At 36.0% G+C, this 144,179-nt stretch overlaps 2 protein-coding genes across 7 annotated transcripts in view; both read right to left on the minus strand.

The window, feature by feature from the left end:
• The window catches only part of LOC131075177 (lipase-like PAD4), a 5,455-nt gene extending 4,425 nt beyond the window's left edge, over positions 1–1,030 (minus strand). The window contains exons 1-2 of the mRNA XM_058012010.2: positions 734–1,030; positions 1–145 (exon numbers count right to left, since the gene is read on the minus strand). The exon at positions 1–145 is cut by the window's left edge and continues 180 nt beyond it. Of these exons, the coding sequence (XP_057867993.1) occupies positions 1–145; positions 734–762 (174 nt within the window). The 5' untranslated portion in view covers positions 763–1,030. The remainder of the gene's footprint in view (positions 146–733) is intronic.
• Positions 1,031–20,776: 19,746 nt separating this feature from the next.
• On the minus strand, positions 20,777–116,746 carry LOC131075175 (lipase-like PAD4). 6 transcript variants are annotated; one of them, XM_058012003.2, is made up of 4 exons: positions 116,061–116,746; positions 25,445–25,769; positions 22,774–23,496; positions 20,777–21,843 (listed from the first exon to the last, which is right to left on the minus strand). In XM_058012003.2, the coding sequence occupies exons 1-4, from the start codon at positions 116,087–116,089 to the stop codon at positions 21,046–21,048; spliced, it is 1,875 nt and encodes a 624-aa protein (XP_057867986.1). In that variant the 5' UTR covers positions 116,090–116,746; the 3' UTR covers positions 20,777–21,045. The 6 variants fall into 6 exon arrangements, with proteins under 6 accessions (XP_057867986.1, XP_057867988.1, XP_057867989.1 ...); XM_058012005.2 differs by having other exon boundaries at positions 20,777–21,840; positions 116,061–116,742; XM_058012006.2 differs by lacking the exon at positions 116,061–116,746 and adding an exon at positions 27,025–27,516 and having other exon boundaries at positions 25,445–25,763.
• Positions 116,747–144,179: the final 27,433 nt, after the last annotated feature.

Consider the following 144,179-nt stretch of genomic DNA (forward strand, 5'->3'; position numbering starts at 1 on the left):
AAAGATCACATATGCTACACCTCCATCTTTTATCACAAGAAAACTCTCTCCATTATTGTTGGAAATACTGCATATCCTCTCCCAAGCCTTGGGCAGGATCCCACAGGTAGCAATCAAAGTTGCAAGCTCCCGGCCAACACTGAACCTGTTAAAAACAAATCTACTAATCAGCCCCACATGGACATTACAAAAACAAGTCTCATATGGTTGGAACTCCCTTAACAATTTTCTGATTTAACTGGCTTCGCATTTTCTTTTTCTTAAGAAAAAAAACGATTCAGATTTCAATTGTCTTTTGAGCACACAATAGACATTCTCATTACTTTTTATCAAACTTGTCTAGTCATCTCTCACTTCCACTACACCTAGTTTTATGAGGTCTACATTCTCATACGAATTAATAAACAGCAGGGGAAAACTTAAGACAGGGAAACTAAAGATTTTTGGACTAGATTATGTGAACATTTGTCTTCATGAGCGTTTCAAACCATTCCATGATCTATGATGAAGAAAGAAGATTAATGGATCATAAGAATACAATCTGCAACATCAATTTAAAAACGTTTCACATAATCTAATGTAAATGATCTATCATGAAGAAGGAAAATTAATGGATCGTAAGAATACAATCTGCAACATCAATTTAAAAATATTTCACATAATCTAATGTAAGAATATTCAAACGAACAAGCATAAAAATGTCTTCAAAATTTTAACCCAAATGAAATCTTACTGTGGAGGGATTGTGAAATCTAAATCCATGGCTTGTCACCTGCTAAAGAAGCAATCACATTAATTAAACATAAAGATAAGCAGCTGTCATCACCACACAACAAGAAAGAACAGCATTAGAGATAATGCTGCTATAGACTCTTCTTTCACAGGCATTTGAGGTCTTGCGGGAAGCGCATTTATAATCTTCCTCTTTTTCTCTCTCTTATTAATTAAACGAAAATAAAAAATTCAGGAAGGAAGCAGCAGGGCAATATGAAAGAAGATGCAGAGCAATATCTAAGAAACAAATTGGAAGAACAGTCTCGGGGGCAAGTCATCTCAAGGTCATGTCATGTCAAGGAAGAGGAAATACAAAAGTAAGTCCTTCGAAGCTCTGTTGGGGCACACCATATCCAATCAACAAATTGTACTGTCAACTATTTGGACTGCTCTGCAATAAAGTTGATCTGCTCCTATTTGTAATATCTTAATTTTCAGTTTTCAACAAGATTCTTATCTTGAAAGATTACTCTAGTTTGTATATATCCAATATAAAAAATCTATTGTTTTGGTAGTGCGACATTTGTAAATTATAGTTTTGAACAGTGATTTCCTTCCCGTCTTGAAAGGAGCGTATAAGCATCTTTTGGAAACGAAGCCATCCACATTTTCAATGAAGTGCTGCTGCCTTTGATCCGCTTCCCATTGTCCAATGACGAGGATGGCTAAAGTTTATAGGTGGTTTGTTTTGCTTTTTTTATGAACATGTGTCAATATTATTGATATTTAAATGTACATATTCCTTTAAAAAAAAAAGGACGGATAGGAGGTGACATGTCAGAGAGTTTACAAAGGGACAGTGCACAAAGACAACAACATTTTGATTTTTTTAAGTAAATTTTTAAAATATTAATATTAATTAGTCAATAGATTATATACGTTGAAAAAGTCCACATATATTCCAAAAAGAAGTGGGTGGATACCAGGTGTAATGTCAGAGAGTTCACTCAGGGACACTGCACAAGGCTAACAATATTTTGATTAAGTAAATTATTTAAAATACTAATATTAATTAGGGGAAAGATTATATATGTTGAAAAAGTCGATTGGAATATAAATATTTCAACTACAAGTGAGTGGATGGGGAGGTGACAAGCCATAGTTCACACACAGACAGTTCACAAAGCTAATAATATTTTGATTTTAAGTAAATTATTTAAAATATTAATATTAACTAGCAATTGCACTTTAGTGTGCAATGGGTATACAATATTAACTAGCAATTGTACCTTAGTGTGCAATGGGTATGTCGAAGAGGTGTGGAAGGTCAATTAGGGAAAAATTTGGTCAATTTTTTGCATAAATTTCTGTAGTACATGAGATCAATTGATAGACCAAATTTAGAAAATAATGTTGCTTGTGCAACAAAGGTCTCAATGGAGAAGTGATAGTTTCAAATCCACTTTGCATCCTCTTACAAGGTTCCAATTATAACTGAAACAAAACTTTTCAATTAGGAAGGTAATCAAGTTCCATAACCAACAGGCTCATGTTATGTTTGCAATGAGGTGAGAGGATGAGAGAGGTAGAGGGGGGGAAGCAAGAGAGAAAGAGAGAGAGGTAAAGAGATAGAGATAGAGATGAGATGAATATGAAGATGGAGAAAGAGGAGAGAAAGATGGAGAAAAGAAGAGAGATATAGAGGGGAAAAGATAGAGAAGAGATAGGATTAGATAGATGTGGAAGCTCAAAAATAGAGAGAGAGAGAGAGAGAGAGAGAGAGAGAGAGAGAGAGAGAGAGAGAGATATTGTAGTATAGAGATAAACAAATAGAGATACATGGATAGATGAAAAGAAGAAATATGGAAAGATGGATATAAAGAGGAAAAGAGATATGAAAATAGAGGTTTAAAAGGAGGGATAGGGAGAGAGAAAGATGGAGAGAGAGATGGATATAGAGAGAGAGATGGATATATAGAAGGAGACATGTATATAGATAGAGGGGGGAGATAAAGATAGAGATAAAAAGAAGGATGGAGTGAGAGAGGAAGAGGATAAAATAGATAGAGAGATAAAGAGATGTAGAGTGAGAGATAATGATATAAAGATAGGGGGATAAAGAGGTCTATTGAGGAATATGGAGAGATAAAGAGATATATAGATGGTGAGATAGAGTGATAGAGATATAGAGATATAAGGAGACATAGAGAGAGGGAGAGATGGAGAGAGATACAAAGATTGACATATAGATATATAAAGAGAGCTAGAGATAGACAAATAAATATGAACCATGAGGGAGATAAATATGAGAGATAGACATATATTAGAAGAGGAGCAAGAAATAGATATATACAAGAAGAGAAAGGGAGAGAGAGGTAGTGATAAAGAGATAGATAGTGTGATACAAAGGGAATGAGAGACAGACAGACAGACAGACAGAGATAAAGAGAGAGAAATGAAGAGGGGGTAGATATAGAGAGAGGGAGGGAGAAACAAGGTGTGTGTGTTTATGAGTTAGAGAGAGAGAATAAGTAAAGAGATAAAAAATAAAAATTTAAAGATAATTATTCTACAATAAATTAAAAATTAATAAGACAAATGTATAAATTAAATTAATTCTATTATCTTTTAAAATTATTATTTGTAACTTCATAAGACAAAAATAATTAAAATTAATTTTTAACTTAATGGAAATTAAACCTTAAAAGAAGAAGATGATGGTTAAAATAATTTAATAAAAAATAAGATAGAATATCCTAATAAAAGAAGATTAAATTAAAATAGAAATAAAAGATAGATTTCTAATTCAAAAAATAAGTACAAATAACTATAAATTAAATGAATTCTAATAGTTTTGAGTTATTATTTGTAATTTCATTTAAAAACATAAATAATTAAATTAAAATTTCACTTAATGAAAAATTAATTATTTTAAAAGTAGAAAAAATAGCTAATTCTTTCTTTTTCATTAATTTTGTCTTTTCCACTTTTGCAACTTAAAAATGTATGGAATATTCAAATTTAAATTAATATTAATGTAAATATACGACTGGATCTTGCAGCTTTTAGTCAATTTTGAACTTTTGATTTCAATAAGTTGAAAACTTCATATAGAGTATGCCTTCGGCATAATTAGCTGATAGACTATATATGTTGAAAAAGTCTTTTGTTTTTTTTTTATATTAGAAATCGAGAGTAAACAGAGAGTATAAGGAGGCCAAGCCTCGGAGCAAAAAAGTTGTCACCGACTTAGGACAACACAATACAGTATGTCCATAGCAACGTCTGACAATAAACGTAAAAGCAAAAAGGAGCTAAAAGAGAACACATCGGTGCAGGATATCATCATGGGCTCCAACCCATGCCATCCACCCACACGGGTCTTCCATCCACACAATGCTCTTACGGTTCTGAAACTGAGCAAGCATCTCCACCTGGTCAAAAGAAGGCTCCCTGTTATCCTTGATCGCAATGGTTAGCATCTTGAGGGCCTCTTTGAAGGAAGACAAGTTCTCTGTGTTCTGTCTCCACTCATAGCCATCTTTCATCTCATAGATGAACATAGTAGCATGCCCTTCTCTGAGAAACCTCAGGAGCTTGTTCCTTTCCAAGTTCATATTAATGGAAACCTACACAGCGATGTTAAAAAAGGTGAGTTGTTGAAAAGACTCAGTAAGGGCCCTGGCTTGGCCTTCAAACCTATCTTCATTCCTTATCTTCCATATATACCAAAGAATGTTAGCAGAAAGAATAAACCAAAAGATATTAGCATCCTGCTTAAGCCCTTGAATATAACCAAAAATGATTTCCATAATGTTCACAAGACCAGGGATAGAGAAACCAAACATTAACCAAATCTCCTTAGCAATAGAGAAGTCAAAAAGAATATGTTTGCCAGTTTCAGACAATTTACATATAGAACACAATTCAACATTATATAGATCCTTTCTAAGAGGAAGCATGTCAAGCATCATGAGCCATTTAAAGCATTTAATTTTGGGAGCACCCGGACTTTTCCAGAGCCTGTTAAAATTTTCTGCCAATGCATGATAGATAAGTCAGTATACCATAACAAATTAACATGATTGGTAATGGAATCATCATAATCCAAAATAGTGTAGATATTACGGGCCTTGAATTTAGACAAAAGAGAACCATCAGCCCATTTAAATGAGAGAAATCTATGAGAGTCAGCATCACAATCCTTAGGAAGACCCAGATCAGCACAAGCCTTCTTAATCATATTATAGCTTCTTTTTTTAGCAGGGGGGAGGTTATACTTGGTACTAAGTTCTTCCCAGCTGATAAGAGTGTCATGTTCTAGAATGTCAATTAAATAGGTTATCCCTTTGTTGGCCCAAGCTTTGGCCGAGCAACCCTAAGTAAGGGCCAAAGGTTTGGCAGCGTGGAAGAGATTCCACCAAATAGATCTTTCGCCATGAACAAGGCTATTAGTGTTGACCATATATTTCCTAACATACTCCCAAGCTTTCCAAATAGATTTAAACACACAAGTACCTTGGACGGAGACAGGGAAACCACCAGCAACAAGGTCACTAAAGGTTAATCATTTCCAAGACTTAGCACCTTTCTGCATAGCCCTCTCAATATTGTTTCTAACCAAGACCTTCCAAGGTTCCTGGCCCTCAAAAGCATGGAAGATCCATTTGACTGCGAAAGCAATACCTTGGGTCGTGATATTTTTCAGCCCAAAGCCTCCAAGTTTTTTCTCAATATGAAACCACTTCCAGTTAACAGCATGTATTTTATTATTCCCTTTGCCATCAGACCACAGGAATCGTCTAACACCCTTCTGAATTTCAAGAATTTGATAGTTACTAAACATCCGAGCAGAGGAATAGTAGATATTGTAGGAGGAAAGGATTTTCTGGCACGCGATTCTCGCAGGAATCGAACCCTTAACCTGGACGAAGGCATCGCCAATGCTTCTGATCATGTAATAATAATCACGGGTGACCTGATCGCATGGTGGATTCCTGGATTTTGTCTTCGGACCAAACCCTAGATAAGCTTGTACAGTTAGGATCATGACCTCATGCCCTCCATTCCAAAAAAAAAATCATCAATCGTCATTTTTTATTAAGTAATCTGCTCCTGAATCTCATCTTTCTTCACACGCGGGAAGAGGCCAGAAAGAAAAAAGAGCCATACAAATTGCGCCTCCATGAATCGAGTTCTCTCTCTGCCGCTGCCTTCAGACTGAGTAATGTACTGTTTGGACTATTTTGGCGATGCATGATTGTTCCAGCTGCAAATTCTGTGATTATCATACTTAGTAGCCAGCCATTTCCACCTGCAAATTCTATGATTATTATACTTAAAAGCCATGTTTTTTCGGAGCAAATATAAATATATTTCATCTAGAACAGAGTCCTGTATAGTTTTTAAGGGCTGCATGCAGCCTGCACAGTGCTCAAACGGGCTAGCCTTCGATTTTTTTTTCAAAAACTATATTTTATCGTTTATTATTAATATTATGAGAAATTTTCTTTCTGTTTGCATATATATAAATGATTCAGGTGTTTTTAAGATGAGTAATAATATTTATTGATATAATATCTAATATTTTTAATAGTATAATATTAGAAATTGTGATTTGAAAGTTGTTAGTGTTGATCATGAGTTTGCATAATTGAATGAAATGTATTCTTTGGATGTAATGTCACATAAGTGCATCAACAAAACATAACTTAATTCACATCTAAGGGAAGTGTACCAATAACTGTTATAACTAACTTCATGCCCCCACAAATCCTAATTAGTACATCAGATTTTGAAGATTTTTTTTGTTGTCTTCATATTCAACTTAACTACTTATAGCTATTAATCTAGCTCCTAGGTAATAACGACGCATGTTGTGGGATTTGTTATGCGCACAAGGGTCAAAAAATGGTCATTTCAAAGTCTTGCACAATACCTACTTAAGGATGAGCCAATAATCATGAACTACAACCACCTCAAGTTTGGCCAATACTTATGCACAAATGTCTTAGTAGTCGTGTGCTATAGGTACCGATAAAGTTGCACAACTCCTCCAATTAAAGTACAAAAATTCTAAATAATGGGGGTAAAGTGGGAATTTATTGGTACATGTGAAATTTTTTAATGGGTTTTTAGTTATCATTTTTTTGGTTTATTAAAGTTAGTAATTGGGGGGTTGGGTGAGCAAGGAGTGAACAGACGATAAAAGCACATGTTTTATAGGGCATCATATTTGATAGTGTGGACACAATTTAACCTTAGTTATAAGCTATTGTAAAATAATCTGGAATCATCTTTAAAGTTAGTAATTGGTCGGGGTAGGGTGAGCAAGGAGTGAATGATTGATAAAAACGTGCTTTTAGGGCATCATTTTTTATACTGTGGACATAAAACCTTAGTTATAAGCTACTATAAGATGATTTGAAATAATCACGGATGGTTTTGAGTAGTGCGAAATTAAAACACCCAATCAAAATTTTTAATATTCGATAATTTTATTTGTTTATTAGATGAAGAATTTCACATGTAGATATTTTTAGAGAATGACTATCAATTTGATTCCATTATCTTCTTGCAAGAATTCAATTTAGAAATAGATTGTTAGATTGATACTCCAAACAAATTTAGAAGGAAAGTATTCATGTCTAACAAACATGCCACTAGACATTAAATTTAGGGCAAGAGAAATTTGTTCAAATGTTTCCAGCATTGACTATGTCAAGACAACTTTTGTATGCACTCTAATATATTAACCAAAGCATATCTTGCTATCAATGTAACCATTAAAGGCGTGAAAATTAAAGATTTTAGCATATTTCCTCGTGAATGTTTAGACCAATCCACGATTTGTAATCAAAAAAGAAAATTAATGGGTAATAAGAATACAATCTAAAACATCAATTAAAAAGCATTTCACATAATCTAATGTAAAAATCTTTAAACAAATAGGCATAGAAATGTCTTCAGACTTGTAACCCAAATAAAAACTTACTATGGAGGATTTGTGAAATCTAAATCCATGGCTTTTCACGTCTGCTAGGCATTTGAGTTCTTGTAGTAAGAACATCTATATTCCTCTCTCTCTCTCTCTCTCTCTCTCTCTCTCTCTCTCTCTCTCTCTCTCTCTCTCTCTCTCTCTCTCACTCTCTCTCACACACACACACACACACACACATTTTAACGAAAATAAAAAAATCAAGAAGCAACAAAGCAATAGGAAAGAAGAAGTACAACAATATTTGAGAAACAAATTGGAAGAAAAGTTTTGTGGGCAAGTCATCTCAATGTCATGTCAAATTTCTGCCATATGAAGAATTTATGTGGAATAGATTGCAAATGTTCTTGGGAAAGGGAAAATACATAGAAAGTCATTGGAAGCTTTGTGGAAGAGACTGGTTGGTGTTGGGCCACAACATATCAAATCAACAGATTGTACTACCAACTATTTGAGCTGCTCTACAATAAAATAAAATAAAAATTATATTGAACAAAGTAATTAAATAAATAATGCAATAGAGAAAGTTACTAAGGTCGCTAAAAATATTTGTCCAAACATTAGCCACAAGGCTACAAAATATAGCCAAAAGTTACATAAGTTGAAACAATTTCAATGACTAGAATAATAACCAAACAAAATTTAGTCATGAGGTTGCAAAATAAAAACAAAAATTACATAGGTTGAATAAAACTCTTGTCATGACTTAGTTTTCTATCTAGATGAAACTTCCTAATTTGTTCTTTGATTTGTTGTAGCTGAAGCATAAGCCCCACATTCCTCTTGCAATAAAGTTGATCCGCTCCTATTTGTAATATCTTAATTTTTAACTTTCAAGATTCTTATCTTTTTGAAAGATTACTCTATTGTATATATTTCCAATATAAAAAATTATTGTTTTGGTAGTGCAACATATGTAAATTTGTAGCTAGTAAATCCATTGAATTCCCATTTTTTATTCATAAAATTTTAGTTTGGCTACCAAATTATCTTATTAAGTTGAAAAGCTTTTTATTAATCACATAAATAAACCGGTGTCAATTATAACCAATCATCTAAGATAAATCAAGTGTTTATTTAGAATGGAAAGAGACCCTATGGTAGGTGATTTGGTCCATTAATATTATTAACACTGATTTCCTTGTCACCTTGAAAGGGCACATATAAGCATCTTTTAGAAGTTTCATGGAAATGAAGCCATCGACATTTTCAATAAAGTGTTGCCTTTAATCCACTTCCCATCGTCCAAGACAAGGATGGCTAAATTTTATGTGGTTTATTTTTTCTTTTTTATGAATAAGTCTTAGATATTATTATATTTAAATAAATATATTTCCAAAAAAGAAGGGTGGATACGTGACAGTGCAAAAAGCTAACAATAAAAAAACATAATTGAAAACTGGAATGATTATTTTGATCTCTTCTTTAGAAAATTATTTAAAATATTAATAATAATTAGTTGATAGACTATATATGTTGAAAAAGTACACCAAAAACGTCATGTCTCATGCCAACTTTTGGTGGTCGCATTTCTAACTTGCCAACCTATAGCCATTTAAAACACATGATCTATGCAATGCGATGGTGGACAACAACCTGACACCAATGATTTGACAAAAAGCGATTACCAAATATTTATGGATGTAGGTATCCAAGATAAAATAGAAAAAGCCAAAGATGAGTTATAGCAAATCTGCAGGATCAAGTATTTTGAGCAGGAGTCAAATCCTTAACCTGGATGAAGCTATCACTAATGCTTTTGATCATATGATAATAATCATAGGTGGCTTGGTCACATGGTGGATTCATAGATTTCATCTTCAAACCAAACCCTAGATAAGCTTGTATAGTAAGGATCATGACCTGATGCCCTACATTCCAAAAAAAATCCTCAATCGACATTATGTGTGTAAGTAATATGCTCGAATAATATTTAGGAGTAAGTATTTAGAAATACTTGTTGTCATGTGGATAATAAGAAAAGGCTAAATGAATTAAATAATTAAATAAAAATATTTATTTAAATTAGAAAGAAAAGGCTTAGTGAATTAATTAAATAAATAAAAATTTAATTTAATCAACAATGGAAAAGACTTATAAATTAATTAAATAAATTAAAATGTTTATTTAATTAAAGGACAATTTTAACTGTCTACATTTTGCTCCTCTTTGAGACAATGCAATTTATCATGTTGTTTCAAAGAATACAAATTTAACTTGTACATGCCCCAGTTTGGAAGGTGATATATGCCCCCTCGAGAAATTGGGTGAAAAATTGGCAAAAAGTTCAGACAATCTCTAGACAGAAAGAGGGGAACAGGGTAGAAAAAGTGGCAAAAGACACGGGCTAAAGCGACAAAGAACGGACCATGATTAGGTCAACAAGGGATACAAGAGAGTGTGATGGGATAACACAAGCAACTAGGGTTTCAACACCTATAAATAAGAGCTTGGGGGAAAGATCTGCTCAGAAAACGGGTGTTGGGTTGCAAAAAATGTGTACCTAGCAAATTTGATAAAAATATAAGGGCTAAAGGTGCATATGTGATAGATAGATGTAACCGATAAGACTAACACTACAATGTGATAGACAAATGCAACTAATAAGAATGACTATTAGATTAATTTAATTGGACAGTTGCCCCAATATGATTAGCTGATTAAGTTGTTACTAATGTAGTGATCATTATGGTTGTAGGTTGATTTAGTGTCATTGGAGTCACAAGAGGGATTTTCATGAACACGGAAATTGAAACCAAAGTTGTCTAAGATAGAGCACCTCATTCTTGGCTAGATAGGATTATGGCACGAGACCTTTATGCCTAAGATCACAGAAAACCTAGGGATGTTGTTAGTGTTGGATGAGAAATGGTATAGTGAGCATAGCTCATTCTAGATGTCTATAAGAGAGATGCCCATTACCTTAGGGGATGTTTATCGAATACTATAAATACCTATTGGAGGAGAGTGTGTGGTTTACAATGAGAATGGAGATCCTGATACTTTCACTGAGTATTTGGAAATGACTTCGAGATCTAAGTAGGATATATTAGTTGGGATGACATGATCCAATCTAGGGAGACACTACAAGAGCTTGTGGGTGGGGTGATAGGATGATTAATCTAAGAGCCAAATTGAAGATTTCTTATTAGAGATGATTATACAAGGAAAGTGGTGCCTCCAAATTAGAGAGTAGACAACTTTCAACAGACTTCCTATGGGAGGTATGGATGCTAGAAGACAAAGAGTGAGGGAGTCATGGGGCCACCACAAGCACCATTTGGAGCAACGAGGTCAAATGGGGGGGAACACCTCCACTTGCAGGGACAAGAGGGGAAGGACCATTAGGAACTCAAATAGCTTCAAGACCTATCAGTTATGAGGTTGGTAGTTCATCATAGCTCCATACAATCCTTATTTATCCATTTTTGTATGATATGCAAACACCTTATGGAGCATGATTTTGGGGCTCCTAGTAGCCATTTTGTGATATATGACATCATTGTATCTACCACTTTTTTATTATTATATATATGGGATGACATGATGCCTTACGATGACCATATGCATTTGTTCTTTATGTGATGCTCTTATGATATTCTATATGATGCTATATGGTTCCATGATTCCTATTATCCATCTGATTGACTATGCATTATGTACTATGTGATGAAGTCATGATTTATGTTAAGATCCTATGATGAGATGTGTTTTATGATATGATTGTATATGATGATTCTATATTCTTTCTATGATATATAATGTATGCATGTACTATCATGATGGACTTATGGTGCATAATGATCTTATGTGGATATTTACATGGATCTATGATACTTCTATATGCAATATGGATGAATATTGATCCATATTATGATGTGATTATGATCTAACCTATTGTTGATGCATGATGTGATACTATATAAGATGATATGCTTATACATGTGATACTAACCATGTGGTGATGGAGGATTGTTCCGATGCAATGCATGCCCCTAGTATTTTTGGTGTGTCAATTATATTTAGTCAATTGATACAGGACTAACAGGATGAAGGGGGGGGGACAATGAGCGATTGGAAATAGAAGAAAGGAGTGATGATGGAATAATGAGAGATACGGGATAGCTAATTAATGAGCTCTTGTATGAATTTAAAGTGCTTATATCATAACTAAGCTTATTATGGCAATGACGTGCAACTATCTGGATATGAGTTAGACCTAGACAATCGACATACCATTTGCATGGTGAGAAGATAGTCACAGGCAAGGAATGCCCTTGTTCACACTAGACTTATTCAGTCCTCAATGGTCATAGGTCATCATAATCTTGGACAAGCCATATTGTTACTAGAGAACAATCCACAAGCAACAATCAGGTGACCATGCCCCATCCTGGCCACTCGAGTCCATAGACATCCTTGAGAAGCATGGTAATCATGTTAGAAAGATCAAATCAAAGAAAAATAAAAGACCTAAACCAACATCAATGAAATCCTCATGCCACAAATATTTCTTGCCATAGTACAAATATTGATCTAGTTAGAGTTTCTATAGTATCCTGATAAAGGACAAATAGTCCTAAGGCAAACAAGATCACTAGTCTTTCTAGGATCTTAATCTAATAGAAGGATTGATTTGGTTGAAGCTTAGCCCTACATAGGTCCACCTAAAAGTCTCTTACTCCACATAATGGATGCTTTATTGAGAAGAAAGACAAGAAATTTATTGCAGATTATGAGCATAAGAAGGAAGGTAGAAAAGCGAAGTTCCTCATAACATCTGGTGCCAAGGATCCAATTCCATCACTAGGTCGAGGATATGTCCCTAATTAGAAATAGGACCTAATTATTATGGATGAAGCAAGGGTGACAAAAAGTTTTATTGCAAAAGGCGAATGACCTTAGTAGAATAATAGCAAGCCATGATGGGGACGGGAAGTTTATTATGAACTGATGGGTGTGAGTGTGTGCAAAGTGAAAGGATAATGCATAATCTTGAAGGAAGGAGGAGTGAAGTCCTTACACATGGTTTCAATTGCCCAGTTTTCACCATGGTACTTGCTCAAGGCACCACCAAAGAGATTGTCACTATTAGACAAATTTATTCTCTTTACTTTTTTATAGATTTTGTTTTTGGTGTCACATAAGGCACTTGTTTGTCAAGTTTTCATCAAGGTGGCAACATTTTTTTTTTTTAAATTGTATTTATTTATTTATTTTTATTTTGTTTGCATTTTCTATATTAAGGTATTCTCTGAAAGACTAAGTGTAGAACTTGTGAAGGTGCATGTTGTTGATAAGATCTTCACAAGGAGCTTCACTGGCTAGGCAATATTATATCGCATGCATTCACATTAGGGGGTTTAATATATTGAAAATTGAGAACAATATATTGGATATCTAGTAAAAATAGGGGGGTTTTTAATTTGAGCTATGAAAAAATACAATATTCAGTGAAAATAGGGTGGCTTTTAATTTAGGTTGTGTATTGGGAGGGAGTGACAAAAAGGAGTTTAGGGAAATATTTTTTAAATTTAGGGGGATTCTTTAGTATGCCATGAACAAACATGATATAACCCAAGTTCACTAAGAGAAGTAGATAGTTGTCCAAAGTCATATACTTTTGTAACTATAAATATTTTTACAATGGTTGGCCTCCCAACTTTCATTTTTCGTTCAGATGGATGGATGACCCTATTCCTTATCATGCAACGAGTGGGGCATGGGACACACTCTAATTCGATGCATCTCTATAAGTGGAAACCTTGCTTCCCAATTTTCCTTTGATGGCCCACCATGTTTTGACATGATGGATAAACAAGATGATATAATATAGGGGGTTTCTCGACTCTACGATGATGTGCCACATAGAAAACACGACACAACACACAATCTCAACATGCCAACAATATTGAGAAGATCAGTAAAATCACAAGATTTCAAACACATAGTTGGACAAGCACTATCATTCCAAATCAGATCTTTCTGAATGGTGGTAGAATGAGGATCTTATCCTCCTCATACAAGACTATAAAATCTAGAAATAGAAGATAAAAAAAGAAAGGAATTTCTTTTTGCAAAATAATATGATCTAATCAAATCTTCTTTTTCAAGTTCCAAAAACTTAGATGTATCAACTTTGGAGAGAGATTGAATCTCGGCATAAGTAATTCTAAGACTTTTTCAATACTTCTTGTAAGAAATGATAACTAAATGATGTGATCTGATTTGGCTTAGTAAAGTCTTTGAATCAGTAGTTGAGCCTTAATATTATTCTAAATGCAAAACTATGCCAGTTTGCCTTTCTTGATGTTCTTAGTATTGTTTTGTGCTAAGATTTATTTGCCAAACTCTATTTTTGTGTTTTTTCAAGATTCTTCTTTATGAAACTGTGAATCATGTTCATGGATCACTCCTTCACATTCATAAGATGAACTTCAGAATAGGTTTAGAATAACTTTTTTCCCCTTTCCAACCCTTCTTTCCAAAACAACAAAGGCCCGGAGGTCATTCTATAGGATGTAGTCGATCCCACCCCTATGGAACTTCTCGACTATCCCATTTCAGGTCTTTGGACCTGATTGGGGATCAACAATATTTTTTGGCATGCCCGATGGGACCACCTCAATTGACCCTACTTCGGGCTTATTTTTCAAGTAAATGCACAATGAGAAATTACTCCAATGGTTTCCCGCAAGAAAGCCTAGTTATGGCCTTACCCTCTGAAAAGGAGGTTCTCCCAATAGCTGAAGAGATCCTATATGATCTGCAAAAATAGTTAAGGGCCATTGATTAAGAAAGAGTGTTGCATCAATTTTACCTAGCCAAGACCCCCTAGTTTGTACTCCAAGAAGAGGAGAGAGAAGGGTTTTCGACTCTAGTCCCTAATCAATCAAGTAGGGAGGTCCTTGCGACACAAGATGTCACCTCCGAAGAGGAGGATTCTATCCAAAAATGGTTGTTTTCCCTTCCTCTTTTAGAAAAAAGTCCTTTGTCTAACTCCACTCAACCCAAAATGATTTCACTTTACAAGTGTGGACCCATAGTTTGGAAGTTGAACTAATCATCAAAACCGTGAACAAAAACCTCTAAGCAAGACTCAAGTCTTGATGACCGAGTAATAAGAAATGACAAAAACAACGATAAAGAGAATCTTGTTTCTAAAAAAAAGAGGAGGCCACTCAGGAGGCCTATCGGGACAAAATTAATATGGATGATTCCTGTTTTGGGGAGGAGCTTGAGCTATTTTGCAATTCATTGGAAGCAAGTCCCGGGCCCATGAAAATCGAGGCGTCTCCTCCTGAAGAACCTCAATCGGGCTTGAAAGAGGTGGTAGTCGATGGCAACTCAATAACTCAAGAGAAATGGCCCAATGTACCCTTACACGGATGTCCCATAAGGGTTTTAGCGCAACAAATAGGTAAAATCGTTTTGACTTTTATCTTTTTTCAAACACAATGATGACTTTTCAAAGGTAGGATCTTTTATCTACTTTCCATCAAATGATAATACTTTCCTAGTTATTGTTTCTCCTTTTTGCGATAAAATGAAAAAAACCAGACATTTTAAAAATTTATTCCTCTTTTACTTTTCGATTATTTCCCTTAAACAAGAAAATTGCATAAGATTAGAAAGAAAGGGGAGTTATTTTCCGAACCCGATTAATGGATTTATTTACCTTAAATTTTAGACATTGTAGAAGTAGATTAGTTTTCTTTTCCACAAAATATTACTACATAATTGCCCTTAAGGATGTGTACAATTTTAATAAAGTATCTTTTTCTTTAGGATTCATGCAAATTCGGTTATTACAACACAAATTTATCCAATCTCGAAAGCATTTTGCACTTTAGGTGGTAAGTATGTAATTGGGTATTTTTCCTACCCATTCACTGGTTACTGTATAATATATGTGTATGTTGCCTTTTAAATCATTTAAAAATGAGAATTTCATGAATTCAACATTGCATAAAAGCAAAATTTTATTTTTACTAATAAACCTTTCATACATGCAAGAAGAAAATAATATACATGCAAGAAGAAAATAATATATACACAAGATGGTTCAACAAAATATTTAGATTATATTATATATACATCGATTTATATTTACAATTCATATTCATCATCTTCAAAACAACCAAAATTTTTTATTTTTATTTTTTAAATATTGTTGATTCATCTTTGCAGCAGCAACACTCGTACAACACCAGCGAGGGATAATTCACATTTGAGTTGGATGAGTTTCTAGCTATTGTCCTCTTTGTCTTCTGTCATCGGAACCTCCTCCTCCCTCATGCCCTTATCCATGTCCCACCCATCATCATCCACCATGGCTCGAAACTCTTCAATCCAACATGCGTCAAAGGTAACGCCTATTTCGAAAAGTTTACAAAGAAGCTCACAGGGTAGACCAAAATGGTCTCGGTGCTCCCCTACGCTCATGGTGTGGAAATTAATGATAAATGGGTGCCAAGGAACCACCTCGTTTCGTTCCAAGTGTGCCTTCAATTCAATAGTAGTAGGCAACCATGTTCCATATTACACCATCTCTAGAGTTCGTTCTAGGCCACTAGTATATTCTCTCTCGAACAAACCTTGTGTCATCCTATTTATGTTGTCCTTTGGATCTCCCAAGTCTAGTAGGGAACCCACAAAATGGGATGAGATATTCGATTTCACTCAGTATCTATCCTCACTAACCAAGAAGTCAACTCCCATATCCATTTTACAGCCACTATGATGAGGTCATTGTCGGTCCCAAGCAGATACTAAAGTCAAGCATTTCTTATCAATCCCAAAAAGGACCTATGTTTCTTATAACTTGTCAGCCTCACAAGTGTATCCATCTCTAGGGGACTTCTATTACTCTCACTACTCTACTAATTTTTAAATGATAAATATAATTAACATGGGCCTCGTTTTATAGATGACAACACCACTTACATGAGTAGGTTTTATTAGGGCATTTTATTTTATTAGATTTTCTCGATAATCAGATGATGTCTAGAAGCATTCCCAAGGATAGTAGACACCCAAAGTAACCATTCCATTGCATGGCAGTAAGGGATGATATGGATCGTATGCCTCAAACGAAGTAAGTATTAATGTTTTAATATTATGTTTTACGGTATAAAATCCACGATGATCTTGTTGTCATTTTTAACTCATGATTATATGATACATAATCTTTTAGAATGTCTCACCATGTAGAAGTGGTGCTCCCATAAGGTTCACACGATAAACTTACATTTAAAACCTCCACGAATGCGAGTGGCAATTTAATACTTCTTAGGATAAGAGGAAAATATAAAGGCCGCTCTCGCTACCACTCTGACATCCAACCTCTTTTACAAAAAGAAAAAGAAGGAAAAGAATTTAACAAAAATTATCCAAAGGAAATGAGGTGATGCGGACAATCTATTGAGGCTATAGAGGTTAGTCTGGCAACAAAGCAATGTTCGAGGGGGATTAGAGTGATAGCCTTGTTAGAGCTATAGACGTCCATCTGGCAACAAGGCTCTATCTGGTTGGCTTTAGGGGATGGGTCCAATTATGTAGCGTATTCTTGTTATCAATAAGATTTGCACCTAGTTGAACTTAGAGTTCAACAATCTATTGAAACATGGAAACACTCTTGGGCAGTGGGTTGCCCACAAACTGGAGTAATCTCCAGAGAAAGTTGGTTCTTCATGGAACTATCACCTAAACTACTTGCTTGCTAGGAAAAGAGAAGAGAAATTCAATAAAATGAAACCTACAACTAGTGGTGACACACCAAATTATTTTTCAGACCTATACATTTTGTTTAACACACATAATTGATCAATACACAAGCTAATCCCTACACAACTCAAGTTTAACATACTCACACATTAGCATTTCATAGGAAAGAGAGAGTTTTTTTCAGTCCTAGAAGGAAAAATCAAACTTTCCACAATTAGAAAGTTGTCCAAACTTATGACATAACCTACAAATTGTATTAGACATGCTTATCTCTGCATAAGACGTTGAAGGAATGAGACATACTTAAAAGGATTTGCATGAAATCACAAGAAATACACCAATCATTCATTGTTACACACAAAGAAACAAATTAGAGAAGGTAAATCCTTGCTTTATTAATCAAAAAGGTTTTTACAACAACCATACATATGGATGAATATGAGTTACAATATACAATAGGCAAGAAAGAACTTGTTTTAGGTTACAATACAAGCCTAGAGCACCAAGAACTAACTTAAAAATAAAGCCTAAGGTTGAGCTTTATAGATGCAACAACTTGCTATAACAAAAGAACATATGCTAAGAAATAAATGACAAGAAAGACATGTGTTACATTGATTTTTCTTGGTCAATCCTCTTTGGGCATCCAAGTTGTTTGTTGCTATTTTTTAGCCTTCAAATCAGCTCCAAAAAGTGGTTTTTATGAAGAAAATTCTTGCCCAATTGTACCCTATTGATTAGGCTCTTTAATCAACTTCTAGATGCTTGGGAAAGGCCTTGGAAGTGGTCAAAATTGCTCCCTAAATTTTTTGAATTCTTTGAAGAATTCTTCAACCTCCTCCTAGATGCTCTCAACCACTTGAAAAAGTCTTCAAATTGTCCTAGATTCTCTCCTTAACTATTGCAAACCTCCTTCCATGGTAATGGGGCATATATTTTGTTTGTGTTGAAGTTGAAAAAGTGTTGGGGTCGGATTGAACTAAAATAGGCCATTAAAGACCCCCAAAACTACTTCAAACTATGTCATTATAGCTCAAAACTATTCCTTGAATGCATTCATATCCATAAGGGACATTCTCACATGTCAAAATGACACTTAAGAGTCTTAAAACTACTCTTTTTCTCTATATTTTATACACTTTTAGTTGTCTTCAAACAAACCCTTTTTTACAAGATTATAGCATTTTAGAACTTTATTCATATGTTGAGGCTCCCTTTTAGAAGAGGAATAACATGATTGATGGCCTTCAACATAAACTAAACACCTTATTAACCTTTACGCTTGATAACATTTAATATTTTGCAATACTAGGACCAAACTCAAGACGTATTGAACCTTGAGAACACAAAAGTGTTAAAGGCTAGTTAGGCCGGCAAGGAAAAAATAGACTAACACATTTGGGTAAAAACTAGCATTGTAATTTCTTTGATATGGCTAGTAAGGCTATTTAGGCCGCAGGGAAAAAATAGACTAACACTGTTGTATTTAACCTTGAGAGCACAAAAGTGTTAGTCTATTTTCCCCTGCAACCTATATAGCCTTTAACATTGTGTTCTCAAGGTTTAATAAGTGTTGAGTTTGGTCTTAGCATTTGTAAAAGATTAAATATTATCAAACATAAAGGTTAATGGGGTGTTTGGTTTATGTTCAAGGCCATCAATCATGTTATTCCTCTTCTAAAAGGGAGCCTCAACATATAAATGAAGTTCTAAAATGTTATAATCTTGTCTGAAAGGGTTTGTTTGAAGACAACTAAAAATGTATAAAATGCAAAAAAAAAGAGTAGTTTTAAGACTCTTAAGTGTCATGTCCATTATGGATATGAATGCATTCAAGGAGTAGTTTGGAGCTATAATAACATAGTTTGAAGTAGTTTTGGGGGTCTTTAATGGCCTATTTCAGCTCAATCCGACCCCAACACTTTTTCAATTTTAAAACAAATAAACCACATGCCCTATTACCATGGAAGAAGGTTGCAACAGTCAAAGAAAGAATCTAGGATAGTTTGAAAACTTTTGCAAGTGGTTGAGAGCATCTAGGAGGAGGTTGAAGACTTCTTCAAACAATTGAGAAAATTTAGGGGGCAGTTTTGACCACTTCCAAGGCCTTTTCCAAGCATCTAGGAGTTGATTAAAGAGTATCTTAACACACTCACTATGACATAACATTAAGAAAAGACCATAACTCAACCTCCCATAAACTACTAGCTTCCCATGATCAATTAGAAGTTTTCTTGTAAATTTTCCTATTAGCCTCTTAAATTATAAATATCTATTAAATTATATATTTCTAACTAATCAATATGATACTAAAATGGGAAAAGGAACATCATTAGCCTTGCAAACCACAAGTCAATGCTAGATGCCATATTTGTTCATGAAATGTACATATGTAGTAGTGGCAAGTGAATAGAGAATTGGTTGAGTGAATTAACCACATGCTTCAAAAATGATAACTAAGTAAAGATGACCAAACCACTTAAGTTGCAAAGCATCCATCAATAACAACTAAACACATGAATAGAACATAAAAGAATATGTTGAAACAAAAGACTCTAAGTATTTCTTAAAAGATCTTCAACTAGACTACCGTGTCTATTTAATTAGGGATTTAGACCAAGGTAGCACATGGAGAGACCAAATAATGAACCAAAGAATGTGTTTTAGGGACACAAAGCATGGAGTTAGGTGGAAGCCCCAGATAAGTCCCCATTTAAAATACCTCATTTTTTTTATCAACAAAAAGGAGAACAAGACAATATAGAGAGACATGAAAAGGTATTCCCAAATTAGTGTCTACAAGAGGGATGAGAAATAATAGAATCATGGACAGGTGATATTAGTGTATCTCAAAGTGAAGGGGATGCTAGACTAAGCCCATGGAGGAAAACGTACATGCATGATGAAATAAAGCCTCCATAGAAAATGTGACCTTGTCCTTATAGTAAAATGTTGTGAATGGATCATATATGTCTAGATGATATATCACATATATGTCTAGATGGCATATCACAATGTGTATAAACACATCAAACTCTATAAAATAAGCATGTCTAGTAATCAAGGATAACATATACAAAATTTAACTTTGAGATCAATCTCAAGTAGTTCACGATCTAACCCAACTAAATGTATGAAAATAGGTGCAAACAAGTCTATGATAAGATTGAATATAAGAAAATGTGTAAAAATGAACAAATGAAAATAAATACAAATTAAAAAACAAACAAAATTTAACACAAAAATATATCACTTATCACCACACGACTTTATTAAAACATTTTATCAAAATATATTTAAAACTATATAAAAAATTTACCATCCTTAAAAAACTCCCATTACTTTATTAAAAAACAAACTTGCAAATCAACCAATTCCAACCATACATCAAATCCAAAGATCTGATAGGAACACTCTTGAAAGCAAATAAAAGCATACATGGAACACTCTTAAAAGCAAATAAAAGCATACATGGAACACTAACTATATTTAGAGCAAAAGTTATTTGTGTCCATCTACCAAGCAAACTCAACCCCCATATATGGTATCAGATAACTAGTACTAATTTGATGTACTTCATGATATCTCTCGGTGTGGCAAAAGCCTTTTTAAACTTTCTTCTTCCATCCCTCCTTTGCCATGAAGTCAAACACGGAAGAGCTTGATTTCCACTGTGGGGATTGAAAATCACTGTATTGTTGCCACCAAATCATGAAGCTACTCTGATCCAAAAATACCTCTAGAGAAATACTCTTATCTGTGATCATACTCCCAACGTATTTCTCGAACTCAACACACACTTGCAGAGAGGCATTTATGTCTTGCTCTTGTTGGAGATTTACCAAGGCTTTACAAGCCTCTTCTAAATGAGCCCAAAAACATGAGTCCTGAGTTAAGGATGCGAAATTTGTGCGACCCCTTCTTCCTCTGTTACCACCAGTGCGAGTTTGCTCTTTTTCTTTCATCCATTTCTCCAGCACTATGTGACGATGCGGTCGGACCCCATCTGAAAGATAGCTCTTATGTCCCTTATCTGTATGGTAGTGGTATGCAATGTCCAAAGGCTCTACAAGTCTTCTATATGCAGTGCCGGCATTGATCCATTTATTTCTGGTTCGGAAGTCACTGGGCAATACATGCTTCTTTTCCTTGTCAACGATCTCATCCCAGAAGCTTTCCAACTTTTTTCTGTGCAAATTTACCTTAAAGTCTTTCTTTTCAACAAGTTGCTTGAAAGCATCATAATAGCCAATGTTGTTATTCTTACAACGCATTTTATACCATTCCAGCTCTGCCATGGAACTCTGGTTCGTGCTCAACTCCACATTGAGTTTCTCAATGTTCCTATCTTTCTCATTTTTCTCTTCTCCAGCTTTTCTGAGAGCAAACAGTGCATGATTGTCCTGCTTAAAAATCAAAAGTCGTCAATCTCACTGTCTAAACTAAGGAAACGCCATTAAGAAGAGAGAATACAGAGAACTCGAGCTAAAATCGAACTACTAATAAATGCAATTTAACAGATCTTGATAGGTGTTGGGGTGTAATAAAGCGACCAGAGGCTCAGACATAATTGGTTTGTTTTTACTCTCTGTATCACCGTATTGAGACGGTCAAGGATTGTCATGCGGTGGGTTCCCATTGTATCTCTGGTTTGGGGTTTGTAAACCCTTTATTCAGAAATGCAGTTCAACATAAGTTGGGAGGGTAGCCCATGTCTAGTTAATCGTATGTACAAGCTATTGTGGAAAAAACCCAGCATTTTGATTTTGAATTTGGTGATTCTTTGGGATTAAACACAATCCAAACTTATTTAGTGCTAATACTCAAAGCATGGGTTGGAGCCGGATAGAAGGCTACTAGACTCTAGTCAAGAAACCGGTATTTAGGTTGAAGGGTATACCAAATCGCTGAGGAATGACCTCTTATAATCTGAGATAAATATCAGTAGAAAAAACTTTGAGACTTAAGGGGAGGCAGACTTAAGGGGAGGTAGACTCTGCTCCTCCCTGTTCCTGTTACCTCATCTCCTCTCTCCAGCCTGGCTTAATCTAAATCTTACAAGGAAGGAAGCTAATAGTAAAATATTCATTTTTTTTTTTTAATATTTTATAGATTATTTGTCTATTTTATTTGACTAAAAAGTTGAATTGTGTGTTCATTTTGGCCAAAATCTCACTAACTAAACGAGTTTCCAAAGAACAGACTAAACTCTAACATGAGAAAACTAAATTTGGGGAAAAAACCAACAATTTTTGCATATTGTATTTATGATTTTCAGAGCACGAATCATGCAACTATGATACAGGCAAAAGTAAAAGAAAAATCAATGAGATTACCTGAGCTCCAACACCGATTGCTTCCAATTCTAAGGCTATTCCAATCTCGAAGGACGAGTTTGAGACAAAGTTTGCAAACTGTCTTGCATTTAGCAAGGCTCCATCGATATCTTCTAACATATGACCATAATCCGTGTGCTCTGAAATACAGATGCCTGCAATTTGATCGAATGGTATTCCATCTTGGCTTTGCATACTGAAATGCAGCAACTTAAGAACAGCTTCAGAGTCCTCAAAACAAGCCGCATCATGGGTTGAACAGAACATATAAGTACCGATGGGTACAAATGGGCTTCTAAGACCAGATTCTCCGGGGTAATTGTTTGCTATTGTAGATGTGCACTTCAGGACGCTATTAACAAGAGCCATGCAAGCTTCTGAAATAGAAAAATGTGATACAGCAGCACAGTCAATACCCATTTTGCTCCACCAGTGAGGTACAATTGCATCCAAAGGCTTGGCAGTTGATTCATATGGTGCAAGGTTCATCCTAGGAACAATATCATACTTGCACACAACATGACAAAATCTGCCCAACCAATCCTCGCACCCAAGTGCCTCCCGAATTATAGCATTTCCAAACAAAGGAGCACCGAATGTAATGCAAAAGGAATTGGAGTTTCTCAATCGCTTTTCTAGAAACCAGAGAGTGGCCAGGGCTGCCACTGCACCTCCAATGGAATGCCCAACAAATATAATGGCTTGTTCCTTTAAACCTTCCACCTGATGGAACAAACAAGAAGGGGAATTACACCCTACTTATAATAATCTTAGATCTCTATTAAATAAACTATAAAGTAAAATAGGCTTTTTTAATGGGCACTGAAAAATAGAGGAATATCTGATTGATCTGATTGACAATAATTGCTTTTTGTCCAAGGTTGTGTGACTGAGTGTTAAAGCTGGAGCTTCTCTGATGACGACATTGTTCACTGATCCTCATATCATTGTGGCTGCTACAAAGCAGGCCAATATTTCAAGGGATCTACCGTGACCCCTTGTTGACCAACCAGTTAAATATTGCTTGCTAATCCCTAAGGCATAAAAATATGGAGTACTGAAATTTCCGAATATTAGGGGCACAATATGTGGACAGTGGAGTTATTAGAGCATATTGATATTAAGGGCTGTTTTTACCATGGTTCGAACCTGCATGTTTCAGGTTATGATGCCTATCTTAACCACTTGACATATGCTCAGCAATAATAATTTTGACTCAAGTCACTTGCAGTTGTACTTAAAAAACGGTATGTATATTATTAAACAAGGAAATTGCTATATCTAAATAATAATAAGGGATGCTTAAAATAAAGTTTCAAACAAGTAAAATAAACCTTTTAAATATATATCCTCACTTCCTGTAGCCGATACACCATATATGTGACAGCCTTCAAATAGGGGCTTTCACAATACAAAAGAGTGTTTGATGTATTTTCATTCAATGATAATAAATAAATTTTCATTCAATAGATTCTTTTCTTCTTTTCAAACACATTTGATCTTCATATCTAGTTAGCCACATTTAACACTACTCTTTTAATAGGAGATTCTATTCTATGCTGTTCTCACCGTTTTAAACATTCTGTTAATAAAATTATGTTTAATTTAATTTTAATTTCATGATAAAACTTTGAAAATTAATACTAGAAATATTGTTTGAAGGAAAATTGATAGATAAGTAGGAGATATTTTCCACAACAAATCAAATTATGATATTGCTATAAGGATTCAACTGTATAGTTTCTGAGTCAAACTCATTGACCCATGTTTCATGAGAATTGGTTCACAAGAGCCCATCTCTCATGAGAATGTATGGTCAACTTAACATTTATTGCATCCAGATGATGCTCACTGAGGTGAAGCATTGGGCCTTCCTGGGAGGTCACCCATCCAAATACTACTCCAACTCAAGCACGCCTAACCACGGAGTTTCCTCCAAAGTTAAGCTCACTTAGTTTGCAACTTCATTTGCAAAACCTTCACCAAATTGATATATTCAATACAAAATAATTATCTTTATAACTTCAAAGAAATAACATGAATTCTTATAATCCCTAAATACTTCAATAAAAAAACATAAACTCTTATAATCATGAAATTAAGTATGACAGTGAACTGACAGTCAGTGACATTTTGAACACCTCTATGACTCAAACTCTAACTTTGAAAATTGAAACTAACACTACAAACACTAATGTCATGATAAAACTTTGAAAATTAACAACAGAATATAATAGTATAAATATTATTTTAAAAAATTATTATATTTTTTTGATAAAAGATATTAATATTTATAACTTCAAAGAAGTAACATAAACTCCTATAATCATGAATCTAGCTATGACAATGGATTGACACTCAACCACATTTTGAACCCTTCTAAGATTTTCTTCTCAAGACCCTCTTTTAGTCCATAACTCTGAACAAAAGTATTTATCTAATAAAAAATACTAATGCATTTATTCATAGAAAAACTTAAAGAACAGATATTAGTCTAATCAATCAGATATCTCATTAATAAATAACATCAACAAAGAAAAGTGCATCAGATTAAAACTGCAAGTGTGTAGTGATCGAATTATTTGAGGATTAGAGCTCGATTTTTGAATGCAAGAGCAGGGATCCTACATCACAAAGCAACCTTATAGTATGGATTATAAGTTTTATTTACCTTGGCCTTGAAATCTTGATTTTCCAGAAATTGCCGGAATCGGTTGAGAGCTCCCTTGTGAACAAGAGCTGGATTATCATCATCACCCTTTAGGCCAGCAGAGAAAATCTTGTCATTCTGGATATTACACTCTCCATATTTGCTATCTGTGACAATGAAATCTTCGTTATGAAACGAAGGGAAGATGACATATGCTACATCTTCATCTTTTACCAGAAGAAAACTGTCTCCTTTATTGTTGGAAATACTGCATATCCCCTCCCAGGCCTTGGTCAGGATCCCACAGGTAGCAATCAAACTTCCAAGCTCCTGGCCAACACTGAACCTGTAGCAACAAATCTACAAATTAGCACCACATGGGCATTACAAAATCCAAGGCTCACTTAGTCAAAAGAACCCCTTAATGATTATCTGATTAAACTGGCTTGGAATTTTCTAAAGAAAATTGATTCAGATTTCTATTGTCTTTTGACCACACAATACAGAAACTGTTTCAGATTTATATCGTCTTTTGACCTCACAATACACATTCTGATAGATTTTTATAAAACTTATCTCTTACTTCCACTAATCTAGTCTTAAGTCTACGTTCCCATACGATCAATTAGCAACATGAAAAATTTTAAGGCAGTCATTTTCAGAGTCTAGTGTTTAGATAAAACAGGGCAGAAAAACAGAGTATCGTTTGCAGCAATAAACAGACGGAAGAAACACCAGAACAATTAGAGGCATCTAAAGTTAGCCACATCCACAAGAAAAGCAGGTGCGTATTATTCCTTTATGTTAACTGCAGAAAAACATGTAGTTTCATCATCAATAAAATGTTCCTTCTCATGTCAGTGGATAGAAAATGTGTTAAAAGATGATGAAGGGATAGTGGGAAGGAGACTAGAAAAACATGGGAATGAGATTCTTAATGGTCACCTTTCACAATCAAGATTTATCAGTATTTTTTTCATCAATGTTTCGAATCATATTATGTAATCTATCATGAAGATGAGCAAGCAAAAGGAGAAATTAATAGATCATAAGAATATTTTTATCAAAAGGGGTAAAAATTTATTAAACAGATTTACAAAGCAGTAATGGTCAACAGTCTAACAAAGGACAACTAATTACATATTTCTATCCTCCACAACTAATTTCTCCAACATATGATATAAATCTTAAGGCAAATGCCCTGTGTCCATAACATTCCAACCGTGTATACCCATTTGACCAGACAATCCACTACTCTATTCCACTCCCTTTGAAAAAAAGTAACAGAATCTAAAGACATACTCAAACTTAAAATCTGTCTAATAACCACAGCTAAATACCAAGTAGATCATCCAGTGACTGCTCATTCAACATATTCACCACCACTTATGAAGCAGATTCACAAATAACCCTTTTCTAAATAAAATCACTCTTCTAGCTCTCTACCATTCTGATAATAGATAAGGGAATGTGACCCCAAATATTGATACTAAACAAATCTTACACAATTGAATCTAAAAACTACTCATGATCAATCTAAAAAACTTAGAACTCAAAAAAAAAAAATTATCTTCAAACTTATGACCCAAATGAGAACTTACGATGGAGGGTTTATAAAATCCAAATCCATGGCTTGTCACCTGCTACTTACTTGGCATTTGAGTTCTTCAGGGAGGTGACTTTATAATCTTCTTCTTCTCTTTTTTTTCCTCTCTTATTTTAATGAAAATTAAAATTAATATTCAGGAAGCAGCAGAGCAACATCCAAGAAACGCATGGGAAGAAAAGTCTCCGAGACAAGTCATCTCAAATTTTCTGCCGATATTCTTGTGAAAGAGGAAAAACAGAGAAAGTCCTCCTGGGAAGCTCTTTGGAAAATGCTGCTCGGTGTTGGGCCACACCATATGGTTTGCTATCTAATCAACAAATTGTAAACTATTTGGGGTGCTTCTGTTCTGGTAATGCAGAATCTGATTGCAGTTATTAATACATTAAATTCGCATCTTTTGGTTGCAAAGCGTTTTCTTAATCATATAAATGATTGTGTTAATCACTACCAAACATCCGAGATTAAACAATAGATCAAATTACACCAGTTATTTACAATGGGAACAGGTCCATTAACAGTGATTTTCTTCCCGCCTTTAAAAATACTTCCTTTGGAATGTATATGCAAGGACATTGGCATGATGTTTCCTGGCAACGAAGCCATGTATACTTCCATCGAAAGTGCTGTATTTTCGTCCACTTCTCACCGTCCAAGACTGTCATGAGGTGACTAAAGCTTGTGTGGTTTTTTTTATTGTTTGTTTTTTATGGAAGATTTTTTATCTACAAAGTTGTTTTTAGCTATGAAGCAGGAGTCTTAGGCTAAAACTTTTACAACAAAGAGTCAAAGAACAAGAGATATCTATTTCATCAAATTCGCCCACGCATGATCCCCACCTCATCCCTTATGATGTTCGAGTCTTGCACTCAAAAAGACTTGGTCCTAAAAGACCAGTTTCATTTAAGATAATAAAACTTATTGAAAAATTGTATTTTAATTTTAATTTATTTGAAATAAATTGTTTATAATATTAATATTAATAATTATATCTAGAAGGTTTATGGGTTATAGTTTTTTATTATAGATTACAATAGAGTTTTGTTAGCACAAAGAGAATTACAAAGCAATAAGGGTCAGATGCCCTACAAAGAAGAGAACATTAAACAACTCTATCTACATTAATGACATGCTCCAACATGCGAGACAATTCCAAAATTAATTGTCCCTTATCCACAATATTCCACGAGTCCCTTCAATCAAAAACCCATTTGGTCGGGCAATCTCCAGACTCCATTCCGCTCCCTAGGAATGTGAGTAAAAGTAATAGATTTTTTCAGAACAACACAGCCATAAAATATATCTAATAACCAAGGCTAAGTGCCACTTGACATCATCAAATCGCTACTCATTTAGCAAAGTCACCACCACTTATGAATCAAATTCACAATTAACACTTTTCTAGCTAAGAACACAACCTCTCTCCATGGCGTACAAAATGGTAAGGGCCTCTATGTAATTTTTGTATAAAAACCTTTATAAATTGAAAAGATAAATTGGACAAGACTAGAACTATCACGCCCTGCACCACCAATACCAGCATGACCAAGGTTTCCCCTAGAAGAGCCATCAAATATTTATCTTCAAAACCCCATGAGGAGGAGGGTGCCATCAACCTAACCGATTAATCTTCCACAAAGATTGCTTGCCTCTATTCGTCTGAGCTTGCCTACAACCCGCTCCAAAATAAGGATCAACTCTCTGAACTGAAAAATTGAGTCGATTGTAAATATCAACATCTATAGGGTCCACATCGCTAGCAAGATCACACTTTACCAAGGCAGTCTCATGAAGAGTGTGAATAATTCTTCGCCACAAATGTTGAGCAACCATTGTAATGACACTTTTCTCCAAGACTTTATTAACTATTTACAACGGAATTAATAGATTAAATGTTAATGTAAAGTTCATTAATTAAAGGTAATTATCATTAAATTATATGTAAATGATAATAATGACAAAGTAAATTAATAGCACAATAAATGGAATAACAAAACCACTTAATTCAACCACATTATTGGCAAATCATATATACAACATTTTCAATATCTTATAGCATCAAGGTTTTCCAATACTTATCTTAATCTTGAGCACTTGGAATAGTCATTCTCACTCCAAGAAGATTCTAGTGGCCTTGGGTCCATTATGGCTATGGCACCCCACAAAGGAAAACCGGTTCTTACACAAAACCAACCATATTATCTACAATTCAAAGGAATAGTCATAGGTCTGGGCTCTTTTACGACAAGTAAGCACTCCAAGAGGACAGGTTCTTGCACAGAATCTTGCATGCCTTCATGACATGAAATAAACACAGCCTGGCCAGGACACTCCCGAGTGTACATCGTACCCCGAGCTGGACACACGTTGTGTGCCCCTTCTCCAATGCCCATGCCAACCAATGACCTTAACCTTCATTCTTTTGTGCCCTCTAAATTCCTATATTTCCTCCCATGCCCATAGCCCACCAAGCCACCTTCTTCTTTTTCCTTTGAGTGATATCCATGCCCCCTCCCAAGTCTCACATAAATGACTTATATAACCTTTTCAGGGGTAGTTTCCAAACCATCACACCCTTTCCAAAAGGTCACCTTTAGTTGTCCTTTAATAATTATAATTATTCCTCTCTCTTAAGAGAGTTTGTCTTAAACATTATTTATTAATATTTATTTAAACCAAAGGATTATAATATCCTTTATTTTTATCTCTTTTTAATTCTAAAAGGGTTATTACTTTATCTTCTCTTGGAGAAATAGTCACATAACAACCATTCTATCATCTTGAAAGATATGTCGATTTCTATCCAACCATATATGTCAAATAATGAAAGTGGATCCAAGAACCCAAGCAACTTGAAGAAAGGATAATATTTTTTTTTATCAATAAAGGGCTATAGCCAACAAATAAGTATATTAATAATAAACAGAGGATACATCAGAAGGAAATAGTTCAAAGTTTGCAAGATGAAACCAAAAAATATTTAAAAATGCCTAGAAAAAGAGCTAGGTCAAACCTAAAATTCAAGAGTTGAAGAGCTAAAAGATCTAGATGATCTATCAGTTCTCACTATCAAAATAAGCATAGAAAAAGTGAGATAGTTGCTAAAAAATATTAGGCATTCGAGGATGGAGAACCTGGGATGGAAGCAAAATCAGACGACGGCCATATTAGAATAGTTGGAATGTGTCTACCCCATTCAAGATGCTTTGGCTTTGGAAAGAACTCAACCTCATGATCTGGTTCAACACCATTGTTGGCCCAAATTTGTCGGAGCTCATCAACCCAATCTTTCATTTTCTCCTCTGAAGCAAACTGAGAAAATTTGAAAAACTCAAAGAAATTTTCTATCCAATCATCTCTGTCTACTTAACGTTCTTCTCCACAGTGAACTTATTCTATTTGAAGGCCCTCGTGTCCTCAATGTATAAAATTGGGAATCTAGGCAGTTTCTTCCCATTCCTAAAAGTAACTCTGAAATCTATCGGCAAAGGGATTGTTAAATAATCATCTACATTCTAGTCGACTTGGTCTAGGACCCCCAAAAGGATGGGTTTGAATACCATCCTACAAAGGAACTCAACGTTGTGCTTTGGAAGGCCGAAGTGAAGCAGGGTTGCAAGAAAAATTGTTGGAATTTTAGTTTTCACTTTGTATTTATGGTTAGTCTGCAAGAAGAGATCACCCAAATGAGTTTCACCACCCTAGATATGACGAAATGATAATGCAGGAGGACCTCTTTCATTCTTTTCTCACTGATTTTCCCAATAAAAGACATTTTATTTTTAGATGATATTAGACAAATGGGATAATCCATTGGCAACCGCTTGAACTAGACCTGCAAACAATTAAAAAATAGAGGAGAGAGTCAGCCACAAAAAGGAAGTGAAAGAGGAAAACATATCAATGCAAGGAAAGAAATGAAGCTTGCTGAGGACGGTAGATACAAAATACCGAGAGAAAGGACTCCCTTTACTTCATCAATCAAATCTCATAATTGCTAATTCTTGAATATAGAGCCCCGCCAGCTTTGTCAGATAGAAAAACTTATCTATTTAGCCTACCAATGTCAACATCCTCCAAAATCCTTGGCTAAAGAGGTGAAGAACTTCACTAAACAAAATGGACTATTATAGCGGAAAGAATAGTAAGCAAAAAAATGCCCCAAGACGAGACAGATAAGAGGGCCGATGAATAGGATTGCAAGCCAAGAAAAAGTCGGCGGAACAGGAGAAATCCACCCACCGCAAAATTAATGCATTTTCCTTATAAATTATATAATATGAGTTTCTAACCGACATATGCCATTAAATGCTCAATGAAGGCAAAGAAGCCTGACTTATTTCAAAAAACTTTAATGGGAAGAAGCCTTAACCCAAGCAAAGTTTAAAGCTGACCGGATGCAAAGCCAATGGGGAGAAAGAAAAAAGGCCTATTAGATTTAATTCATACCAAGAGAGTTTCTTCAAAATTCTTCTCCTTGCCATCCTTATTCACCATTTCCTTCAGTATGATTTATATATTTATCAAAATGTCCATTTGCTCCTCTATTTGCCAAAGCATCCACCAAAGTATTAGCTTCTCTGTAGACATGATTAATGGTGAATGCTTCAAAGGCCTTGAGAATCTCAATAGCTCTGCTTACTAATGCATCGAGTCTCCAATATGGGGTTGAACCAGATCTTAAGGCATTAATTATAATTGTTGAATCTCCTATCTGAATCTTTTTGAAGTCCAATTCTCTGCATAAGGAAAGACCATCTATAATTGCTTGGATCTCTACCAAATTATTAGTGTCAATTGGTAATGATTTGGATAATTTAGCTAATATTATCCCATCTGTGGAATCAACAATGCAACCAACCCCAAAAACACCTGGATTACCTCTAGAAGCACCATCAAAATTAAGTTTAACCCAACAATAATGTAGTCTTTAAGATAAACTCCCCAACTATTTTCTAAAATGCCTTTAAGGAGAGAGGTGCCCAATAATAAAATAAGGGTAGGGTATCCACCCCAAGAGTCCGACCATAATTTCACTTTACTTCTTTGACATTCCAAGATAGCTTTTTCGAATTCAGGTCCCTGTAGCTTAGTATAAAGTTCCACACTTTGGATCCTTTAGGGGGGTTAATAGTTTGAAAGATTCCTTCTAGGCTCATATCTTCTAAGTATTTACCTTCCATAATCCTCACCCATTTCCTACTAGGATCAGTATATATCTTCCAAAATAGTTTAGCTCCAAGGGCTTTATTCTGCCAGAGTTGATTCCTAAAACCTACTCCTCCATGATTTTTGGGTCTGCAAATTGTATTCCATGATATCATAGCCATTTTCCTTTTTTAAGTCGCCCCTTGCCAAAAGAAAGATCTCATTTTCTTGATAAGGTTGTCATTAGAACCAATTGACAATGATAAGCATGACATTGAATGTATTGGAATTGCTAAAAGGACTATTTTCAACATAATGATTATGCCTACCCAAGAGAGCCATTTGGATTTCCATGAGTCCATTTTCTTATCCATCTTTTGACCCAACAGGTCCCAGACTTTTATGGATCTTATACCTTTGTTAGTGAACAGATTTGTCCTTCGAAGATAACTATACAAATAAACTCAAAATGCCTAGAATGAAGGACAAAAAGTAATAACAGTTGGATAGATTATCATTGAAGTGATAATCTTCCTTTGAATTGAGAGGTACAACTCCCTCTTAGAAGATTTACAAGGAATTAAATTGTTGATATGATTTTAACCAGAAAGCAATAAAGGAAAATAGCATTCATCCATAGCCATGAAAATGAATGCCAAAGACTTACAAAACAGATATAAATGAAGACCATTAAATCAAAGTTTAATTTTCTGCACTTATGGATAGCATTTGGACTAAAAACTAACAGAGAAAGTCATTGCTCCAATATGGCTTACTTTCAAGCACATAGACTTGTAATAAATCAACATACACAATTGATTATAATAGAAAAAACATTAATAAACAACTGCAAAGGCTCAAAGTCCAGCTACAGTCATGAGAAGAATATCAGCAACACAAAGATTGAAGATATCATCTGCATTCTATTCATGTCTGAAAATCAACTCAAAGATTGATATTTTCTGTACAAAGCATTGCTTAGAAAAGCTTCAACTCCTCCCTTACAAATAAAAATCTACTCTCCCTCCCCCATAGGCTGCTGGAAGAAAAGAAAAAGAAGAAGAACCCTGCCTCCCTCAATTCTTTCACAATAAATGGCTAAATGAGATCATTATTCAGTTTTATAACTAAATCTTGAAAAACCTTTTCACTTATTCTTTTTACTTTCCCCATTACTCTTATTTATAACATCAAATACTTATAAACATTAGAAATATAATTCTCTAAAGTTTATAATAATATTTGGACAGGTGGCACTTGAATATTTTAACTCAAAATAAAAATATTCATTATGCTAGGTGGACTGAAAATATTTGTGACAGTCAAAATCTGTCTCAGTATGGGGCCCATAACTTTGTTTTGCGCCGTTAGATCATTTTCAATTTTGGATATGTTGGTCGTAACCTAGTTGTCTCCATTCTGATTGGAGAGATTTCAAAAATAATGCCTGAGTAAAACGATATGTGCTACTGTGTGCGGGTCTATATGACTGTCATAAAATTAGACCTACAGAGCTTGAACCTTGAACTTCATCGAACAATTTGAACATCACTGAACTGTTTGAACTAGGTTCAAATGGTTCACAGTTTGGAGAAAGAGTATATGAAATATAACTTGTGACCATGAAATAAAGCTGCTGCAAAACACTTAAGTGAATGTTAGCCCGAAAATGTCTTAGACACAACTTAGAACCTGCGATACCTAAATGAACACTATGAACTCTGTTCAAGATGGTTCAAGGGGTTCATGAGGTTCATGAGGTTCAACAAACCATTGAAACTTAACGCTAAGGACTTAGAAATGATTTACAAGCGGATTAGGGATTGAACCAACAAATTTTTAGCAAGACAAGGACTCAACTAAAAATTTTACAAGGTGACTCACTCTTGTTATAAGGTATGAATAACAAGGTAACAACCTTTATCTATAGGTAAACCAAGATAAATGCATGGAAATATCCCTTTTTTGAAATTAAGATGGGCAAGGATCTGAAGTTCCATTTCATTTTTTGCATTGAAGAAAAATATTTTTGATTTCTCTTTATTGATCACCTAACCCGATGCAGAGGCATAGGCCTCCAAAATTATCTTAAAATTGATTGCTTCTCTCTTCATTGCTTTACCAAACAACATTGTATCATCTGTAAATTGTTGATGTGTGACTGCCTCTACTGCATTTGTAATCCTAATTCCTAAAATGCTTCTTGCTAGTTGAGCTTTTTGAAAATCCCTTCCCAATGATTCAACCAAGATGATGAAAAGGAAGGGGGATATTGGATCTCCTTGTCTTAGCCCTCTAGAAGACTCAGAGAAACCATATGAAGATCCATTAACTAGGATTGAAAATCTAGGAGTTGAAATACAATAGAAGATAAGGTTTATCTAGCTTTTTGAGAAGCCAAAGGCTTCCAAACACTTGCATAAGAATCTCCAATCCACTTTGTTGTAAGCCTTGCTAATGTCCAATTTTATCAACATACTAGGATGATTGTTCACTTGTAGGGAGTAAATGGCTTCCTAAGCTATAATCACTCCATCCAAAATGGATCTCCCTGGGACAAACCCAATTTGTTCTTCTGAAATGATATTAGGAAGAACCTCCTTTAATCTATTTGCTAAAAAAAAATTAAAGATCTTATAAAGGGTGTTGCATAAGTAAATAGGTCTGAAATCTCCAAATTTAGAGGCGTTCTCTTTTTTTGGTATTAAAGTTGTAAAAGTGTTATTGATTTCCTTCAAAAATCGACCAGAATTTATCAGTGCTTCTAAAGCATTTGTAAACTCCTAGCCAATAATTGGCCAACATCTTTGAAAAAAACATGTGGGAAAACCATTTGGCCCTGGAGATTTATCTGGGTGAATCTGTTTAAGAGCTTTCTCTGCTTACTGAAAAAGATATCCTTTTGTTGAGCATAGAGTTTTCTTCATCTGATAAAATCTTTGGGATGTTTCTCAAAAAATCCTATTGAGGACCTAATTTTGAACCCTCCCAATTATTTAAAATATCTTCAAAACAAGTTGCTGATTTGTTTGGGATTTCCACCAGGTCTTCAATACCAGCTCCTTGATCATCCTCAATCCTCACCATTTTGTTAATTTCCCTTCTTTGTTTAGTGTTGTTATGAAACAAATTTGAATTTCTATCCCCTTTTTTAAGCCATGTATCTCTTGATTTTTGCCTCCAATAAATCTCTTCTTTTGCTAGGATTTCTTCAAATCCCTGTAATAACTCTTTCTCCTTGTGAAATCTAGTTTGATCCATCCCATACATTAAAACTTTTGAATTGAGGAGCTCCATTTCTTTTTCTACTCTAAGTTTTTCTTGAAAAATATTTAAGAAGTTTTCTTTATTCCAAAGGAGAAGTTTTTGCTTGATCCTTTTCAATTTTGAGTTAAAACAAAACAGTTTTGAACCATCAAATTTTTCTTCATTCCATGATTTCTCGATTAGTGAATCAAAAGTCTGGTCCCTCATACACATTTTCTCAAATTTGAAAGGGCAATTAATTGGTTTCCTATCCCCTACAATCAAGAGCTAAATTGGGTAATGATCTAAGCCTAAGACACATAATATCTCTGATTTCATTGTGAAAGAAACTTTAGAAAAGTCTCCTTTAAAGAAGAATTTGTCCAATTTATCTGCTATGTAACTAAAATCTTATCTCCTATTATTCCAAGTGAAAACTCCATTCGATAGTTCAATATCCAAAAGATTATTTCTGCTAACCCAATCTCTAAGGTCTTTTTGAGATTGGGATTCCCTTTGAATACCTCCAAACTTTTCTAAAAGATAAAGAATTGTGTTGAAATCTCTGCCAATCACCATATCCTGATGAGGGCAATTTTTCATAATCCTTTCTATTTCCTCCCATAAGCCTAATTTCAAATTATTTTGGATGGGTCCATAAATATTGATGATGTTGATACTAATGTTCTCTTGAAAGTTGTCAATGTTTCCATGAATCCATTTTTTGTCCAAGGAGAGAAGTTGAAAAGAAATTATCCCAAGATTTCACAAAAGAGTCATCCCTCCTCTGCACCTATAGCCTCCACTGAAGCCTCCTCCCAATAGTCCAACTTTTTCATGAAAGAGGAAATCTGATCTTTGTCTAATTTGGTCTCCTACAATAAAACCACCTCTGGCATGATCCTTTTAATACTACTCCTAACTAATCTTTGTTCTAAGGGAGCATTAAGTCCCCTAACATTCCAAGAGATTATCTTCATTATTAGGGGAAAAGGGAAGACCCTTTATCTTTGCTGCAAATATCTAAAATTGTTAATTAATTCCAAGCTTCCCCATCCAAATGTCTGAGTGTTTCTAAAGCTTTCCTACCCCTTCTCTCATGTGGTGACTGACCACACTCAGGTTTGAGTTTAGAAGAATGTTGTTACACGATGCCAAAAGATTCCAAGGCTTCTTTCCCATTGAGGATTATCCCTTCCTCTAAGTTTGTTGGGGAGAAATATGTCTCATTCTCAATTGTCTCATTCATATTCAAAATTCTCTTAATAAGATCTTGTTTCTGAAGCCATGATTCCTCATATTCTCTTTTTTGTGGAGAAGATATACCTAAGAAATCATAAACTACTACTGATTCTCCAGTCAAAAGAGAGGAGGGGGTAGAGTTTTCCTTATCTGAGTCCAATCCTGACGGGGGGCTCAAAAGGGGAAGAAGGTCCTCTTGAGACTCAAGGGTATCTGAGAAGTCCTTAGAAGGGTTTTCCAATAGCATTGAAGTGCTAGAATGCTTAAAGGAGTGATGTAGTCAAGGTAGGGAGCTCCAATGGAGGATAGCCCTGCCTTGCAACCTAAAGCATAAACACCATGAATGATAGAGGAACTGGTTGACACAACACAAGATATAACCAGTGAAAATAGAAAAAAGAGCAATCCTTATTATAATTTATTGAATTGCATATGCCCTCAGGCTTTATAGATGCTAGGGTGCAGCCCAAGATAACAAAATGATTCAAACAATTTAATTTCTTGATTTGGTAGGTCATTTGCTCTCAACTCTATCTTCTTCTTTGTCGGTTGATCCAGACCTCAGTCTGTCAGAACAAAACACCTTAGCGCCTCTGGAATCTACATCTTTCCTAAATTTTATCTTTTGTAGATCTTCCCCCTTAAATCAATCTCTTTACTCCCTCTTTATACCATCCACGATCCTCAACAACATAATCAAGCTAGCCAAAATGTATTGGTTTATGATGAAACATGTAAACACAAACACCAGAACAATACCAGAATCAATATCTCACTTGAATCAAATCCAAATGCCATGAAATTCGAATATGTTTAAGTCAAGGATCTCTAGATGCTAAATCCAGATCTGCAGCTCTAAATTCTCAAATATGAAGAAATGCAACAATCTCCAAGGTCACCTCCTTAGTAACCAGCAACTCCACAGTCAACTGCTCCAACCGGAAGAATTTCCTAGATGCCCATGCATCAGAATCTTGTCGTTATTTGAACATGCCCATCACTTCGATCTTCAACACACCACAATCAATGCTATATCTGAAATTGGTTCGACGATATGTTCACAGGTACTTACAACTGCCTCAGCTTCGGTGGTCTGACTACAAATTCTAATTGCCTCTCCTTAGCGATCTATTGGACACCCTTGCAGCCTGCCTCAATCAGCGATATGTTCAAGACAACCTACCAACTGCCTCAAGTTCTTGCTTCTAGGTTCAACAATCTACTTGCAAGCCTTGTACTGCCTCAATGCTCGACAATTTGAACAAGTCTTCAAGTTGCCTCAAGCTCTCTCCTTCCAACCGGTTCACTACCCGCTCTGATACCATCTAATGTAGTCAAGGTAGGGAGGTCCAATGAAGGACATCCCCGCCTTGCAGCCTAAAGCATAAACACCATGAATGATAGAGGAACCGGTTGACACAACACAAGATATAACCAGTGAAAATAGAAAAAGAGCAATCCTTATAATAATTTAATGAATTACATATGCCCTTAGGCTTTATAGATGCTAGGTCGCAGTCCAGGATAACAAAATTATTCAAACAACTTAATTTCCTGATCTGGTAGGTCTTCTTCTCTCAACTCTATCTTCTGCTATGTCTGATGATTTGGACCTCAATCTGTCGAAACAAAACATATTCAAATTTCATGGAATTTGGATTTGATTCCAGTGAGATATCGATTCTGGTATTGGTTTGTTTCAATTTCGGTGTTTGTGTTTACATGTTTCATCATAAACTGGTGCAGTTTAGCCGACTTGATTATGTTGTTGAGGCTTGCAGATGGTATAAAGAGGGAGTAAAGAGATTTATTTAAGGGGGAAGATCTGCAAAAAATAAGATTCAGGAAAGATGTAGATTTCAAAGGCGCTAAGGTGTTTTGTTCCAACAGACGGGGTCTGGATTAGTAGATAGAGCAGAAGACAAAGTTGAGAGCAAATGACCTACTGGATCAAGAAATTAAGTGATTTGAATCATTTTGTTATCTTAGGCTATGGCCTAGCATCTATAAATCTTGAGGGAATATGTAATTCATTAAATTATTATAAGGATTGCTCTTTTTTCTGTTTTCACCGGTTATATCTTGTGTTCTGTCAACCAGTTCCTCTATCATTCATAGTGTTTATGCTTTAGGCTGCAAGGCGGGGTTGTCCTTCATTGGACCTCCCTACCTTGACTACATCAAGGAGGATCTTTTAGGGATAGAGATTGAGATCCTTTCAGATTTATTTTCCCCAAGATTCTCTTTGATCTTCTCTTTTCTGTTTTGATACTTGAGGGCTCAATTTCTAAATTGAATAATTCTTCACGTTTTTCCCTTTTTAAGACTTGGAACTGTCCAGAGGTCTCCCTCTCTTGGGAATGGGAGGAGAGGATAAATCCAAATCCTTTATACATGGAAAGGACCCTGAGCCCAGTGGGCTAGCAGAGGAAGATATTAAGACCAAAGAGGATCCCTGAGTAGCTTTTATGCTCAATGAATGACTGCTCTTATTGTCATGAATGAAGTGCCAAATCTAGAGGGTAAATTGTCTAACATACTGTACCTTTTGATAATATGTAGGAAATTCTTCTCTTCATTTATTGAATTTGATGAAAAACCATGTTAACAAGACTTTTATGTCTACCATAGGGCATATTTCCCCTCTGAATTCTACTCTTGAATCTTGGGAATTCCGAATTCTAAACTTGTGAGAGAAATATTTGAAAATAAGTTTCTAGAGTTCATACATCCTAGATGTCTTATGAGTGTATGACAATGATTTATCCCAATCTGAACTCCCATACTTAAAGAAGATGGCAGATAAAAAACTCAAGCTTCACAGAGGACCACTGAATGGAATATAATATTGCAATCCCCTACTCATACTTAAACTTAGCCTCTGAAGCTGAAAGTTGGAAACACAGAGGGCATGATTGTTTAGCTCTACTACCCCTGAAAAACTTTGGGATACTATGTCTCCTAAGAGCGATCCCACTTGAATTTTACCTAAAAATTGATCCTTTATTCTATTACCGTCTCTTTTTGTGTTTCTTCAATCCATTTTTGAAGGATTGCTTTGAGATCTGTAGGAGAAGAACCACTTCCATTAGGCTCACCTCTATCCAGAACAACCACAGAGAGGGACTGAGATTCCAAAACAAAGATTTCGGGAAAGAGGTCAAAGGCTTGAGGCTTACTTTCTATATCAAACCAGTTTGAGCCAAAACAACAATCCTCAACCCTACACTAAGGAACCTCTACAGTTGAAGAATATTTTGCATCTGGACAATTTGTATTTCTATGACCTGAAAAGTGACAAATCTTGCAAACAGAGTAATAGCCTTCATAAAACACCTTATGTGACCAACTTCCATTTTTGGAAGTGATATTGAGAACAAATGAAACATTTTTAGTAGTATCCATGAGAAGGCAAAGTCTAATAGGCAAATTCGGATTTTCAAAAAAGTTTACATCCATTTTGAGGAAAACCCCCAAAGAATTACTCAAAATCCCTAAGATATCTAATTCCCTATATTCTAAAGGTAGGTGATGAAATTGAATCCAGAAGGGGATATATTTCAAAATGATAGAAGAGGGATTAAAGTTGGGAAACCGGTTTTCCTTATACAAGCCTGAGCATTCAAGACACCATGATTTAATCTTGAATACACTATCCCTATCTTCTCTTGAATCAAACAAAGTGATAAAGAAACCATTTCCATTATCAACCAGAAAAACTTCATTTACCCATGCCCAATTATTTGAAACCCATTTAAATAGTGTTCTTTTTTCTATTGATCTATTCCAAAATTTATAAATGATGGCTTTATGATGATATTCTATAATTTGAGTGGAAAGGGAATTCTTTGCAAAGGTAACATTTACCTCATTGCCAATATCATGAGTCTAAAAATCGAAGCCCTTGTCCAACTCCCGCGAAGAGCCTTTTGGAGATGAATGGGAGGTCGAGGCGACAAGACCTTGCTCTACTATTTCTTTAGCTTTCTCTGTAGAACTTATTTCTCGTTTATTTTAAGACTCTAGATCTGGTGACCAAGCTTGTCCCATTTGATTGACTTTCTCTTTTCTTTTATTCAAAGGACAAAGGGAGTTAAAAGTCCTGTTATGTTGGTCTTCTGGAATCCATTGAGGATTATAAAAGGACTTCTCAGAAAGCCGAGAGTTCTTTCTTTCCTTGAGGCTCCAATTTGTGTGAGAGAATTTCAAAGGTCTATAATTTCCTTTAATAGTGGAGCTCCTTCTTCCTTGTTGAGGGCTATAATTTCCTTTAATAATAGAGCTCTTTCTTCCTTGTTGAAGAGAGATAGGGATGTTGTTTGGTAAAGAAGGAAAGGAGCTAGGGGGTGAAAAAAACTACGTCGAATCTGATGAGGAAATGGATCTTGGGGGATGAAATGATGAAAAGGGTGTAAAGTATTGATGCCAATAGCTAACAAGATGAGAGGGGGGGGAGTGAATCATACAAACTTAATCTTCCATAAAATCAACAGATTCAACTTCGGTAACTTATACTTCAACAATATAACCAAAAACTGCTAAACATGCTAACAAATAAACACATAATCATCATAACACATATAACATCAAATTTAACGTGGAAACCCAAATAGGGAAAAACCACTTTGGGATTTCAAACCCACTAAGAAATATACTCTTCTAGAGTATGCTCGGTTAAAAGAAAATCCTGTTAAAGATTACAAACACATTGCTAGATGTGACCCGATTAAGGGATTTCTCTCATATCTGTTAGGATCTTCACTTTGTTAGAAGTGACCTTGTCAAAGGATTTCAAACACTCAATTAGAATGTTACCTTGCTAGAGGATTTTCAAATAAGACTATTAGGTCCACTCGGTTAAGAGATTTTCTGTCATTTTACAAAATAATAGTAATAAGAATATATCTGCAACTTCACATCTAAAATGCTAAAGTAGATTCTTATTTTCTCAACACTGTCTAGTCATAGGACTTATCTTGTCCCTTTGTTGGGCTCCCTACTCTGTTATTCAAATAGGTCTTCAAGCTTCTCGGTAATCACTATGTAGCATCCCTGTGCTTACACTTGCCCGCATACATTGTTCATCAATAATTTCTTATTTATAAACAATTTGCTAACCGCTGAATCTCCTTGATCACATTTCCCATGATCAATCTTAGCCATCAGATCTTCAATCTTGACTAGGTTCAATGTATCCTTCGATCTGAAAAATGTTTTACTTTGCCTAGGAACTTGCATCCCATTCTTGGAACTTGTGCTAGGTTAAGCGGTTCAATCTGTGCTATAGATCTAGCTCCTGAATTTTCAAAGTCGTAGATCCTTAACAAATTTCTTGCACATCATAACAATCATTTAAACAACTCCAACTAATCAGCTTCCTTCATTAAATAATGCTTTTATTCATCCAATGTGTTCTGTCATAACTTGGTTGCAACTCGGTAAATACTAAACTTCACTTGGTAGACATTCCACCTTCATTAACCGATATCGATAACCTTAGGGTTTACCGACTAGGTTCTTTGCTCGGTGACATAGTATAGTATTAACCTTACAATCAACAACATATGTAGGATATCAAAACAATCTAAACATCATGATCTCATCATTGTCTAACTTGGTAATAGTTGCCCATTAAATAACTTATTTCTCCCTTTATTCATCATATTCTTTTTGTGTCTTTCACCGACATCTTAATTCTCTTCAAATCAATCTTCTAAAGATATGGCAACATCATACTGAATTAAAATATCAATTTCATGACATCAATGATAAAATAATGTTATAAAGATAGTTATCATCCTTCTTCAGTTATATCAATAATCTTCAACAACCTTCTCAATATCCTTAATGAATTTCAACAATCTCCTTCTATTGAAATGCCAACAATCTCCCCCTTTGGCATTGATGTCAATACCAACAAGATATTCAAATTGATTTCGGATTCAGATTGCTATGGAGACTTCTCCTATTATCTTTGAGCTGTTTTCTTCTTAAGTGTTCTCCCTTTTTCAGTAATCTTCTCCCCCTATCATTAGTCTTTTGTTATCTTCTACATTTAGGGCTTTACCATTTAGTCTTCTCCCCCTTTGACAACAATGCCAAAAAGTAAAAGAACTAAATCATGAACTCTTCTGCTATGAAATGTAAAATCTAAAACTCGATCAGAGCAATCTTTCCTTCAATACTATTTCTTGTATCCTGTTCCCTGGTCACATTCCTGCACACCTTTAGAAAACTTCCTAAAGTGCCTAAATCAGCATCAATTCACACATAATATTCTGTTGATTCATCGAATTGATGCTTTCACCGAACTCTGTTAGTGAGTAGAAGATAGGGGTAGGACCCCTAACTTGCTTCGGAGATACTCAAAAGTGTCTCTTGGTAGTGGCTTTGTGAAGATGTCTGCAATTTGCTCCTTTGTCCTAACATATTCTAGCACAACTTTCTTTTCTTGAACTTCTTCTTTGAGATAATGATACTTGATAGAAATATGTTTTGTCTTAGAGTGCATTACCGGATTCTTTGAAATGTTAATGGCACTTGTATTATCACAGAATATAGTTACTGGCTCGGTAACCTTTTCATTTATACCTTCCAACAGTTGTTTTATCCATGCTATATTAGTGCAATTCAATGATGCAGCAACATATTTAGCTTTTGTTGTTGACTGTGAAACACATCCTTATTTCTTGCTAAGCCAACTCACTAGTCTTTCTCCTAAAAAGAAATCTCCTCCACTTGTGCTTTTCCTGTCATCAATGTTGCCTGCCTAATCAACATCACTATACACTTTTAAATCAAAATCATTTCTCTTTTCATATACTAAGCCATAATCTTCAGTGCCTCTCAGGTATCTGAAAATTCTCTTGATTGCTATCATATGGGTTTCTTTGGGATCTGCAGAGAATCTTGCAACAATACCTACTGCATGTGCTATATCCGGTCTACTGTGCACAACATATTGTAACTTTCCAATCATGGATCGGTAAAGTGTCTCATCAACAGATGCAGATTCATCATTCTTTGATAGTTTACAATTGGTAGTCATAGGAGTACTTATTGGTTTTGAATCCTCCATTCCAAATTTCTTCAAGATTTCCTTTATGTACTTGGATTGAGTAATGAAAATCTCATCTTTCATTTGCAGTATCTATAAACCTATAAAATACTTTATCTCACTGATTAGTGACATCTCAAATTCTTTGCACATTTCATTACCAAATTTTTTGCATAAAGAGTCATTTCCACAAAATATAATGTCATCAACAAATATGGTTGAGATCAGTATTCCATTGTCTTCATCATTCTTCATGTACTTATTGATGTTTTCACTTGTTCTTATGAAACCAATCTTGATTAAGTAAGAGTGCAATCTCTCATACCATGCTCTAGGTGCTTGTTTCAGACCATATAAAGCTTTGTTCAATTTACATACCTGATCTTTATTCTTGTCTTCAACAAATCCTTCAGGTTGTTCAATATAAACTTCTTCTTCTAGTATACCATTCAAAAATGTAGATTTGACATCCTTTTGATATACCTTGAAATTTTTGAAAGCAACATATGCCAACAATGTTCTCACTCCTTCAAGTCTAGCTACAGGTGCAAAGGTCTCGCCATAATCTATTCCTTCTTCTTGAGCATATCCTTTGCAAACTAGTCTTGCTTTATTTCGAATGACCTCACCTTTTTCATTTAGCTTGTTTCTGAAAATCCACTTTGTACTGATTACATTTTTGTACTTTGATCTTGGGACTAGTGTCCATGTGTCATTCTTCTTGATTTGATCAATCTCTTCTATCATAGCATTTACCCAATCTTCACTATTAAATGCCTCTTTTACTATTCTCGGTTCAAATTCAGATATCAGACATGTGTTTTGTCTCAGTTTGTTCCTTGTCATCACTGGATCATCCTTATCTCCTATAATTTGACTTGATGCATGATTCCTTCTAACATATTTGGCTAATACATGCTCAGTAGGCTCGGTATGATCTTCTTCATCACTCAGTAACTAGACATTTTCTTTATTTTCTTCAGTAACTCTCTCGGTAGGACTTGTCGGTTGAACATAGACAAATTCTTCATAATCTTCTGGTTCCTTGGAATTTCCTTCATCATTGCTTTCTGCAAATTCATCAATTTTCACATTTGCACTTTCTACTATTTTGTTAGATGATTTGATCAGACATTTAAATGCTTTGCTTCTAGAAGAATAACCTAGAAATGCTCCTTCTCCACTTTTCTGATCAAACTTTCCATTTCTATCATCTTTGTGTACATAGCATCTACTTCCAAAGATTTTAAAGTAACTTACATTAGGTTTCTTGTCATACCAGATTTCATATGGTGTCTTCAAAGTTCCTTTCTTCAGTTGTACTCAGTTCAGGGTGTAAACAACAGTGCTTATTACTTCTTTCCAAAAATTTTGTGGCACTCTCTTTTCAATCATCAGGGTTCTGGTACAATCCACAATAGATTTGTTTCTTCTCTCAGCTATCCTATTTTGCTGTGGAGTTCTTGATGCAGAGACTTGTCTTTTTATACCATGATCATTGCAGAATAAGTTAAATTCATCAGAGGTGAACTCTCCTCCTCTATCAGATCTAAGACATTTTAGTTGTCTTCCTGTTTCATTTTCAACTCTTGCCTTGTACCATTTAAAAATTTGAAAAGCTTATGATTTTTCTTTTAAAAACATAACTGACATCATCCTTGAATAATCATCCACAAATAATATGAAATATTTATCACCATAATAACTCTGAACTTTCATAGGACCACAAAGATCAGTATGCACAAGATCTAAAATTCCTTTAGAAGTGTAGGACTTACTTGTAAAGCTTGATCTTGTCATCTTACCCATCTGGCATCCTCTGCATATAGCATTCTCAGGTTTCTCCAACCTCGGTAGACCTCTTACTCAGTGCTTCTTACTTATTTTGATCAGATTATCAAAATTTACATGACAAAACCTTTTATGCCATAACCAGGTATCATCTATCTTTGCATAAAGACACTTGTTCTGAGTTGAGTCAAGGTGAAATGTGTCACCTTTTGTTTGAGTCCCGGTAGCTGCTAACTTTCCATGCTTGTCATGAACTTTGACAATTCCTTTTTGAAATTCTATTCGGTAACCTGTGTTGTTTAGCTGTGCTACACTCAACAAATTGTATTTCAAACCTTCAACCCAATAAACATCATCACATTTTGCATTATCAAGAAGTGTGATTGAGCCTTTACCTTTTACATGACATGGTGCATCATTACCAAATCTTACATAGCCTCCATCATAATCTTCTAGTTTAACAAATTTGTGTTTATCACCTGTCATGTGATGTGAGCATCCACTATCTATGATCCAAGAATCATTATTATTTATGTGAGCTATTAAGGCTTTTTCCGCATACCCTTCTTAATCAGATCCATCCTTAATGGCCACATAAACAACTTCCTCTGTGTCCATTTCATCAGATTTATCATCATTGGATTCGTCATCGGCAAGTAGGCATGTCTTTCTATCTCTTCTTCTGAAATATTGGTATCCTTTGTAGTGATTGTTTTTCTGTCTGTCATCTCGGTATTCTCTCTTTTCACTAGATTCTTTGTCAGGGCAGTTAGAGGCCATATGTCCTATTTTATCACAATTGAAACATTTCAAAGGTAACTTTCCTTTTTACTTACCTTTGCCTCTCGGTAACCTCCTGGCCAACAATGCTTCAAACTCTTCTTGCTTTCTGATTTCCTCATATAGTTTTTGCACTTCTTCCATGTTCTTACGAAATCTTTCACTTGCTCCACTATGATTCCCTTCAGAATACTTACTCATTCTATCATTGTAATCATTAGATTCACCAAGATGAAATGAATTGAATGCAGATTCAACTTTATTTACCGAAGACCCACTGTTATCAAAATTACTTAACTCAAATGCATGTAGCTTACCGATAGTAGCATCTAAAGAAACTGGCATGTTAGGTACAGACATCAATTCATTGATTGTAGAGACTCGAATTGCATAAGCAGATAGAAGGGTTCTCAATAACTTACTTGTGACATCCTTCTCTTCAATAGTTCCTCCTGCTCCTTTGATTTGATTGACAATTTCCTTTAGTCTTGTACTATACTGGGTTATGTTCTCACCTTCATTCATTCTCATGGATTCAAGTTGACCTCTTAGACTATCCACTTTTGCTCTCTGAACATGTTCATCACTGCCATACACATATATGAGTTTGTCCCACATTGCTTTGGCATCACTGCAACCTTCTAGGTCATTAAACTCTGAGTCGGTCAATGCTGATGATGTTTCAATCATTGCTTGAGTGTGTTCTTGCTTTGCTTTTATCTCTTCCATTGTCAATGGATAGGTGCTAGGTGTAATGAAATCATTCTCCAACTCCTGATAAGTGCAGCTTCATCCTTTTCTGCCATGTGGAGAAACTAGACTTGTTCAGCTTTGGGGCATCCCTCTTATACATCTTCGGATCTTTGCCTCAAGTACCTTTAAACTTTCCTTCCGGAGTCCACAAGCTCTGATACCAATTGTAAAGTACTGATGCCAATAGCTAACAAGATGAGAGGGGGGGAAGGGGTGAATCATACAAACTTAATCTTCCATAAAATCAAAAGATTCAACCTCGGTAACTTATACTTCAACAATATAACCAAAAATTGCTAAACATGCTAACTAATAAACACATAATCATCATAACACATATAACACCAGATTTAACATGGAAACCCAAATAGGGAAAAACCACTGTGGGATTTCGGACCCACTAAGAAATATACTCTTCTAGAGTATGCTCGGTTAAAAGCAAATCCTGTTAAATATTACAAACACATTGCTAGATGTGACCCGGTTAAGGGATTTCCCTCAGATCTATTAGGATCTTCACTTTGTTAGAAGTGACCTTGTCAAAGGATTTCAAACACTCAATTAAAATGTTACCTTGCTAGAGGATTTTCAAATAAGACTATTAGGTCCACTTGGTTAAGAGATTTTATGTCATTTTACAAAATAACAGTAATAAGAATATATCTACAACTTCACATCTAAAATGCTAAAGCAGATTCTTATTTGCTCAACATTGTCTAGTCATAGGACTTATCTTGTCCCTCTGCTAGGCTCTCTACTCTGTTATTCAAATAGGTCTTCAAGCTTCTGTGCTCGGTAATCACTATGTAGCATCCCTGTGCTTACACTTGCCCGCATACATTGTTCATCAATAATTTCTTATTTATAAACAATTTGCTAACCCCTGAATCTCCTTGATCACATTTCCCATGATCAATCATAGCCATCAGATCTTCAATCTTGACTAGGTTCAATGTATCCTTCAATCTGAAAAACATTTTACTTTGCCTAGGAACTTGCATTCCATTCTTGGAACTTGTGCTAGGTTAAGCGGTTCAATCTGTGTTGTAGATCTAGCTCCTGAATTTTCAAAGTCGTAGATCCTTAACAAATTTCTTGCACGTCATAACAATCATTTAAACAACTCCAACTAATCAACTTCCTTCATTAAATAATGCTTTTATTCATCCAATGTGTTCTATCATAACTCGGTTGCAACTCGGTAAATACTAAACTTCACTCGGTAGACATTCCACCTTCATTAACTGATATCGATAACCTTAGGGTTTATCGACTAGGTTCTTTTCTCGGTGACATAGTATAGTATGAACCTTACAATCAACAACATATGTAGGATATCAAAACAATCTAAACATCATGATCTCATCATTGTCTAACTCGGTAATAGTTGCCCATTGAATAACTTATTTCTCCCCTTATTCATCACATTCTTTCTATGTCTTTCACCGACATCTTAATTCTCTTCAAATCAATCTTCTAAAGATATGGCAACATCATATTGAATTAAAATATCAATTTCATGACATCAATGACAAAATAATGTTATAAAGATAGTTATCATCCTTCTTCAGTTATATCAATAATCTTCAACAACCTTCTCAATATCCTTAATGAATATCAACAATCTCTTTCTATTGAAATGCCAACAAAGGGGAGCTCCTATCAGAAAACTTTTGAGGTTTCACTATGTCTTCTCTTTTCAGCACTACTTGTTAATGCTTCTAAGACCACACTTTCTTCGGTAATGGCAGATTGATGGGATTCCTGGAAAAAACCCAATGGAAAAATAGGGATATTGTTCGTAAATGAGCTTGGGCCATACAAAGAGGGAGAAGACAAAAAAATAGGTCTTTGCAACTTCCCCAAAATAACCCTCTGAGAATCATAGCGTTTGTTTTTCTGGGAATTTTGGTAGAATGCAGATTGATAAGAGACTCGACCTTGACTTTGGATTATTTTTCCAATTCTCCAACCTTCCTCATTCGGCTCTGAATACCTGCTCTTCCAACAGGCCATTTTTTTCCTTCCCTCATTTGGAAAGTTGAAGAAAAGATAATGTTACACATTCACAAAAATGAAATTATAGTTATTATGGTAATTTTTATTGTAAAGTAATATACAAAAAATTATTTTCATTCATTTTAGACAATAATTTATGGAATAATTCACAAAAGCTATAAAATTTATCTTCTTCAATTTATTTTTATTTTTTTGAAAATCCTTTCTAATTTTGTTGGTAATGGTGAAATATAAAGTTAGAATAATTTCAAATTGAGATAATAATAATTGGGTGTTTATGGATTATTAGTAGATTGATGCAGGGGCATCCACATGGTGGAACCCCAATCTGAAATTACTGTTAGATTTTAATTGCTTATGGTTGGGAAGTGGAGCTCATAAAAGTTCTAAACTTAGCAAATGTGTAATGATTCTGAAGAATAACGTATGGAGCAGGGCTAACACCTTTTCTAAATTTAATTCTTTTTTTGGCACTTTTTATTTTTTGGGTAGAGTGAGTGGGTGTTGGGAGGAAAAGTTGTCGTGGCATTTGGGGGGGGGAGTTTGGTAGAGGTTTTTGGTTTTGGGGAGTGAGGATTTTTTTGGGGGAGAGGGGGTTGTTTTGGGAGAGAGCGGCATGCTGGGGAATGTTAAAGTTGTAAAATACAACCTCACAGAACCCAGTGAACACCTTTATGCCAATAACCTACCACAACAATGGAAGATTCACAAAACAAAAAGACTGGTTTGAAAACCTAGAGCAAAAGAATGCAATAATGATAAATCAGATTGGTTAAGGATTACAAAGGGATCAATCCTTATAAAAGGGGATCAAAACCTAAAAACATAAACCCTAAAAGTAATTAATAATTAATAATAAATTAATTATTAATATTCCTAAGTTTAGCTTAAGTGAAATAGAGAAAAGGTGACTTAATTATTAAAGCAATATGATTTAATTAACTAAACTAATACCTTTTACTCTAACACCCCCCTTAAGATGAAGTTAGGGAGAAGCTAAAAAAAAACTAAGGACTACATGCTAGAAAACTAAAAATGGGTCTTGGCAACAAATCCTGATGAGGTACCCAAGTACAATGAAATCTCTGTAAAGTGGAGAAAAGGAGAAAACCTTGTGGGAACAAAACTCCTCTCCAAGAAGAGATGAAAGCTCAAGTGAAGGACTAAAAAAGCCTCCAAACAAGAATGTTCCAAAAGATAGGAACAAAACACTAGCATGAAGAATCACTGAAGCATGAAGAAGCTGCAAACACTGTCATCGAATGACTGTTATGATGCTGAAATAAGAACCTCCTCTAAAACAAAAGATGATCAGGATCAAGAAGACATGAATCTGCATGAGTTCCCTCAATGACACTACTAGAATCTGAATCAGATGACAAACACAGGCAAAACATCTGGAACTCGAAGATATAGATGGCACAAGTACCAATAGTCTGAAGAACTGATCAAATAAAAAAATGGAAGGTCGCCTCCAGAAATAGGAATGCAAGAGTGTTTGTATGGTAAGTATTCCATCTCACCAAAATGCATGGGTAACCAACCACTGCATCCACCTAGTACATAGGAACAAATACTTAATACATAACTCACTCCAACGCGAAACTAAGGAAGCATTAGCACCAACAGTAGAACCCCCCCCATAATGCTGACAAGGGAGAGATATGATAGGTACACTGAATCTGAAAGCCATAATGTAGTGCATGAAGAAGAACCAAGCACATCTGACTGTGCAAACATGAAAGTACAAGCAAATACAAAGGGTATGCAAACCAAGGCACACACCTATGAGAAAGGTATGAAGGAAAACAAAGGCAAACATAAAACCCCCATGGCACTTAATATCATAGTGTGAATGCAATAAGGCACAAAACTGATGTGCAAGATCCCATAATACATGTGCAATACAAAGGCACTTTATCTCAATGCTATTACAAAATCATAAGTGCGTACAATGAAACCTCAGAATGTCATTTAAAGATGCAAGACTGAAAATACATAAAGAACAACAAAAAATGAGTCATCCCACGCAAACGAGAAGTTTCCATGATCTCATATGTCCAAGTAATTCACTAGAGTGTGAAAACACAAAAAACTAAATAAAATGTACCTAGAGCAAAATCTAGAAAAAGTGCATGGATGGCTATGAAGATCTCTGAAACACCGTCCTAACGCCATTGGAATCGCAAAAAATAGAGAAACTGGCAAAAAGTTATGAGCTCAGGACTGAAAACAAAACCTCCGACTTCAAATGGTTGTAGAATATACCAGCAAGAAAAATAGATGATGAAACCCACTAATCTAGAAAGTAGACAAAACCAGCTTTTCAACAATATCTCGTTTGCCAAAAAACAATATCGTATGCCCAAGTTATGGCCAAATTAAAAAAACACCTCTTTTAGGGTACAAAGAGGGTTCAAATGGGGCCAAGATGCAGTCCATAATGCTGACGTCAACAAAATATTCCAAGAATATTCCCTTGCGGCCAAAAAAATGCCCCCCTTTCGAAAAAATGATCAGAAAAAAATTTCGACGTCGAAAAAATTTGCAGGTTACCGAAAATGTTTGAAGGCGATTGGAAAAGGTTTGAAGGTGGCTGAAATGAAAATGGCGGGGGCTTAGGTGCCTGGGCGGTCATGAAGGGTGAAGGAGGTGGCGCCGCCTACATGTGGCTGTGACAATGGAGAGGGGGTTGTTGGCGGTGGCTAAGGTGGTACCACTGGCAAGGCTGACCATACCCTATGCACGTACGGTCAGTACCCTACGCAGGCTCCCCAAAATTTCCCTTTTTTTTTTGGTTTTTAAAAAACTTTTACCATTTTTTTTTTAATAGTTTTTTTTGTTTAATATTTTTTTGGAAAAAAAAAAAAACCAAAAAATGAAAAATACTAGAATATTATTTTTCGAAGTGTGTGCACAAGCAGTACAGTCGTACGACCATATAGGCAAAAAAAAATTGCCTCAGAGGTCCACGATGCCCAAATAGGTCTAATTTTATATCAAAATTCGTGGAATCGGCCTCCTAAATCCAATCGTGAGGTCCTTTTGGGCCCAAATTGCTCTGAGAAATAGGTGCCCTCTTGGATAAAAAAAAGAAGCTTAATCTTCAAACCCTCGCGGATCTAGCCCTATGAATAAAAAATTGACAAACAAAAGGTCAATCTTCCCTATTCACATGTGTTGGATTCAATGGTGAGGTCCAAATCAACCCAAATTGCACAGAAGACCTACTATAGGTAGAATCTCCCAATCTAAAGAACGAGAAAGCCTCAAGTCTGAAGCTCTGGTACCATGTTGGAGTTGATTGCTCAACCCCACAACTCCAAAGATCACCTGCAATCAAACACTTGCCACGAAACAAGAGAGAAGAAAATATCTATGGAGGCCAAAAGATTGTTGAACTAGAAAGATAAATCATATTAATTATCTAATGACTGAATGAATAATTACAAAGGGATCAATCCTTATAAAAGGAGATCAAACCTAAAAGGAAAAACCCTAAAAATTAATTAATAATTAATAATTAATTAATTATTAATATTCCTAAGTTTAACTTCCTAAATTTGGCTTAAGTGAAATAGAGAAAATGTGACTTAATTATTAAATCAATATGATTTAATTAATTAAGTAAACTAATAATTTTTACTCTAATAGGGAAATGGAAAAAGTTCATATTTTTAGAAAGAAGGATAGGGAGTTGGAAATTGTTTAGTTGTAGCTTAAGGATGAGAGTTTGAAAGAAATGAGGTTTTTGAGAAGCCTTTACATGCTGGAAAAAAAATAAAATTTGCAGGTCTGTGAGAGACCAAATTAGATGAAATGTTGTAAAGGGAAGCCACTAGGCTCACATTTTGTAATGCAGATTTTTTTTGAATTTCAATAAGAATTTCTAAAGTTGTGCATCATTTTGCTACCCATTTTATCTATTTTATTGTTATATATTCCATATTTGTATTTGTGTTTGGAGTGTTGGTTGTGGAAGGTCTTTGTGGGTCATCATCCGTTGCATATGTGGTATCAGAGTTAGAAGATTATGAGAGTGCAGGCAGGGTTGCTAGAGGGAGGCAACTTGCACTAGGGTCGAGTTTGTAGGTGTTGGGAAAATGTATGCAAGAGGAGTCCCAAATGGTTGGGGTATAGTTAGAGTTAGAGGTAGAGGAATAGGTGACAATTTTGTTTGTGATGATGATTTTAGAGCCTTGAGAAGGCAAGTTGAAACTTTACAAGAGGAGATTGGAAGAGGGTTTGTAAGAATAAGAGACCCACTGAGTGATGAAGAAGAAGAGATTTCAAAGATTGCTAGCCAAACAATTGAGCAAAGAGAAGAAACGATAATAGTTGAAAATGACTCGTTGCTAATTGCATTATCAAGGATAGGAAAAAGAAAAGAACTAGTAGATTGGTTAAATGAAATGGAGGAGTATTTTGAGTTTGAGGAAATTAGAGATCCTGATAGAGTGAGGTTTGCTAAAACTTAGCTAAAGGGACATGCTTCAATTTGGTGGAGAGAAGTCCATTTAGAAAGAGGAAGAAAGGGAAAGGACAAGATCACAAAGTGGGAAAAAATGGTGGAGAAAATGAAGAGGTAGTTCATTCCTATAGACTATGAATTAGATCTACTTAAGAAGATGCAAGGATTGAAACAAGGATCCAAGACAGTAAAGGAGTATACAAAGGAGTTTCATAGAATACTCATTAGAACCGAGCATGTTGAAGTAGCTAAGGAGAAGGTGGCAAGGTATATTAATGTCTTGAGGCCAAGTATACAAGAGGAAATGACTTCCACAAGGGTTCTTACAATGGAAGATGTATTTCAATTTGTATTGAAGATTGAAGAAATATTAAATAAGAAATTTGAGAACAAGCAAAAAGGAAGAGGTTGAGATGGAAAGAAAGAGGGAAGATTGTATGGGGATTGGGATGAGTATTCAAATAAAAAAAAATCAGAAATTTGAAGAGCATGGCAATAGTAAAAATCAGAGTGAAGATGATTCCTACCCTCGTGGACAAAACTCCAGAGGAAAAGGAAGATCGAGTAGAGGGTTTGGAAGAGGAAGCTACAAGATAACTACTTACGAATATGGATAAGAAGAATATAAAGCATACAAATGTCCAGAACGTGGAGACAAAAGAAGAAGAAATGAAGGCAAAGCGAGAGTTGCAAATGTTAATGAGGATGTTGAATGATCACAATCAGAGGAAGTTGAAAGAGGTGAAGTCCTAGTGACAAGAAGGGCATTGGTGAGTGAAGAAAATGCATTTGGTCAAAGAAAGAACTTGTTCAAGACAAGATGCAAATGTCAAGAAAATGTATGTAATATTATTATAGATAGTGGGAGCATTGATAATCTCATTTCTGAAGAGATGGTGCAGAAATTGCAACTTGAAAGGAGGCATCCACATCTATATAGGATAGATTGGTTACAAGATGACAAGAAGGTTTTGGTCAAGGAACAAATCTTGGTAAATTTTAATATTGGAATATATTATGATGAGATAATGTATGATATTATGCCTATGAATGCATGTAATGTTTTGTTAGGGAGGCCTTGGCAAATTGATAGGAGAGCAGTGCATGATGGATATAAAAATGTTCTCATTGATGAAAGATGGAGTGAAACATAAGTTGAAGCCATTGCATGGTGTGATGGAAAAGGTATGTAGCAATGGAAGAGTTTGTTTAGTAGATGATATAGATGGCATGAAGCATGAACGTGTTAGTTTTGTTGAAGCTAACCAAGAAGAAGCTGAGAAGGAAGACTTGTTGAAGCATATTGAAGCAGCTGATATAGAATGGGAAGAGCTGATTTTAGGTGGGACAAAAGTTACAATAGAAGAAAAAGTAAAATCAGACTTTTATGTGTTCTCTGAGGTGAATGAGCATAAAGAGGTAGAGGAAATAATTGCAACAGTTGACAAATCTGATAAAGTCAAATTTGAAAAGCATGATGAGAAGATAAATGCAAACAAGAAAGAAGAAATTGCAGAAATGGTTGAGAGTCCTTTAGAGGACACTATTGATTTAGAAATGTGGATTGAACGAGAATGGGCTAAATTATTTCTAGCTAATAAAAAGGTAAAATCATATTTATGTGAAAATCTTGTTGAAAATGATTTATTTGAGAATGTTGCATCAAATAATCCGTTGGAAGATGAATTTATAAATGAGGAATAAGATGAATAGGGGAAGGCTATTGTATATGGTGAAAATGGATAGCAATAAACAACAATATTGAAAGACTAAAATGGATTCAACCACCAAACCCTAGCCTAACAATGAACAAAGATCCACCATAACATATGAAGATAACCTAAGACAATGCAAAATAACTCAAAATCACAAAGATTATACCATCACATGTCCAATAGGGTTTTGATCTCCATTCTTCCTATCTCCATTGATCTTGTTTGATATGCTTGCTCTCAGATTTTTATATGCACAAGAGCTCAATAAAGAACGGAATGTGGTTGCAAGTAGAATTGTAGTGTAGCCAAGTCCTCCAAAATCAGTCATTAGGGTTTGTCAATGAAGAAAGCATCTCCTTAAATAGAAGACACAATAAGAAATGGAGGGTTAAGATTGAGAGGTGTAAAAAGAGAGGTCGGCTAGGATTAGAGGGTAGGTATAAGAAATACCAAAATAATGAAAGAGGTAAGTAGTGTAGGAAATAAGAGATGAATGACATGTGTCATGTGTAGAAAAAGATAATGAACTAATTAAATAAATAAAGATTTATTTAATTAATAGAAGAAGTAGGACAATTAAATAAATAAAATATTTATTTAATTTAGGAAAGGGATAATTTAAATAAATAAATGTATTTATTTAAATGAGAAATAAGGCTAGAGGAGGATAAATGAATTAATTAAATAAATAAAAATTTATTTAATTAATAGAAGAATTAAGCTTAGATAATTAAATAAATAAAATATTTATTTAATTAGACATGACAATTTTAGGTGTCTACATTTTGCCCCTCTTTGAGACAATGCGGCTTGTCACGTTGTTTCAAAGAAGATAAGATGAACTGATACAGAGTTGCCCCAGAATAAGGAAATGATATGCCCCCTCGAGAGATTGGATGAAAAAGTGTAAAAAGATTGCAGACAATCTCTCGATAAGAAAGATGGAATAGAATGGGTTGAGCGAATAATGTGACAAAGTCACAGGATGAAGAATACTGACTCGGGAAATGAAGGCCAGGGCTAGGGTAGGCTATAAGATAGACCACGGGCAAAAGATATCCTCATTGTCATCCACACCCATAGAAGATCACAGTGCAGAGCGAGAAAAGAGCAGCAGCAGTCAGCAGCGATGGCATTCGTCCATAGATTTGATCGTGTCCGCCGATTCCAGCGACCAGCCGATGCAGGAGAGCCGGTAAGTACCCGAAAACCTCCTCGTACTTTCACGCATTTCGAGTTTTGTCATAAATGCATGTTTAGGAGCAATAAATGCGCTAGGAATAGGATAGTTTAAAAGTGCAAAAACACGCAACCGCGTCTGTGTCAGCGCCAGGCGCGTCTGTGTCCAACAGGCGCGTCTGTGTCGGGTTCAGGCGCGTCTGTGCCTGGAACCGCGTTTGTGTTGAATGCGGACGCGTTTGTGAAATGTAGCAGCATCTGTGATTTTTAATAGCGTTTATGTCATGTAGGGACGTCTGTGTTCCCTGGTCGCGTTTGTGTCTGGCATAGGCACGTTTGTGTTCAGAAAGCGCGTCTGTGTTGCAGAGGCGCGTGTATGCAGTCTATAAGCGCGTTTATGAGTTAAAAGCGCGTGTGTGTTGAAACAGTGCGTTTGTGTGTTTAAATGCATGGTTTTAGTCCTTTAGGTCAAATCGGCAGTTCTGTGATGAACATACGCTGTCGATTGGATAAGCTGCTGAGAGGATACACTCAAGCAGGTCCTCTAGGAAGATTAGGATAGATCAAGGCACTTTGTGATGAACAGGGAGCACCAGGATAGGCAGCACTTTGTGATGAACAGGGAGTGCGAATGTGAGTGACACTTTGTGATGAACAGGGAATGTCACACACGTAGTACTTTGTGATGAATAGGGAGTACTACTAGGATAGATAGCAACACTTTGTGATGAACAGTGAGTGTCACTAGGATAAATAGCTATGCATTTGGGTAGCGAGTAGCATTTTGTGATAAACAGTGAATGCCACGATAACTGACATGATTGATTGTGTGACTGCAGGAGTATTTGCCGATATTGGAGTCACGGGAGAGATTCCCGTCGACTCAGAGACTGCGACCAGAGTTGTCTATCCAGGACATGATTTCCATTGAGGAGACGGGTCTCACACATATGCTCTATGTACCCGAGTTTCAGGCAAACATGGGGTTGCTGACTGCGTTGGCCGAGAGATGGCACTCAGAGACATGCACGTTTCACCTGCCGATGGGTGAGATGACAGTGACATTGGAGGATGTATATAGGATTCTACATGTTCCTATTGATGGAGAGTTGATCCCCTACGACCGTGACGGTGACAGGGAGGCCTTGAGACGGGTTTTTTAGGATCCTGAGTTGGAGATGCGAGCAGGTCATGTAGCCTGGGACACCATGACTGCCACAGGATTAGCATTGTCGGCAGTTGTTGGGGGAGTCATCAGTGGATACTTGTGTCCAGACAGGGCCACACGAGGATTGGCAGTGGGTTGGGGAGGGGCCTTGGAGACGCTGATGGCAGAGCACACTAGGTATGCATGGGGGCCATGTGTCCTAGCACATTTGTATTATGAGCTGCATCAGTTTGTATACCATGGATCAGTGGGGTTGGGCTGCGGTGTGACTCTCTTGCAGGTGTGGGCCTATGAGCACCTTCCCATCACACAGTCGATTCACTTCAGAGGCAGAGGACAGGGACAGAGTTTTGTGCACCTGTATGCCATGATTACATCCCAGCCTTGGATTGGGAGATTGGAGCACTGGAGGAGAGTCATTGATGACATTGACATGGTGATCTGGAGGCCGTACCTGGGGTGCGAGGAGTGGGAGGACGATGCATTGGAGCTGCCCTACACCTTCCGGAGCAGGTACCTGATTGGGCGGACGCCCTATATATTAGAAAGACAGCTGGTGGACAGGGTATGCAGGCAGTATGGCAGGATTCAGAGGATGCCACGAGGCTCGGGCATGTATGCCCGTACGGTCAGAGATCAGGTGCAGTTTGGCCCACTGCTATCATATGATCAGGCAGTGATGCAGCTAGCAGAGATGACGCCGATGCCATGGGACATGTGGCCAGAGGTAGATGATGCAGGGATGGATGCAGAGTACTCTGCGTACTGGGAAGAGCATCCATTTTCCAGATTGACAGATCCGGCAGAGCCACTAGATGGAGAGGGTGGAGGAGAGGATGATGATGGAGGAGGGGATGGAGGTAGGGGCCGGCGGAGGCTGAGGGGAGTGGTGGGAGAGAGACGGGTAGCACCTCGGAGGGAGGGAGGACAGGAGAGAGCAGCTCCAGTGGTGAGAGGACGGGGTGGACTGCCCTTACAGGTGCCAGCAACACAGGGTCCCAGAGAGGGACAGAGACAGGTGCAGCCAGAGGGACAGAGACAGGTACAGCCACAGGTACCTATACAGGCACAGGGACAGGTGCAGGCAGAGGCACAGGGACAGGCACCTGTAGAGGAGGAGCCACAGGCAGGGACGGAGAGCGGAGACTCTGAGGAGGATGAGGTGCTTAGGCTGCGGGAGATCTGCCAGGGCCAGGCAGATGAGATTGAGGATTTGGTTCGAGAGAGGAACCACCTCAGGATCAGGGTCCGAGATACAGAGCGGGAGAGGGATCAGGCCATCTAGAGATATACAGAGGCCGAGACAGCTCTGAGGGCAGGGAGGCGGGCAGCAGAGGATGCGGGGGCAGGCTACGCATATGTTTTGTGAGCCGGAGAGGAGATCGCCTACTGGAGGGATCTATACTATGCAGCCGTGCCAGCAGATCAGCGGGCTAGGAGCTTCCATAGATCGTCGCGCACAGCGACGGCTACGGGAGGGAGCCGCAGGAGACAGGCATCCAGCGGTGGGGTTATGGGGCCTCCACCACCACCAGAGAGACAGGGGGATTCTGGGGCGGGTCCATCTACAGCACAGACTCCGTCGAGGCGAGGCGGCTCCGAGGGAGGGAGTTCCTCATAGCTATAGTGGGCTCCCATTGTATCAGTATATGTACCATTATTGTATTGTAGACACCTGCGGGTGATTCTTTTGTAGCCATATGATTCTTTTGACATCATTGTATTATAACACATTTGATTATATATGAGATGATTCATTTTTGCGGCAGCTATATGCATGTGTACCTTATGTGATGAGATGTTCTTATGTGATGCTTATGATATGGATGCAAATATGTATATGATGCAATGCAATATTTTTTTTGTTCTTTTATGTTGTATATGTGATGCATGATGCAAATGTGAATGTATGTGATGCAAATGAATATGATAATGCAAATGATTATTTACATAATGAAAATGTGAGATGTGCTAACATGTGTTGTATGCAAGATGTGATGCAATTGTGATATCTATATGTATGTATGAAATGCTTATATGTGGTGATGCAGGTGCAACTATATGAAATGTAAATGTTTTTGGTGTGTCATTATACTCAGTCATGTGATAGCGGGCTACACGGACTCGAGAAGGACAATGGAAGTCAATCCAGAAAGGGGGATGGAAGACAGAAGATATGAACGTGAAAGAGCTTCTTGTGCGTTATCATCATTGAGCTTTATTATGGCAGAATAGGTTATGACAATCGAGGCATTCGTTCGGCCCAGAAAGTCATTGTACCTGTTTGCATGGAGATAAGACAGTCACAAACAAGGAATGCCCCAGTTCATACTAGACTCACAGTGTCCTCATATCCTTGGACAAGTCATAGCATTACTAAAAGACAATCCACAGACAGCAAATGCAAATAGGTGACGATACCCCATCCTCGCCTTTCTAGTCAAAGACATCCTGGAGATAGAATCTCTAGTCAAAGACATCCTGGAAAAGCTAAAAGACATGTCACCAAAAGATAAAATCAAAAGAAAACCAAGACTCGACACCAACATCCACTGTAGTCCTCAAGTTTAGTGTCTCTTGTCACTTGTTTAAGTCTTATTCGATTGTGGTCACAATGTTCACTTTCACAAAAAGGATCGATAGCACTGAACCATATGTTGTCTGAGTCCGTTGAAAGATTTGATTTTGTTGAAGCTCATTGTTGCTGCTGTGTCTCATCTGAAACTGACTGAATCCATGAAACTGATACTTTATTGCGGAGAAGGCGGAACTTTATTGCGGATCTGTGATGCAGATGTTGCTTTATTGCGGATTGTGCGTAGATAGACTGAAGGAAGCTGGCAAAAACTGTACTCCTCGAAACATGTGATGTTCTCAGTTCCACACCCATCACTAGACGTAGGATTTGCCTTAGTCACAGATAGGATCCGATTTATTATGGATGAAAAGGGGGTGAAAATGGAGGGTTATGGATGGCTAACCAATCTTAGGTAGATCAATAACAAGCCAACATGGGAATGGGTAAGTTTATTGTGAGTGAATAGGTTGTGAGTGTGTGCAAAGTGAAAGGATGAAAGTGAATCCTGAAGGAGGGAGGAGCAAAGTCCCTACGCATGGCGCTGGTGACCCAGTTTTCACCATGGTACTTGCCCAGGGCGCCACCGAAGTGGTTTTCACCGTTGGACGAAATTATTTCTCTTTACTTTTTTGGATTTTTCAATTTTTTTTTTTTTTTTGTTCTTTAATTTTATTTTTTTTTGTGTTTTTGAAATTTTTGATTTTTTTGTGTTTTTGAAATTAGGATACTCAAAAAGAGCTTATGTGTAGAACCTGCGAAGGTGCATGCTATTGATAGGATCCTCCAAGGATTCACCTTCTGTAGTAGAGAGCTGATATGCCCCAGATCCATATACTGCTGTGATGATGTAAGGACCAAGCCAGTTGGGTTCAAATTTGCCCTTCTTTTCTCTATCTTGCTGATTCTTGGGGTTCTCTCTGAGGACTAAGTCACCTACCTCAAATGTGCGAGGCTTGACCTTGTGATTGTAACTGCGACTCATTCGTTGTTGGTAAGCCTTGAGATGATTAAAAGTAGTGTGTCATCGTTCCTCCAGCAATTCTAGTTCTTGTAAGCGAGAGACCCTGTAGTCTTCATCGTTGATTATGTTTCTCAAGGAGACCCGTAAAGAAGGTAACTCGACCTCAATAGGCAAGATGGCTTCATCACCGTAGACAAGTGAGTAAGGTGTAGCTCCTGTAGGTGTGCGGACACTGGTACGATAGGCCCAAAGTGCGGGATTGAGTTGGACATGCCAGTTACGGCCAGCGTCGTCGACTGTCTTTTTAAGTATTTTGAGAATTGTTTTGTTAGACGCCTCAGCTTGGCCATTACCTTGGGGGTAATATGGTGTGGAGAAACGATGAGAGATATGGAAGCGCTCACAGAGTTCACGAACATCCTGGTTCTTGAAAGGACGCCCGTTGTCAGTGATAATGGAAGTAGGAATCCCGTATCGGCAAATGATGTAGTTCAGGATGAAAGTAGCGATTTGTTTCCCAGTAACTTGTGTGAGAGGCACGGCTTCAATCCACTTTGTGAAATACTCTGTGGCTGTGATAATGAATTTATGTCCGTTGGAAGAAGGAGGGTGAATCTTGCCTATGAGATCGAGTCCCCACTGACAAAAGGGCCAAGGAGATGCAAGTGGCTGTAGTTCTTGTGCTGGTGCATGTATGAGGTCTCCATGAATTTGACACTGCTTACACCTCTTGACAAACTGATATGCATCTTTTTCCATAGTAGGCCAGCAGTATCCAGTCCTGATGAGTTTCTTGGCCAAGGTAGGACCACTAGTATGCGGACCACATATCCCTTCGTGTACTTCTCGTAACGCAATTTGAGCTTCGTCACTCTCTAAACATCTAAGGAGGGTGCCATCTAGACCTCGTCGGTATAGGATATCAGCTAGGATAATGTATCGGGAGGATTGGCGGATGAAAGTGCGGCGTTGGTTGTTCGATAAATCAGGAGGAAAGATGTTGTCGCGAAGGTATGTGAATATGGAACCATATAACTGGGATTCAGGACCAACAACACATATCATTTCCGTAGGAGTGATCTCATATGATGGAATCAGCAGGTTGTCAACCAGGAACTCATAGCAGGTCTCATTTTGCGGCAGATCAATGAGCGAAGCAATTGTAGCCATGGCATCAGCAGCACGATTCTGTTCTCTTGGTATCTGCTCAAACTCTATCTTTGCAAAGTGCTGTTTCAGATCATCTACCAGTTGTTTGTAAGGCATTAGCTTTTCATCTTTTGTTTGATAATCATCAGTTGCTTGACGGATGACAAGTTGAGAATCGCCAAAAACACAAAGTTCCTGGATCTTCCACTGAACTGCAATTCTTAGCCCCGTTGTTAATGCCTCGTATTCCGCTATATTGTTGGTGCAAGGAAATGATAAGCGGTATGACTTTGGTATAGAATCACCTTGGGGAGTTATAAAGAGTATACCCGCTCCTGCCCCATGCTGTGTGTATGAGCCATCAAAGTATAGTTGCCATGGCTTTGCAGGTGATATTGTTAGAATGGACTCATCTGGAAATTCTGACTGTAGAGGAACATCATCTATCATGGGAGCATTTGCTAATTGATCTGCAATGGCTTGTCCTTTTATGGCTTTTCTGTCCACGTATTCAATGTCGAATTCACTCAAAATCATTACCCACTTAGCCAGCCGCCCAGTAAGTGTAGCTTTGTTGAGAAGATATTTTAGTGGATCAATTCTGGCAATCAACTTGGTCTTGTGAGTAAGCATGTAATGTCGTAATTTTTGTGAAGCGAAGACCACAGCGAGACATGCACGCTCAATTGGTGTGTAGTTTAGCTCATATCCCACCAATGTGCGACTGATATAGTAGACTGCTTTTTCCTTGTCGTCAGGTATTTGCTGTGCTAGAAGTGCCCCCAGTGTTGTTGGAGTAGCTGATATGTAAAGTAACAATGGTTGATCTTGAATTGGTGGCATCAAAACTGGCGGGTTCAAAAGATAGTCTTTAAGTGCCTGAAAAGCCTGTTGACAGTTCTCATCCCATTTGAACTTAATGTTTTTGTGTAGCAGGTGCTGGAAAGGATTGCACTTATCTGCAAGTTGTGCTATGAATCTTCGTATGGACTGGAGTCTCCCTTGTAAAGACCGAAGTTGACTGATATTCTTGGGTGGCGGCATGTCCAAGATAGCCTTGACTTTTGCTGGATCCGCTTCTATTCCTCTTTTAGACACAATGAATCCTAGGAGCTTCCCGGAGGTTACTCCAAAGACACATTTCTTTGGATTTAATCTTACCTTGTATTTTTCCAGCCTATCAAAAGCAACTGAAAGTATGTCCAAGTGTGTATTTCTGTCTATTGATTTAACCAAAAGGTCGTCAACATAATCTTCCACCGTTACATGCATGAGATCATGGAAGATAGTAGTCATGGCTCGTTGATACGTGGCACCTGCATTTTTCAGCCCAAAGGGCATGACATTCCAGCAGAAGGTTCCCCATGGACAAGTAAATGATGTTTTATGTTGATCTTTAGGTGCAATCCTGATCTGATTATATCCAGAGAATCCGTCCATTAAAGATAACATCTCATGGCCTGCTGTGAGATCAACAATTAAATCAATGTTTGGTAATGGGAAATCGTCCTTCGGACAAGACTTGTTGATATCCCTGAAGTCTGTACATATTCGGATGCTGCGATCTGGTTTGCTGACAGGTACTAAATTGGAAATCCATTCAGGATAATCGATTGGGTGTATGAATCCGACATCTAGTAATTTCTCCAGCTCTACCTTGACTAGCAATGCCACCTGTGGATGCATTTTCCTTAATTTCTGCTTTACTGGTTTTGCCCCCGGTTTGACTGTTAAATGATGCATTACTAAGTCAGGGTCTAGTCCGGGCATATCAGCATAAGACCATGCGAAGTTGACTTGTCGTTCCTTAAAGAAGCTTATGAACCTTGCTCTCTCGGCCTCTGTCAATGATTGAGCCAAAAATATGTTGTGTGGAACCTCTGCTGTACCAATGTTTGTCTTTATAGTCTCCTCTACCAACATGGATGATTTTTCCTCGTATGATGTTGGGAGAATGTCAAGCCTTCCATCTTCGGGCGCCTCAGAGAGGTTTTCACCCTCAGATACGTCCTTTCTTTTTACTTTTTTAGAGTCGGAGAGCGCCACAGTGTGGTTTTCGCCATAAGACCCTTGTTTTGTTTTTATTTTCACATTTTTGCGACTAGAAGGCCCGACACCCTCACCAAAGTATGCCATGTTATTTAGCTCTATGGCGTATCCTGCTTTATGGTCTCCAAGAGGAAGATCTTCGCGAATGCCAAGATAATCAATAATAGCTTCATCATTTTGAAATGTATCAAACTGTGGTGGTCCATCCTGATCCCAGTCAATGAGTTGGGGGTGAACGAGGGGAAGGTCTTTAGTGTTTTTAGAGTCTGCAAGGCTAATAGTGAAGATGTGGTTATATTCAGGTATGTCAAGGTAGTCATCGAGGTCATCAATGGCACTCTCCTCATCAGTGTCGATCGTGAGCGAGTCCAAATTATCATCACTAGTAGCACCCTCAGGGACAGGCGTCCTCATCCTATGTGATCCTGACCTAGGGCCTTGAAACGAAGCTTGTGCGGGATCCTTATGGGTCGGTTCTTGACCAACTCTGAATTTCTTGTAAAACTCCTCCTCCTCTGTAGGTTCATCTGGCTCTCTAAATGTCTCATTGAGTTCATAGTCGCTGGAGGATTTGTCTGAACCCCATTCCCACTCATTAGAGTCTGTGGAATAATTATCCTCTTGTTGAACTTCAGCCACTTTGACTCGCCATATCTGTTTTGTTCTCTTATTTTGAATCTTGGGATTTAGAAAACCAAGCCCCTTGGAGCATTCCATTCTTGTAGTTAGCTCAGGTTGTAGAGGCTCCATGACACCTTCTTTGCGTAGTCCGAGAGGACTTTTTCCATCATACCCGAATCTCTGCAGAATTTTGAAACCTTTACCATAGTTTTCACAGGGTATTATAATTTGATCATTTGTATCATCTTCAGCGTCCTTATATAGCATTTTATATAAATTTTCTTCCTCTAGTTCGCCCCATTTTTGAAAGACGGTAGGATCCCATTTGAGTAGCATGATGGAGATTTGCTTATTAGGATGTGGCCTCCCATATTCCTTGGGGGAGTTCATGACTTGTCGTAAGAACATTGTTTGATTCAGAGTGTATTCTCCCATGCCTTTGTCTTGAAACTTGGCTCTAAGTTCACCTTGTTTGGATGTCGAGGGCTTTAATGACTCAGGATCAATATATGCTGAAGAAGGAGTAGCCTCACGATTGCTAGGAATGATAGTCTCAGTATGTGATCTCAAGTTATCGCAATATATGAATGGATTTGGATCACCATTGACCGTTACCTCGACTCCATTATGAGGAAATTTTATGCACTGATGGTACGTTGATGGGACTGCTCTCATTTCATGAATCCACGGACGTCCTAGCAATATGTTATACGTGAGGTCTAGATCCAGGACTTGACAAATCACGTCCTTTGTGACTGGCCCTATTCTTAGTGGTAAGATGACCGTGCCCTTGGACGAACACTCTTCATCATCATAAGCCTTAATGGTGATTTGGTTCATAGAATTCACAGCTTTGTCAGAATATCCCAATTGTCTGATGGTGCTCAATGTACAAATATTAAGACCTGCTCCTCCATCTATCAGGACTCATTTTATTCGGTGTTTATGTATGAAGGCTTCAATATGTAGAGGTGCATTATGAGGCTGACTTATGGAGGCGTCATCGGCTTCTGTGAATGTGAGGGAGTGTGGAATGGATAGGTATCCCACCATGGCTTGAAACTGATCCATGTTCAGATCCGTAGGGACAGCAGTATCTCTCAAGGTTTTATCAAGGATAGCTTTATGTGCAGGAGATATACGTAAGAGCTCAAGAATAGAGATGAGTGCAGGTGTTTTCCCTAATTGCTCTACAAGGTCGTACTCAGGCTTAGTTGACGAAAGATTGGTATTCTTAGTAGAGGTACCTGGCAATGTGATCTTACCTCGACGGGTTGTAACATGACATTCAGAGGTAGATGCGGACGAAGATCCCACACCTTTTAGGACAATTTTGGGTCGCTGAGGAGGATTCTCAGGATTTTTATTTTTGATAGTAATGGTAGAAATATGATTGTCCATTGAGATGTGATTAATAGTGGAATCATAATTGTAAGATGCTCTAGTGTAATTGGCTTGATCATCTGTGACTTTGCCTTTTCCCTTGTCATGTTTTGGGAATGGTTCCTTAAACACCTCATGCTCTTGGTTAGATGAATGTCCCTCAATCTCAATATCTCCTCTGTCAATGAGATCTTGTACAATGTTTTTCAATCGATGGCAATTACTTGTCTTGTGACCCTTGCTCTTATGAAATTCGCAAAATTCATCATCATTCCACCAATTCGGTTTTATCTTTGGTTCATATGGAGGAAAATCTGGGACCGTGATCACCTTGTTTGCTACAAGCTTTTTGAATACTGATTCAAGTGGTTCTCCCAATGAAGTGTACTTCCTTCGTGGTTTAGCAGCCGTTTGATTATTCACTTGATTGTTGGTAGAACTTGATCCAGAAAAGACGAACTTTGGTCTCACTGTGTTGGCATCAACAACGCCATCATTAACTGTATTCTTGTTCTTGTTCCAAAACTTTGGTTTGTCCTTTCCCTTAAAGTCCTCTTTGTTTTCTTTGAATAGTTTGATAACTCCTTGTTCAATCAAGACCTTTTCTGTTGCTAGGCCCTTTTCAATGACATCCTTAAATGTAGACAAACAAGCTTTTCTGAGATCATAGCCAATAGCCTTGTTAACGTTTTGTGTGAACATTTCCACCATTTGTTTTTGCGGGATTTCACAAGAGCATCTGCTAGCTAAGTTTCTCCATCTTTGTAAAAATGACGCAAAAGATTCTCCTTCTTTTTGTTTCGTATTGCACAAGGTAGTAACTGAGACATCTGTTTCAATGTTGTAAGAAAAATGTTGAATGAATGCTTCTGCTAAGTCGCCCCATGACTTAATACCAGGAGGTAATTGAGAAAACCATTCCATCGCTTGATCTCCTAAGCTCTATGGGAACAACCTCATTAAGTATGTTTCTTCTGCTGCTACCTCAATGCAAGCTGTGAAGAATTGTCTTATGTGTGCCTTGGGGTCTCCTCTCCCTCTATATTTGTCGAATTTTGGCGTTGCAAAGTGCGGAGGAAACGGAGGCATTGGAATGCTCTTATCAAAGGGATAAGGGCATATATCTCTCATAGTATATGTGGGTTTTGATGTGCCCATGTCTTCCACTTTCTTTTGTAGATCTCTAATTTGTTGCTCCAAATTATTTTTGGGAGGAGATGGATTTCTTGTAGCATGTCCCATGTTTGAAACACCCATTTGAGGAGGAGCTTGTTGCATGTATGGATGATACTGATCGTAGACATGTCCATATGGAGGTCTATATTGTTGCGACATGTATGGAGCACTTGGTATGACTTCATGTTGAGGGACCCCATATCTGTTTTGTGTGTATAAACCATATTCAATAGGCCTTTCATTTTCCATTGTGTTGCCCCCAATTTTGGCATGAGGTCTTCTTGTGTCAAAATTTTGAGGAAGTCCTTGTGTATCCATTTGTCTTGGTTGACCCATATCTTGAGCATGTGTTTGAACATAAGGCCTCCATGATGGTCTTTGAGTGTAAGTATCATGCATTTGAGCTTGTATATGTGGGATTGCTGGTTTCTGAAGCAAAACGGATGGTGACTCCGGCATCATATTATTTGGTCCTCCACTATTAGGTTGAGTTTGTTGTGAAGGTCTACTTTCCATAAGTTGAGATAAGTCAAAATCATGTGGTATTTTAGCTCCACTTTGTGCCATCATGTTTAGAAAGTATTAACGATCTCTCCTCATTATCTCTTCAACCAATCTATTGAATTGAGGGTCCATTATAGATTCTTGTATGTCTGCTGATAGTATTGAAGAATTGTCCACAATATCATTGTGTGTAGCGTTGTGTATAGCGTTTGCGCTTTCCACATTTGGATTGTGTCTATAAACATTCATGTCTGGTAATGTAGTGTGCTCAGGATTGTAGAAGACATCATTGTCATACTCATAAGAACTCATGTTTACGGACCCTTGAGCTTCTTTAGCTTTTCTCCTAGATTTTTGAAGACGGGTTTCAACCATGAACTAGGTGTTTAGCAATATGTGAGAGACTAGACGAAAATGACAAGAGTATGTAAGACCAAGAGTTGTATGGAATGTAAATGAATCTGAAGTTTACTTGCAATGTCCAAAGTGTAAGACCCAGTATGTATGTAGTAGAGTAGGTGTGACTTCCAAAGAGAGGATAGTTTCTCTTGATGAGGTAAGCTGACCTTGACTCTAAGTAAGACCAAATGAGACCCAAAGGTAAGAAACCTTGATGAGGGACCACTTAGCAAAGTGTAGTACTATGTAGTGTGTTGACAAAGTATGATGAGGACAAGCAAGTGACCTTTTGACTCAAGTTTAGACAAGTATGAATGTAAAATGAGGTATGAAGCAATGATGGACTGTGTAAGACCTTAGAACAGGCTGAATGCTAGATGAAACCTGAAGAGACAACCTAGGAAGCTCAAGTATGCCGAAACTAATTTTCTTTGTTTGCTTGACTGTTAAACTTTTCAAATCCTAACACAGACGCTTCTGTATACTTCACAGACGCGGTTTTAAGACACAGACGCTATTCTGTTTGACGCAGACGTGATTCTGAGATTTTCCTGTTGATGTTTGCTGGGACTGTAACCGTTTTTTTGCAATTGTGGACACAGACGCGCCTGTATACTTCACAGACGCGATTTCCAGACACAGACGTGTCTATGTTCGACACAGACACTGATAAAAACACAGACGCTATTCTGTACTTCACAGACACGTTTATCCGACACAGACGCGGTTTTAACAGACACAGACGCGTTTCTGTAACCTTAGTGCAATCTTTCCTATCTGTGAATTTGTTTTGCTGTGACCAAATCTGATTTTTCGACTGTTTTTCGTGACAAGAGGACACAGTGTTGATGACCCAATGTTTGCAGACTGTTTAGACTCCAAAAAAGTGTGTTGTTTGATGTAAAAAGTTTTTGCATACACTTGAAGACACAAAAGACACAATGTTTTGCTGTTTTGTCTTGATTGTTTGAATGTTTATCATAAGTCAAGCACAATTCTTATGGCTGGCCAGGACAATAATTGTTGATCCCACATGGGGTTTTACCCCCGAGGCTACGCTATTCAGAGCGGATACTTAGATGCTTGACCTCACTGGCTCCACCCTCGGCACTCACTTCTCGGGTCAGCCAAGCATCAGTCCCCATGAAAACTCCCCATGGCGAACTTTGTATCTCTACTAAGAACCGTATGTGTGTGGGCCGCTACCAGAGGTCCGACCTCCTGCCTCAACAACTAGAAGGATTTGGGCATCTAAAACAATGAGGTGCTAGTAAGGGCATCCGCTCGTGTGGCCATACATGCGGCACTTTCAGCTCTGTAAATACAGAAGGCTCCCAGCCGGTAGGGGTTACGCCCTACAAATGATCAAATAAATTTGATCAAACGGGTTTATGGGGAGACATAGTGTCGGTATGAACTAATCAGCACACGTTATTCATAGTTTTCACCATGAATACATTTGATTATAGTGGTTTGGATGAGGTGGGTTTTCCTCGCTACCACTTGGGTCGTTCTCTTCTCACTAGTAGTCCTAATGACCACACGGGAAGACAGGCCCTCTAAAGAGTAAACAAAAAGAGCCTATTGCTCAAGACACAAAAGACAATGATTCAATTTTAGTGCACCAATTGAAGTGTTTGCTAAGCTATGAAACAAGGCACACAATAAAAATTACAAAACCCTAGCTAAGGCCCTGCAACAAAATTGTTAGTAGTTTGGGTTGTTTCAAATGATAACCCCTTCCTGCAAGCACACAAGTTAGGTAAATTTTAAGAAAACCCAAAAAGACTTTGTGAAAAGGGGCCTTCAACAAAAACGTATTTGCCTCCAAAGCAAGCTGCACAAACCAAGTTAGCTAGATCTGCAAAGGTTAGCCGAAAATAAACTAGATCTGGAACCCTAAGTACAAAATCCGAAAACCCGAATCGAAAAACTTGAAAAATTTGCAAAACAGAATGCACAGACGCTGTTATACCAGACACAGACGCGTCTGTCGGACACAGACGCGGTTCTGTGATTCTCAGACGCGATCTAAGAACACAGACGCCTCTTTCTTCTACAGACGCGATCAGATGGTGCACAGACGCGATTCGGGATCACAGACGCGACTTTCGGAAACCTGCAAAAATAGAAATGACAGAAACACAGACGCGATCCAAGATATCACAGACGCCTCTGAAATACAAAAACGCGATCCGAACACTCGCAGACGCGGAAAAAACCTAAAATGTCGTCGAAATCGTCCGATCTGCAACTTCAAAAATGCAAAATCTGCAACAAAATGTTAAATGCAAAGGGACAAGAGTCCCACCAGGCATGCCAAAATGTATATGGTGAAAATGGATAGCAATAAACAACAATATTGAAAGACTAAAATGGATTCAACCACCAAACCCTAGCCTAACAATGAACAAAGATCCACCATAACATATGAAGATAACCTAAGACAATGCAAAATAACTCAAAATCACAAAGATTATACCATCACATGTCCAATAGGGTTTTGATCTCCATTCTTCCTATCTCCATTGATCTTGTTTGATATGCTTGCTCTCAAATTTTTATATGCACAAGAGCTCAATAAAGAACGGAATGTGGTTGCAAGTAGAATTGTAGTGTAGCCAAGTCCTCCAAAATCAGTCATTAGGGTTTGTCAATGAAGAAAGCATCTCCTTAAATAGAAGACACAATAAGAAATGGAGGGTTAAGATTGAGAGGTGTAAAAAGAGAGGTCGGCTAGGATTAGAGGGTAGGTATAAGAAATACCAAAATAATGAAAGAGGTAAGTAGTGTAGGAAATAAGAGATGAATGACATGTGTCATGTGTAGAAAAAGATAATGAACTAATTAAATAAATAAAGATTTATTTAATTAATAGAAGTAGGACAATTAAATAAATAAAATATTTATTTAATTTAGGAAAGGGATAATTTAAATAAATAAATGTATTTATTTAAATGAGAAATAAGGCTAGAGGAGGATAAATGAATTAATTAAATAAATAAAAATTTATTTAATTAATAGAAGAATTAAGCTTAGATAATTAAATAAATAAAATATTTATTTAATTAGACATGACAATTTTAGGTGTCTACAACTATATTGATGGATGGCCTTTTGATTGATAAAAAGATTGTTGAAGACATTGGTTTTGTAAATAATAGTTTGTTGCAGCATGGGAAAGAAAAATCCCTTGGTTGTTTTTCTAACATTGTTGTGAATGTAGAGGAGGAAAAGTTTAGAACAAATTAGTGTCTTTTAAAAGACACGAAGAGAGAGAAACATAATGTTGCGGAGGAGAAAGATGATGAACAAGTTGCCACAACCATTTCAAAGAAAGAGGTAATGCATAAATTTGATTATTTTACTAAGGAGGATCACATCGAAGCTTATGGTTTTCCAAAATTCCCTAGTACATCTTGTTGGGAATTGGATTATGTAACAAGAGGAAGAAAAAGAGGAAAAATGAAGAATGGGAGTGTAAATAGTGAAAATTGTCCTAAGTCTTCGACGACACTTTTCACTAAGATTTTTTGTCTAAACTGATTAAATAATTTTAATTGTTTAATTAGTACTAATTTTCTTCTTCTAATTTCCTATAATTAAATTATTATTAACTATTTAATTATTGTTCTTCTCAACCATTAATTAAATAATCTTCATTATTTAATTAATGTTCATCATTCTCTCTTTCTAATCAATTAAACTTGATCTTAATCAATTAATCCTAACTATTCCTCTTCGATTAAATAATTTGCTTAATTATTTAATCCATTTATTCTAACCTAATTATTCCTCCATGATTAAATAATTATTTTAATTATTTAACCCCCTTCTCCAAATTATTCAATTAAATAAATTTTTAATTTATTTAATTACCATGTGTGGATGAAATAAATAAATTTTATTTATTTATTTATGATGCCACTTATCTCTTCCACTTTCTAATTTTTATCTCCCTTATCTCTTCAACTTGCTAATTTGGCATTTATGAGAAGATAATTAAATATTTTATTATTTATTTTCATAATATCTTCTCATTTTCTTTCTTCTATCTTCATCCTTCCTCGAATGGCAGCTCTGTTATGCACTCAATCTTGTCCATTGATTATTTTCAGTCTCAAATCAATCTTAGTCATCCAATCAATCTCATTTTTTCTATAAATTGAGCCATTTCCTCATTGATTTTCAACCACACTTCTAGTATCCTTATGCTATCAAAATTGCTAGTATCCTTATGCTGTCAAAATTGCTTTCAATACACTTGCTTTGTAGGTGAGATCTACAAACATCCATTTGAAGGAGAAAGAGAAACAATGGAGAAATATGAAGGAGATATCTACGTTATGTAATGGTTTACATTTAGTTTAGTTATCTTGTCTTCATAGCTCTATTGACCGAATTAGGATCAATTTCATAGCTTGTTGTGTTTTGTGGCTGCATAACTCTAGGCTTTGATGTGTTTTTCCATTTTCCTAGTTACATTTTTTGGTGAACCTGACATGAACATGCAAAGTCTAATAATTCTTTGAATTGATTTGCATGCAGGTTTTATGTGCTAATCCATTGTTGCATGCAGGTTTTTTTCACTGATCTATTATTGCATGCGGGTTTTTTTCACTAATCTATTGTTGCATGCAGGTTTTTTGCACTAATCCATTGTTGCATGCAGGTTTTTTGCACTAATCCCTTGTTGCATGCATGTTTTTTGAACTAATTTGTTGTTGCATGAAACTTTTAGGTGAGGATATTTTATTGCATGCGACTTTTATGGAATCTAAACAATGATTCATGCAGGATTTCTTAACATGCAATGGAAAACAATTTTTCACATAGCCTAATTAGGAGGTTTCAATGAACAACAATTTTTCACATAGCCTAATTAGGAGGTTTTAATGAACAAGAATTTTTCACATAGCCTAATTAGGAGGTTTGAATGAATACTACAATTCTAACATAGTCTTAATTAGGATTTGGATCAAAGAACAACAAATTTCACATTTCATGCATGTAAAGGGTTTTAAAATGAACAACAAATTACATTTAATCATGGTTTAAATTCATCAAATCCTTTTCAAATTAAGGTGGAATTAACCTCATCTAGTCTTAACTAGGATGCAAATGGATCAATGAACTCATATCATGCAAATTTTGAAGCAAGACTGTTTGCCTTAGTGTAGAGAACACTTCAATTTTCTAAAGGATAAAGAACAACATGTTTGCTATGTCTTATTTTATTTTGTGTGTGTGTGTTTTTACCTTTAGAGGGCCTACCTCTTGATTCGCCTAGCACTTTGCATAGGCATTGGTGAGAGGGAACGAACCAAGTGGTAATGGGCTAAGGCAAAACTCTTTTGAACCACTATAAATAAATGTGTTTGTGATGAAAGTTGCAAGCGATGGGTGTCAATGTGTCATATTGACGTAAGTCTCCCTCAATGTATGTGTGGCACATGAAAAACTATAGAGCATAACCTCTGCAAGTTGGGAGGCCTCCTTAACAGAGTGAAACGCCACATGTATGGTCACCCGAGCAGATGCCTTGACTAAAAAATCTTTATTTTAGAAGCCAAACACCTTCTAGTTGTTGGTATAAGAGGTCGGACCTTAGATGACGTCTCACATCCTTACGATTATTAGTAGAGATACAAAGTTTGACATGGGGAGTTTTCATGGGGACTGATGCTTGGATGCCTCGAAGATGTGAATGTCGTGGGGCCAAGCATCTAAGTATCCACTTTGAGCAAGCATAGTTGGGGAGACCCAAGTGAGATCCAACGGCTATTGTCCTTGTCAGCCTTAGGATTCATTGTTGGAGGTGCATGATTGTCTTGTGTCAAAGTCCAACAAATATTTTATCTTCCATGATTGTTAAATGTTGAATAAAAAACAATTCTGACAAGTGGTCATAAACCTTGGTTTTTCAAAGTTCAAACAAAGAGTTCACATTTTGTCCAAGTATTCATCCAACAATTGAACATGGCTTGTCAAAACATTGGATATCCTTGTTTCAACATTTATGTCACTTAGGGTTAGTCTTTGCATAGTCCAACCTTAGGTCTTAGGTCCCATAGACATTGCCTTTCATTTTGCACTTAGGTTTTAAATCATTTCCCTAAGTCTTCATTGCATTATCATCATCTTAAACTAGGTTTTGGCCTAGCTTATACCCTAGGTTATATCATTGCATAGTCTGAACCCTAGGTCTTGTCTTAGGTTGACATTGTCATACATTTTCATTTACATCCCTAAGCTTACATCATTAGGTCATATCATATCATTGCTCCAAATCATATCGTATCATAACATTGGGTCATATCATAACCCTAGGACATATCTTTGCATCATAATCATAACTTTGGTCCATATCATAACATAAGGTTGCATTTACATCCTTAGGTCATGTCACATTTTTGAGTCATATCTTTGGTCCATTTCATATCTTTAGGTCATTTCATATCTCTAGGTCATAATGCATCTTGATCTCATATTCATATCATATCTTGGGTTCATACCCTAGGTCCTTATCATTATCATTGTCCTTTTGCATAATAGTCCCAAAATTAGGTTTTGCCAAACTTAAAAGATTCAAATCTCTAGATTAAACCCTAAGTTGTTGTTAGGGAGTCTTGACCTTGTCCAAAATTTGTCTTCTTGTCAACATCATTTTGTCAAACCTAGCTTAGTATCCAAGTGTATAGGTGAGACATTGTCAATTTGTCCTATCATCATTTGGTCTTTTGTCCGTTTAAGATCTATACTTCATTTCAATTTCCTAAAAACATCTTTAGGGTTGCATTTGAAAGGTTTGTCCAAACCTCAACAACAACAAAAACATAAATTGCATTCTTGTCCTAGATTGTATGATCATCTTTTAAAATTGCATTAAGTTGCATATCATCATCATTCCAAAAATTCAAAAGACCAAAAACATTTAGTTGCATTGTCAATCACCTAGGTTGCATTATTTGTATACACATCATCCTTAAAATCAAAAATCCCAAAAACATTGCATAGTGACATTTCTATTGAAACAAGGTTCCAAGCTCCTATGATGCAACGAAGTTTGACATATCAACTGGTGATTGGTCCAATGAATAACACAATGCAATCAAGTTTTTATCCAAGGAAATCACAATTATATCCAACCCAACAATAAGGCAACATTGATCAAACTTTTTATGATGAAACAAGTGTCCAAATATGACAACTGGAGGAAAAATTAGCTCGAGAAATAGAGATCTTAGAACAAAGAGTGAAAAACATCGAAAATAATAGACCACAAATGTCCAAAATGTTTCAAAATTTTCAGGTCCAAATCCAAATATTGAGCCAGTTTATGTAAAAGTTCTCATCGAACAATCATATATACCAGCTCTCCTTGCACAAATAGAGATGACGAAATAATTTCAAACAAGCACAAATTTTGACCAAATCTCAAATCAGACTTCATTTGATCAAACCTCATTCAATCAAATCTTGAGACAACAACCAATTATCCAACAACAACCAATTATCCAACAGCAACCAATGGTCCAACATATCCAATCAACACAATCAATGGCACAATTTAAACAATATTCATAAACAAACACACAATGTCAACAATTGGTCCAACCAACTATCAAATATTGACAACAAACTCAGTATCAACAAATACAACAAGAAATTTAGAAATAAAATTTGCAACTCACACCAAGACAAGTTTCAAATATGTCAAACCAATTCTACCAAAACCCAATTCAAAATCAAAATGTAACACCAAATCAAAACCAAATCCCCAAAAAACAAGTCCAAAATCCAAACCCAACCATGTCAAAACCTTGCAAGGATTCAAATACATCTCCAAAGAAAGGTAGATCTATTATAAAGCTCTCAAAGAGAGTCCTAAGTGATTTTGCTAAGAAAGATCAAAATCGTATGCTCATGTCTAGCAATGACCCATCACACCCCCATAAGAAAATTGACTCTCCAATGGCACCCATCCCTACACATTTTGAAGCTTTGCAAGAACCTCCCATATCATCTTCATCAAATTATACATCAAATAATGCATCCTCCCAAGGGTTGTCTACAACAAAAATACATGATAATCTATGTCTTTATACCAATCCCTTGTACTATTAAAAAATGTCAGATCCAATACCACTGTTCCCTTCATTTCCCATCAAATCTATTGCAAAGAGTCCCATACAAAATCCATCTCTCTCATGTCAAAGCATTTATTCCTTGCCAAAATCCCCCACACATATCCAAATTCCAACCCCATGTCAAGAGGATGATTCAAAGCACAAAGAAATAAGTCTTGAAATGGATCAAGATCAAGACCCTAAAACTTTTCCATTGCATACTACATTTCACCAAGATCTCATTTCCTTTGATGATCCCCCTATCGTTGTCCATCCTATCCAAAATCCCATTGACATCCCACTCCTTGAGAAAGGTCAAGATATCCCTTTCATTCTTCCTAATGATCCCATTGAAATCCAAGACTAGAGCACCTTTAAAGAGGAATCCAATGATCTTCCTCCTTGTCAAGATCAAATTATCCCTTTAAATCCCTCACAAGATCCCTTTGTTCCTCCATCTCCATGTCTTAATCCTCCATATACACCCCAAGATCTTATTTCTTTTGATGATCTCATTATTCCTCCCATTCCATCTCATGAAGAGCCTATCATTGATCTTGATCCCCCTCATGCTTCTAACATGTTGGTGCAAGATATTCATGAACCCCCAACATGCACAATAAGTTCTTCCACTTTGGTCCAGTTTGATCCACTTCATGATCCCATCATTTCTACCATAACATATCCACCTCATAATGGACTCGTGTCTTATTCCCAAAGCAGAGAGTATCCTACATGTCAAAATATTTATAAAGGCAAAGGGGTAGACCTTCACAAGAGAGAAACCCTTCATGTTAAAGAGAATATCAATGGTCATGGCCTCAATGACATATTTCCTCAAGACATTGGTACCCCTGCTAAATCCAACATCCCTCCAAAATCCAAACATATCCCTTCTCCTTCATCCCTTCCATCCATTTTAGGTCCTTATATCGCTTCATCCCCTATTCAAGGTCAACAAAGGCACACATCCTTGAGCACCTTCCATCCATCCAAAAGACCTCCATTTCATTCCTATCCATCCATGCATTCCTTTCCCCATCCAAGAAATTTGGATGCCAATCATAAAAGTCATAAGTCCAACAATCCACATGTATTCAAGGATCAACATGTCCAATCTAATCGACATGTCAAAACAAAGCAAAATATGATCCAAAAGGCCACAAAGGCCCATTGCTCAAAAGGAAGCAAAGTCAAAATCTATATGGGTTCCTAAATCCCTTGTGCAAGCAATGCATTCCAAGGAAGCACAAAAGCATAAAAAAATAAAAACAATGTGGATTCCCAACCATCTCATAGATGCCCAAAAGTTTAAAGAAAAATCAAAATTGGTATCCAAAATTTCTATTCCTCCATCCAAACCTTCCACCTTCCAAGTCTATTCCTCCATCACCTCCTTCATCCATTTTGGGTCCTTATGTCCCAAAATCCGCGACCTTTCCTCCATCAAAATCTCAACATCCAAAATCCACTTTTTCTCCATCATCCCATCTGCTCATGCCCAATTCTTCCAATACCCCCTCCATTATCCATCACCACTTTTCCATCCTTTCATCTATCCTATCCAATCCTTTGCATAAATCCTTACCTTAGTCCCATTTCATATCAATGTCATTATCTTACCAGCATCTTTGAGCATACTTTTAAAGGTCATGGTCTATTTTTCAAGGCTACTATCCAAACAACAAGAAGATTGAGTCCTTCCATCCCCTATCATGTGTCTATTTTCTAATGAGAAAGTCAAAAAGAAAAAAAAAAGAAAAAAAGAAAAAAAAAGTGAAAAAATGACAAAAAAGAAGAAAAAGAATTTGTCCACTGGTGAAAACCTGGCAAAGAGGCACCTTGGGAAATTACAATTATGAAAACCTAGCAAACAGGTATCATGCGTAAGCTATGAACTTCTTGCATACCATACTTGGGGGCAGGTTTCATTATCCTATTATCTTATCATATCTTATTGCACTCCATTATCCTATCGTCCCTCATGTCCATATCCTCTTTTCCACCTTTGATCTTGACAAGGCTGAGGATCTTCATGAATGCCATACATCTCATTCACCTCTTTTAGTCTATCACAGCTTTTGGTCTTTGCCCATTTGCTTATTACAACCTTTCATCCATATTCCTTGGCTTATTGCAACCTTCTGTCACTATTCCTTAACCTATACCGACCTTCAATCCATGCCCCTTATCCATTCTTGGTCTTGCTTATCCTATTTGTATCCTATCATCATCCATACACTCTTTTTCGTCATTTGATCTTGATCTGACATAAGGATGTAAAATACAAAACATTGTTTCAAAAACCTCTTGACATGTCCCTCATGCCATTCCATTGCGTGATATTGTCATATCCAGTCCCTTCTCCCATCGCGTGATAGTCCTTGGGAATCGCATCTTCTCTATCTCCATAATAAATGGCCTTTGTCTCCCCTCTATCCACCAACATTTCAGCAAGCTTATTTATGCATTCGTCATATCACTTGCCTTGCTAGACGCCAGGGGTAAAATAAATAAATAAAATCCCTAAAATTCAAATAAAGTCCTGAAAAAAATCATAAAAAAAATTTGCAAAACATCCTGAAATAATCCAAAAACATTTATAAAATGTCTTGAAAAAAAAGCACCAAAAATTAAAAATTTCAAAAATCCTAAAAATTGGAAAACATCAAAATAAAAATAAATCATTTTCATCTCATCAATAAATTAGCCCTTTTGTACATAGACAAACATTTGAGCGGACATTGAATAGATAACATGGTAAAACATTGCGCTTAACAAATCGTGCATTAATAGATGAACTTTTCAATCAACCAAGCATTCAAACTGATCAAACTTGTCGTATCAATCAATCAACATCAATGTCATTGATCCTTTTAAACATTATCATGGGTCTTATATAGGGTGTAGTATACTCGAAACCAAACTGTGTCATGTCTTAGATGGGGTACTGCATTCCCTAAAAGCAGACAACATGATCGTCCTATCATCAAATAAACATTATCACTTTTGATAACAAGATCAGAATGGTTGTTTGAATTGTAAGTCTTATCTTTTACTGATTTATCTTGGACCATGATCCTATGTTTCTCGATGATGTCACTGAGTGATTTAGAGTGGTCAGGATGGCTCATGGTCTTTCTTGCTTTTCGTTTTCTATATGTGGTGAAATGGTAATTTTTCCCCTATGATTAATTAGGTATTAGGTATTAGTAGCGGGTTAAATAAATCAAATATTAAGTTAAACCTAATGTAATTAACCTTTTGCCTAAGATAAATAGTTTAATTTACTATTATTTTGAAGTGTTGACACAATATTTTAATAGTCTCAAAAGTAATTATTCAAAGCAATGATAAACTAATTACTCATAAATTTGTATTATTTTATATGGAATGAACATTCAAAACATCTATACAACAATTATAATTAAAGATGATTTTTTATCAACATGAATGTACATCAATAATCAATAATAAAACATTGAGATAATAATTTGCAACAATGAAACATTAGGGCAATGACTATATGAAATTGATTAATACATATCTGTAAATCACAGAGGCTGCTTTCCTGTATGCAGAGGATTAGTTATAGGTATAGGGTTTTCAGGCAAGGGAGCACTCCAGGAGGACACGGTTCTTACACAGAACCCCACATGCCTTCATGGCATGAAATAAACATGGTTCTTACACAAAACCCCACATGCCTTCATGACATGAAATAAACACAATTCTTACATAGAACCCCACATGCCTTCACGACATGAAATAAACACACCCTTGGCTAGGACACTCCCAGATGTATGTTGTATCCCGAGTTGGACACACACTGTATGCCCCTTCTCCAATGCCCAATGCCCACCCACCAGACCTTAACTATCCCCTCTCTTGTGCTTCCTTTAATTTATCCTTCTCTTATCTTCTTCTCTAATGTGTCCCTTCTCTATTAATTTATAGGTTTATATAACGTCACAAGGGTGTTTACCAAAAATCACACCCTTTCATTATAATAATATTTCTTAATTGCTTTGATTGATATATTCTTTTATTAAAAATTCTTTCACGGGAAAAAGTCCCATAACATGTGGGGCGTTTCATAACATTCTAGAGAAAGTATGTCTTAGGATGATTGAAATATTCCTTGTTTGCAACATGTTTGTTTTATGCAAAGGGATTGCATTTTCTCTCTTGCATTCATTGCCATGGTGTGCATCATCCATTTTGCCATATCAAATAAAGGTTCTCACCTACTATTTGCATTTGTGAAAGCAATATTTCATCACACTAAGCATTCTTCACTTCTAACTTGCATTTCTTCTGGCTAACATTTCTTCTATCCCATCAATCATTCTATCTATTCATCAAATCAATCATTGTCATGCTATCTATTCTATTTGATCAATCGACAATTTCTTCATTTGGTATCAATCAACCCTTTTTATACAATCAATTAACATTCTTCACTTCTTACTAACATTTTTCTCTTTCTTATTTTTTCTCTTTCATCTAGCATTCTTCTCTTCTTTCGAGAGATCATTCATTTCTTTCATACATAAATGATCTCTCGAGGGGGCATCCTACCTCTATCCCGTGGTCTACTGGGGCATGATTTCTCAAAATTTTCTTTGAAACAATGCTCATAATCGCATTGTCTCAAAGAGGGGCAAAATGTAAATACTGAAAATTGTCCTAAGTCTTCAATGACACTTTTCACTAACCTTTTTCGTCTAAACTAATTAAATAATTTTATATATTTAATTAGTACTAATTTTTTTCATCTAATTTCCTATTATTAAATAATTCTTAATTATTTATTTATTGTTCTTCGCAACCATTAATTAAATAATCTTTATTATTTAAATAATGTTCATCGTTGTCTCTTTCCAATCAATTAATCCTAAGTATTCCTCTTTGATTAAATAATTTGCTTAATTATTTAATCCATTTATTCTAAGCTAATTATTCATCCATGATTAAATTTTTAATTTATTTAATTACCATGTGTGGATGAAATAAATAAATTATATTTATTTATTTATTTATGACCCCACTTATCTCTTCCACTTTCTAATTTTTATCTCCCTTATCTCTTCAACCTGCTAATTTGGTATTTATGGGAAGAAAATTAAATATGTATATATTTTTTTCATAATATATTCTCATTTGCTTTCTTTTATCTTCATCCTTCCCTGAATGATAGCTCTATTGTGCACTCAATCTTGTCTATTGATTATTTTCAGTCTCGAATCAATCTTAGCCATCTAATCAATCTCAATTTTTCTATAAATTGAGCCCTTTTCTCATTGATTTTCAACCACGCTTCTAGTATCCTTATGCTATCAAAATTGCTTTCAATACACTTGCTTTATAAGTGAGAGCCACAAACATCATTTTGAAGGAGAAAGAGAAAGAATGGAGAAATATGGTGGAGATATCTACGTTTTGTAATGGTTTGCATTTAGTCTAGTTATATTGTCTTCATAGCTCCACTGATTGAATTAGGATCAATTTCATAGCTTGTTGTGTTTTGTGGTTGCATAACTCTAGGCTTTGATGTGTTTTCCCATTTCCCTAGTTACAAGGAGAGACATCGAATTACAGAGGAAACTAGTTAAGTATATTTCAGAAGATGAGGCAGAGAAGTGGATGCAAAACAAACACAAGAATTATAAATATTTATGAGTTTCAATCATGGAACATTTCTTTCTTGCATGGGTGTTTGATGTAGGGGCATCCACATGGAGGAATCACAGTCTGAAATTACATTTAGATTTTAATTGCTCATGGTTGGGAAGTGGAGCTCATAACAGTTCTAAACTTAGCAAATGTGTAATGATTTTAAGAAATAACATATGGAGCAAGGCTGACACCTTTTCTAAATTTAATTCTTTTTTTGGCAGTGTTTATTTTTGGGGTAGAGTGAGTGGGTGCTGGGAGGAAAATTTATTGTAGCATTTGGGGGGGAGTTTCTAGGGAGTTTGGTTGAGGTTTTTGGTTTTGGGAAGTGAGAGGATTGTTTTGGGGGAGAGGGGGTTGTTTTGGGAGAGAGCAACGTGCTAGGGAAATTGGAAAACTCCAAATTTTTAGAAAGAAGGATAGGGAGTTGGAAATTGTTTTAGTGTGGAGAGTTAAATTTGTTGGCTATATAGTTGTAGCTCTCACATTTTGTAATACAGATTTGTTTTGAATTTCAATAAGAATTTATGAAGTTTTGCATTAGTTTTTTGCCCATTTTATCTATATTGTTGTTATATAGTTCATCTTTATATGTGTGTTTGGAGTGCTGGTTGTGGCAGGTCTTTATGGGTTGTCATTCGTTGCATCATAGATATAGTCTTTTTGGCTTAAGCGGGATTGCATACATATTTATTTTTATGTGTGCATACTTTTGGAATAAGAATATAGTGGCTATCAATAGACTTAACAATCTTCAAACAATTGACAATATTGTGAAGACAAGCTCCTCATAATATATGATAACAATATTTATTGTTGTCTTTGTATAGTTAGACTCTATGCTTTAGTGATTGTTAGTGCCCAATCCATTTTTTAGAGGGGATTTGTTAGTAGCCACTATGCGACTAGAGTAATTGGAACCACTTTTGTTTCTTTCTTGTGTCCATGCATATGCAAAATGTTGAAGGTTCATAATAGAAACCAAACATGTACCAATAACCATATCAATTTGAGGAAACCAAAATAAGGAGTGGAAAACACTAATTTTCGATAATGGTGAAGAGATAACCAAGGAATGGAGATAAAACCTAAGAAAAGGTGCCTTAGGGTTTGGAAAGGGAAAAAGGAGAGATGGAGAATAAAAAATAAATACAAAATGGCTATGAGAAATGAGGTAAATAGGTGGAGAGAGGTCAAGGGATATATGTGAATAGATGTAGCTATATAAGAAGGAGAATTGAGGTAAAAAAATTTAAAACCTAATGAAATCCTACTTAAACTAATACAAAACCATAAAATCAATCCTAACATTAAGAGTTTTATTGTAAATTTTGATGTGGGGCTCCTACAAACTACTAACTACTACAATGTGGAAGATGATTCAATGTAAAAATATAGTAAACATTAGCATCAACTTTCTTCTTGGCAAATTTTGCTCAACCAATTCCCCAAGTGAAAAAAATAGCATCTAATATGTAAAAACAATGGAAGGGATCATATTTTGAGGAAATGTTGGAGTGAATTTTGGAAACTATCTTTCCAAAAAAAACCAATAAATTATTTTCTATGAAAAATAATATTAATTAAATAAAAGGACCAAGCTAACTAGTAATCACCTAATATTAAGGATTGATTCCTAACCTTGGGAAGGTTCAATTTTCTATAGAAAATCAAGGGTAAAGGTGTCCATCTAAAGATGGTTGTTATAATTTCATATAAGCTTTTGGATATATGATTTAGAAGCCAAAAAGAGACAATTTTGTACTAGACCTAGAGATAGGACTATTTAAGTAATTGAGTAAAAGGTGAAAAGGTGGCTATAAGGAAGTGATATGATGACCATGAAAAGGACAATACACCTAGGGTATGGGAAAAAAATGGGACAATGAATAAATTGAATGGGAACACATAGGAAAGATTTTTTTGCACAAAAATTAAATGCAATCACAAAACATAATTATGAATTGTGCAAAATTGAGCCTAGACTTAGTGTATATCTACAATCATAAATTTGATCCAAGATATCTACTATAGATCCAACATAGGATGTAAGATGTATAGGAAAAGCGATCATATGTTCAAACAAAAATTATTCTAATTTCACAATATTAATTAACATATTTTTCTACCATGAAACTAAATAATATCCTACTTCATATTTACTTTCTTATAATAGCTATTACAACTAATTTCATCTATAAATCGTAATTATCATTATTTTATCTTTTGCTCTTAGTTAAAAATATTCTTTTAATAAATTATTTATTGTTAAATAAGAATATAATTTTAATTGTACTTTGATGTAATTTTAACTCAAATATTGTACTCTTAAAAACCCACACATATTTTCAATAGTTTTATATGACATATGAAGTCAATATATTTTCAATATAATTTTGATTAATATAACTTTAGACATGTTTTCTTTTTTACCCTGGAATTTAAGTTGAAAAATGCTTCTTTATTAGAAGTTATGTGTTTTTAGATATTGTCATAATATTGCATAGTAATAAATTCATTAATTGTTTTATTAATATCTTTTTCTATCCATTTACTATCATTAAAATGATACTTTAAAAAATGTCTTTTCCAAATATTTAAATATTTTAAATATTTTCATAAAATTTCTTCATAATTAAGTTATGAAATTTTTCGTATATGTTCATTTATGAGCATCCAAATCATCATTGATTCCTTTTATTTCATTTTCAATGATAAAGATTTGAATTGACAAATTATAAAAGTCTTTTATATTATATTTAAATAAAATATTTAAAATAAGAAAATAATTTTAGCTCAAGACTTGTACTCTTAAAAACTTATTTTCAATAATTTTATATGACACATGAAGTCAATATATTTTCAATATAATGTTTACTAATATAATTTTAGACGTGTTTTCTTTTAATTAGATGTTATGCATTTTGAATATTGTCATGAATTTCATAGTAATAAAATCATTAATTGTTTATTTAATCTCATTTTCTATCTAATTACTATCATTCAATTAATACTTTAAAAAATGTCTTTTAGAAATATCTTTTAAATTTAAATATTTTCATGAAATTTCTTCAAAATTAAATTACCAAATATATCAATGATGTCCCTCTATTAAATATAATAAGAGTTCTCTCAAATTAAATATTTAAAATTTTCATTATAGAGTATAAATAGAAATCAATAAAATATAAATTAGATTTTATTTTAAATTAATGTAAATAAAATTAAATAACTTAAATAAAAATAAATTAAATCTCTCTCTTTATAAATAGAAATCAATAAAATGTTTAATAGATTTTACTTCAAATTAATGTAAATAAAATAAAATAATTAATTAAATTAAACAATTTAAATAATCAAAATTAAATTAAATGGCTTTAATGATATTAAATAGTTTAAATCAAACTAAATAGATTAAATAACTTACATTAAAATAAATAAATTAAATTAAATTAAATAACTTAAATGAAACTAAATTAAATAACTTAAATGAAAATAAATTAAATAACTTAAATTAAAATAAATTGCATATTTAGTTTTGTAACATTTAATATTTAATTTAATTCGACTATATCCACTTATTAATGTATGAAATTAAATTATTTAAATAAAACTAAATTAAATTAGTTAAATTAAAATATATTAAATAACTTATATTAAAATAAATTTTATCTATAACTAAATTCAATGATTATAATATGGTATAGATGTTGTCTAACAATTATTATTATTCCGTGAAAAGTGATTTTTTTTCCTTTTTTTAAATATCATTTTGATAAATGATTTCAAATTTTTAATTTACATAATATTTTACAAATATTATTATTATGCCTCTAAAAAGTATGATATTGTCTTTATCTCATTTTAATTCATTAATTCAAATTTAACCAAAATTAAATTAAAAACATCATCATTACATCTAATTGTACCTCATATTTTATCATTGAATATATAAATATTCCATATTTTCAAAAAAATAAAATATTTAAAACATTACTAATAATAATTAGATTGTTATAACAAGTTTAATAAATGAGAAAGTGGGAAACTGAAATTAAAATTATATTATATTAAATATAGATAAAGGAGTGATGTCATAAAATAATTATATAAATAATTTATTATATGTTTGTTGAAAGTCTAAAAAAATGTAGATCGAGAAGATAAGGCTTAAAAACTTTAATATAAGTATCAAATCAAGTGGAAGATTAAGCAGTGATTTTGGTTCATTAATATATTTGTCTTTCGTTGGAGAGACGTATAAGCTTCAATTTATATGCGAGGAATTGGCATCATGTTTCCCGGCTTCCCACCGTTTAAGAGGGTGATGAGGATGACTAAAACCCATGTGGTTTAATTTTGGATGATAAAACTTAATTGAGAACTTGAATGCTTATTTTTATTTCTTCTAAGTACTTTGTTTAAAATATTTAACAACAATTTTCACTTACATATAACTAATTTATAGGCTTAAAATTATATATATATATTTTCAATAATAACAAAAATTAATTTGTTACATTTTATTTATTATATAATAATTAAAAATAATAATAAAAAATTATTTTAAGATGTAAACTCTTAAAATTAATGTGTTGGTATTTTTTATGTGATAATGGCATTCAAATTATTTGGATTGGATGATACATTTCATGTAACCTTTTAAATTTATGGTAATTTGATTTGCAATATAAAGTCAATCTATTTTGAATAAAATTTTGACTAATATAATTATAAATTTGCTTTCCTTTTGAATATATATTTATATATATATATATATATATATATATATATATATATATATATATATATATATATATATATATATATATATATATACATTAAAATTCAAATATTTTAAATATTTTCATTAAAATTCTTAATAGATAAATCATCAAATATCTCAATCGTGTCCCTGTATGCCCACTTCTCACAATACAAATAAAACTTGAATTGAAAAGTTATAAAAGTTTTTTAATTTATTTAAATAAACATTTAAAATATTGACATTAATGGTTAGAAATGTCATACTAATTTAAAATATTAACATTAATGGTTAGAAACGTCATACTAATTTAAATATTAACATTAATGGTTAGAAAAGTCATACTTTAGGAAGCTTGAGAGCAACATCTAAGTAAACGCATTGGACGAGAAGTGTTGTGGAGCCAGGCAAGCAGATAAAATGTCATTAAAAGTCTTCTGTCGTATGAAGGAAGATTACAAATATTCTTGCTGATTTTTTTCTCATAAGTTAAGAAAGAAAGTCCTTGAAAGCTATGTGGAAAAGATTGTTTGGTGTTGGGATATCAATAAATTGTATTTGTGTATGCTTATGGATTTGATTCTGTGAGTTTTCTTGCATCAATGTTTTTCGATCACATTCTATAAATTTTCCTCCTCTTTATCATCATGATGGATTATAGAATGTGACCTCAAACATTGATGAAAAAACTCACACAATCAAATCGAGAAACATACACAAACAAATTGTATTATTTCAACTATTTGAATTGCTTATGTATTAGTAATGTAGTATTTGTAAATTTAGAGTTAGTAAATTCATTAAATTTGTATTTTTTTTTCATAATTAGTTTTCAAATTGACCGTCAAATGATTTTTTAAAGTTGAAAAGAGTTTTATTAATAATATAAATGATTGTGTGTTAAATCACTATCAAACATCTTAGACGAAAATAATGTCATAATCATTATGAGATTAAGCAGGTGTTTATTTTGTTTGTTTAGAGTAAGCAGTAGAGATTAAGTAGGTGTTTATTTTGTTTGTTTAGAGTAAGCAATAGATTATTATAGTAGTTATTTACAATATTATGGGAGGCAATTTTGGTCCATAAATATTTTTCAACTGTGATTTTCATTCTGTCTTGATATTTTAGTGAAGAGACGTACAAACATCTTTTGGAATTTATATGCAAGGAGCTTGCCATGGAGTTTATATTGGATTGTGGCAACAATTAAATAAAAATATTATAAAAAAAAGTCAATCTTATTTTAAGAATTATTTTTTTCTTAAACAACAATTTTCTTTAAAAAAATCTAATTTGTAAGTTTCATTTTTTATATTTGAATAAGGAAAATTTACAAAGAATAGAAGCTATTAGTAAATAGTTGAAGAGAAAAATAATACAACAATGTTCACACAATTAAACATGATATGTACTAAAACATTTTACATGAGCACAAAGTTCGTACAATTGCACAAATTTTGAATTGAAATGCTTTACATAAGTCAAGATTGTTGTTGTTTTGAGACTGTTTGATCTCATCTTGAATTTGTAACAGTGATTCATGACCATTATGTTTTTCTTAGATAACTTTAGTAATCACTAAAACAAAAAAGAACTTGAAAATATAATTGAAAATATATGTGAAAATGGTTGCTAGAAATTAGTTTAAGTTTGATTGTAACTATTTTGTGAAAGAATATATATCTTTTATAGCCTTTGGAAAACATTATTTTTTTATGATAGGAGTTGCATGAAGATTGTATTTTTTCCTTAGAGAACTAAGAATATCATTAACTTATTGCTAAGGTTTTACCACATAAGTTTGATTCTTGATAACTTTTATTCTATTTAATAGTTTCTTGTATTCCTTTGCAACTAATTTGTGTTGCTTGTTTTTGCAATAAGTGGTATGGGCGCCTTTATTTTGAAATGAATGTGTTAGTATTTAGTGTTTATTTTGTAAGATCAAATGATGAAGGTTTCAAATGCAAAGTTCAATGTGGAGAAGTTTAATGGGAAGAATAACTTTGAGTTGTGGAAGCTCAAAATGCATGATTTGTAGGTACAACTAGGACTACACAAAATGTTTGTAAGCAAGTCAAAAGAAGTTGCGAGTATGATTGATGAGGACTAGGAAGACCTTGATACAAGAGGTCTTAGCATAAATTGGTTGTGTTTGGTAGATTAGGTTCTTTTCAGTAATGTTAGAGATGAAATAACAAAATTATAGAGGAGAATGGAGAGTCTTTACATGACAAAGTCCTTGACAAACTAAATCTTCTTGAAGAGTTTGTTGTACAGTTTGAGAGTGAAGGTGCAATACTTGTTGATCATCATTTCAATGTTTTCAATATTCGTATGTGACCATTAACTAGCATGGGTGCAAAGTCAGAAGTGAAGACATGGGAGTCACGTTATTGTAATCATTTTTTGAATCCTAGAATCGCTTAGTAACTTCTAGTAGCTTTAGCACAATTAACACCATTGAATTTGATTTCATTGTGAAATCATTGTTGTTTGAAGTGGTGTAGAGGAAATCTAATACAAAAAAATCTCAACACAAAGCAATGGTGGCTAGTGGTCAAACCACAAAATAAGGGAGGATTTTGTAAAGATTAAAATGAGCAGAGAACCAGAATATAAACTAGAACATAAACAAACAGACAATATATACAACAACACATAACACGAGATATTAACATGGTTCACCAATTGATGGCTACATCCACTAAAAGTAGGGAGAATCAATATCAATATGCAACCCATGATACAAGCATATTCAACTATGAAACGAATAGCTAGGAGAAGTCAAAAATTCATCTAACTGTTGGGCTTCATGTTCCCAACAATCACCCCCATGAAGGCCAACTGGTATAGCCATGCAAAACAACATCCCTGCTTTCATTCAAAATCTACATTGCACCTAGTCTACAAGATTTTAACAACATTGGGCCTTACTATCAGTTTCATGGTCCCTTCCAAAGTAGTCTCCATGATCACCCTCACCATATGATTGGGTATCTACTGTTGATTTTGTCACTTCTACCTTCACAACCATCGCCATGTCTGGGGAAACGTTGTCCAGGTATTCCAACAACTCTGTATGGAGTCTCGAGGTCAATTCTGATGGCCTTTCCTCCATCCTTACGGCTCTCAAAGAAGTTGTCCAGTATGGACAATGAATGAATAGCCAACCCATTGGTCAAAATTATAGCCTCGACCTCATCTTCACGTCTACCCTCGTGAAGGGGGATGAAATCCAAGTCATCATGGTAGAGATTCAACTCACAGGTCCTGCACCTTGCGACTCTTCACTTGCCCATTCACTCGATTAACCTCCCGAGCCTTCTGTGCGGGGGGAATAAGCCTACAAACTATCTCCCCAGGCTGTCTCTTTTTGCCAAGAACGAGGAGGACATAAATTTTCTTATAATTCCAACAATTATTTTTGATGTGACCTCTCTTGCCACAATAGTAGCAACCACCATCTCTAGGTTTGTAGTTTGACCTTCTTCATGACTTCTCGCGATCTCTTTTTCTCTTCCCTCTTTCTTCATCATCAAATACTTGGATCTTGTCCACAAACTTGACATCTTCTTCTTCATCTTTCCAGCCATCCCACCAATGTACATGGTAAATTGTTTTAGCTTTCACTTGCACAACTTCACTCCCTTTTGAGTCTAAATTATTGAGAAACTCGTCAATGACACAATCGGCTTCATCTTCTTCCATCTTTGCTCAATGACTTAACCTAAGCTCTGATACCAATTGTAAAGATTAAAATGACCAGAGAACCAGAATATAAACTAGAACATAAACAAACAGATAATATATACAACAACACATAACACGAGATATTAACATGGTTCACCAATTGATGGCCACATCCACTGAAAGCAGGGAGAATTCTTATTAACCGATATCAATGCCACTCATACATGGGTTGCACAGAACCATTTATACAAACCTATTCTGTTAAGATTCCCAAAGATACCGAGAAGGGCGGTGAATCAATATCTTGCCGGTTAACAGATTTTTTGACTTTATTAAATAAATTGCATTCCAAAACAGTGTACCGGTAAACAAGAATTAATGTAGTAAATATGAACAATAAACATAACATAGAAAGCACACCATAACATAATATTTTTGGCGAGGAAACCCGATGTAGGAAAAACCTCGGTGGGGTTTCTGACCCATAATATTCACTCACTGGCCAATGAATGGATATTACTTACAAAATGTGTGTCTGCACATGCAGGAAGGCCAACTGCCTAGAGCTCACTGCTCAATTACAAAAGGAAGCCTCATTGACTTACAAAAATGGATTATAGAAATCCAATGTGATGTACTACTACAAAAGCATCTGCTATGCCAGGTTTAGTACCGGTTTAAGCGCATACAACAACCATAAACCTTACTCCAAAATCTGCCCTAATATTCGCACTACATATCCATGTTATCGTTGTTAGGATTCCCACAGATATTGAGAGGGGGGGCTGAATCAGTATCTAACCGGTGATAAGAATTTCTTAAGTTAAAACATGCAGAACATAAAATAGCAGTATACCGATATGCAAGAATTAATGCAATAAACAGAATCAGAAACATCCACATGAAAAGAACACCATAACACAAGATGTTTAACAAGGAAACCCGGTGTGGGAAAAACCTCGATGGGATTTGTGACCCACAATATTCACTCACTGGCCAATAAGAGAATATTACTTACAATAGGGGCCTACACATGCAGGAATGCCAACTGCCTAGAGCTCACTACTCAATGAGAAGTCACACTGACTTACAATGAGGATTATACTAATCCAATGACTTGTACTACTTTACAATAGCATCTCCAATGCCAGATTCAATACCGGTTCTAACTCTGTTCTTTACATATACCCTTGACCTATAATTCGCACATTAGGTCTGCCTAATAATTTTCTTTATGCTCGCTACATTATCTCTCTAAATGTCTACAATGATCTCCTTTATATACAAGAGTCATTTTATAATTTGCCAAGTTGACTTACAATAATAAACAAAATATTACATATCAAAAGTCCTATCGGCCTCTATGCTGGTATACATCTTTTCTTCTATGCCAGTGTCGGTGTAGAGTGATCTTGTTGATGCTGGTGCACTGTCTTGCCTATGTAATGCTTTGCCGGTAAGATATCTTGCCGGTGCCATAGGATTGCAAGGTTGCCATCAATGACAAAACCTTCAATCACATACAATGTCTCATTGGAGTGTCCATATGCCAACAATCTCCCCCTTTGGCATTGATGGCACACTCATGAGAAATTTCAAAAAGTGTCCAAAATGTGTAGTCCAAAAAATTTTTACCAAAAAGAATGTTTACCAAAAATATGAAGGGCTCCCCCTGAGCATATGATTCCTGTCTTTGAACTTTCTCATCCTACTACTCCCCCTTTGGCATCAATGACAAAGGTTGTCAAGATGTTAGTAGAGTTTGTAGTTACATCTGCCCATATCCTGAACCTTGTAGTTGGATAGTTATTATCTGAAAAAGATCACCCAAAATTAAGTTTATACTATCCATAAACTTTTTGCTATCTTTTATTGTTGTTTCAGTCCTCTTCATAGTACCGGTGAGATGCTGCAATTGCTCTGTCGGTGTTTTACTTCCCTGTGCTAATGTCGTTGAGATTTCCTTCCGCAAAGATGCTAGATAGTCCAATCTTTGACTCAGTTTAGATCTCAAGTGTTTTGCCTTGTTTATTATTCTCTCTTTCTCTCTTTCTTGTTTAAGCAATTCTTCCTCAAAATTTGCTAACTTATCTTCAAAAACAGATAGTGAATCCGGTGAGTTGACAAAATTGTCTGCAAGCTTATTTATCTCATCCTGTGTCTTGCTTGTTTTCTTGTCAATATCTACAGTCAAGAAGTTTTTTTTGCATGTGTCTTTATACAGATTTTTATACTCTTTCAACAAACTACATAGTTTCGGTAGAAGTGTGTCAAAGTCTTTGTTACACTTCTTTATTTCTTCATCAAAGAATTTATGTTTCTCCTTTTCTACCATGTCCTTTACTGATTCTTCCTTTATTTTCTCAATATTTTCAGAAATGTATTTACATAATGTATCCAACTATCATAAAGAATCTTTATTATCTATATTACAGTCAGGAGCAATTATCTTCAAAATTGGTATTGAATCATCTATTGCTTTATAAGTCTGTGAACTGCAGTCAGTTATTTTCTTAATGGATTCAAGTAATACCTCAGTCACATTAGTTGACTTGAATGTTGATGATGATCCAAGAGTCTGAGTGCCGGTGGAAATAACCATGCTTGTATTGACCTCTGGCAGGTCAGTTTGTGTTTGTATTTCTTTTAGCACTGGTTTTCCTGCTTCATTGCTTACCGGTGGCATTGTTTCCTTGTGAGCATGTTCTAGAGCTTTTAGCTCTATTGGTTTCTCTGTTTGTGCCTTAGATTCCACCTTTTTCCCTGTATCCTCTGTCGGTTGCTTTGTATCTCCTATTATCGGAGGCTCTTTAGCCATATCTGACTTTTCAATTGCATCTTTATCAACTGTTATGTTGATCTTTTGGGTATCAACATTTACAGTGTATAGGACTTCAAGATTTGGATTGCTATCCTCTACATCCATGCTTTATGTTGCTGGTTGGTTTTCAAGGGTTGTAATTTTTACAGGTGGAGGTAGGTTGTCTTTAACCTTTATGCTTGGAGGTCCACCAACTTTGCCTTTCCCTTTGTCCTTATCCTTTTGATATACCTTAATAGGCTTGGGATTCCTGTATTCTTCTTGTTTTTCCTTTTCAACCAGGAATATGTCCCAACCATCTTCTGTTTCCTCTGTAACTTCTGTAACTCTTCCTGCCATCAATGAAATATGCAGTGTGTAGTGGAGAAAACTGTCCGGTTTGCCTGAGCAATCAGATCATCAATTTCCTTTGGAGAGTTTACCGGATATACAACAAGTAGTTTTTCTATTTTTTATTTCTTGTCTAATTCAATCACTCCTGGCTTTCTGGCCTCAAGACTTTTGTATAAATCATCAGGAATTTCATTGATTACTTCCATCAAAAACTTTTTGAACATGTCCATATGCAGTATTACACTCTCCTCAACTTGCCCTTTCTCATCAGTAGATAGAGTGTCATAAATTTTTCCTATGTTTTTCAATTTTCCTTCCTCTGTGATCTCATTTAGCAAAATGTCTAGAGGTGCCAAGTCAGTTTTTGTCTTTTTCTTTTTCTTAGGAGTTAGCTTCCTTTTAGGTGTGACCTTTCTGACTGGAGATCTCACAGCTTGTTGCTTCTACCTTGTCCTTCTAGGTGAAGGAGTGGTTGTTGGTGAGGGATCTCTTTTCCTAACAACTCTTTTAAAGGTTGCTGGCATGTCACCTTCCGAAGAAATACCTACCGGTAATAGATGAGCTTCAGGTTGTGGGGCTGCCAACTCATCTTTTGTTATGCCGGTTTTCTTTAATACATCTTCCTTAATGGCCTTTGCTTGTCTGGATCCTTTCCTCACAAATGCCTCTACCTTCTTCACTCTTTTCTTGGGCTGTATTTGGCTTTCTATGGTTTCAGCACTACCAAATACTTCTTCCTTAGGTTCTTTGGGGGCTTCTAGAAGTGCTTTGGCATAAGTTTCAACTATGTGGTCATCTGTCTCATAGCCCATTTCGGTTACCTAGATTGTCCTTGGGATGACTGCTTCCATCCATATTTCATCCTTTTTAATAACAAAGCATATGTCATCTTTGTATTTATCTACAATTTTCTGAGATAACCTTATCCTTTTCTTCATTTTTGTCTTCAATGCTTGGAAAAAGTCATGAATGTTGTTTTCTTTGTTCTCACCCATGGTATTGAACAGTTCTGTCAATTGCTTTCCTACCGGTATGTCATATCCTAGTTCTTTATATCCTATACCGGGAACCTGTTTTGTTATATGAAGCATTAGGCATACTAACAGATTTCCAAATCTAAAAGTTCCTTTCTTATCCTTCTTTATCTTTCCAAGGTTGTCTATCAGTTCATCCTTTAACCATTCACAGATGTCAATTTTTGCATTGTCTGTCACCATATCATAAGCACTCTTAATGCATAAAATTGAAACTGAGTTAAGTCTATTGGCATGAGTGGCTTTGTAACCTAATATCATGCTTATGAATCTCACATTTGTATCCTTTACATCGTTAACCCTTAGAGATCTCTTATCAAATGTTGCACCTGTTAGGTCTATGACTAAATCATTTGAAACCTTCTTGTTTTTGTCTGGTCTTTTACCAGTGGCCGGTAACCCTATGACAACCTTTACCGCTTCCTTGGTGATCTTATGAATTGCATCTAACTAGAAGAATTCTCCATGAACTCTGCTTAACACTATCCTAATCACATCCTTAGGAAATTCAGGAATGCTAAGGATTTTTGTGAATCCTAGGTTTTCAATAACCTTGTGTTCAGTTTTAACATTGCCGGTATCATCACATATCTCGATTTTATACATGGTTTTGATTTCCTCGTCTCCTAACTCTTCAATGTTGCAGTGGATGTACATTCTAGGGTCTTCAACATATACAACACCTTTAGGGATTTGAGAAAATGCACTTAAGGTATCATCCTTCTTTGCTATTTTGGGGACTAACTGAAATACAGGCCTAGGTCTTTTAATTACTTCCACAATAGTAGGGTTCGATATGTATTCAATTGCAAAGGTGGATGCCATGATTAAATACCTTTTTCTGTCTTGGATGGATAATTGCTTGGAGTGTGCTTGCTTCTTGCTTGAAATGCCTTAGCTCGGAATCTTCGCGCTTCTTTGAAGGTTTGAAATCACGGTGAAATGAAATGGAGCCAAAACCTTATTTTATAAAGTCTTTTTCGCTATCTACCACATTAATTGCATGCCAGTTAAGTATTCACTTAACATTGTTTGCCGGTAATAAGTGATTTTCCACTTCTTATCTCTAACCAAGGGAATAATAGCACGTGTCATTAGATTGCCAAACCCTCAAGGAAATTTTCTTCAATTAGATGAAGAACTTACTGCCGGTGGAGCACTGCTCTGTCCTCTCGGTGAAGCATCACTCTGTCTTGTCGATGAAGTATTTGTTGGTTCTACAGATGGAGGAGTATTCCCAATGTTTAGATCAGCTTTTCTAATCCATTGCTTTGAGAATTCTTTCTTAACCTCTTCAACCTTTTCTTTTCCTTTCAAGCTAGCACCTTCTACCGGTGTACCTTTTCTTCTACAAAATTTAGCAATATGCCCAATCTTGTTACATGCATAACAAGTTACATTATTTTTTTGAATAGCTTTCCCATAACATATGTCGGTTTGTGTTCTGCATTGATTAGATAAATGTCCAAATCTTCCACAAACATAACATCTCACATTCATTCTACAGTTTTCAAAGTTATGACCAACTTTTTTGCATTTGGAACATTGACCGGTGGGTGTATTGATATTCTGATAATTCCTAGATCTACATTCATTTGCCCTATGACCATACTTATTACAGTTAAAACATTGTCCATTGAATTTATAAGCATTAGGTGGTCTTACCGGTTTGCTGTGATCCTGAGTATTTGCAGTACTGAAGCTTTCACCAACTTCAAAGCCAATTCCAGAAGTTTCACCTTTAGGTTTTTGATTCTTCAATAAGGTACCAAGTTCTTCTGAGCTTTTCTTGAATTTTTCTTTATGTTGATTTGCAGTTTCCAATTCCCTTTCCAAGATTTCTTTTTGTCTCATTAGTTCATTTGAGTCATTCTGAGTATGCATCAAATTTGTCTTCAACATGTCATTTTCATAGCTAAGTCTTGTGTTCTCATTTGCTGCATCACTTAGTCTTTTGGTCAATTCTTCTTCATTCTTCTTTCTGTCCTCAATCTCTTTGCAAAATCTCATAGTCATATCCTGCATTTCATTTTTTGTTGTCATGATCTCTTGTTTCAGCTTGCTTATCATATCATTAAGAGATTCCTTTTCATCATTCTCATTTTGTAATTTTTCACAAAGTTCTCTTCTCTTATTTATTGTAACAGTAAGATTTTCTTGAAGTGCCTGAATGATATCTTGAGTTGCTCTTAAATCATCTTCTAATTTGATATTTTTCAACTTCTCTGCATCATAGTCAGTAAGAGCTCCTTCAAGTTGCTTCATCAGATTTTCCATCTTTATCGGTATCAAGATCTTCCTCAAGCTGTTAGGCTTCTAAAAATAGATGACCAAGCTCTGATACCAATTGTTAGGATTCCCACAGATACTGAGAGGGGGGGGGGGTGAATCAGTATCTAACCGGTGATAAGAATTTCTTAAGTTAAAACATACAGAACATAAAATAGCAGTATACCGGTATGCAAGAATTAATGCAATAAACAGAATCAGAAACATCCACATGAAAAGAACACCATAACACAAGATGTTTAACGAGGAAACCTGGTGTGGGAAAAACCTCGGTGGGATTTGTGACCCACAATATTCACTCACTGGCCGATAAGAGAATATTACTTACAATAGGGGCCTGCACATGCAGGAAGGCAAACTGCCTAGAGCTCACTGCTCAATGAGATGTCACACTGACTTACAATGAGGATTATACTAATCCAATGACTTGTATTGCTTTACAATAGCATCTCCAATGCCACATTCAGTACCGGTTCTAACTCTGTTCTTTACATATACCCTTGACCTATAATTCGCACATTAGGTCTGCCTAATAATTTTCTTTATGCTCGCTACATTATCTCTCTAAATGTCTACAATGATCTCCTTTATATACAAGAGTCATTTTACAATTTGCCAAGTCGGCTTACAATAATAAACAAAATATTACATATCAAAAGTCATGTCGGCCTCTATGCCGGTATACATCTTTTCTTCTGTGTCGGTGCCGGTGTAGAGTGATCTTGTTGATGCCGGTGCACTGTCTTGCCTGTGTAATGCTTTGTCGGTATGATGTCTTGCCGGTGCCATAGGATTGCAAGGTTGCCATCAATGACAAAACCTTCAATCACATACAATGTCTCATTGGATTGTCCATATGCCAACAATCGCTTCATTTACAAAATGATCTACAAGATCTCATACTTATATATGAGTCTTATTACAATATGCCATGTCGACTTACAAAAAGATACTACAATTAAATACAATATGCAATAAACAAAATCTTGTCGGCCAGGGTGTCGGTAATCATCTTTGTCGTTGCTGGTGAACTATCTGTCGGTGTAGAGTCTGTCGGTGTCGGTGCCATAGGATTTCAAGGTTGTCATCAATGACAATACCTTAAATCACCTACAATTTCTCATTGGAGTGTGCATTTGCCAACAATCTCCCCCTTTGGCATTGATGGCAACACCCATGAGAAAAATTCAAAATTGTATATCCAAAAATTGAAGTTCAAAAATCTTACTAAAACTGTGTGCTCCCCCTGAGCAGATGATCTCTTATGTCATTGGATTTTTCTCTTCTATACTACTCCCCCTTTGACATCAATGACAAATGCTAGCAAAAATGTCAACTGAGTGTAGTTCTCAGCTGGAACCTTGTAACCGATTGGTTACAATCTGAAATAGATTTGCCAGTGCAAAATTCAGGCTGTCAGTGAACCTTTCATTGTCCTTCAACATTGCTTTTGTCCTTTGTATTGTACCAGTGAGGATGTGCATTTTCTCTTCCGATGTCTTTAGTCCAGGAACAAGAGCCTCTGAGATCTCTTTTCTCAAAGAGATGAGGTTATCAAGTTTAGGACCAAGTCTGCACTTAAGCTCTTTAGCCTTGAACTTTATTCTTTCCTTCTCTTTTTCAAAATTTTCAATTTTCTCTTCAAAGCCTGCTATTTCCTGCTCTATTACCGATATGGGTTATGATGAACCGATGAGATTATTAGCAATATCATTTATTTCTTTTTGCACTTTGTTGATCTCCTTATCTATATCAACTGTCAAAATATTGGTTTTGCATGTATCCCTGTATAACTCTTTAAATTCCATTATTGTTTTACCAAGTGCCGGTAAAAGGGTATCTATATGTCCCATGCACTTCTTTATTGTCTCATCAAAGAATTTTTCTTTTTCTTTATTCATTTTCTCACTAAATGTTTCCTCATTAATCTGATCAACTGTTAGTAAGTTACTGGTGATATACTTAGACAATGTGTCTAATTGGCTCAAAGAATCTTTATTGTCCACATTGCACTTGGGTGCAATCAATTTTAATAAAGAAATTGTGTCATCAATAGCATTGTATACAAGTGCATTGCAATCTGTTATTTTCTTAATGGAGTCCAACAATACCTTTGTCACATTTGTCGGTCTGAATTATGTTAAGGAGGAACCAGATGATTGTCCAACTACCTTAACAATCTCCATTCCACTGGTGTGAGTAACCTCTTTGCTTATGTTGACCTGTGATAGGTCAATCTGAGTCTGCATCTCAACTAGCAAAGGCTTGGGTTTCTCAGTTATTGTCGGTGGCACTGTCTCTATATTAACCTTTACCTCAACATTTTTCTCTTCTTGTTTCTCAGTGTGTACCTCACTTGGTTTCTCTATGCTCTCTACTGTCAGTTTCTTTGTATGAACCTCTGAACTATCCACTGCCGGTATCTCAACTAGTTTTTCAGTGTGTGCACCAGTGGTATCAGTCACCATTCCAGTACCCAGGGGATCAACTGATTGTTCAGTTTGTGTTTCAACCCCAATCTCAACATTTCCAACTGTATGCTCAACATGTGTTTCCACTACAATATTCTCAGCCAGTGGCTCGGTTGCCACATCTTTCTTCTCAGTGGTTTCCTTATCAACCACAATATTTACCTCTTGTGTATCAATGTTCATTGTATATAACACTTCTGAATCATGATTGGTGTCTTTATGTGTCAACTCAACATTATTAGTAGCCGGTGGTGTAACAACAATCTCAACCGATGGATTGTTAGAAGAAGGTGGGGGTAAATCATCTATTACTTTTATGCTTGGAGGACCTCCTATCTTGCCTTTACCTTTGTCCTTATCTTTTTGGTAAACTCTTAAAATTTTGGGTCATTTGAGTTCTTCTTGCTTCTCTTTCTCCATAAAGAAGATATCCCATTTGTCTGCTATTTCTTCAGAGATTTCATTCACCCTGCCAGCCATTAAACCTACATGTCGGTGACCAGTGGAAAATACTATTCTGTTTGCCTCACTTATTAGTTCATCAATTTCTTCTGTTGATTTCATTGGATGAACTGCAAGCAATTTTTCTACCTTTATTTTCTTATCCAATTTCATAATAGCTACTCTCTTTGCATCAAGTCTCCTATACAAGTCACTCAGTAGATCATCTACAACTTCTATCAAAAATTTCTTATATATGTCTAAATGTAGAATGACATTGTTTTCTATGCTTTCCTTTTCTTCATTAGTAAAAGTATTATACAATTTGTTGACATTAGATAGGTTTCCTTCTTCAATAATTTCATTTAGAAGATTGTCTAAAGGAGGGATAACTTGTTTTTCCTTCTTCTTCCTTGGTGTCATTTTATTTGTTAGAGGCCTTACTGCCTGTTGTTTCTTTCTTACTTTCTTAGGTGCAGGAGAGGGTGCCAGTGAAGGTTTTCTTTTTCCTTCTACCCTTTTAAACTCTGTCAGTATTTCACTGTCAGATGAAGTTTCAACATCAAAAGGTGAAAGATGAGCTTCCGGTTGTATCCCTTCCAAGTCACTTTCCTTAATACCAGTGATGTTCAATATGTCTTCCTTGATCTCTTTGGCCTGTTTAGTTGCTTTTCTGATAGTTTGTTCTCTTTTCTTCCTTCCTTTCAGTGTTTGTACTTCACTTTCAATGGTTTCAACACTACCAAATATTTTTTTTTCAGGTTCTCTAGGGGCTTCGAGTAGGACTTTAGCATATGTCTCTATAATTTTTTCATCTGCCTCATAACCCATTTCTGTTACCCAAACAGTTCTTGGAACCACTGCTTCCATCCAAATTTCATCCTTCTTAATAACAAAGCATATCTCATTCTGATATTTATCAACTATGGTTTGAGATAATTTTTCCCTTGTCTTCATTTTAGCCTTAAATGCTTGGAAGTATTCAATTATGTTATTTTCCCTGTCATCTCCCATGCTAGTAAAGATATTCAATAGTTATTTACCTACCGGTATGTCAAAGTCAGATTCTTTTCTACCTATACCGGGAACTTTCTTAGTGATATATAGCAATAGGCATACAAGTAAGGTACCAAATTTGAAAGTACCTTTCTTATCACCCTTAATTTTCTTTAAGTTGTCAATCAGTTCATCCTTTAACCATTCACAAATGTCAATCTTAGTGTTACTGTTCACCATGTCATAAGCACTCTTGATACATAAACTAGAAATAGAGTTTAGTCTGTTAGCATGTGTAGTCTTGTATCCTAGAATCATGCTAATGAATCTGACATTAATATCCTTCACATCATTGACTCTTAAGGATCTGTTGTCATGGGTCACACCGGTTAGGGTCATCACAATGTTGTTTGGAACCTTTTTAGTTTTATCAGGCCTGCTACCGGTGGAAGGTAAGCCAGTCATAGCCCTAACTGCTTCTCTTGTGATCTTGTGGATGGAATCAAGCCAAAAGAACTCCCCATGAACTCTACTCAGTACAATCCTCACAACTTCCTTGGGAAAATCAAGAATGCTAAGAATTTCCACAAAACCTAGGGTTTCAATTATCTTGTGTTCCGGTTTCACAATACCATTTTCATCACAAATTACAGTCCTATACATGTTCATTATTTCTTCAGCACCAAGTTCTTCAATATGAAAATGTATGTATATCCTAGGGTCTTATGCATATGGAACTCCTTTGGGTATTTTAGAGAATGCACCTAGGGTATCATCCTGCTTTGCTACTTCAGGTATGATCTTAAATACGGGCCTAGGTCATTTAACCACTTCAATTACAGTAGGGTTTGCAATGAATTCAGGTGCAGAGGAGGAAGCCATTTGATAAATACTTTAATCTGCCTTTAGGTTTGATTGCTTGAATGATTTTACTTCACTTCTCATTGTGGATGCCTTCGCCCGGGTTTTTTGTGCTCTAAGGAAATTTGAATGCTCGGTGAGTGAAAAAGAGTGAAAAACACTTGCTTTATAATGTCATTTCCTTCAAGTACCATAATAAATGTCTGCCGGTTAAGTGAAACTTAACACATCTATCGGTGGAGTGATACTTTGTTCTACCGGTGAAGGAATAGCCTCATCAACATTTTGATCTCTTTTTCTAATCCATTGCTTTGAAAATTCTTGCTTTACCTCTTCAACTTTCTCTTTACCTTTCAAACTGGGTCCTTTGTTATTTGTCGGTGATGTCTTGCTTCTACAAAATGTTGCAATATGTCAAATCTTATTACAAGCATAACAAGTCACATTATTTTTATGAATAGCTTTTCCATATCCTATGCCGATATGTGTTCTGCATTGATTAGATAAGTGTCCAAATCTTCCACAAACATAACATCTTGTTGAAATGTGGCAACTGATCAGAAAAGTATTGTACACTCAGCACGTATCCTCGTGGGGGTTCAGGGTCGGGCTGGGCCCCGGGCAGGGGTTCGGGGGCAACAGCCCCAGAGAAAAGCGGGGGTTCGAGGGTAGGAGCCCTCGAGAAAAAAAAAATTGTGTATTTTTTTTTATGAAAAGCGACACTGTAATAAAACCCTAAAAAGGTCGACTTTTTTTTTGCCCTAAAAATGCATGTTATAAGCGGCTGGGATGCTTAAGGCATTGTAGGGTTGATATACTATTTTTGCTGGATAATAAGAAAGATTGGACGACTGTGTATGGTGGACGTAACCTATTCTGGGTGAACCACGTTAAATCTCTGTGTTATCTGTCCTATTTTATTTCTTTATCTTTTATATTTAAATCTGCATATAATTGTTAGTTCATATTTGCTTCGGATCTGCTTGAAACCCTAACAATTGGTATCAGAGCGAGGTATTCTGTAAATTGGCAGGACTCTCAGATTTGAGTGGGAGAAATGGAGGATTCCAAATTCAAGGTCGAAAAGTTTAACGGCCAGAATTATCAGTTATGGAAAATGCAGATGGAGGATTACCTGTATCAAAAGGATTTGTGGCGGCTATTGGAAGGAAAGGCAAAGAAACCGACCACAATGTCAGATGAAGAGTAGGACATTTTAGATAGAAAGGCACTGGAATCCATTCGATTGTGTCTTGCATTGTCTGTAGCATTCAATATAACAAAAGCAAAAACGACTGTAGATTTGATGGCAATATTGGCTAAGTTGTATGAGAAACCCTCGGCTTCGAATAAGGTGTTTCTTATGAAGCGTTTATTTAATTTGAAAATGAGTGAGGGAGGATCTATAGCGGAACACTTAAATGAATTTAATACAATTACCAGTCAATTGTCTTCGGTAAAAATTACCTTTGTAGAAGAGGTTAGGGCTCTCTTGATTTTATGTTCTTTGCCAGAAAGCTGGAATAGCTTGGTTATGGCTATAACTCTATCTCTGGTAAAAATACTTTGGTATTTGATGATATTATTGGTGTTATCCTAAGCGAGGAAATGCGAAGGAAAAGCACAGGTGAGACTCCAACATCATCGGGTAGTATTTTGAATGTGGAGAACAAAGGAAGATCAAAGGAAAGAGGAAAAGGCCCCGGGAATGAGAAGTCACGAGGGAAGTCAAAGAAAGGACGCTCTCAATCTAGAGGAAAGAAAGATTGCTGGTACTGCAGAAAGCCTGGTCATCTAAAGAAAGATTGTTGATCTCAGAAAAACAAAGAAGGAGACAAAAATGAAAATGACAGTAAGGAAGCTAATATTACAAGTAATACTTTACAAGATGCTTTAATCTTATGTTTGGATAATGTTAATGATTCTTGGGTAATAGATTTTGGGGCTTCATTTCATGCTACACCCCATAGAAAATATTTTCTAGATTATGTTCAAGGTGATTTTGGATAGGTATATTTGGGTGATGATGAGCCCTGTCAAATTGTTGGAAAAGGAAAGATAAAGATCAAGTTGCAGAATGGTAATGACTGGTTTTTGCAGGAGGTAAGACATGTTCCTAATTTAAGAAGAAATTTAATTTCTGCAGGGCAACTAGGTAGTGAAAGTTGCATAGTTACCTTCTCAGACAATATGTGGAAGGTCACTAAAGAATCATTAGTAGTAGCTAAAGGTGCGAAGGTAGGCACATTATATCTGTGTACTGGTAACACTTACTCTACCTTAGCTGCTACAGATAAAGTTACTACAGAAACAACAACAATAGATGTTGCAAGAACAGATTCAATAATGTGGCACCATAGGCTTGGGCACATGAGTGAGAAAGGGATGAAAATCCTTCACTCCAAAAATCTATTGCCAAGACTAAAGAAGATTGATTTAGAGTTCTGTGAAAACTGTGTTTATGGCAAACAAAAAAGAGTCAGATTTCTCAAGGTTGGGAAAGAGAAGAAGAGTGAAAAGTTAGAGCTTGTGCATTCAGATGTATGGGGACTAGCTCAGGTATCATCTCTTGGTGGCTCTTGTTATTATGTTATTTTTATTGATGACTCAACCAGAAAAACATGGGTATATTTCCTAAAACAAAAATCAGATGTTTTTGAAACTTTTAAGAAATGGAAAGCTTTGGTTGAGAATGAGACAAGAAAAAAGTTGAAATGTCTCAGATCAGATAATGGAGGTGAGTATTGCAGCAAAACATTTGAAGATTACTGCTCCTTAAATGGGATTAGAAAGCAGAAGACAGTTCCAGGAACTCCATAGGAAAATGATGTGTCAGAGAGAATGAATAGGACTATCATGGAACATGCGAGGAGCATGAGATTGCATGCTAGATTGCCCTTACATTTTTAGGCAGATGTTGTACATACTGCTGTCTATTTGATAAATAGAGGACCTTCAACCCCTTTGGATGGTGGTATTCCAGAGGAGGCATGGACTGGTAAAAAGGTAAATTATTCTTTTCTAAAAACTTTTGGTTGCGAAGCTTTTGTCCATGTTGATAAAGAAAACAGAACCAAGCTTGATGCTAAATCTTAGAAATGTACCTTCATTGGATATGGGATAGATGAATATGGCTATCGGTTATGAGATTTTGAAAATAAGAAAATAATTAGAAGTAGAGATGTTATATTCAATGAGAAGGTTATGTATAAAGAACAAATGTAGGAAAAGAAGCATGAACAGGACAAACAAGAATATGTGGTGTTGGATGAGATTCCTGAAAATGAAATGCCACAGGTACCTGATGCTCAGCAACAACAGATTGTCCCACAAACTCTTGCAAGTGTTAGACGTTCTACGAGGACAAGTAGACCCCCTGAAAGATTTTCTCCTTCTTTGTATTCTATTTTATTAACGGATTTTGGTGAACCAAAAGAATATGAAGAAGCAATGCAAGTAGATGTCAAACAATAGTGGGAGCTAAGCATGAAAGAGGAGATGGACTCCTTGATGAAAAATAAGACTTGGGACTTAGTCCCTTTACCTATAGAAAAAAGAGTCTTGCCTAACAAATGGGTTTATCGGCTGAAGGAGGAGGAAGGAGGTCAGAAAAGATATAAGGTCAGACTTGTGGTAAAAGGTTTTGCACAGAAAAAAGGTATAGATTATGATGAAATATTTTCTCCAGTTGTAAAAATGACTTCAATTAGAGCTGTACTTAGTCTTGTGGCTATAGATGATTTACATCTTGAACAATTAGATATCAAAACAGTTTTTCTCCATGGAGATTTGGAGGAGGAAATTTACATGTTGCAACCACAGGGATATGAGGTCAAAGGTAAGGAGAACTTGGTGTGCAGGTTGAAGAAAAGTCTGTATGGCCTAAAGCAAGCACCCCGACAATGGTATTTAAAATTTGATAGTTTCAAGGCTGACCACGGTTATCATAGATGTCATTCTGATCATTGTGTATATTTTAAGAGATTTGATAATGGCAGTTATATTATCCTATTGCTTTACGTTGATGACATGCTTGTTGCTGGGTCTAACATGCAACATATAAATGATCTTAAACAGAAATTAGCCAGGTCATTTGCTATGAAGTATTGGGTGCAGCTAAGCAAATTCTCGGTATGAGGATTACATGGGATAGGAAATATAGAACCTTGAATTTGTCCCAAAGTGAGTATATAAAGAAGGTGTTGAAAAAATTTAACATGCAGGAAGAGCAGTTAGTGCACCTTTGGCTAGTTATTTCAAATTGACTAAGGAGATGTGCCCAAAGGCACAAGAAGAGGTTAATAAAATGTCTAACATCCCGTATTCATCAACTGTTGGCAGTCTGATGTATCCAATGGTATGCACAAGGCCAGATATTGCACATGCAATGGGAGTTGTGAGCAGGTTTATGAGTAATCCGGGTATGGAACATTGGAATGTTGTGAAATGGATTCTTTAGTATTTAAAAGGAACTACTACGAAGGCATTATGTTTCAAAGGATCTAATGCTGCTTTGAGTGGATTTGTTGACTCTAATCTGGTGGGTGATATTGATTCACGGAGGAGTACTACAGGGTATGTTTTTACTATAGGGGGAACTGCAGTAAGTTGGATTTCTAGGCTGCAAAAGGTTGTTGCACTTTCAACCACTGAAGCTGAGTATGTTGCTGCTACAGAAGCCAGCAAGGAGATGATTTGGTTGCAATGTTTTCTGGAGGAATTGGGTCAGATACAAGAGGATAGCCCATTGTATACTGATAGCCAGAGTGTCATTCATCTTGCGAAGAACTCTGCTTTTCATTCAAGGACAAATCACATTCAGCTCAAGTACCACTTCATCTGGATTGTTTTGGAGGAGGGTTAGTTACGGCTTGAGAAGATTCACACAAGTGAGAATCCTGCCGATATGTTCACGAAGGTAGTTCCACAAGAGAAGCTGATTTCTTCATCAGTTTCTGTTGGTCTTCTTGATTGATAATTGTGGAATTTATACCAGTCGAGTCCTAGTGTTTTATCCAGCAGATGCTACATGTACATTGGTGTCATGTAGTATCAGTCTCCAAGTGGGAGATTGTTGAAATGTGGCAAATGATCAGAAAAGTACTCTTCACTCAGCACATATCCTCGTCGGGGTCTGGGGCCGGGCTGGGCCCTGGGCAGGGGTTCGGGGGCGATAGCCCCTGAGAAAAGCGAGGGTTCGGGGGCAGAGCCCCCGAGAAAACAAATTTTGGGTATTTTTTTGATGAAAATCGACATTGTAATAAAACCCTAAAAAGGCCGACTTTGTTTTTGCCCTAAAAACGCATGTTATAAGCAGCTGGGATGCTTAAGGCATTGTAGGGTTGATGTACTGTTTTTGCTGGATAATAAGAAAGATTGGACGACTGTGTATGGTGGACGTAACCCATTCTGGGTGAACCACGTTAAATCTCTGTGTTATCTGTGTCCTATTTTATTTCTTTATCTTTTGTATTTAAATCTGCATATAATCGTTAGTTCATATTTGCTTTGGATCTGCTTGAAACCCTAACATCAGTAGCTTCTTCTACCACAGTGGAATCATGATTAATCCAAGAATGAACTATCAGCCTCTAAGTGGCTGTTGTTTTAGTTTTTCTTTCATGTTTTATTAAATTTGTAGGCATTAAGTTGTCTTACCGGTTTACTATGATCATGATTGTTTGTAGTACCCGAGCTTTCACCAACTTCAAAGCCAAGTCCATCAGTATCTCCATCAGGTTTCTGATTTTTCAGCATGTTATCAAGTTCCTCTGAACTTTTCTTGAATTTCTCTGTGTTGATTTGCAGCAGCCAACTCATTTTCCAAGATTTCCTTCTGTCTCATAAGTTCAGTTCTATCATTTTGTGTGTGCATCAAATCTGTCTTCAACATATCATTTTCATGACTGAGTCTTATGTTTTCATTTCCAGCATCATTTAGTCTTCTAACCAAGTCATCTTCATTTTTCTTTCTGTCTTCAATGTCTTTACAAAACCTCATAGTCATATATTGCATCTCATTCCTCATAGCACTGTTTTCTTGTCTTAATTTGTTCACAAGGTCATTAAGAGTTTCTTTTTCACTATCAGCATTTTGCATCTTCTCATAAAATTCTCTTCTTTTGTTCCTAGCAATAGTGAAATTTTCTTGAAGTCCTTGAATGAATTCATGTGCAATCTTCAGATCATCTTCAAGTTTCATATTCTTCAACTTTTCTGCATCATAATCTGAAAGAGTTGTTTCCAATTGCTTTCTCAAACTTTCCATCTGTACCGGTGTCAGAATCTCCCTCAAGCTATTAGGCTTTTGAAAATAGAGGACTAGGCTCTGATACCAATTGTTAGGATTCCCAAAGAAACTGAAAGGAGGGTGAATCAGTATCTTGCCGATTAACAAATTATTTGACTTTATTAAATAAATTGCATTCCAAAACAATGTACCGGTAAACAAGAATTAATGCAGTAAATATGAACAATAAACACAACATAGAAAGCACACCATAACACGATATTTTTGGCGAGGAAACCCGGTGTGGGAAAAAACTCAGTGGGATTTGTGACCCACAATATTCACTCACTGGCCAATGAATGGATATTACTTACAAAATGTGTGCCTGCACATGCAGGAAGGCCAACTGCCTAAAACTCACTGCTCAATTACAAAAGGAAGTCTCACTGACTTACACAAACAGATTATAGAAATCCAATCTGATGTACTGCTACAAAAAGCATCTGTTATGCCAGGTTCAGTACCAGTTTAAACGCACTTACTCCAAAATCTGCCTTAATATTCGCACGACATATGCATGTTATCGCTTCACTTACAAAATGATCTACAAGATCTCATACTTATATATGAGTCTTATTACAATATGCCATGCCGGCTTACAAAAAAATATTACAATTAAATACAATATGCAATAAACAAAATCCTGTCGACTAGGGTGTCAGTAATCATCTGTCGCTGCCAATGAACTATCTGCCAGTGTAGAGTCTATCAGTGCCGGTGCCTACCAGTGCCATAGGATTGCAAGGTTGCCATCAATGACAATACCTTCAATCACCTACAATTTCTCATTGGAGTGTACATTTGCCAACATATTCAACTATGAAACGAATAGCTAGGAAAAGGTGAAAGGTTATCTAACCATTGGCTTTCACATTCCCAATAGATTCAAGAGGTACATCTATATGTAAGTCAAAAGGACGAAAAGATAAGGAAAAATACTGGTATTGTAACAAACTAGGACGTGACAAGAAAGATTGTTGGAAGAGGAATTAAGAAAAAAATAATTTCAAAAAGGAAGCAAATTTTATTGAGACACATTTAAATGTGTTTGATGAAGTACTATCCAATTGTAACAATTTACAATATTACGAGGAATGGTTATTAGATTTTGGTGATTCATATCAAATGTGTCCATATGTTGAACGGGATTAAGTGTCTCAACCTTTGCATGTGCTAACATTGGTATTTGGTTTTATTTATTTAATATTTGATTTATTTATGTACCTACAAGGATAATTTTGTTTGCACATGCTATTTCATCATCTAGTAGAAATTGGCGTGTGATGCAGGTGCATCGCTCTTTCTTTCAATTTTGATTTTGTTCTCTAATTTTGTTTGACAAAATGACTCGAACCAATGCAACTAACAGGTGTAATAATTGTCAAATTCCCATAAATCAGTGAATAAAACAAAAACTCCCAAGCTCTATTAAATTAGAAATAAAAAACTACATTAATAAAGGAAGAGGCACTTGGCATTATGAGAGGAGATGGGCTACATAAAGGAGGTGTGTAGGGAAGTTAGGAGAGGGCAATGTGTGGCAAGGCTTGAGGGAATAAGGAGAGGGCAACGATTAATGTTTACAGAGGGGGAATAAGGCTAGGGTCCCATGGGGGTTTAAGTTCTATTTTTAATGAAGAGGTGGTCTCATGGAGTTGTTTTTTGGGGGGGTGCTACAGGATTATTTGGACTCTGCTCTTAAAAATAGAAGCTCCTACTTTTTAGGCTTCCATTTTTTAGCGGGTGAAAACAGAGTGGGGCTAGAAATTGCCCCACCAGCGTAAGAATTTTATTTGCCACTTGGCAATCAAAAAAGAGTTGAGATGAGTCATGCCAAAAATTTAAGAGGAAAATAGAAATTCACTGCTACCCATGGGACCAACAGCTTTAAAAATTCTTAAAAAATCTCTGCAGCACCCGCTTTATTTTTTAGAAAGCCCCCTCCATGAAACCCTAGCCTAACGAAAGCAAGGTGCGTGAGAAGATTCGTGGAAGCAAACAGAGTGGAGCTGAATGGCATGGTAGTGGGAAGAGATTTGGGGCAAGAAGGTGGAGTTGGGTGGGTGTAGTTTTTGTTTGAGGATCGAATAACTCATTTTTGTTGCAGATGAAGGGAGTTATTTGCAACAACTAGCTGGAGGTGTATGTTTTGAATTCTACAGAGAGTTGATTTCGTTTGTTGCAGGTTACAGAGCTGGATATGTTTGAGGAGTGTAATTTTGAATAAAGAACTTCTATGGTTTGTTTCTAACTGTTTACCCTTGCTTTCTACTATATCACAAATGAAACACATTCCCATTTCTCCATACACACAAAGAAGCCCATTTATCCATCCACATAAAGGAGCCCATTTATCCAATTCATTATTTGAATGTACAGACAGAAAAGAAAAACCTTCCTAATCAACTGATTCCAACAATACATAAAATCCAAACGTCTGATACGAATGCTAAAAACATTTGAGCAAAATATTTACAGCAAAAGTTACTTCTACCAAACAAACTGAAGCTGAATATAAGAAAACTGACCCCCATATACTATCAAATAGCTAATACTAATCAAATATGCTCCATGATATCACTGTCAGTGGAGCAAAAGCCCTTCTAGTTCCAACTCTGATTTGCCATGAAATTGAACAAGGGAGAGCTTGATCTCCACTGTGGGGATTGAAGTTGAATCTGACTGTATTGCTGCCACCATTTCATGAAGCTACTCTGCTCCAAAAATACCTCAACAGAAATACTCTTATTTGTGATCATAGTCCAAACGTATGCTTCGAACTCCTCTTGTTGGGGTCTTACCGAGGCTTTACAAGCCTCTTCCAAACGAGCCCAAAATACCGAGTCCTCAGATAAGGATGCAAAATTTGTCCGGCCTCTTTTTCCTCTACCAGTGCGAGTTTGCTCCTTTTCTATCATCCATTTCTCCAGAACAATGTGACGATGCGGTCGGACCCCATCTGAAAGAAAGCTTTTGTTTCCCTTATCTGTACGGCAGTGATATGCAATGTCCAAAGGCTCTCCAAGTCTTCTATATGTAGTGCCAGCATTGATCCATTTATTTCTGGTTCGGAAGTCACTGGGCAACACATGCTTCTCTTCCATCTCAACAATCTCATCCCAGAAATCTCCCAAGTTTGTTCTGGCCAAATTTACATGAAAATCTTTCTTTTGGTCATGCTGTTTGAAAGCATCATAATAGCCAGTGTTGCTGTCCTTACAACGCGTTTTATACCATTCCAACTCTGCCATATGACTTTGGTTCTTGCTCAACTTCACATTGAGTTTCTCGGTGTTCATTTCTTGCTCATTTTTCGCCTCTCCAGCTTTCTTGAGTGCAAAAAATGCATGATTGTCCTGCTGAAAAATCAAAAGATCAATCTCAGTGTCTAAACAAAGGAAACAACATTAAGAGGAAAGAATACAGAGAACCAACAAGCTACCAGAGCTAGAAACTATTGGTAAAATGGAACAACATTTCAAGTTCCAACAGATCTCGATAGGTGTTGGAGTGTAATAAAACGGCCAGAGGCGTAGACTTGGGTCTTTGTGTAGTTAATTTGACTCTTGGTCTCTCTGTTTCACCGTAGTGAGACGGTCAAGGATTGTCGCGTGGCGCATCACCATTGTATTTCTGGTTTGGGGTTTTTAAACACTTTTTTCGATAATGCGGTTGAACGGAGTTTGGGAGGGTAGCCCATGTCTAGTTAACTGTATTCAGAAGCTGTTGATTCATGTGAAATACACCCACCATTTTGATTTTGAGTTTGATGATTCTTTGGGATTAAACACGACGCAACTTAAATGTAGTGCTCACATTCAAAGCATGGGTTGGAGCCGGATGGAAGGGTATTGGGCGTCAGTACAGGAATCCGTTGGTTTCAGTTGAAGAGTATACCAAATAGGCGAGGAATGACCCCTTCTAATCTGGATAAAATATCAGTAAAATCACCATTGGGACTTCAGGGGAGGTAGGCTCTGCTCCTCCTCCCTGTTCTTAGCACATCATCTCCTCTCTCTAACCTGCTTTAATCTAAATCTTACTATGCAGGAACCTACTAGTAAAATATTTTTTTTCTTTTTCTTATTTTTTATATTAGTTGTCTAGTTTATATGACTGACAAGTTGAATTCTGTTTCATTTTTGCAAAATCTCACTAACTAAATGAGCTTACAAAGAATAGGCTAAACTCTGGCATGAGAAAACTAAATTTGGGGGGAAAAAATTACTTACAATGAAACATCAAAAGAAAAGCAATAATTTTTGCATATTGTATCTTTGATTTTCAGAGCACGAATCATGCAACTATGATAAATGCAAAAGTTAAAGCACAATCAAAGATTACCTGAGCTCCAACACCGATTGCTTCCAATTCCAAGGCTATTCCAATCTCAAAGGAGGAGTTTGAAACAAAGTTTGCAAACTGTCTTGCATTTAGCAAGGCTTCATCGATACCTTCCAGCATACAGCCATAATCTGTGTGCTCTGAAATACAGGTGCCTGCAATTTGATCGAATGGTATTCCTTCTTGGCATTGCATACTGAAATGCAGCAACTTAAGGACAGCTTCAGAGTCCTCAAAACAAGCTGCACCACGGGTTGAACAGAACATGTAAGTACCGATGGGTACATACGGGCTTCTAACACCAGGGTAATTGTTTGCTACTGTAGATGTGCACTTCAGGACATTGTTAAGAATGGTCATGCAAGCTTCCGACATAGAAAGATGAGATACATCAACACAGTCAATGCCCATTTTGCTCCGCCAGTGAGGTACAATTGCATCCAAAGGCTTGGCAATTGATTCATATGGTGCAAGGTACATCCTAGGAACAATATCATACTTGCAGACAACATGACAAAATCTGCCCAACCAATCCTCGCGCCCAATTGCCTCCTGAATTGTGGCGTTGCCAAACAAAGGAGCACCAAATGTAATGCAAAAGGAATTGGAGTTTCTCAACCGCTTTTCTAGAAACCAGATAGTGGCCAGGGCTGCAACTGCACCTCCTATGGAATGACCCACAAATATGATGTTTTGTTCTTTTAAATCTTGCATCTGTTGGAAGAAACAAAAAAGAGCATTATATTCTACTCATAATAATCTTAGATCTCTACTAAATAAAGTAAAATAGGCTCTTTCAATGATGACACTGAACAATTGAGGAGTATCTGGTTGTAATAATTGGTATTTGTCCAGCGTTGTATGACTGAGTGCTAAAGCTGGAGGATCACCATGACGACGAAATGGTTCAAGTCTCTCCTCGAACCATAATGATTGACGCTCATATCATTGTGGCTGCGACAAAGCAGGCCAAAACTGATCTGCTGTAACCCTTAATGACCAGACCAGTTAAATATTGCTTGGTAATCCTTAAGGCATAAAATTATGTAACAAATATTGGGGGCACAACAACTTGGAAATTATATACTGGGTTACAAAAATAAGTACTATAAAGGGCTGTTCTGTTTCAGGTTATGGTGCTTATGTTAACCTCTTGACCTTTGCCCAGCAACAATAACATTTGACTCAATTCACTATCAATCTGACTTTAAAAACACCAATTCAAAGAAATAATTAGTTGTTCTTGGTTAGGTGACTGTAAAACTCTGAAAATTAACAGCAGAAGTAATAAAAAATGCTATATTATTTAACAAGGGATGTTAAGATTTAGAATTTCAAATAAGTAAAATAAACCTTCTAAATATAGATAGTCCCTCTTTTTTAAGCCAATACGCCATTTGTAACAGCCCTCAAATAGGGGCTTCACATTGGGGCTTCACATTGCAAAAGAGTCTTTGATGTATTTCCATTCAATGATAATAAATAGATTTTTGTTGAATAGATCTTATCTTCTTCTTTCTTTTTGTTTTTTTAAAAAAGTTTGAGTTTCTTATCCCTTCAGTCAAACTTATATTAACTCTATTTACAGCAGATTCTATTTCTTATCTTATAAGAATCACCTTTCAAGATGTTTTCATCTTTTTGGACCAAAATGGCTATCAAGTTCCTAAAACGCACCAAACACATATTCAAATGTATTTATAATATATAAGAGATAATGATATCTTGGTGGGCACCACTAACGAAAATCACACCCTATCTACTTTTAATATCATGATAACAGCAGAAATATTATTTAAAAATAAATTGTTATATGTATTCAATAAAATATTATTATATTTATAATTTAAAGAAGTAACTTAACTCTTTTAATTCCTATTTACCTTAATCAAAAACATTACTCTTATAATCATGAAATTAAGTATGATAATATGACAGCGAACCTAAGACTCATATGCTAACAAACTTAAAAACTGAAATTAACAGTACTATCTCTACAATAACAGAAATATTATTTAAAAGAAAATTGTTATATTTACATTTTTATAGCTTCAAAAAAGTAACATAACTCCTATAATCATGAACTTATATATGACAATGAACTGAAAGTACAGCCAAAATTTAGGGCTTTCTATAATCTTCAAATATACTTCTGGATTCAACTGTGTAAAAATTTTTGTATCAAGCTTTCTATAATGTTAGGACCTCCTTAAACCTCTTTTTAATTCATTGTTCTCAAAAAAAAATATTTATCTAATAAAAAATGTTCACATACATTTATTCATTATTTCCAATGAGTAAAAGAAAATTTATAATAATACATGTAATAAATGCCCTCTAAATTTCTGAATAGAAAGATCGAGAATGACCAAGCATACAGGAGTACATAATACTAACATTGATAGTTATAAAATTATAGACAGATCTCAAAACTAACTTACATTTACCACAAATTTCTAGCATTCCCTTTCTAAAGACTGACATTCAAGCTCGTGATCATTTTCTGTCTGGAGCTTCAGTTTCCCAACTGACAAATTTCTTCGATGCAAGAAACTGATGATGATCGTGCTTGGGGATTTATTCAATAGTTTTAATTTTTACTAGGGTTAAGATCAATAAGCTTTCGGCTAATTTCCTGCACTTATACAGAGTTGTATTTGGCAAAAACTTATGTACAGATATTAGTCTAATCGATCAGATATCTATTAACTAATAGCATCAACAAAGAAAAGTGCATTAGATTAAAACTGCAAGTGGGTAGTGATCGAATTATTTGAGGATCAGAGCTCGATTTTGGAAAGCAAGAAGAGGGATTCTACATCACAAAGCAACCTTATAATATGGATTAAAAATTTAAAAGTTCAATTTACCTTGGCCTTGAAATCTGAATTTTCCAGAATATGGAGGAATCGGTTCAGAGCTCCCTTGTGAACAAGGGCCGGTTTATCATCATTACCCTTTAGGCCGGCAGAGAAGATTTTTTGATTCTTGATATTACACTCTCCATATTTGCTATCTGACGCAATGAAATCTTCGTTATGAAACGAAGGGAAGATCACATATACTACGTCTTCATCTTTTATCAGAAGAAAACTATCTTCTCTATTTTTGGAAATACTACATATGGCCTTCCAAGCCTTGAGAAGGATCTCACAGGTAGCTAAGAAATTTGCAAGCTCCTGGCCAACACTGAACCTGTAACAACAAATCTACAAATTAGCACCATGTGGGCATTGCAAAAACCAAACTCATTTAGTTTAAACCCTCTAAATTGAAATTTTTACAATATTAACATTTTTCTTTATACATATTTTGGATCACATTTCATGATCTACTCAAGATGAACAAATAAAAAAATAAATTTGATAGATAACAAAATGTGAAACAAATATTTACATAATCTGATACAAAAATCTTCAAACAAACAGAAAAAATATTTTGCACAGATATATCTTCAAACTTGTAACCCTAATGAGAACTCCAAAGGTCATACTTACTTTGGAGGGTTTAGCAAATCTACATCCATGGCTTCTCGTCCCCTGCGGCTTGTTTGGCAATTGGAGCTCTTCAGGGTTTTTTATAGATTTTTACTCTCTCATTTAAACAAAATTATTCAGGAACTGGAAGCAGCAGAGCAACATCTAAGAAAATGCATTGAAAGATAAGTGTCGTGGGGGCCAACTAAACAGCGAAGAAGGAAGAAAGATGGAGATGTCAGACTCTCTGCCGTACGAAAATTTTATATTACATAGATTGCAAATATTGTGGGGAATATTTGTATGAGACTAAGACACAGGAAATAAAGATGAAAGTCCTTTGAAGCTCTGCGGAAGAGGATGCTTGGTGTTGGGCCACGCCATATCAAATCAGCAAATTGTACTATGTCAACTATTTGGATTGCTTCTGCTTTGGTAATGCAGCATTTAAACCATTAAATTCGCATATTTGTTTGATAATTTTTTAGTTTGACTGTAAAATGATGTTTTTTAAGTTGAAAAGCGTTTACATATAAATGATTGTGTTAATCACAGCCAAACATCTCGGTAGGATAACTAAGTCAGAATTATTCCAAGATTAAGTAGTAGTTTATTTTGTCTGCGGAGCTTAAACAATTGATCATTACACCAGTTATTTGGATTTACAATGGGAACAGAGATTTCCTGCCCGCCTTTAAAAATACGTCCTTTGGAATGTATATTGGGATGATGTTTCCTGGCAACGAAGCCATGGATACTTTCATCGAAAGTGCTGTATTTTCGTCCATTTCTCACCGTCCAAGACAGTGTCATGAGGTGACTAAAGCTTGTGTGTTCTCTTTCTTTCTTTGACTCACTAGGATTATTCATTTTGTTGAGGTGACTAAATTATAGTTATTGTAATAATTTTTAAAAAACTGAAAAACAAATAACTAAAAGTTCATTAATAAAGATTTCATGTATCAATGGTCATTCATTTTTTAGCTTTTTTGGATCATAATTGGTCCACTTGTGCATTTTTATTGGTACTCAGAGTGCAAGACTACTCAAGCATTTGTGCATAAGTATTGGTGATTTGTGCATAAGTATTAGTGACTTTAAGTACACGGTTATTGGAACATCTCTAAGCAAGTATTGGGCGATACTTTGACATGTGTATTTTTTCTTGTATGCATAACGGATCCCATAATGTGCATCGCTATTGCCCAGAAGCCAAAACAATAGTTATAAGCAGTTGAGTCGCATGCAGAGACAACCCAAAAGCAATCATCAAAATCCAATGTACCGTTTAGAATATGTGGGTGTGCGAAGTAGCTATAACTACTACTGGTATGCTTCCCCTAAGTGGACTTAACTTTGGAGAAAACTCCATGGTTAAGCGCGTTTAAGTTGGAGTAGTATTGGGATGGGTGACCTTCCGAGAAGGCCCAATGCTTCACCTTTGTGAGCATCGCCTAGATACAATGAGCATTAAGTGTTTCATTCATTCTCATGAGAGATGAGTTCTTGTGAAACACTACTCATGAAACATGGGTCAATGAGTTTGACTCAAAAACTATGTAGTTGAGTCCTAATAGCAATATCATAGTCCTTTTGATTCTACAGGTAATGGTTAAATATAAATTTAGAATCGTTTCAAATTGAGATAATAATAATTCGTTGCAATTGATTATTTGTAGATATCTTTCGAAGGTAGTCTTGTTTTTTCTTATGTGGGATTGCATATGTAGACACATAAATCTGTCCACTTAATTAAATGAATATTTAATATTTATTTGATTATTTAACCATCAGTCAATAGTTAATTAAATTGATATTTAATTAATTCATCTTGAACCTCTTCTTCTATTAATTAAATAAATTATTCAATTTATTTAAGTTAATTCATTAAACCATACTCTAACAATTAATTAAATAAATAAAGTATATTTGTTTAATTAACCCCTCTACACATTGAAAACAAATAAATAAATATTTATTTAAATCTCGAAACTCCCCCACCCACTTGCATTCTCCTACAAATGCAAGTTGCACCAATTAATAGATTTTATTTCTAAATAAAATCCTATTTCCTCTCAGCCATCAAACCCACTTGCCTCTTAAACCCCTTCCATATTCTTCTAATCCATTCTGAATCAGCCTAATCCCCCTCCCTAATTATTGTCACATTCCTAAGCAAAGAGAATTCACTTCTCAAAAGCCTCCAAAGTCTTTGAAAAGCATTAAAGGCCTTATGTCCTCAACAAGTTAACCCCCAAAGTCTTCTAAATCATTTATGGTTCTTACATAACCATTTATGGCTCTTACATAGCCATTAATGGTTAAACTCAACTCACCCACATTGTTAGAGGTTTTTTCTCTAACTCAACCCTCATTTAACTCATGGGTCTCTTCAAGCATTCATTGCTTTGACCATGGTTATCCCCATTAACTCTTGCACAAGAGTTTATCCATTGGATAAAGGCATTGTTCATTGGATAAAAGCTTTATTCACTAACTCAAGCCTAACCAAACCCTCCTAGGGTAACCTTCATGTCATCTCAAACATTTAATACTTCTTCCCTCTCCTCTCAAGCCATCTCATGTTGACATTTGTCATCATGGAATTGGGTTGAAAGCCATCACATGGATTGATTAACTTTCAATCTTGGCCCTTGCTAAGATTATTCAATTTTGACCATCCATTGCCCTATTTCCCCTATAAATAGAGCTCTTATTCTTCATTTTGAGAATCAGAAGTCTTTTGCGCATCAAATTTATAGTCATTTTTTAGAACATTTAGAAGCATTTGCATTGTTATTATATTAATATTTATATAGACTAATTAGGTGTTTTCTCATAGTAAATCATTCACGCTTGCATAAGCATTTGTTTTCATTTTCACAACCATCTTGAATCTTCATATACACTCATGTGGGACTTGGAGAGGAGAGGAACAAGGGAGGAATATCTATGAGCATTTTGAGGAGCATCTTCGGGTGCCTTCTTTCCCTTTTTCGTTTATGTAGGCTTCTTATTGTGTGCTTTATATCTCTCTTGATATGCATGTTAAGGTTTTTAGGTCCATTCGTCTTTGGTTTTGGTTGTGACTAATCTACTAACGTTTGAACTATGTCTTTTGTGCCTTGTGCCCCCCTTTTAGCGTGCATCATTTGGTGAACACGACGTGAATCAAACACGCAACCTTCTAATATTTAGTTTGACTTTTTTTTTTGTGATTTTCTTATAATTTTCACACACAGGTTGCGCTTTAGCACTTTTGTCTCGTGTTTTGGCGCCATTGTTAGAAGAGTTTTAGTGCCTTAGTTAGCGTTTTAGTGCTTTTGTTATAGTTTTAGCGCTTTCGTTATAGTTTTAGCGCTTTTGTTCATTAATTAACACTATTGTAATAATCTAGTGCTTTTGCCCTCTCTGTCTATCAATTTTTTTATTTTGTCAAACATTTTAAATTAGCACTTTTGTTAATATTTTAGCGTTGTTATTTGTTTTGCGTTTTTGTGAGTACTTTGGCGTTGTTGTCCGAAGTAGCGCTTTTGTAACAGAGAGCTCAAAATTGTAACTGAAAAATTAATCTTAGGCTTGTGGAAGCCGACCAAAATATTTGACATTTCATCAACTTTCCTTCTTGCAGGTCACTAACAATTTCTTACAGGATTGGAGGAGTTAGAATTGAGAGTTTGATTTCTTTCTAGCTTTTCAAGTTGGGTAAAAAGAATTCATTTTCCTTTGGTTTAAAAAGAATCTCATCTTTCATTTTGGGCTAAAAATCAACTACATCTTCATTTGGGCTTAAAAAGAACAACAATTTTTTATTTCTTGCAATGGTAAAATTCACAATCAACCTTTCATTTGCAAGTTAAAAAGAACAATCAAACTTGTCCATTTATTTGCAAAAGCGATTTTCTTTTAAGCAAACATGCTTTCATTTTGTTGACTCGGATTTCAATTTCCTAGTTAGAAAATAAATTGCTCCGTGGAATAAAAGGAACATCATGTTTGTTGGAGCAACATCTCCAAATAGTACATAGATCATATTGCAATAAAAGGTTAAAAAGAACAAGTCTCTTTTGTGTTTAGCACGCTTTTGCAAATCTATAGAGTGGTCCCATTTCTAACACACACTATCCTCTCCCTTGGCTCTCATGGTCCTAGGTGCAAGAGAAAAGTGTTAGTAACGCTCTAGATTTTCTATTTTTAAGAGAGGTCTGTTAAGAGACACATCACTCATGGGAATGACCTTACGCGGTAAATCCTTCGAGCCGCTATAGAAATCAGGTGAGAGCAAAAGTTGTAGCCTTGGGTGTACTTGTTCCTACAGTGTAACTTGTCGAAAGGACATATGGACCCCACCGTGAGTTACAAGGCTCTTAAGTGAGTCATTGCAGAATGAACTTACGTCCAAAGACATTGAACATTACTAGACACCTCTTATTTTAGAAGCCCACCCATTCTATTGATTGTGGATATCTGTGAAAATTTCGGTGCAAGACCATAGATGGTTTTGCTCCAAAGATACTCATCATACATGTTTCCTTGAGTAGAAACAAGGCATTTTGAAAGGCTACTTGTAGCTTGATGAAAGTGGTGACTCCCCCATCATAGGGATCACCTATCTGTTATTCTCACACAAGACTTAGTATATCACATCCTTACCTACCACGGTGAGATACATAAGGTATGTAGTACCAAAGTCGAAAAAATATCAACATGTGGGCTGAAAATATCGCAACTGATCATGACCTTAGGGATAAAAAGTGTTTGATTTGTCTTCATCTTGTTTCACACCAGTAAAAATTTGGGCCGACTTTAGGCCTTGGATACTTACATACATTTATAAAGGGTCAAAAATTTCATGATTGGGTTGATTTAGACCCACACTTGTTGTGCCTTTATTAAAAGGGGGCAAGATTATATGCTTATGTGCTTGCCGTGTTTTCTTGTCAAAAGATTCAAAAAAATTGAAACAAGGTATCCATCCAACAAATCTACATCAACAAGTGAAACAAAGCATCATTTTGTATGACCATCACTCATATCTTGAGAAAAAGGAGTCTTCATCAAAAGACCAAATCGAAGAAGAGACAAATTGGTTCAAAGGCTTTTATCAAGAAAAGGAATTTTTTCTATATCAATAGACAACTCTTTCTCTCACATAGAGTATTCTTGCATCATATGAACTTGTACCTTCAAGGAAAATCCAATGAATTTGACAAAGAGCCTTTGAGCAATAGAGCTTTCACTCAACATAGATATTTTGGTTATCACAAGAACAAAAGGGGCAAGATCAATCCTGCTTTCTTTCCTAACAATTGTATCACATACAACGAAGCTCAAGGGGAACCACCAACCCCTGTAAGAGAGGAAGAAGTATAAACCCCCTTCATAACGGAAGAATTTTATTGAGACACATATCCCACCCACTTTCACATCCAAACATCACAAATTCACTCAAATCTCATCACAAAGAGGTTTGTCCTTAGTTCTTTTAGATATTGCTTAAACAAACCAAAAAATCAATTTTTAGAGTATCTCTACATCTAGGATCAATCATCCTAAAAGGCATTTCTACACATCTAGATATGTTAAAACTAGTTTATGAGTGCATCCTCACATTGCTAGGTAGCTTGGATTGTAACACATCTCAAACCTTGCTATACTTCATCGCATCAAATTGTTGAAAAACATAAAAGAAATTCACAAAGAACTTTGTTGACATCCAACCTTCAGTATTAGAGATCTATCTTCCACCAAACATTTCACAAAACTTGTCTTCCATCAAACCTTTCATCACAACCTCATAGTCATTTTTACAACATCAACTTTCAAAACCATGGCTCAAACAAGATCAATGAGAAATCGACAACTGGAAATTGAAGAGGAGGAAGAAAACCTCAACGATTTTCATGAGGCCTTTGGAGGAGGCACTAATGATGAAGAACCCAATACTCCAACTCTAGAAGATATAGAAAGAGCACAACATAATCCAAAATTCAACACTCTTTGATGAAATTCTTAGAAACAATGCCAATGCTCATTTCTTGAGACTTGCTCAAGAGGGTGCCAAACTTCCCTCCAATTTTGATACAACACAATTACAACAAACATTCGAGCAACATAGCCATCACAATGGTGGAGGAGGTAGACACTACTTCTGCTATGACCCGAATCATCAAGGAAATCCTCCACCACCTCCTCCTCCTTCAGAAATAGACATGTTGGGGCAACAAGTAGAAAATCTCGCCCAACAACTGAACAATGGTGTGAAGACCACTTGATTCTCACTTAATGACATTTGTCCCTATCCTTTTGATAGGAACATGCTTATGCCACCTTTTCCACGAGGGTTTGAAACACCCAAATTTAAAAAATATAGAGGCAAAGGAGATCCTAGGGACCATGTGCAAGAATTTCACTCTGCTTGTTTAGAGGTGGCCTATGAGGACACATATCTAATGTGCCTCTTTCCTCAAAGTTTGGGAGGCACAACCACACAATAGTTTTCACGACTGTCACGTGGTATTAGAACATTTGAAGAACTGGTCCAAAAATTTATCACTCATTATGCACACAACATAGAAGGTGATGTCACCATGGCAGATTTGTGCAACACAAAACAAAAACCAGGGGAATTGTTCTCAACTTTCCTACAATGGTGGAGACAACTTTCTAGTAGATGCTCCCTTCATCTACCTGAGCAAGAATTAGTGGAAATTTTCATTTCCAACTTAAATGATGAAATGGAATTTTATTTGGACATGAAGGGCACAAAATCCTTTGAAGAAATGATAACTCAAGGGCTCAAATGTGAAAGAGCCCTCATCAAAAAGGGACTTATCAAAATTTATAATGAAAACAAAGATGGTCCTCATCTACACTATAATAGTGACAAACCAAAATTTTGGAACAAAAACAAGAACATTGTCAATGAAGGGATAGCGGATGCAAGAACAGTAAAAATTGCAAAACCTGTGGTTAGGTTTGCAGGACAAAATCCCCCTCCTAACAACAACACCATCAATAATCCATAAAATCAAGGTCGCAATACACAACAAGAGGAACCAAGACAAAAGCAACAAAACTACAAACCAAAACACACATATACACCCTTAGGGGAACCTATCAAAACGATCTTATGACAACTAATATCTTCCAATCTTGTGACCTTACCAAAAACACCCAATTATGAGCCTCAATTCAAGCCTCCATGGTGGCGAGATCATGAACATTGTGAATTTCACCAAGGAAGAGGGCATAAAAAAAGCAATTTCCATCGGCTAAAAGATCTTGTTTAAGATCTTATCAATAGAGGAGAAATTGAAATTGGGGGACATGACCCAAAAACATCCAATGATGATCACTTAATGTTCAAGAATCCACTTCCATCACATGGTCAAAGGGGTCCTTCCACCTCAGGGAGAAACACAGATACCACAACCAATTGCACACAAGCCGCATACAATTATATTGTGAATCACCTTTATGATGTGGATGAACAAGTTGCAACTCTTACCATAAAAGATCCAAATCCTACATGCAACGTTGTTATGCATCGTAACAATATTACTATTCGAGTGACACCACAAGGAGCGACACCCCTCCCCAAACAATATAATCTTGTAGAGCAATTGGATAAGATGCCAGCCCTCATTTCCATACTAGAGCTTTTACGCTTATCCCCCTCACATAAAACAATCTTGGATCAAGCTCTCCAAGAAGTGTCTGTCCTCGCCAACCTCAACATAGATCAATTTCAAGCCATGGTTGGTAGTCTAAAGTCATCACCATGTCTCACTTTGACCAAAAGGGACAACACATCCTTCCAACAACCCCATAATGCCTCCCTCCATATTGAAGGATTCATAAACCAACATAGAATCAAGCAAGTCTTGATTGACAATGGAGTCGGCTTAAACATATGCACCTTGTAGTTAGTCACAACATTGGGTTATGCAGTAGAATCAGTGGATGTTAGCAAGAAAATAACCATCAAAGCATATGATGATGCAGAACATTCTTCTAGAGGAGCTTTTATATTACCCATCAAGGTTGGGCCAGTGGTGAAGCATAAAGTTTGCCAAGTTCCAAACCTTCCTTTTCCATACAATCTCTTGTTAGGGAGACCTTGGATACATGCCATGCAAGCAGTCACATCCACCTATCACCAATGCATCAAGTTTGCACATAATGGGATAGAAATTATGATCCTTGGTGATGCTAATCCATTTTCATATTGTAATAATATTCACCATCAGCTAGAGATCACCGTACTTGATAACAAGGAAGTTATCCCTTCCTCATCATATGTTAATCCAGCCTCTCTTTCCAGGTAAAAATGAAAATGGCTGAGGAAGGTCCCAGTGAATATAATTTTAGCCAACTCTTTTGCGTTGGGCAGTTACTCACATCCCCTAGAACTCATGGCAAACCCCAAGGTTTACTTCAAACACCGATGGCCAAAAGAACTTGCACTTTGGTACAATTCACCCCTAGTAAAAGTCAAGAGGAGGATTTACCATGGATGAAGACCTGACATAATGGATCTACACAGACCCTCCCAATAAAGAAAGCCCAAAGGCTAAGCTCCCCACTGACAAATATGGCAAAGGCTTCACTATAATGCAAAGAATGGGCTATGATGGCCATAGTTATTTGGGACCTTGCAAGAAAGGACGACAAGAGCCCTTACAACCTGAATTAAAACAAAGAGATAAAACTGGAGTAGGTTTTCAAAGAGAATTTGTTCCTAAGCTTTGATTCAAAGGAAAACCCAACAAATCTATGCATTGGCCACTTACTCCAAGGATGTAATCCTTGACTATATCTGTAGCACCAGCAACCCCACCTCCAATAGTACATAAGCCAGTCACTAATGCACTATTCAATTCAAATGACATCCCAACTTGGTATAGTAATCAGATGCTAGAGAGTGATTATGAGATAGACTCACATGAGTGGGAATGGGATTCAGTGCATTTAAATACTTCAGACGAGGAGGAAACATCACCTCCCCCATCTCATAAGGATATACCAGTTTATGGAGAAGCATGGATTAAAACCTTTTGGGTTCTTGAGCTAGAAGAAACTTCCACAGGCCCTACGTCAAATCCTATGCCTGAATCTGACAAGGGGAGTACCATTGATCAACTTCATGCCTCCATATTAACCCTCACTGATGCCTCCTACGAACTTAGCTTAATCGATGAAGTAATGCCTATCATTCATCCCGAACTCATTGAATGGAACCAGCCAAATCCCCCATGCCTTGACCATTTCCAAAACGATGAGGCCCTCATAGACTTTCTAGAATTACGAGATAACATACCAAGCGGGGATCATAAAATTGGGTTTTCCATTGAACTTAACATCACAACATAATTTGGGGCAGATTCCAAACCTTTCAGCTGCAAAAATATTACAATAAAACATGAATCTTCGAGTGAAAACCACACGGTGGCACTTTTTGATCCCAAAAGAGTAAAAATAAAGATGTATCCAAAGGTGAAAACCTCTCTGAGGCGCCTAAGGATAAAAGGTTTGACATCCTCCCCTTTAGTACAAATCAAGAGAGATCAACCATTCTAATAGAAGAAACAAAAGAATTCAATGTGGGGACCCTTGAGACTCCTCACAAGATACATTTGGCATCTCTATTAACTCCTGAAGAACAACCAAAATTTGAGGAATTCTTCCAGAAGTGCCAAATCAACTTTGCATGGTCTTATGCAGGCATGCTTGTCTTAGATCCATATTTGGTCATGCATCACCTAACTGTAGCAGAAGGAGATAAACCTGTCAAACAAGAGATCAGAAAGATGCACCCACAAATTGTCGTTCTTGTCAAGGTTGAACTTAAAAATCTCTTGGATGTTGGTTTCATCAGACCAATTGATTATGCAGAGTGGATCTCCAATATTGTACTTGTTGGCAAACCTAATGGGGGCATCTATATCTATACAGATTTAAGAGATTTAAACAAAGCATTTCCTAAAGATGACTTCCCCTTACCAAACATTGACATGATTATTGATCTAACAATAAGTCATGCAATGCTTTCTTGTATGGATGGTTTTTTCAGGATACAACCAGATTAAAATTGCTCCAGAGGATCAAAACAAAACTACTTTCACATGTCCATGGGGAACATACTGTTGGAATGTGATGTCATTTGGTCTATAGAATGTAGGGGCAACATATCAAAGAGCCATGACTACCATCTTCCACGATATGATGCACACCATAGTGGAAGATTATGTGGATGATTTACTAGCTAAATCATTAACAAGAGAGGGTCATCTTGCAGTATTGGATAAAATCTTAAATAGATTAGAACAATACCACATCCATCTCAATCCAAAGAAATGTGTCTTTGGAGTAACTTCTGGGAAGCTCTTAGGATACATTGTCACAAGTAAAGGCATTGACGTAGATCTTGCAAAAGTCAAGGCAATCATGGACATGCCACCTCCAAAGAATATCAGTCAATTGAGGACATTACAAGGGCGACTACAATCCATTTGGGGGTTCATTGCATAATTGGCTGATAAATGTCGTCCCTTCACTCATCTATTACATAAAAATATCTTCTTTCAATGGGATGCAAAATGCCAGCAAGCATTCCAAATGCTTAAAGGTTGCCTAATGAATACACCATTGTTGATTCCACCAGATCCAAGCAGAACTCTATTGTTATACATTTCAGCTACAACCACGTCATTAGAAGTATTGTTGGCACAACATAATGCGAAAGGAAAAGAATGTGTTGTCTACTACATCTCTCGAACACTGGTAGGATATGAACTCAATTACACACCTATTGAACGAACTTTCCTAGTCGTTATCTTGGTAGCCACCAAATTGAGGCACTACATGTTAACGCACAAAGTACAAATTATTGCCAAGATAGATCCACTCAAGTACCTACTCAACAAGGCAACATTGATAGGCCGCTTGGGCAAATGGGTTATGATTTTGAGTGAATTTGATATTAAGTATGTGGACCGCAAAGCTATCAAGGGACAGATTATTACATATTAGTTGGTTGATGCACCACTCAAAGGCGACCATCCTCTTATTTCCAACTTTTCGGATGAGGAAATTTTCATGATCACAGCTACACAACCCTGGAAGCTATATTTTGATGGCTCATACACCATATATGTCTCGGGGGCAGGTATTCTTTTTATCACACCTCAAGGTGACAGTATCCCGAAATCCTACAAACTCACTTTCCCATGCACAAATAATATAGAAGAATATGAGGCCTTGATCATAGGACTTAGGTTGGCCATACAATGGAATTTAAAAGAGCTACAAGTATATGGAGATTCCCAATTGGTCATCTGACAAGTCATCGATGAATACCAAACAAAGGATGATAAACTCATGACGTACAAAAGGATGGTGGATAGTTTCAAAGAATCATTTACAACTATCACATTTGAGCAAGTATCAAGAGATCAGAATCGAGTTTCCAACACAATGGATACAATTGCATCTCTCCTTAATCTTCCACAAAAATTGACACGCTTTGAGGTCTTGGTAGAATAGCTCTGGATCCCCGCTTATGATATCCCTGAATCAAAAATGATATGTCATCTTGTCGGTTACGACTCCCCATGGTACGATGAGTTTTTCACTTACCTACATGACCATACACTTCCTCCTAACCAATCAAATAACCAATGAAAAACCTTTATCCGCCAAACCGCTCGATACACCATCATTGCCAAAACCCTATACAGATGAAGTCTTGATGGTGCTCTCCTTTGATGTTTGGAACAAGATAAGATAACAAAATCCTTGGAAGAGGTACATGAAGGAATTTGTGGGGCTCACTCAAGCGGTCCTTAGCAAAGAAAATCATGTGAGCCAAATACTATTGGCCCTCCATGGAAAAGGACTCCTACTACTTTGTTAGAAAGTGCAAGAAGTTCCAAGTTCATGGAGATCTGATACATGCCCCAACATAGGAATTACAACCTATCACAACACCATGGCCCTTTTGTCGATGGGGACTTGACCTTGTGGTAAAATCCATCCATCTTCATCCAATGATCATAAATTTATCATTATCGCCACATAATACTTCACCAAGTGGATCGAAATTGTTCCACTCACCCAAGTCATCGGTAAGAAAATTGCCTCATTCATCCTCAATTACATCATCTACCAATATGGTGTACCCATGTCCATCATCACAGATAACAGACTCCCTTTCAAAAATCAAGATGTCCGTGAGCTCTGTGAGAAGTTTCATATCCAACACCGGTTTTTCACCCCATATTACCCACAAGGCAATGGTCAAGAAAAAGCATCCAATAAGAATATATTAAGGATCCTCAAAAAGACAGTCAATGATGTTGGTTGTGATTGGCACATTCGTTTGAATCCAGCACTATGGGCATATCAAACTAGCATTTGAACCCCTACAGGCGCAACTCCCTACTCACTGGTTTATGGAGCAGAAGCCATCTTGCCTATTGAGGTTGAATTACCATCTCTACAGGTCTCCTTGCACAATCTAATAGATGATGAAGAATATCGAGTCTTACGTCTTCAAGACTTGGAACTGCTTGATGAAAAGCGACAAGCTGCCTACAACCACCTAAAAGCCTATCAGCAACGCATGAGCAGAAGCTATAATCATAGGTTCAAACCTCACACATTTGAAGTAGGAGATCTTGTTCTCAGGGAGAATCCTTGCAACCAATCGAACATAGAACGCGGGGGAAAATTTGAATCCAATTGGCTGGGTCCATATGTCATCATTGTCGTCTTCGGGTTTGAGGCATATCAATTAGCTTCTTGAGAAGGAGAACCACTAGCAGATCTGGTCAACAACATGCATCTCAAAAGGTTTCATACATAAGTTGTGCAGAGCATCAGGCTCATCCAATATTAGAAAATACCAAAAAAATTTAGAAAATAGTCCTGAACAAAATACAAAAATACAAAAAATCAAGAAAATAGTAAAGAAAAGTCATTCATCCAAATGATGAAAACCACTTTGGTGGCGCCTTGGATAAGTACAGTGGTGAAAATCTAGTAAACAAGCACCATTCGTAAAGGCTATGGCTCCATTGTCTTTTAGACTTGTTGCGATCACATCCATTCACCCATCATTTATACCATGGTTTTTTATTGATCTGCAATCAGGGTTGTTACTTCACGTGTCTCGCATCACGCTTTCATACTGACATCCAACTGGGGGCAAATATTCTTAAACCTACTGATGGAAGTGGATTCTCCGTTACTTGTGATTCATTGAGTTTCTCATTCAAAAATGTCTTCAAAAATACCAAAAACATTCATAAAAGCTTAGAAAATCCCAAAAACATTTGCAAAATATCCTAAAGATAATACCAAAAATATTCACAACATTCAAAAAATCCCAAAATATGACAAAAACATCAAAATCAATCAAAAACACTACAAAGTATATTATTCCTTGTACATACACATCGCAAAAAGACACAAAACAACATTTTGAGCTACTCAAACAATGACCACCTATCCAATCAACCAACCAATCAAAACATCTGCACACAATCGTCTTCACAAGGATTCATCCTTCCTCACAAACAAGACATGGTAGGATTTTCTTTGACAAGAAAATTATGTTTGGCCGATAAGCAGTTGGTCATTTATTTATTTATTTATATCAGGTTCCTATGCTACTCCAGGATATCCACAAGTGATTAGAGTAGTCGGGATGGTACCTGATATCTTTTTCTTTGTTTGTTGTTTGTGGATTGTTCCAATGAAGTTTTGGGGCATATACTAATGGTGTCTACGTGGGAAGTTCACTAAGCTATGCGATCCTATGCAAAAATACAGTCATGGATCACTATGACTTACTGACTAGAGCGTATACCTTGACCATTTGTACATGAACCAAAATGGAGGGGAACTTTCCTTGTCTGCGATGTTTGCTTACAGGTGAAGCGCTCAACCTTGGTTTCTGATATCTTGACCAAGATCTATATTAACATGCTCAATGATGAAAATTAAGCACTGTGAAAAAGCCATGGATCGCCAGATTCATCTCATTTGCATATATTGCATTCCATCCATCCATAAATCCATATCGTTGCATATCATTCATACATAGTCATGACAATGGATACTCTATTTTGCTCCTCTTACATAGTAATGGGTCTTAGGTCCTCCATACCTTCTATCTAACATTTAATCCCCCCCTCACCCCCCCATCTCGATCATCATCATCACATACCCTAGGTCATCCTATACAAAAAAGCAAGTTACTCTGTCTACACAGGTACATCGACTCACGCACACCTAGACTATCAACAAATACTTTTTGATCAATTACCTTTGGGTCTCAATAGGTAATCAATTATGGCAATCCTAAACTACAATAGGCATTTACATCAATTGCCTAGTCTCAATAGGTATGCTAAGTCCAACAAATGCCACAAACAACCTACAACGCAACCACTATCAGTTGATCAACCAATCAAACACAATACAAACAAACAATTACATCCATTGTCTAAGTCTCAATAAGTATTTTGCTTCAGATACCTTGACTTCATCGGACAATTACATCAATTGTCTAAGTCACAACAGGTCACTTTGACTCACTTACTCAGACTTTATCCTGTCCAAGCAAACAACTGACATCAATTGTCATGCTTTGACTCAACTAGGGCAATTAAACCGATTGCACAAGATTGTGCAACCGAATTTGATCAATTATATAACATCAATCAAAATCACACACACTACATTTTCACCGTATCTCCTGCATGACCTAAGGGTACTCACTGGCTTGCACTTTCTCCATTTTACCTCTGTCTTCTCCCATTCTTTCACCATTATTTCTAATTTCTTCTATTCTACCTCCCCCCAACTTCTTTCTCTTTTTTGAGAGATCGCCGGATTTTTCAAAAAAAATCAGCCCATCTCTTGAGGGGGCATGCCACCCACTAAATTAACATTTCTAGGGCATATTTCTCATACTTATCTTTCTTTCTTTGAAAGGATGCAATAAACTGCACTGTCTCAAAGAGGGCCAAATGTAGACACATAAATCTGTTCACTTAATTAAATGAATATTTAATATTTATTTGATTATTTAACCATTAGTCAATAGATAATTAAATTGATATTTAATTAATTAATCTTGAATCTCTTCTTCTATTAATTAAATAAATTATTCAATTTATTTAAGTTAATTCATTAAACCATACTCTAACAATTAATAAAAATGAATAAAGCATATTTGTTTAATTAACCCCTCTCCACATTGAAAATAAATAAATAAATATTTATTTAAATCTCTAAACCCCCACCGCCACCCCCACCCCCACTAGCATTCTCCTACAAATGCAAGTTGCACCAATAAATAGATTTTCTTTCAAAATAAAATCTTGTTTCCTCTCACTCACCAAACCCACTTGCCTCCTAAACCCCTTCTAGATTCTTCTAATCCATTCTACATTATCCTATTCCCCCTCCCTAATTATTGTCACATTCCTAAGCAAAGAGAACTCACTTCTCAAAAGCCTCCAAAGTCTTTGAAAAATATTAAAGGGCTTATGTCCTCAACAAGTTAACCCCCAAAGTCTTCTAAACCATTTATGGTTCTTACATAACCATTTATGGCTCTTACATAGCCATTAATGGTTAAACTCAACTCACCCACATGGTTAGAGGATTTTTCTCTAGCTCAACCCTCATTTAACTCATGGGTCTCTTCAAGCATTCATTTCTTTGACCATGGTTATCCCCATTAACTCTTGCACAAGAGTTTATCCATTGGATAAAGACATTATTCATTGGATAAAAGTTTTATTCACTAACTCAAGCCTAACCAAACCCTCCTAGGGTAACCTTCATGTCATCTCAAACATTTAATGCTTCTTCCCTCTCCTCTAAAGCCATCTCATGTTGACATTTGTCATCATGGGATTGGGTTGAAAGCCATCACATGGATTGATTAACTTTCAATCCCGGCCCTTGCTAATATTATTCAATATTGACCATCCATTGCCCTATTTCCCCTATAAATAGAGCTCTTATTCTTCATTTTGAGAATCAGAAGTCTTTTGTGCATCAAACTTATAGTCATTTTAGAGAACATTTAGAAGCTTTTGCATTGTTATTATACTAATATTTACATAGACTAATTAGGTGCTTTCTCATAGTAAATCATTCACACTTGCATAAGCATTTGTTTTCATTTTAACAACCATCTTGAATCTTCATATGACATCCATGAATAGTGCAAAAAAATGAGAGCTATACTCATGTGGGACTTGGAGAGGAGAGGAACAAGGGAGGAATATCTATGAGCATTTTGAGGATCATCTTCGGGGGTCTTCTTTTCCTTTTTCATTTTTGTAGGCTTCTTATTGTGTGCTTTATATCTCTCTTGATATGCATGTTAAGGTTTTTAGGTTCATTCATCTTTGGTTTTGGTTGTGACTAATCTACTAATGTTTGAACTGTGTCTTTTGTGCCTTGTGCCCCCCTTTTAGCGCGCATCAACATACATATCTATTTCCATGTGTGCATACTTTTGGAATAAGAATATAGTAGATATTCATGGACCTGACAATCTTCAAACAATTGACAATGTTGATCAATATATGCAATGTATTTTCTTTAAAATATCACAATAAAACAACATGCACTATAAATGAAAGCTTTGAGATCTAGTTGATTGAAAGGAAGAAATTTGGAAATTCTAAAAATTCAATATGTTAAAGTGCTATGGATGAAAAGAAGCAATGTGAAATGAAAGAAACCATTATCCAACACATGATTATGATAAATGTAAGTGAAAAGAAAAGTAATCATATTTGAAATAGAAAATAAATCGGATCTATTAAGTTCCATTTTTAATTTTTAAAATGAGATCTAAAAAATTAAAGCAATGAGTTATACAACCCACAAATCTAATTAACCAAGACAAATTAGGGTTTTTATGAATAAACCTCTAAATTTGTGTAATTTGATTAAAATGAGATCTATGAATTTGAATTTGAAGTTAAAAATGTTTCTAAATCAAATCTAAAACAATTAATCCAAATTAGACAAACCACAAGCTCAATTTTAGAATGTAAAAATTAAGGTTTTTGTGAAATTAATCTCTAAATTTTTTAAATTCAATGAAAAATTATTTACTTGTAAATGCAAATTTGAATTTGAAATTGCATAAACACTCAGATTTGAGAACATAATTTAGAATTAAATGTGTAAGGAGTTGGGTTCACCAAAATGTAATGGGTGAAAAATTAGGGTTTCCACCATTAGATGTATGAAAACTGCTAATTTTTACTTGGGGACCACTATATTAGGGAAAGATAGAAATTAGATTGATTTAGACCTAATAGATCTAGATGCTGATTAGATTCTAGGGGGTCTTGGATGAGCCTCTTCTTTCCCTTTAGTTGAATTGATTTGTTGAATATGTTGAAATTAGGGTAAATGTGCTGAAATTGAAGTAATTTTGTGTGAATAGTGAGCTACAGTCGTGGGATCAAGCTACGAACATGGATCTGAGGATTGTACGAGTATTCAGACCTATTCCTAGAAGGAGCTCCTAATTTGTCGGGACTATAGCAACAATCACTCTGGTCCTTCATTTTTTTCACACTCCGGTCCTTCGTATTTTTCACACTCTGATGGGGGATTGATTCGTTGCGATAAATAAAGCTTATTCTGAAGATCATAGATTCATATCTGTTCTTGTGCACACTAGAGAAGAGAAATAAGTTGGGAATAGGGGATTGCCTGAGTCAAATCCCAGTTTAGGAATTAATCTTGAATAAAATATTGTAAATATTGAAATAAACAATGGAAAGATATACCTTAGATCTACAATGACTGATAATGATGCCTTGCTTCTTAAATATAATCACGTATGTTGTATGAAATGGCATGAACATGACAAAACCCTAATCACACACACATTATTGCATATGAATGTTTTAATTTGCTCTACAATAGTTGAACAAGGAAATGAAACCTTGAAGATCTCTAAAAGTGCTTGATAATGAACACTTCAATGCTTGAATGCTTGATCACTTAGATATGGAGACTTAGATTGAAATGAATTGATCAAATGCCTTTATATAGGGGATCCAAGGTCAATTTACTAATTATGTCGACCTCCAATGGTCACATAGAGCCACCAATTTCATTTCTCATTGGGGTGATAGGTCACACCTTCCTCCTAAAAATTGGGTCCCAGTGAGGTAGCCCCAGAGGATCATTTGGCAGGTTTCTAAACCCAACAAATGGTTTATAAGGATAAATTAAGGGTACATCAATAATTCTACCCATATAGGTACTTCTGTCCAATGATAAACTAATCCAACCCTTCTAAGATATTCTTATTTGTACATCCCTCAATATTAAGATATAAAGATCTGATGCTCTGCAAAATGGGACGTTGTTAGACAAAAACTTGTGGTCGTATAACACATAAGAAGCACAAGAAACAAAGAGAAATGTTAGTGTTAATCAACCAAAGACTAATCTAAGTAGGCATACCAAGAGAGACACTAAAAACATAATGAAGCATTTAACTATGAAAGCAAACACAATAAGGCATCTCCAAATGCCTTCCACCATGCTTGTAGCTCCTCCTCCCTTGTTCCTCTCCTCTCCAAGTTCCAAAATAGTGTAGCTCTCAGTAGCTTTTGCACTATGGATGTCTTATGGAGGTTCAAGATGAAAGATGATTAACTAAATACTATGCAAATGTGAACCAGAGCTAAAATAAGAGATTATCTAATTAACTATTGTTGATTTTAAACCAAAAGAGTGGATATGATTGATTTATACTAAAATTATCTCTAAAAATGACTATAATGTAAATGCATACAAGTTTTCAAGATTTGGATTATGAAGAAATGGGCTCTATTTATAGGAAAAATGGAGCAATAAATGGTTGAGATTGAGGAATCTCAACAAGGATCAGGATTGAATGGTTTGTGATCCATGTGAGGACTTTCAACCCAATCCCAAGATGACAAGTGTCAACATGAGAGGGGTTGAGAGGAGAGGGAAGAAGCATTAAATGCTTGACATGACCTAAGGGTTAACTTGGGGGGTAAGGTTAAGGTTGGGTTGAGTGAATAAATTCATTATCCAAAGAATAATGCTTTTATCCAATGGATAAACTCTTGTGCAAGAGTTAATGAGGATAACCATAGTCAAAGCAATAAATGTTTGAGGAGACACATGGGTTACATGAGGGCTGAGTTAGGGGTCAAAGTCCCTAACCATGGGTGCAAGTGGATTTAACCATAAATGGTCATGTAAGAGCCATTAGTGGTTTGGAAGACTTTAGAGGTTAGAGTGTTGAACACATTGAGCCTTAAATATTTTTCAAAGACTTTGAAGTCTTTGAGAAGTGACTCCAAGTTGCTTAGGAATGTGACAATAATTAGGGGATGGATTAGGATAATTAGGAAGGAGTTAAAAGAATCTAGAAGGGGATTAAAATTGCAAGTGGGTTTGGTGGGTGAGAGAAAATAGATTTTTTATTAAAATAAAATTCATTTATTTCAACAAATAGGTGCAAGTTACATTTTTAGGAGAATGCAAGTGGGGGGGATTTAATGATTTAAATAAATGTTTTATTTAATTTATTTAAAAGAGGAAAGGGGATTAAATTGAATAAATAGGATTTATTCATTTAATTGATTGTGAATTTGGTTTAATGGATTAATTGAAATAAATTGTATAATTTATTTAATTAATAGGAGAATGTTTGAAGATGAATTAATTAAATATTAATTTAATTAACCGATGGCAAGTGGATTTTTAATCAAATAAATAGCAAATATTTATTCAATTAAAATGGATAGATTTATGTGACTACATTTGCCCCTCTTTGAGACGGTGCGTTTTATCGCGTCATTTCAAAGAAAGAAAATAGGTGTGAAGAAATATGCTCCATAAATGTTAATTTAATGGGTGGTATGCCCCCTTGAGAGATGGGCCAAAAATTTCAAAAAATCGGGCAATCTCTTGAAAAAGAATGAAAATTGACGGGGTGGTAGAAGAGAAGAATTTAGCAATACTGGTGAAAAAATAGACGAAATCGGAGATAAAATGGAGAAATGGGAGGCTCTGGAAGTTCACGGGGACCACGACAGTGAGCGGGGTAAAACTAGGGTTACGACGAAGGGTATATATGGGGGGAAGGGTTGAAAATAGGTTCATTTGCATACGTCTCCATAGTGAATTTTGAGCTCTAATAGTGACCTTTATGAAAGAGCCAGCAACAGTCAGGATGCCAGTACCGATAGCAGATCATCGACCAAAGTGAGTACATCAATTCCAGCGGCCAGATGACTACGGACCAGTAATATGTGAATTTGAAATTTTTTGTTTCATGCATTTTTGATAGGTTTTTTAGCTTGTCCAAGTTGAGTCAGAACAATAGTGCTAAACACAATGTTTTGGCGTTGTTGTCAAGTTTTTTAGCGCTATTGTGTCACTATAGCGCTTTTGCATAGTGGTTTTAGCGCTTTTGTGTTTATGTGGCGCTATTGTATAGTTGTTATAGTGGCGCTATTGTTCGTTTAGCGCTATTGTGTAGTTGGTTTGGCGCGGTTGTCATCAAATTAGCGCTATTGTTTTCAGAGTAGCGCTATTGTGAGGAAAATAGATGCCCCAGTGTTTGAAAAAGAATCTCTTGATGCCAATGATGGATGGATGGAGATGTGAGTTGTTTTGAACCATACAAGCCCTGTTGAGACTTAGGTCATTAGGATAAATGCTTGTTAGATTCTAGGTGTACCATGATTGCTTACCTGTTGAGACCCAAAGATACTTGATCAAAGTATCTGTTGATAGTCTAGGTTTAAAATTAAGAAAGTTTGAAATAAAACAACTAATGATGATGGTTGATGGACGTGTGTAGGTGGATCTTCGCATCTTACAGATGTGCGAGAGGCATCCAGCCACACAGGTGTTGCGCAATCGATTGACTGAGGCCGAGGTTGATTGCATTGCAGCGACTGGCCTAGACGATGTTATGAATATGCCTGTGATTCAGACAAATCGCGGTTTGATCATAGCATTGGCAAAGTAGTGGCATAGTGAGACATGCACATTTCACTTAGCGCAGGGGGAGATGATGATTACACTGGAGGATGTATGGTGCATCCTACACATTCCCATTTGAGGAGAGCTAGTGACGTATGACCGAGCTTGGGGGACAGCAACAGTGAAGAGATTTTTTGATGAGGATGTATTCATTGATGATGGTTCAGTAGCATGGGAGGATATAGCTACCTTGTATGAGCCATTACTGGCTGTGTTATCAGGGATTGTTGGGGGACTGCTATGCCCAGATCGATGATCTGTAGTACCCCTACCCTAGTCTACTTCTAACCTTGGTTTAATCTGGATTAGTTATCGTAATATTATGATTAATGTCAGATGTTGAGTTTATGCATAGCTATTGATGTGGTTTTCTCACTAGTTTTATGCTAGTTGTTTAGTGTTCTTATTTCATGGTATTCATCGAGCTAACGCATTCATTAAGTTATTATATATGTATGCATGTATGATCGTTGGTTGCAGGAGATTTCAGGTACGAAGTCGCATGAGTGCGAGGTTCGTCGTCACCTGGTTTTGCAGGTTTGAGCATACCTTTTTAAGCCTTAGAGTTGGTTTAGGTGGTCGTCAGACCCTAGTCGACCTTAGTCGTGCTCAAGTGAGCATCGCCAGTCGTCGTCGGTAATCCCTGTTTGTTTGGGTTTGCGAGTCGTCTGTTTGGTTGACCTTCTCGGTTTGCGTGCATGGTGTGATTGGTTAATTTGGTTAATTAGTCTTTAGTAATTATCTTGATTAAATATGCGGTTGTGCATCGATGATTAATGGATTTAATTAATCGGGTATTCGTTATGCGATTTTCGTTGTTAATGAATTGCTTATTTTAAGTTGGGAGTGAATTCGATCAAATGACTGTTTTTGAATATTAAATGCATTATTATATATGTTGTCGAAAAGAAAGTTGGTTTTTATTATCGCAATGGATTGACTGTATTCTGTCGGATTATTAAATTAGAACGGCTAAATTTGTTTAAATAAGGAAATCGAATTTTTAATTGAAATAGCAAGTTATTTTGTTGATAGTTAAAAAGGATTAAATTTAGAGGATTATTGGTAAATAAAAGTTTTTATTCCAAAAAATGGAATTTTTGGGTCAACTCCTCCATATTACCCAAATTTGGAGAAATTGGAAGGATGGACAAATTTGGAGAAGATTTGGCTGGGAAGGGATTTTGGAGGATTTTTGAATGGAGAAGGAAGGATTTGGGCAGCTGGAGATTAGGATTCTTCAGCGGATCTTGCCAGGATTGCGTGTTAAGGTAGGATCCAACGCTCTCAATTTTGGTTTTGGTTTGGAATGATAATGGAGATTTTATCTTGGTTTTAGACTCTCCTTCGAATGCCATGTTTATGTTTTGTTTTGGTAATTTAACCAGCTTGGCTGGAAGGGTTTGAGGTGTGATAATTCCTCTTTTTCCTTGTGCTGGGCGTTTTCGCCGTGCTTAAACCCGTGCGTTTTGCTTTATGGATCGAACTGTGTTTTTTTAAAGAAAATGAAATCATGAATTGATAATATCGAACTGTGTGTTCAATGGGATTTTTTTTATCGCATATTGTTTTGAAGCAAGCGGTGCGTTTTGGTTTGTAACCGAGCTGGGCATTCTTTTTGTGTTGTTTTCGAACAGTGTGTGTGTTAATAGCAAATTTATTTTTAATGGACCAAACCTGGGCGTTTAATTGTTGAGCGTTTTGGGCATTGTTTTTTTTATTGAAAACGTTGGATTCGGGGTTCGGGAGAGCGGGGAGCGGAGCTCCACCCGCTCCCCTCCCCTTCCCCACTCTTCCTCCCTACCGCCCCGCTCGACCTCTGTGTTTCCCCCCCATTGGCGGTGCTTCGACCTTGGCCGCGGCACACTGTGGTGGCCGCAGGGCCGCGGTGGCCGCAGGGCGCCGCGGGCCTGCGGGCACCGCAGGGCGCCGCCGCCTGGTCGTGATGAGTGGCGCCGCCCACGAATTCACCCTATGTTGCGGCTAGGGTTAGGGCACGGCCCTTCCCAGCTCGCTTCGCCCTAACATTTAAAATGCATTTTTGTTTAATGCAAAATTTATAAAATGTTTTTTTTTAATGTGTATTTTTTTTTCATTCAAAAAAAAAAGGGGCATATAACATTTGTAATATTATTTTAATGATAAAATTTAAATTAGTTTCTTATTTAGGATTAGGGAGGCAATATCATCATATTTGTTGTTTGGGTATTGATTAATTTCATAACGGAGTTATTGGTTTAATCATTATCCAACCTCATTTCATGACTTATGCTCCCTACCTGATTAAGTTCTAAACTATGAATCTTCGCAATTGAATATTATTGATTACTTTCCGATTGATCTTGGATTAATTAGTTATTATCTTACCTTCTAGCTGATTTGAACATTTGGCTAATGGAGGCAGTTTTGTTTAAAAAAAAAGATAGAGAGTAATATGTTTTGGAAAATCGTTGAAATACGATGTAATTACTATTTGATGATGTTAAATGTTATCGTAGAACATATCAATTGAGTAATTGTAAAGTAGTGAAATATTATCGTTGGGCTTTAGAAATTTAACGATATGCATTGGAAATCATGAAACTGTAGAGATTGATTTTGAGCCAGTATGGCTATGACGTTTTGATTGGGAGATTAAATATCTTATTTTAGTCGATTAATGGTTGTCTGAATTTTATTATTTGAATTGGTTAAAACTCATTACGGCTTAAATTGCCTGTTCAATGCTTGAACCCTAGGAGTTAGAAAACCAAGAACAACTTATCCCCAGTTGAGGTAGATAACTGTAATATGTTTTTAGATCATGTAGAAAACTTGATCGTTTTTAATGTTTAAATCAATTTGAGGAAATATTGTCTTTTCTGATTACTGCATTGCGAGTTTAATTTCTGTATTCGCCTTTAATTATGAAATGGCATGTTTTGCTTGTTTAAAGGACCCTGTCGTATGGATGATTTGGTGTTCCTGTATCAGTCCTCGAATTCCGAGTTGATTGTTGTATTGTGATGTTGTCATAATTGGTCATATCCTCTTTGAGTGAGTCAAATAATGATTCGTGGTTAACCTTAGTTGTCAGGTCTCTAGTTAGAGTACCGTCAGTAAGTGATTACCGTTGGGTTGTGTTTGACCAGATGATTGTTCTTCTTCTTGAACTCCGTTCGTCTTACCATGTGTATTCCGTGGTTTGAGTTCGTTTGAGTCAGTCTAGTGTCGTATGGGAAAGTGGCTTTCGATTGGGGGCCGCGCCCAAAGTGGCTGCTGGGTAACCCGTCGAAAGTGAGTCTAATAAGTGATAACCTAAGTAGATTAGAAAATAAACTCTAAACAAGATAATGTGCCTCACACATGGGACGAATGCTATCATAGATTCGGCATGCTGTGAGAAGGCCTGAAATGGCAAACCATCTTCCTTGTCTTCACGAGAGGATGTGTGGGTCCACATGAGGCTTGGATGGGCCGGAAGTTCGGATTAGGTTGCCAGGGTTACCAGTGTATGGGCCGGGACCTATGAAGACTTGCCATGGTATCCATACCAGGTTGTGTGATGACACTTGTCCCTACGTTCGCTAGTGTGTTGTTGTTTGTCCTGTTTTGAGTACCTTTGTGAGTCGTCCTTTGTCGCTGCCCTTGTGAGTGTCGGTTTCATGTTAGACCTTGGGTGGTGATGGTTCAGTTTTATGGATGCTCTCATGGACTCTTATGTTATTAGCTTTGATTATGTTCAGCTGGATCCTGTTCCTTGTAAGGATCGTTAATGTATTTATTGACCGTTGGGGTCGTTGTATATTGCTTATGTATCGCCTTGATGGCTGAATTGTGTGATGTAACCTCTTGTACTCTTAACCTTATTAATTATCAGAGGGGTCTTGCAGTTGCGCAGACCCGGAGATGTAGCCCTTTAGGGGTGAACTCCGAGATCATTATGGTGTTATGTGATGCGTTCTCTTATGTTCCCTTTATTCAGCTTTATCATGTATGTTTAGCTTATGTAATGGTTAAGTGGATAAATGGAATTAACTGTTAATGCTTATACTCAATTCTATCTTGAATGCCATGTGGATCGAATGCATAATTGGTTGAGATGCGATTTATCGTAATGCATGTGTGAAATCGTCATTATAATGCAATAAGTTGGTATATGAATGAACGTAACTTAGAGTAATGAATTATACTCGGTTGTTGTTAAGAAATTAAATATGCTTGGAAAGATCTCGTGTTATGATGAAATCCTAATGTATTAGATTGTTAGATGTATAGTTTGTAATTTTAAAATGAAAAGCTTGAATGAGAATCATGAATGGATCTTAATGATGAATCCTTGCTTGTGATTTATATTTCCGTCCTTTGAAAGAAATTATCCTGTTTATGAATTATCTCATTATTAAGATATTCAGCTTATGGATTAATTGCGTGAGTAAGGTGTATTATGAAAATTTAAGTAATCTCGTTGGGAAACTCTTTAGGAGATTGTTGTTAAAGTCTTCCGCTATGTAATCTGAATCTTTGATAGCTTGTTGCTTCTTATGTGTTGTATCTTTAAAAAAAAAAAATTTGCACTCTATTCTTGTAATTTTGGCTTATCCCTTCGGGGTTTCCTGGCGGGGCATTACATTTGGTCTTAGAGCCCATGTTGCAAACATTGGGATCTCTGGTGTCGCGTGTGCCCTCTATTGGTGTGAGGTGTATCGACCTTATGCGTTTGCTTGTCCTCCTTTTGCATGTGAGTGATTGAGCAGACCTTAGCTGGTGTGTAACGTGTGTGTGTTCACACCTAGTTTTCGCCTTCTTGATGTTGGTATTTGAGTGCTTATATGTGCATTGTGCTTATTGATGCCTTGGTCTACGATTACTCTAATTTTGTTAGAGAGTCGTATGTACCTTCCTTTTTGAGTGTTGTACTCTTTAGACTAATCCGTTTGGATTGGTCCGTGCTTGTCTTGAATCTGAAAGTGCATTTTGTGTTGTTAAAGATTATGATCTAGCTTAATGTTGTCCACTTGCGGGACTAGTATGGCAATTATTGAATGCTTATTTCGTAGAAAATTAAATGATCACCATTCCTCTCTCTCTTTCTGGAAATTAAAATGATTAGGATATGAGTAATTATCTTTGATTCGAGTTTTCTTGATCGCGAAAGAGAAAAGGTTGTGATTTCTTGTACCCTTGTGTGAGCCTTATGTCGTCTATGCTTTTAGATCATTAAATGGGCTATGGGTTTAAAAAAAAAATTTATTTTGGGTATTGGGTGAATGGGAGAAAACTGTATGTGTACGTTTAAAGAATTCTCCATGTGTTTGTTGTAGGAGTAGCATGATTAAATTCTACCTTAGTAAGGTGCATTGCTATGCGAATAGTGAAATTATGTGAAACTGCTTAGTTTGTAGAAGAAGTATTAAAAGGAGCATGTTATTGTAGTTTCGAGAGAGTAATAATGTGTTTTCCGAAAGATTGTCTTGTGTGTTTCATTAAACTAGTTTGATTGAAGATTTATTTTAGCAAATGCTCCATTGAACTCGCTTTTGGGTATATGTAATTACCTTAATGTGTTTAGAAAGTGCGAATGGAAAAGCTTGTTTGATGTGCGTGCCTTAATATGTTTATCTGGGTAATAGCTTCTTGCTTATCTTTGATCGTAATGTGATTTCTAATTGGTTGCAATTATGACATGTGTCTATATTGTATTATTATTAAGTGAGTGTTCTTAAGAGGTCTTGCATTATCTAAAAGATTGCTTCGCTTGATCTCTGCTTTGATTGTAAACTAGAACCTCCTGTTGCAACCAAAATTAATGGAAAGGTTTGTTAGGTTGATTGTCATCCTTCTAAACGGTAGTGAAATGGAAACCGTGTAATTTAAATGATAGGCTTATAGTGAGAAATTGTACAATGTAGCGTGATCTTGATTGATCTTGCGTTTTGTAGGAAATGGTTTGGTTATCAGACTCTCTTTCCCTTCTCTTTGCCTAATCATAAGATTTTTAGAAATGATATTAAAGAGTGCATTGATTTAAATAGAATGTTTATAAAACATGTGAAATTGTTTGTTTACTTTTGGCTTCATAGTGATAGATGAAAGTCTTAAGCTTTAGAAATGAATTTGCTAGGCTAGTAATTTAATTATGAATGCTTGGTGAGATTCGAGAAAGATGTAGGAATGATGTTATTTCCTTATGAAACTGTGAATTGTTAATAATTTCAGTACATGAATCTAGAGTAAACTTGATTCAGTTATTTTTATAGAAGCATAATTGGAATCTTCCTCGTATAGATGTTAGCGTACTGAAAAGTATTCCCCGTGATGTGACTAAACCAGTGTTGGTGTAATTGTGTGTATTGTAAGAAACCAGTGCGTATTCTATGTGCCCATGGATTGGCGAAGTAATCAACCATGGAGGATATGTTGCTTATGAGTATGGGAAACCATACTGTTTATGTAATGTTGCTTATTTGTTTCCCTACTGAGTACCAAACCTCGGGTTGTGGGTAACTCGGTATGTTAAGGGGTAGTATTCGAAGCGACCGTTCCTTGAATAGTATGGATTGGCGTACGAGTAATGTCGACGCGAAGCGACTTTAGCTTCTCTACTTCGAGGAATGATATAGTTGTACTACTAAACTGTATCAAGGTGTACTCAATACTTTCCCTTTGATGAATCTATTTATAGGTTTATGTGTGTCAGCCTATTCTCTTCCTTATCTGAGCATATAGATGGTAGTTTTTGTGCATATTGTTGGATTCTATTGGAGTATCTGTTGCCTTGTCTTCTTGAGAGGCGTGTCATTGTTCTTACATAAGTTGCCAACTGGCCTGTGTTGGTAGACTTGTGGGAAGACCATAGTCATGTATACCTCTGACTTACGGCGAGTATCCTTCTAGATACGTCGCTATGCGGGATGTGGCTTGCGCGTGCTTTTTCCGCGAGGTGCACTACCATGCGGGATACGTCCATTGTGTGTTTTCTCCACTTGGGGTATTGCCATGCCACGTGACGACGTGATGCGGGGTGATGTCGAGGTGCATACCGCCATGCCATGTGGATAGTGTGACTAT

Source organism: Cryptomeria japonica, chromosome 5 (assembly GCF_030272615.1).
Source record: "Cryptomeria japonica chromosome 5, Sugi_1.0, whole genome shotgun sequence".
Taxonomy (NCBI): domain Eukaryota; kingdom Viridiplantae; phylum Streptophyta; class Pinopsida; order Cupressales; family Cupressaceae; genus Cryptomeria; species Cryptomeria japonica.

Coding starts and splice junctions, on each gene's coding strand:
- LOC131075175 (XM_058012003.2), bottom strand. CDS start 116,089: ATGGATGTAGATTTGCTAAACCCTCCAAA. Junction 25,770..116,060: donor GATTTGCTAAACCCTCCAAA/GTAAGTATGACC, acceptor TTGTTGCTACAG/GTTCAGTGTTGGCCAGGAGC. Junction 23,497..25,444: donor ATCAAGATTTCAAGGCCAAG/GTAAATAAAACT, acceptor TTGTTCCATCAG/GTGGAAGGTTTAAAGGAACA.